General features: G+C 37.5%; 7 protein-coding genes across 17 annotated transcripts; 2 read left to right on the forward strand and 5 right to left on the reverse strand.

The window, feature by feature from the left end:
* Positions 1-984: 984 nt before the first annotated feature.
* LOC148970547 (uncharacterized) lies at positions 985-8,144 on the reverse strand. Of its 4 annotated transcripts, none has more exons than XR_016148196.1 (5): positions 7,130-8,113; positions 6,569-6,721; positions 1,725-1,799; positions 1,507-1,592; positions 985-1,420 (listed from the first exon to the last, which is right to left on the reverse strand). XR_016148196.1 is itself a non-coding variant. In XM_089124538.1 (5 exons), exons 2-3 carry the CDS (start codon positions 6,182-6,184, stop codon positions 1,725-1,727), a joined length of 951 nt encoding a protein of 316 aa, XP_088980664.1. In that variant the 5' UTR covers positions 6,185-6,721; positions 7,130-8,144; the 3' UTR covers positions 985-1,420; positions 1,507-1,592. The 4 variants fall into 4 exon arrangements, 1 of the variants encoding a protein (XP_088980664.1); XR_016148197.1 differs by having other exon boundaries at positions 6,598-6,721; positions 7,130-8,111; XR_016148195.1 differs by having other exon boundaries at positions 6,642-6,721; positions 7,130-8,090.
* Positions 8,145-9,412: 1,268 nt separating this feature from the next.
* naa10 (N-alpha-acetyltransferase 10, NatA catalytic subuni) lies at positions 9,413-17,045 on the reverse strand. Its single transcript, XM_089124406.1, has 8 exons — positions 16,863-17,045; positions 16,335-16,433; positions 16,088-16,146; positions 13,733-13,778; positions 13,511-13,626; positions 13,379-13,423; positions 10,404-10,488; positions 9,413-9,772 (listed from the first exon to the last, which is right to left on the reverse strand). The coding sequence occupies exons 1-8, from the start codon at positions 16,881-16,883 to the stop codon at positions 9,581-9,583; spliced, it is 663 nt and encodes a 220-aa protein (XP_088980532.1). The 5' UTR covers positions 16,884-17,045; the 3' UTR covers positions 9,413-9,580.
* Positions 17,046-17,712: 667 nt separating this feature from the next.
* g6pd (glucose-6-phosphate dehydrogenase) lies at positions 17,713-37,176 on the reverse strand. Of its 6 annotated transcripts, XM_039684688.2 has the most exons (15): positions 36,871-37,040; positions 36,480-36,512; positions 36,067-36,160; positions 35,052-35,185; positions 27,172-27,209; positions 26,526-26,634; positions 26,215-26,432; positions 24,064-24,222; positions 23,782-23,907; positions 23,375-23,468; positions 21,656-21,842; positions 20,733-20,968; positions 20,495-20,571; positions 18,920-19,012; positions 17,713-18,835 (listed from the first exon to the last, which is right to left on the reverse strand). In XM_039684688.2, exons 4-15 carry the CDS (start codon positions 35,166-35,168, stop codon positions 18,745-18,747), a joined length of 1,545 nt encoding a protein of 514 aa, XP_039540622.2. In that variant the 5' UTR covers positions 35,169-35,185; positions 36,067-36,160; positions 36,480-36,512; positions 36,871-37,040; the 3' UTR covers positions 17,713-18,744. The 6 variants fall into 6 exon arrangements, with proteins under 6 accessions (XP_039540622.2, XP_039540623.2, XP_039540619.2 ...); XM_039684689.2 differs by lacking the exons at positions 36,480-36,512; positions 36,871-37,040 and adding an exon at positions 37,075-37,161; XM_039684685.2 differs by lacking the exons at positions 36,067-36,160; positions 36,871-37,040 and adding an exon at positions 37,075-37,135.
* Positions 32,649-34,301, forward strand: LOC148970548 (uncharacterized). The gene is made up of 3 exons (XM_089124584.1): positions 32,649-32,737; positions 32,997-33,352; positions 33,506-34,301. The coding sequence occupies exons 1-3, from the start codon at positions 32,649-32,651 to the stop codon at positions 34,204-34,206; spliced, it is 1,146 nt and encodes a 381-aa protein (XP_088980710.1). The 3' UTR covers positions 34,207-34,301.
* An 808-nt stretch (positions 37,177-37,984) lies between the features above and the next one.
* On the reverse strand, positions 37,985-46,576 carry LOC120488011 (polypeptide N-acetylgalactosaminyltransferase 6-like). 2 transcript variants are annotated; one of them, XM_089124773.1, is made up of 11 exons: positions 46,480-46,576; positions 43,257-43,739; positions 42,988-43,160; positions 41,295-41,444; positions 40,920-41,154; positions 40,476-40,593; positions 39,249-39,449; positions 39,019-39,150; positions 38,836-38,937; positions 38,490-38,660; positions 37,985-38,337 (listed from the first exon to the last, which is right to left on the reverse strand). In XM_089124773.1, the coding sequence occupies exons 2-11, from the start codon at positions 43,736-43,738 to the stop codon at positions 38,224-38,226; spliced, it is 1,878 nt and encodes a 625-aa protein (XP_088980899.1). In that variant the 5' UTR covers position 43,739; positions 46,480-46,576; the 3' UTR covers positions 37,985-38,223. The 2 variants fall into 2 exon arrangements, with proteins under 2 accessions (XP_088980899.1, XP_039540388.2); XM_039684454.2 differs by lacking the exon at positions 46,480-46,576 and adding an exon at positions 44,517-44,852.
* On the forward strand, positions 44,852-48,750 carry spmip11 (sperm microtubule inner protein 11). 2 transcript variants are annotated; one of them, XM_039684455.2, is made up of 4 exons: positions 44,856-45,083; positions 45,187-45,249; positions 48,036-48,171; positions 48,275-48,745. In XM_039684455.2, the coding sequence occupies exons 1-4, from the start codon at positions 44,996-44,998 to the stop codon at positions 48,321-48,323; spliced, it is 336 nt and encodes a 111-aa protein (XP_039540389.2). In that variant the 5' UTR covers positions 44,856-44,995; the 3' UTR covers positions 48,324-48,745. The 2 variants fall into 2 exon arrangements, with proteins under 2 accessions (XP_039540390.2, XP_039540389.2); XM_039684456.2 differs by lacking the exon at positions 45,187-45,249 and having other exon boundaries at positions 44,852-45,083; positions 48,275-48,750.
* A 4,513-nt stretch (positions 48,751-53,263) lies between these two features.
* adcy6a (adenylate cyclase 6a) lies at positions 53,264-121,492 on the reverse strand. Its single transcript, XM_039684828.2, has 24 exons — positions 121,241-121,492; positions 115,225-115,438; positions 112,951-113,890; positions 73,728-73,877; positions 72,688-72,809; positions 71,673-71,784; positions 70,104-70,231; positions 68,646-68,804; positions 68,401-68,542; positions 66,918-67,046; positions 66,739-66,767; positions 66,487-66,634; positions 65,520-65,617; positions 63,823-63,910; positions 62,147-62,263; positions 61,690-61,851; positions 61,429-61,604; positions 60,572-60,595; positions 60,449-60,478; positions 60,171-60,303; positions 59,758-60,021; positions 58,291-58,495; positions 53,851-53,975; positions 53,264-53,766 (listed from the first exon to the last, which is right to left on the reverse strand). The coding sequence occupies exons 3-24, from the start codon at positions 113,887-113,889 to the stop codon at positions 53,638-53,640; spliced, it is 3,609 nt and encodes a 1,202-aa protein (XP_039540762.2). The 5' UTR covers position 113,890; positions 115,225-115,438; positions 121,241-121,492; the 3' UTR covers positions 53,264-53,637.
* Between the last annotated feature and the right edge of the window lie 404 nt (positions 121,493-121,896).

Below are 121,896 nucleotides of genomic sequence, written 5' to 3' on the forward strand. Positions count from 1 at the left end.
CATGTTGACGTTATCATGTGACCTACTACGCAATCACAAGCGCAACACCTTAAGATATATGAATGAAACGTTTAATTCATCTATCTACAAATATCCTGATATTGGTGAAACTTGCTCATTTTGTTGTGGTATTGTTGAAGAAATAGCTGCCCATTTATTTTGTGAATACATTTGGGTTGATTTAAGTTGTTATATTTTAAACCCTAGGCTTCTAATGTGACCAACAGTGTTATTCTTATAACAATATTTTTTTTATTAAGAAACCCCAAAATCGTAATCTCTTGAATATATGTTGTTAATATCTTTATTTTATACCCAAAAAGTTTCTTCTTTAAGTTTTCCTTTTCTTCATGAATTTACCTCGTTTCATCCCTCAGACATATAACAACAACTGTTTTATGTATTATGAAGGACTATAATGAAGATATTTAGCCTTTTTTATTGTTCTTTTTTCCTGTGTATAAATATAATTTTGTCATATTATTATGTACACAAACCAATGATCTTCATATTTTCTGTTTTGTCATTATGATTGTTACATAAACTATAGTATCTTTCCATGATCTTGCATGTAATTAGTTTAAATTATATGAGCAACAGGTGCACTAACACTTCATAACATCAGTAACTTGACAGCACAACCTAGAACAGTTTTCCTCTGTGTTTGTAATATCTGCACAAAGGAGACGGGCAGCTGCTCGAAGAAGTTGGAGAAAACTGTTGATTTTATACTCCAAAAATGTAAGTGTCACTCCTTAAAAATTAAAATTACCTCAGAATGAATTGCATTGTTAGCCCACCCCAAAACTTAAACAAAATAATAATATTAAACGCTGACCAATACTTAATTATATAAATTTTATACTCTAAAAATATAATTTAATATAACAAGCAAAATGTAATTTGTTTTGTCATATGAAAGTTATGCATTAATTCATTTATATTGCTAAATGCAGTGAAACATCTTAAGTGTCAGTCAACCGATGAATTGATGCATACATTTATTAAATAATTATATTTTATATACTGACAACAATAAGAAACATGACTAAATGAGTAACAGAACAAATAAAAGTAACCAATAACCATCACAATAAACAAATGCATATACAAGTCAACAACACATGAAACAAAGCTTTATTCAAACTACAAGCATATATTTACAGCCGCTGAACACCACATCCTACTGCCGACTCAACACAGCGGTTCCCATTCTGCGGCATTATTCTGATGAATTCACCAGAGGGGACTGTCCCTTGGTGCCGGAGGTTGTTGCTGCGCTTCACAATCTGAGGCAATAAGGGCAGGTGGAGTGATGAAGGACCTCATAAGGGCAGGTGGAGTGATGGCACCACTTCCAGGATGCAGCTCTGGGCTCCTCATCCTCAGTGCTCACACCAGTCTGCAGACATTTCAGATCCTACAAAAATGCTCACAAACATTACACAAAAGCAGTCATTTTAACAGCACAATGTCATTTGATTTATGTATTAAAAATAGCCTTACTTTATATTTGAGTAAAATCCCTGAAACCTTTTTTCCCCCAACAAATGATGCCATCATCTTTCCTTGGTCCTGGTCCACCACAAAAGCTATGCAGCAAATGCACAGAAATCAAGACTCAGAAATGTGTTGTAATTTCTCTGTTTGAAATTACAATCATTCAAATAAACTACAAATTAACATTTGATAGATTTTGTTATCCATTTCTTTACTATACTCACTCAGAGCCTTTGATGACAGCTTTCAGCATCATGAGCCTCTCTCCACCGGATAAACACACGCGTGTTCTCCTGTCCCTGTACATACAAACAAGATTCTCATTACGAGCTCAACACTACATTTACATGCTGTGATTTACATTTACATGATATTGAGATTTTTATAATGGCATAAATGCTAAGTGAGATCTTTGAAAAAACCCTTTCGGTTTTTTTTTTTTTTGTGCGAAAAAATAAGTTTCTCCAATCTTCGTGAAACTCTGGATTCTGATACAGGGCCATGGGACTTAGACCTGAGTGCAAAAATGGAGGCTCTAGACCCTTCCAGAGCTGAGATATTGAGATATTTATAATGCCATGGATGCTACGTGGGATCTCAATATCTCAGCCCTGGAAGGGTCTAGAGCCTCCATTTTTGCACTCAAGTCTAAGTCACATGGCCCTCTAACAGAATCCAGAGTTTCAAGAAGATTGGAGAAACTCAAAATTTCGACCCGAAAAAAAAAACGACAGTGGTACCCCTTTCGTTTTTTTTGTGCGAAAAAATAAGTTTCTCCAATCTAATTGAAACTCTGGATTATGATAGAGGGCCATGTGACTTAGACCTGAGTGCAAAAATGGAGGCTCTAGACCCTTCCAGAGCTAAGATATCGAAACTCAAAATTTCGACCCGAAAAAAAAACGACAGTGGTACCCCTTACGTTTTTTTTGGGGGGGAGCGAAAAATTAAGTTTCCCCAATCTTCTCAAAACTGTAGATTCTGACAGAGGGCAATGAGACTTAGTCCTGAGTGCAAAAATGGAGGCTCTAGACCCTTCCAGAGCTGAGATATCGAAACTCAAAATTTCGACCCGAAAAAAAAACGACAGTGGTACCCCTTACGTTTTTTTTTGGGGGGGGGGGCGAAAAATTAAGTTTCCTCAATCTTCTCAAAACTCTGGATTCTGATAGAGGGCCATGAGACTTAGTCCTGAGTCCAAAAATGGAGGCTCTAGACCCTTCCAGAGCTGAGATATCGAAACTCAAAATTTCGACCCGAAAAAAAAACGACAGTGGTACCCCTTACGTTTTTTTTGGGGGGGGGCGAAAAATTAAGTTTCCCCAATCTTCTCAAAACTCTGGATTCTGATAGAGGGCCATGAGACTTAGTCCTGAGTGCAACAATGGAGGCTCTAGACCCTTCCAGAGCTGAGATATCGAAACTCAAAATTTCGATCCGAAAAAAAAAAACGACAGTGGTACCCCTTACGTTTTTTTTTGGGGGGGGGGGCGAAAAATTAAGTTTCCCCAATCTTCTCAAAACTCTGGATTCTGATAGAGGGCCATGAGACTTAGTCCTGAGTGCAAAAATGGAGGCTCTAGACCCTTCCAGAGCTGAGATATCGAAACTCAAAATTTCGACCCGAAAAAAAAAACGACAGTGGTACCCCTTACGTTTTTTTTTTTGGTGGGGGGGGGGCGAAAAATTAAGTTTCCTCAATCTTCTCAAAACTCTGGATTCTGATAGAGGGCCATGAGACTTAGTCCTGAGTGCAAAAATGGAGGCTCTAGACCCTTCCAGAGCTGAGATATCGAAACTTAGAATTTCGACCCCAAAAAAAAACGACAGTGGTACCCCTTTCGTTTTTTTTTTTTTTTTTGGGCGAAAAATGAAGTTTTTCCAATCTTCTCAAAACTCTGGATTCTGATAGAGGGCCATGAGACTTAGTCCTGAGTGCAAAATGGAGGCTCTAGACCCTTCCAGAGCTGAGATATCGAAACTCAAAATTTCGACCCGAAAAAAAAAAACAGTGGTACCCCTTACGTTTTTTTTTTTGGGGGGGGGGGGGGCCGAAAAATTAAGTTTCCCCAATCTCCTCAAAACTCTAGATTCTGATAGAGGGCCATGAGACTTAGTCCTGAGTGCAAAATGGAGGCTCTAGACCCTTCCAGAGCTGAGATATCGAAACTCAAAATTTCGACCCGAAAAAAAACGACAGTGGTACCCCTTACGTTTTTTTTTGGGGGGGGGGGGGCGAAAAATTAAGTTTCCTCAATCTTCTCAAAACTCTGGATTTTGATAGAGGGCCATGATACTTAGTCCTGAGTGCAAAAATGGAGGCTCTAGACCCTTCCAGAGCTGAGATATCGAAACTCAAAATTTCGACCCGAAAAAAAAAACGACAGTGGTACCCCTTACGTTTTTTTTTTGGTGGGGCGAAAAATTAAGTTTCCTCAATCTTCTCAAAACTCTGGATTCTGATAGAGGGCCATGAGACTTAGTCCTGAGTGCAAAAATGGAGGCTCTAGACCCTTCCAGAGCTGAGATATCGAAACTCAAATTTCGACCCGAAAAAAAACCGACAGTGGTACCCCTTACGGGTTTTTTTTTGGGGGGGGGGGGGCGAAAAATTAAGTTTCCCCAATCTTCTCAAAACTCTGGATTCTGATAGAGGGCCATGAGACTTAGTCCTGAGTGCAAAAATGGAGGCTCTAGACCCTTCCAGAGCTGAGATATCGAAACTCAAAATTTCGACCCGAAAAAAAAAGACAGTGGTACCCCTTACGTTTTTTTTGGTGGGCCGAAAAATTAAGTTTCCCCAATCTTCTCAAAACTCTGGATTCTGATAGAGGGCCATGAGACTTAGTCCTGAGTGCAAAAATGGAGGCTCTAGACCCTTCCAGAGCTGAGATATCGAAACTCAAAATTTCGACCTGAAAAAAAAACGACAGTGGTACCCCTTACGTTTTTTTGGGGGGGGGGCGAAAAATTAAGTTTCCCCAATCTTCTCAAAACTCTGGATTCTGATAGAGGGCCATGAGACTTAGTCCTGAGTGCAAAAATGGAGGCTCTAGACCCTTCCAGAGCTGAGATATCGAAACTCAAAATTTCGACCCGAAAAAAAAACGACAGTGGTACCCCTTACGTTTTTTTTTTGGTGGGGCGAAAAATTAAGTTTCCCCAATCTTCTCAAAACTCTGGATTCTGATAGAGGGCCATGAGACTTAGTCCTGAGTGCAAAAATGGAGGCTCTAGACCCTTCCAGAGCTGAGATATCGAAACTCAAAATTTCGACCCGAAAAAAAAAACGACAGTGGTACCCCTTACGTTTTTTTTGGAGGGGGGGCGAAAAATTAAGTTTCCCCAATCTTCTCAAAACTCTGGATTCTGATAGAGGGCCATGAGACTTAGTCCTGAGTGCAAAAATGGAGGCTCTAGACCCTTCCAGAGCTGAGATATCGAAACTCAAAATTTCGACCCGAAAAAAACCCGACAGTGGTACCCCTTACGTTTTTTTTGGTGGGGCGAAAAATTAAGTTTCCTCAATCTTCTCAAAACTCTGGATTCTGATAGAGGGCCATGAGACTTAGTCCTGAGTGCAAAAATGGAGGCTCTAGACTGATAAGAATGTCAGTCGACCAAGACGGCATCGACCAATTAGTCGACTAAACGACTAAAGTTGACAGCCCTAGTAAGTATATCTCTTAAAACTGGATCTAAGGTCATGTGGCAGTTTACTCTGAAGACGAGATACATGTGATCCACATTCCAGCTCTACTTTACCTTTGTGACCCAACTGCTGCAACATACTGACAAGAGAGCGTACCTGGAGTCCAAACATCCTAAAGGCTCTAATATCTTCACTGCGTATGCTGGATCCATCCATCAGCTCAGAGATTCGTTGCAAGGCTAATTGATGAGGTTGACCATACATTTTAGTCAGAGCACTCATAGTGTTGGTGAAGGGAAACCTTGAATTGCTGTAAGAGTCTGCCACTAAGAGGGCCTCCTCTAGTTTCAGATGGTCTGTGAGGATTTGAAACTTAAAGTGTTCTGAGGCATCATCAGGCAGGATGTTCTCCAGAGCAATTCTCAGCCTTGAAAACTCCCTAGGGTCAGGAGACTTAAGGAAAGGTATGGTAGGTGCTGGGCCTCTGTAGGTTTTCTCGTTGGAAAATAAAGGTAATGGATGCTCCAAACTATATTCGGCATGGGCTGGTGTCTGAAAGTCCAGTGATGGAACCACATAATCAGGCTGCTCAGGTGGCGGGGAATACAGGTTAGAGTTATCATACCTGATATGGGGTGTGTAACTACACTGTGTTGTCAAAGGGATTCTCTCATTTGTAGAAGAAGAAATGTTCATGTTTCTTAAGTCCTCATTCAGCTCAGAGCTTTCTCCTAATGCAGCTGGATATGACTGTCTCTTAACAGCAAGTGGTGTCAATCTGGAGCGTGTGGCTGGTATTGGGCGGTACGACTGTGGAGTCAGCATGTTGACTACTGGAGAGTAAAAGCGTGGTAGTGGCATCGGTGTAGTGACTGACTTGGGTAAATCTCTATGCTCAGATTTCAGACTTTGAAGCTCATTACAGAGTACAGCATTCTGTTGACGCATCTCCTGTAGTGTTGTGATGATCTCAGGAAGCTGGCTGGCCTGTCGTTGCAAAGCTGCGTTCTCCCTCTTAATCTCTTCAAACATAGCTGTTAACTCTGGTAACTGTTGCACTTGCCTTTGCAATATAGCATTCTCTTCTCTCAGTTTTACAGAAGTGCTGTCCCAGCGGTCAGTCAATCTCCATTCTGCACAATCTGATGCCTGGCTGACTGGTGAAGTGGATCTGGAATGATCTGTAGGATTTAGTGGTTCATCCTCCTGTACAGCTTGGTAGTTAGACGACCATGGTTGCTGTCGACGAGACCCAGGTCCACTGAGCTCATAGTCTTCGAAGTAAGCTGGAGGGCAAACTCGTCTCCGTGGTCGTGCGACAGGGGTTTCTCTTTCTGGATGAGACAGCTGTAGCAGCTATAGTCTGCTGTAGTCCACTCACCTCCGGCTCGAAGGACCATGTAAAATACTGCTAACCACTCTTTATACTTTCTGGTTCGGATTACTTGAACGGCTACAGGAGGTCCGGTTAGAACAGGATGTCTCACACCAGAGTAGTTTGGGTTCTCGTAGGTGCTTTATTGTACAAAGGTCAGGCATGTAACCATGAATGCGACCATGTATGTGGTTCTGTAACAAACAATATACAGAATATGAATAAACTGAATTACAAATCACAGATCTACAACAGCTCTACAATTCTGGTATAAATATAATCAAGGATGTATTAAAGGGAATTAAAGAAATAAAGAAATATGATAATATACATATATTTATAACTGTCTCGATTATTTTCCCACTGTATGTCTAACTCACGTAGTGCTAACATGCCCGTACATGTTCCCCGAGACCCACCCAATTGAGGTCCACACAACATATATGTCCCTATACGTATAACAATACGGGAGGATAACTTGCTATTTAAGTGACAATACAAAGGCAAACATAACCAACAATGTGAACACTCAGATACAATGCTGCGACAGCCTATTCAAATCTCCCTCACGGATGTATCATGCGATATGCAAATGTACTTACTATTAGCTGCACGCACACACATAATCTCTAAATCCTTGAATGACAGCACTTCGATCGAACTTAACTGCTATTTACAACTTTATTCACTAGAAACATGTCAGCACATCCTCTTGTCAGGCGATCTTGCTTATTAACTCTCCGTGCAACTTTTACGAACAGTCCAACTCACGAACAGAGGCGGGGGAGATCGGAAGAGTCCATTTCAAAGGGGTGCCCTTTTCTACATCTACGTTTTCCAAAGTGGACCAAGAGTTTCTTCCCGTTGCTAAGCAACAGAACTAGGTCGAGTATTTAAAAGGTTATGGTTAACACGGTTAACGTGGTTTAACGTCGATGTACGTTTTAGCATACCTTTTCCTTAAACGAGGAGCTGGGGGATGCCTTACTCATTAGGCTGCTTCATTAAAAACGTGACATTTAGACGTTTTCTTCGGCGTGGATCAAGGCAAATGAATCCCTTTTACCTTGGAAATAATAAATGTTTTTTGCATTTTAAATAATATTTCTCAGTGATCGTAAATATAACAAAATTCCATTTTTCTCGGTTTAATGAATAGGTCAACATCCGGGTATCTCTCCACTGGAGCGTGTTAACGCAAACGTGTAAGTTTCACGTTTGAGGGGGTTAAACCGTGACATCTACACGTTTTCCAAAGTGGACCAATGTGATTATTTCACGTCTTCTGATTATTGTTGCCGTGACTGCTGAGGTCAGGCACACCTGAATTAATCAATTTGGCCAATAATGACAGACAGGAAACAAGGAGCTGCCTTAAGTTCAGGAAGTACAGCTGTGCATAAAGTCCATTAATCTAAGCCGTTCGTTTAGAAAAAAAGGACCCTGGTTATGTGATGCAAGTATGATATTAACAGTTTGTGCGACACATTTGATTGAGGATTGTTTTAATAAAATGTTGCAATGTAATGAGCTTTGCAAAGAGGCTATTGAAGAATGGAGCAGTGAAACTATTTTGTAGTTGACGGCAAACCAAAAGTTCGCGAACAAACTCTCTTCACGAGTAACGTCCCTGTGAAATCAAAATTGAACCTATTTACTTTGCTAGCGCATATTAGTCTTGTGGTGAACAATTAATCCGTGCAAGTGAATACCCAGATAGCAAACTGACATTGAATCAACGTGGAAACAACATCTCTCATGACATTGAAACAACGTTGATTTTGCTCATCGAATTAACGTTGAACCAACGTCAGACGCGGCATTCTTCAAAGCTAAATGAAAATCGAAAATTGGTTTGCTTTCATAATGTTGAAACAACGCGTTGATTTCAAGTTGATTTTCCGTTAGTTTTGAAAGAATGACGCGTCTGACGTTGGTTCAACGTTAATTCGATGAGCAAAACAATGTCAGATCAACGTTGTTTCGATGTCATATTTCCACGTTGATTCAATGTCAGTTTGCTATCTGGGTATATATTAAAAAAAAATTTTACCTTAGTAATCTTTAATCAAAATCTGAAAAGTTACTTCCGGTCTGGAACGGTTTCTTTTTCTGATGACGTAGGTTTCACAGTTTGGGTGGGGAAACGCTTAACCACTCCCCTCAAACCGTTAGTTTGCTATGAGCGAGAGATGGGGAGGAGGAGCGCTAGAGTAAAACCCTGCCCTCTGTTCAATATTCCGTTTCACTTGGAAATACGTCACAGCACTGGAGAAAAATCGTTTGCAACTTCCGGTTCACGGGGACTTTAAAGATTGTTTAGACAAGAATCTTAAAGGCACCATAACATTATTTTATTTTATTTATATTTTTTATTGCATACAGACGCCAAAGTTGTCATTATTAATGGCTGGCAGATCAGTGGTTGTCGAATCGACGTCACCAAAGAAACACTACTTACTTATTGACTGAACACGTCACATGCACCGTTTTCACAAATTTAGCATTTTGTAGTTTACACAGAGAACCGTTTAGTATTTTGAGCATTTCAAAAACTTACTTTGAATCCTGTTTTCAAAGTTAGCGTTTTCAGGCCTCCCAAAACTGTTATTGTGTAAATGAACGGGCAAAACGCATAAAAAGATTTTTATTTTGTTGTTGAAACCAGTGTCCTGTAAATTTATTTTGTTGTCCTATCATTTACAACCAACCAAACAAGCAACAACTCATGGTTCATGGCTGGGATAATATCCTGTTTTTACTTGCTCCTCAGATTACAGAGGTAAAAAGTGTATTTCTTGCTTTGAATGAACTAAGAAGCCATAACATAAAAAAAACATAAAAAAACAAACAAAACATTGCCAGGATAATGACACTACCACATATGATGTTTACTCTCCAATTTTATTGACAAATCTCAAGTAATTTCAACATTGTGAACCACTTTTACAAGGTCACTTTCCTGTATTGTGAAAATAAAACCATCAGAGCATATAAACACTGTAAACCGATTTGAAACCTATAAGATGGGTGTGAACAGACTGAGATGTGAGTTAAGAGTCTGATGAGGAGTCTTTGACGTCTGTGCTCTCCGTGGCCTCGCTGACCTCACTCATTTCTTTACTCTCTCCTCCGCTGTCTCCATCTCCATCCTGCACCGTCAGCTTCTCCACCAGGCCAGTCACAGATGTGTCCTGAGATGCCGGAGTTTCTGAGCCCCACAAGCGAACACCTGGTTTCTGCAACTGCACAACAGGAAGAGTTAGTGTTTGGCATAGTGGGGGCCAAGTCAACATGTCTCCACCAGGGTCAGCCACTGACTATAAGAAGGCATACTGGTAAATGTAATGTGTTAAATGTGTTTTTAAGAGAGTGAAACTACCATTAACTTTTTACTTTTTGAAGTTGAACCCAATTTAACCCTGTATAATTTTCAATTTAAAATCTGTGGAAGGTGCGACTCAATCGCAATGACCAAATGTAGGCGTGTAATTCCTTCAACTGCGTTTCAGTCAATTTCCCACCAACAATAATTGAGCAACTTACAGTAATTAGCTATCAGAGATGAAAAATTTGTTTTTGAATAGGCGTTCATAAACCACTTCAAATGACTGAGTAGAAAGGAACCCCCTTCGGAGTTCAGCAAAGATACAGCAGCCATGACTAACGTTACAGTCCTAATGGAGAAATCCAGGTGGAGAGAATGGAGTATGTGTGGGCCGTTTCCAGAAGATTTAAAGTGAAAATGTGCCTGTGTTATTCATCCACATCTGTTCAGTGGGTGTAGAGGATCAGGTTACAATTTGGGAAATTTAAATTGAGGGGAAAAGCTGTATTTGGCATCACATAATTATGTATAACTGCACCGCTCCATACCTCATCTGCCATCTGTGTGAGATTCCTCTTCATGGCATAAGCATCTTCTCCATCGGCATAATATTTGGGCTCTACTTCACTAATCCTGCAACATAGTATGAACAGTGATGAAAACATTTTGCATTACTATGATACAACGCAGTATCAGTACATATACTGAAAAATGCACTTAAAAGGTACAGTAAATGATTTCAGAGAAACACTGTTGCTATTTGAAATCAAACCAAAAAAAAAAAAAACACACACCCTCCCTTTTTTGCTCCACCCCCAAAATGCATGAACACTATGCAAGAGTGGATGTCTCTTTATCATAGCTGAACCATACAGTACACAAGAGTAACTCTATATAAGTAAGAGTTTGTTGTTAATCGCCGGCAGCTCCTGTTACTAGAGCTAACATTACAACAACAGCATATCTTGGTTCTGTTGAACAGACTCAAAACCAATGTTACTCGCATATGGAGCAGAAACCTCTGTTTTCAGGACTTCCTGCTTCGGTCTCTCTTGCACTGGACAGCTTCTGAAGCTCTTGCCTTATCGTAACGCTTCTTTTTCCAGTGGTATTCCTCTGAGATTTCACTTTTGTAATGTCTCTCAGCATCTCTCTTTCTACAGTCTTTCTCCAAATCACCCTCTTGCTCACTCTCTCTCTTCCCCCATCATGAGGGGACCGGACACGCCCCCTACTGCTGATTGGCTCACTCTCTGTCCTCCCAAATCATGAGTGGACACGCCCCCTACTGCTGATTGGCTCAGTCTCTCTCCTCCCCCCCATCATGACTGTACACGCCCCCTACTGCTGATTGGCTAAGTCTCTCTCCTCCCCCATCATGAGTGAACACACCCCCTACTGCTGATTGGCTACAGGTGTGTTATGCTGCTCGATCCGATCAACTTTCAACAAAAAAAAAAATCGCTTCTCAGAGAAATCGCTTACTGCATCTTTGATGTGCCTGCAATTTAGTTCAGTTTCTCATACAATAACTGGTGTTATGACTGAAATAGAGTTAGAATCTCAGGCTGCTTTGGAAATATGTTTATTCTCGTGCTCGCGTTATTCTCGTTCACTTTTAAAAAAGCTTTTGCTGATAATTTACTCACCCCCATGTCATCCAAGATGTCCATGTCTTTCTTTCTTCAGTCGAAAAGAAATTAAGGTTTTTGATGAAAACATTCCAGGATTTTTCTCCAGATAATGGAGTTCAATGGGAACCAAACGGTTCAAGGTCAAAATGAGAGTTTCAGAGCAGCTTTAAAGGGTTTTAAACGACACCAGACCAAGGTTATTATAGTTTTGCATTTTTCATTAGTTTTTATTTTTATTTCGTTTTGAATTTTTGTTTTCAAATTCAATTTAGTTTTAATTAGTTTTAAAAGTGGGTTTACTAGTTTAGTTTAGTTTCTATTTTTTGAAAATGCTTAGTTTTAGTTTAGTTTTTATTAGTTTTAGTGTTAGTTTTAGTTTTTTTTTTTGTAATTTGGGTTATTTGTCAGGGGCAAGGTTGAAAAAGGTCAGAAAAAGAATTGTGTAATAATAACTCAACACAAACATACATTTTTAGAAATATCTATTCAACATTAAAACCAAATGTATAGCCTACAATGTGAAATTCCTTTACTGTACAAACAATCTACATATTTTCTATATAAAAATCCCACAGCTTTACAATTTCGGTTACACTTTATTTCGATCACTTTAGACATTCTACTAATTATAAGTAACTTTTCAACTACATTTCAAGCAACTCTCATTAGAGTATTAGTATATTATAGTAGACTGTCAGTAGACTGTTAGATTATGGTTATTGTTAGGATTTGGGTTAGGAGAATAAGTTTACTTGTAGTAGACAAGTTACTTATAGTTAGTAGAATGTCTAAAGTGGACTATCGAAATAAAGTGTTACCGAGTAGAATAATGACATAACATTATTTAATATTTAAATCACAGCTTATAGAGTTTTGACATCGACAACCCAGCAGCATTTTACCTCAAAATTGCGACTAAGTCAGTTAACTTTTTCTAACGAAGGCTCAATCGCTTCTCGGGTCGACATTAACACACTGACAGAATTGTATTAAGAATTTATAATATTTGTACACCACCTTTTAATGTGTGATTGTGTAAAGATGTTCATGATGAGATACCAACCTTTCACGAACTTGCTTTCAACATTGATCGAACCCTCGTTGGCTCGTTTTCACGGAGACGCGGTGTGTACTGCATGGAGGGGGAGGGGCTGTGTGTGTAGTTGTGTGTGCGCGCGCGTGCATGTGAGAGAGACGGAGGGAGAGCGTTACAGGGAAATGAAATGCAGTTGAACAAATACATTGCGTGTTTTAAATAACGTTAAAATTAACGGCATTGACAAAGACGAAAACTAAGGACATTTGCTCTATAATTTTATTTTATTTTAGTTAGTTTTGCAAACAGACATTACAGTTTTAGTTAGTTATAGTTTTTTTGTAATGGCTCATTTTTATTTTTATTTCAGTTAACGACAATGTTTTTTCCCATCTAGTTTTCGTTTTTTCGTTAGTTTTCGTTAACGATTATAACCTTGCACCAGACGATGAATGAGGGTCTTATCAAGCGAAATGATCGCTCATTTAAAAAATAAATAAAGTTTTCTAAGCACAAATGCTCGCCTTGCTCTGTTCTGTGACGCGCGTTTGTGACTCTCCTGTTCGAACTCGTTCATCAAAATGAACAAATCTGTTTGAGTCATAACGACTGAAGAAAGAAAGACGTGGACATCTTGGATGACATGGGGGTGAGTAAATTATCAGCAAAAGTTTTTTTTTAAAGTGAACTACTCCTTTAACACACTAATTAATTATTAGATTTAATCAATCAGTTAATTAAGCTGGTCTTAAGACATGTTGTTGAAGTTGAATTCATTTAATATTATTAAACAGAGTCAGAATTTATTCAATATACAAATATAATAAAATTGGAAGGGTTAAGTGATACTCACTGAAACTTAAGCGTGTTTGAGTACAAGTGAAGTGCGGCCCGGTTACTGAAATACAAACAAATGCAACAAGGTTAGGAAAATCCATTCCGCGAATCCCAGATGACAGAGAGTGAAGGTGCTGGTAGATCCTACCTCTTCCTGACATGCAAAGACACATATTTGGCATTAAAGTTCTCAATCATGGCTCTGCTGGCTTGATCCATCAGTTTTTGAGCCAGTCCAAGACGCCTGTGAGAGCGTTTAACGGCCTGTATCAACACACACAGCAGTGAATTTGTCACACATGTGGACAGAATGAAAGACATTATCAGTACAGATGATACAAAATAACAGCCGTTGTCTTCAAACACTAACCAGTGATGTAATGTGTCCATGAGGCACATCATCAGGATCCTCCTCCCTTTGGAATTTAAGACACACAGTTAACATAAAATGATACTTATTTCATTAAAATGTTATATTAGATGTCATTAAAGCTGCAGTCCGGCGTTTTTCCTTTTTGTCGCCATCTCTGTTCGAAATCTGCAATTGCAGAAATTCGTGGAATTATTAACTTTACGCGAGTAATACTTCAACACCCTCAGGACTAAATGTAATGTACTTCTGATATGTATCATTGTTTTGAACACAGGCTGGTTATGTATGTATTTAAATTAGGGCTGTGCAAAAATTAATTGCGATTAATCGCATCCAAAATAAAAGTCTGTGTTTACATAATATATTTGTGTGTGCTGTATATAATTATTTTGTATATATAAATACCTATGCATGCATGTATATATTTAAGAATTATTTGCGCTTAAATTCTGTATATATATATATATATAGACCATTTCACAAGATGTAAACAAGACTGGTCCAGAAACACTTCCTGTTTCAGTTTGTAACTGTTTTCTTTATTGTGTTTGAAGTGCTTCTGGGCCAGTGTTGTTTACATCTTGTGAAATGGTCTATATATATATATATATATATATATATATATATATATATAAATACATAAATACATACTCTATATTATATAAATATTTCATATATGAATAACACATTTTCTTAAATATATACATGCATGTGTGTGTATTTATATATACAAAATAATTATATACAGCACACACAAATATATTATGTAAACACAGACTTTTATTTTGGTTGCGATTAATCGCAATTAATTTTTGCACAGCCCTAATTTAAATATTTAAATATGTATTTTAACCCCAAAAAAAGCTACAGACTGCAGCTTTAACTACTACTTACAAGGTACAATGTACTTATTGTGTTGATCTATTGCAAAACGCTTGTGCTGCTATTGAGGTGAGGTTAGGACAGGTTTGGTAGTAAGGGTTGGTTTAAGGGTGGGAAATTTAGATGTAATTACAGAAATTAATTACAAAATGTAATTACATGCAGGTGAAAATATAAGTACAACGTAAAAACTTGTACACAATAAGTGCATTGTATCAAATGATCAATTTAAATGTGTGACCATGGTAGTAAAGAAAAATCCCATAATTTAAAAATCCCATAATTTACTCACCCTAGGTGTAAAAGACTATGTTCTTTCAAACGAACATAATCCGAGTTATATTAAATAATAGCCAGCCTCTTCCAAGCTTGGTAATGGCAGTGAATGGTACCTTCAATTTTGAAACCCCACAAAAAGTGCATCCCTCCATCATAAAAATAATTCGTACAGCTCCAGACGGTTAATAAATGCCTTCCGAAGCGAAGTGATCCATATTTATAACTATAATCACCAGCTTCCAATAACGTCCGTACGTCTGGTTCTGCAGCAAGTCTGACCTATGACCCGACGCATGACGTTTTGATGCTCACAGTAAGTCTACATAATATTCATAGGGGACATGCATACATAGCAGTTACAGCAGGAAATAATATTAAACCCATTACATTTGACATAACTTTTAAACATAGCCTATAACATTTTTTGTCTCACAATTCTTGACTCTTTTTCTTGCCCGTCCGCACTTTATAACTCATTAACAATTCTGAGGGGAAAAAAGTCAGAATTGCGGGATATAAACTCGAAATTTACTTTTTATTCCGTGGCTTTCACAGATTGCTACTGCATTATATTGCCATTTTCTGCCACCAGGTAGGCTCCGCCCACAAAAAACGTCATTGCTGTTAGCAAACACTGAAATAGGTCAATTTGAACCGTGAGAGGAGTCTACGCTTAGCTACTCCTGCATCGGGTCAGAGGTCACTCTTCCAACCGAACTAGACTAACGTACGCCCGTAGCCAGTGATTATGGTTTATTAAGTTATAAATATGAATATTTGAATATTGCATAAATATGGATAATCCATATATTATTATAGATTACTTTTATGATGGAGGGATGCGCTTTTTTGGGCCTTGAAATTCTCAGTTACTATTCACTCCCATTATAAAGCTTGGAAGAGCCAGGGTATTTTTTTTAACATAACTCTGATTTTCTTAACATAACTCATAATTCTGTTCGACTGAAGAATCTCATATACACCTAGGATGACTTGAGGGCGAGTAAATTATGAGATCATTTTCATTTATGGCTAAATGAATCCTTTAAAGACACCAAATGTAAAGTGGGACAGAATGTTTTATTTCATTATAATTAATTATTTTTATTACATTATAATTAGTCATGGACATATGCAACGTCTCACACTTCCACCCTGTCAACATTTAACAACAAGAAAAACAACACTTACATTTTTGCCAAAACATATCCAACTATCTTCCCATTCTCATCCTCTGCTATGTATGACAGCTGGAAAACAAGCACAGCAGTTCACCATAAGATGATTCAACTCGCATTTATTTGTTTGGTGTGTTGAAACATATCGAAGAAGCTTGACAGAAAGGCATGTTTCAAAGATTACAAACAATCAAGAAGGCAGAGGTGAAAATCTCATTATAGAAATCAGAGTTTGTAACAGATCAGAGCCAGTCACAGACCTGTGGCCAGGACAGGCCGTGGTAGAAGTAGTACTTCATCTGATAGTTCTCTGGAAGACACAGCAGGTTGCAGTGCTGCATGTTCATCAAATCCTCTGGCTTGAAATATAAGAGAAAAATCAACCTGTCAAGCTATTCACTACTGTAACCTTCAAGAGTACTGAATCATTTACACAAAATACATTAGCAAAAAAAATAAAAATTTAATATTCAGAGAGAGGCTGTGGAGAAGTCATACATAACTAAACTATATGGCTGTTTTTGGTGCAGGAGCTCATGGAATAGAAATTAAACAAAAGTACAGAACGCGGCCCCTTTAAACGGAGCAAAGAGTGTGCATGCAATGTAACTTACATCACATTGAAGACGAATAAAACACAAAAGGTGGATCAAATAAAAAGACAAACAACTAACACTGAATATCTGCACTTGATGCCTCGTTGTGATGTGTCGTCCATAACAGGGTTTTGAGACACAGCCACTGTCTGATGACTGACCTCATGTTTGCTTCTCCTCTCATTTACTCACCCGTGCGTTGCGTATATTCATTTTGACCGCTGGGCTGCTTGATAAATATATTACTTGATTTAATTATAGCTGTCAAAGTGACAAACGCTCTTCAACAGAAGCGAATAAACAGGCAGATGGACACAGTTACACCTCTACAACCATGTTGCCCATAACCGGAAGACGGATGTTAGGAGAGTAAAGTCTTTCCGGTGATAACTACGATAAAAGTCCTTTATTGTGTTCCCTCGTAAAAGTTCAAACCCATTGGAAATTAAGTTACGCGAAACCAAGGTTTATAGAGAAAGAACGCATTTATGGAACGGAAGTAAACTTGGTAACACTTTATTTTACAGTGTCCTTGTTAGATAATTACATGTACTTACCATAGTAGTAAATTATGCAACAACAACAGAAAACACACACATACACACCTAAGTTAACCCTCAACCAAATCCTAACCTTTTAATAAGTATATGTAACTTAGCTGCTTAATATTACTCAATACTCAAATGTATAATTACACACTTACTGACACCTTAAAATAAAGTGTAACCAAATATTCAAATGCTGGTTTGTTTGTTTTTAAATAATTCTTTACATTATAATCCTATTAATGAATAAAAATCAGAGTACAGCACCATTTGAGCAAAAGTCTATGTACTTAATCCAGATGGATTTCAAAGCCCATACTAATTTTTTGATAAATGATTTTCCTCTACATTTCCAGTCATTCATGTTTACTGTGTTTTTTTGTTTTGTTTTGTTTTTTGCTGCTCACTCAATGTCTTTTTCAAAACTGTCCAAAACAAAGAGAATATGAACTTAAGAGACTAAATGGAAAAAGAGGAAGCAATGAGACACATGCAACTAGGCATCTTAGCTATGCTTTATTGTAAAAGTAGCAGTCTATTATAATAAAATAGAAAACATAGGGCAGAACTTTTACAGAAAAATTAAATAGCTCGCAGATGTTCAAGCATCTTAAAACAAAACGTTTTCTAAAGTTGTTTTAGGCACCCTAACATGATATTGAAATTCAGTGCTGCCAAAAATGTACCCTCAATACATACGCAGGCCAACAAAGTTGTTTTTTTGACACTGGCTCAATGTCTAAATAGTGCTGAAACCAAAAATTATATCAAGCAGAAAGAGAATATACCCATGTGTTTTTAGTTCATAGGTAAGAATGATCATCAAAGCTCATCTATTAAAGTATAAACAGAGGGATGTGGCATGTCATACCATTTTACCAATACATTTGCTTTAATAAGACTAAACATAATCATGGCTCTTTAAGCCAATCAGTGGGAGCCTTAAGACCTGGTGAAATGTCATAAACATTCATGTAGTAACAAAGACAACATTACTCATACATTCCTAATCCCTGTACGTCCCTGCAACTTTTCTTTTGCGTGGTCCAATTATACCATTTAAACATAAGATTGCAACCAAAGTCGTGACAAAACAAAACGCATGAAGACAACTATCAGTGGAGGAGTAGATGTACTTTTACACCATGCCTCTGCCTATAATCACTTTTAAAAATGTGAGCAGCATTTAATGGTAAGACTTGCTTGTGAAAAGAGGAATGCAATACATAAGCTTTTTTTTTTCTTAAGGAATAAAGCATCTGAACACAGACGGTGTGGAATCGGCGTGAATATCAGAATGCTGATTAACTGCATAAAATGTTAAGTCCACTGAGATATAGAAAGAAATAATATAAGGAATGTCCTATAAATCATTATACGACATCATGTGTTTGTAATCTTGTTTGTTGGTCCTTCTTTAAATGAGTGCTTGCAGTGCATCTTCAAATACTATTTAAGTGCCTTTTAATTCAGGCGCTCATCTCGGCTGATGATTTTAAACAGGCTTCAGCTCCACTCGTCCTCTTCTTTCACAGTTTGTGTGGGTTCACCCATCTGTATGTACCCTCATAGCGAAAGCCCACCTTCTGCACCAGCTCGTCAGCCTCTGCAGGACCACGGCTATATGAGAGAGAGAACATGAGACGCATTACACGTCATGTCACTGCATCCACAATCACTTTCAGAAAAATAAGCATGTTTTACCTCCCGTATTTGTATTTGATGGGTGGCGTCTTCTCTTTCTCGATCTGATGAAGAAGAGGAGTGAAGATTCTCCAGGCTTCCCTCAACTCGTCACTTTAAAAAAAATGAGTCAAATTCAGAGACAGTTCTTTATATTCTTTAATCAAATTTACATTAGTGTGTCACATATTTAATGAAATGTGCATTACATGCATTTCAAAAAAACAAAGGTCTTTTTTTAAAGACCTGACAAATAAAACGAATGCCACATTAGCAGGAAAGATCTATGGTAACATATGAACTGTAGTTGTTTAAATTATTTTATGGTTTGGATGATACAGGTTTGGACAAAAACAAAAAATAAATTTAAAATGACAAACCTCATATCTCAGCCTTTAACCCATTTTTAAGAAATAAAGTAGTCAAAATCGTCCTAATTCTTTATGTTTTTAGATCGCATATTAACTTATTTTTAATCCACTGGCTGGATGAAATAGTCACAACACATTCGCAAAATTACACACTAAGAGAAAGTGCAAAAACAAATGTCCACAGTCTGTTTTGCTCATATTTATCAAGGGTGCCAAATAGAGGTCGACCGATTTTACCGATATTTAGGTTTGACTGATAACCGATAATTCAGCCGATAATTTTTTTTAATGGATTCTGGATTAAAAACAAACATAATATGTGTGGAGCCCACTGTGATATGATGTACAAGAAAAGTCTTAATTACCAACTCTAGGTCTTAAATTTGGGGAAAGAAAAACAGGAAACACAATATGGCCTAATGTGATTATTAAACTTGAAAAGGTGATTATTAAATTGCGAGCGCTGCATGTTTCAAAGTAAAAACGTTCTCCAGGCTCGCGGTTTAAGCGGTTCATGGTAAATCAATGCCACGCATTTAAACCAAACGATTTCTTATTGATATTCTGTTGATGAATTATTATGACAATATTTGCTTCATAGTGTTTTTTAAAGGGGTCATGAACTGGCTTTATACATTTTTTTATATTGTTGTCTGAGGTCAACTTATGACGTTCGCTTGATTTTTACATTAAAAAACATCAAACTGAATAAGTAATAGGCTATTTTCACTCGTCAGTGCATATTTATTGCATGGTTTGTCATCACGAGGTAGGAATCGATGTTCTTTAGCTATGCGTGTAATGCGCGAATCGGTGGGCGGGGCTAAACCGGCCGTGTTTAAGTAGGCGTTGATCTTCTTCTGCGGGGGTGGTGTTTTATCCTCTCTGATGTCATAGTTCCCCACTTTGAAAAACGAGTCGTTTGCTGAGGCTGGTGTCAATAAAAGCTTTTGTTGGACTAACAAGGACATTTTCAGTTCTGAAACTTACAGGATATTCTTATAATACGATGACCTCTTAGATGTCAAAAGCTCAAGGAAAATTTGATTTCTCAGTTCATCACCCCTTTAATTCTTCAAACTCATTGGCCTTCTAGTAAACGCAGCTGTACACGGGTAAAATTCAGTATTGTTTACGTGAAGGCTTTTCAGTCCAACCGAGTCATCTAACTGCTAACCTTTTATTTGTGTGCATATGTAAACACAGTAGCTTGTAACAAACTCACCTGCGAACAAAATGCATCTGACTGCCACAAAAGACATCCAAAATCAGTCGCTCATAAGCATCAGGGAGCTTAACATCCTTTGTAAAGAGAATAAGAGAAAGGTACATTTATAAAGAGAAGTAACTTTACTAAAGATTGTTTGTTTTATAGAAATTAACCAATTTTCTACAATTGATAGCCAAAGTTGCCTAATAGGACAAAACAGAGTATGGATGTATTAAAGGTGTCCGTTTAATACCCTGTATCTGCTGTGGTAAGTCAGGTCCAGCTCCGTCTCTTCCGGACTGAAGTAGACTCCAGGTTTTTTGCTCATCATCTTGGCGTAGATGGCCTCGTTGGGCTGCACGCGGACCACCAACTCGTTCCGCCTGCACTGAGAGTCAAAGATGTCTCCAGGAACGTCGGTGAACTGCAGCCTCACCTCTGCCTTCCTCTCATTCAGAGCCTTTCCACACCGGAGGATGAAGGGAACCCCTGGAGAGAGAGTTAGAGAGCTTAATGAAGTATCAACACATTCAGGATAAAAAAAAATAAAATAAAATAGAAATCAATAAAAACACAAATCTAGTTCAAATAAATGCCGTTCTCTTGAACTTTGTATTCATCCAAAAAAACAAAACAAAAAAAATCCAGAGAAAATCATGAAGCAAATCATCATGGGACACTGAAGACTGGAGTAATGATGCTGAAAATTCAGCTTTGATCACAGGAATAAATTACATTTTACAATATATTCAACTATAAAAACAGTTGTTTTAAATTGTAATAATATTTCACAACATTAATGTTTTTATTGTAGTTTTGATTAAATAAATGCAGCCTTGATGAACATGACACTTTTGTTTTACCAACTCAAAACAGATATAGTATTTTTCAAATGTTTAAAGTTCATTTTGTATTTTAAGCCAAAAAAACAAAAAAACAAAACAAATTTAATTTCAAGACTAAGGTGTTAGTACAGCTTTAAATGTACTCATTTAATTCAGCACAAATGCTCTTACTTCCAGAAAGAGGCAAGGTTCAAAATGAACTGTCTCAGAAAGTTCAACATTTTAGGTCTTTGGCCAGATTGTAAATATTTGCTAGTTACACTGTTGAGTGCATACTCTGAGCTTAACACATGTAGTGATTAGATACACACACACAGTGTGGATCACTTACCATCCCAGCGTTCATTCTTTACATAAAGCACTGCAGTGGCAAATGTAGCTTGAGTGGAGCCTTTAGGGACAGTTGAGTCATCTAGATAACCAAGTTTAGCATCTCCTTCTCCATCTGGATCTCCCACGTACTGACCCAAGACCACGTCTGACAGAGAGACTGCTTCAATGCACTTCAACACCTTCACCTGAAGGGGGACACACTGAGCGTTAGAAAACAGGCAGGCAGAAATCTACAATACACTAGAAGAGCAAGAGACATCCGAGATCATTCCCATTTATCTAAGCAATAGCAGTTCAGTTGGATGCTTCATAAACACTAATTTCTTCTGAACACACAAACTATAAATCACAACTCTCTGCAGCAGACAGAGAAAAACAAAACCACACTGTTAAAAGTCCAGAAAAAAGAAAGAAAAAGCATTGCAAAGCAAAAAATAAACTAATAAATAAGTAAATAAATAATAAAATATTGAAAAACAAAACCCAAAACAAAATAAAACAAACAAAAATGAAACGAAACAAAACAGCCAAACAAAACTACAAAAAATAACAAAAAACATTGCAAAGCAAAACAAAAAATAAACCAATAAATAAGTAAATAAATAAAATATTGAAAAATAAATAAAACAAAAAAGAAACGAAACAAAAACAGCCAAACAAAACCACAAAAAAATAACAAAAAGCATTGCAAAGCAAAACAAAAAATGCTTTATAAATAGATAAATAAAACATTGAAAAACAAAACCCCAAAACAAAAATAAAACAAACAAAAATGAAACGAAACAAAACAGCCGAACAAAGCAAACAAAACCACAAAAAATAACAAAACAAAACATTACAAAGCAAAACAAAAAATAAACAAATAAATAAGTAAATAAATAAAATATTGAAAAAAAATCCAAAACAAAATAAAACAAATAGAAATGAAACATAACAGTCAAAGCAAACAAAACCACAAAAAACAAAAAGCATTGCAAAGAAAAAAAGCTTTATAAATAAATAAAATATTGAAAAACAAAACCCAAAAACAAAATAAAATGAAACAAAACAGCCAAACAAAGCAAACAAACCCACAAAAAAATAACAAAAAGCATTGCAAACCAAAACAGAAAATAAAACAATAAATAAGTAAATAAATAAAATATTGAAAAACAAAACCCAAAAACAAAATTAAACAAAAAAAGAAACGAAACAAAACAGCCAAACAAAGCAAACAAAACCACAAAAAATAACAATACAAAGCATTGCAAAGCAAAACAAAAAATGCTTTATAAATAAATAAATAAAATATTGAAAAACACCCCCCCCCAAAAAAAAACAAAAAAAAACAAAATAACAAACAAAAATGAAACAAAACAAAACAGCCAAACAAAGCAAACAAAAACACACAAAAAAATAACAAAACAAAGCATTGCAAAGCAAAAAAAAAAAAAAAACATTTGGCATTAGACATAATTAACAGAAAAGCAAAAATCTGTAAAAAATCTATTAAAATTATAAAACCAAATATAAACATTATCCAGAAACAATCTTAGAACCAAGACCTTAATTTATGCTAGCTTCAGTCCACCGATCTTTTATGCTAATGGTTAAGTACAAAACAGTGGTGATGGGTGGATGAATGTGATTTATTTGATCCTCAAGGCTAAATTCAGGATCATTCAGATAAGTGGCATAAGAGTGATGCGCACACACACACAGCTGATTGGCTCGTTACCTTCTCGTCCCTAACATCATCAGAGCTGGTGGATGCGGGCTTCTCCATGGCAACCAGAGAGAGCATCTGCAGCAGGTGGTTCTGCATGACATCGCTGGAGACAGAAAACAGAGGAATACATTAGAATATCAAAACCCACTCAGCCTTTGAAGGGAATCCTCATGCACAGAAAGCGCAATGGATTTCTAAACACTTCTATATAAATATGTCTTTGAAATAATTTGGATTTTATCTTTGTTTCTTTTTACGGCCTGCTTTTAGGGAGTACAATTATCTTTATGTGTTCCATGAAGAGAAACTAAATCAGGTGAAATGATGGTGGAATTCATCTTTGGTCGACTAATTTTTAACATCTATAAAATATCACAGGTGCAAAATCATCTCAAAAGCAAGGAAACTTAACTAACCGAATGATACCAAAATCGTCGAAATATCCTCCCCGGCCCTGGGTACCAAACGGCTCTTTGAAGGTCAGAACCACACATGCCACACTGTCCCGGTTCCATATGGGGCCAAATATCCGGTTTCCAAACCTTTAAGGAAACAGGAGAGCAACCTATGACTAACAAGAGACAGAGCTTCCCAATGGAGTTTAACCCTTAATTATTCACAAATGACAACTGTGTGTGACAGCCAGTGAAAAGCAGAAGGCAGGGAGGGATGAAGAAGAGAATGATAAGCAGACAGACCTGAGGACCATGAGGTTCTGGACCATCTCTTTGCCTAGGTAATGGTCTATCCGGTAAATCTGTTCCTCGGTGAAGAGAGAAAACAGATGACTGGATAACTCCTCTGAGCTCTGCAAGTCATGGCCAAACGGCTTCTCCACGATGATCCTGTTCCAGCCTCTACCAAACATACACACACAAGAAATATCCTGCATATAAAAAAAAGCCAAATCCACATACACTTAGAAAATTAAACAGAAACTACATCCAGCCAGTGATATTTTAGTACTATTATGGTATTTTGTAAATCACCCTTTTTTTTAGGTAACACTTCCTTTTACAGTCCAGTTCCCCATGTAAATACTATGTACTTATTTTAGTAACTACAATTACTGGGTAATAACTAGTACTAACCCTTAAACCTACCCCTGTTCCATGTACTTACCTTATATTTGCCAGTACTTTCTAGGCAAGTACACTGTAATTATTGTACTGTAAAAGGAAGCGTCACCCATTTTTATTGGTTTTTGTTTTAAATATCTATATTTAACTTAATTTCAGTATTAGTTTTAGTAATTTTGACACTTCAAACTTATTTTATTTCAGGTAGTTGCCAATGCTACACTTCTAGTTTCCAAGTTTTTAATTTTTTTTTATCTAATTTTAATTCATTTCAGTTGGGGCTAAAGCAATTTACAAGTTACACAACCAGATTACTTTTTCCAGTAACTAGTAAAGTAACATTATTTTTAAATTTACAACAAAATATCAGTGTTACTTTTTACAATAAGTAACAAGTTACTGTGTTTTATCCATGTATTGTATCCACTCCTGTCCTCATGTTGAGAGAAATCGGGACTTCATTATTTCAATGTAGATTCAGTATTCCTCAAAATGAATAAAAACGGTTAAATGCAAATTCAGAATATTACAAAAGCCTGCAATAATTAAATATGTTAAATAATACAAATGTACTTTATGCATTTAATCTCACTTTATTAAGTAATGTCTTTGCTGCTGACCTTCAACGACTCAATTGAACCAAACCAATAAGCTAAAATGACTTTAGAAAAACATCACATGCGTTTCATTTAGTTGTTTTTATTGCTGAAGTAAAAGTGTTGAAATTTCTTCCTCTGCATCCTCTATAGAAAGTAAAAGAAATGGACACAGCGACCCCATTGATTTCAATGAAGAAGACTGAAGCGCGATTATTGCACTTCCTGCCTGATGTCTGAGCGACTGCGGAGATGTTTGTTAGAGATGCGATCCTCTACTGTACAGGCGTGGATTTACATTTCATTCAGCCGGAGGCTTATTCATCTCACTTCAGCCAAATATTAGCTTAATAATAAAATTCTTTATTAAAAACAAATCAAGCAAGCCCATCCCAGCAGAGACAAAGTGACGCAAAACAAACAATCCATTACTTTTCATAAAAAGAAACCAAGTAATGTTTAGTTACTTCTTAGGGAGTCATATCATTGTAACGCATTACTTCTCAACGGTACTTCTTCCCTAGCATTGATTTCAGCTTTGTTACAATTAATAGTCATTATTAACACCGTCTAGCTAGATTTGATGCGAGTGGCACTTGCCCGTACAATTCGGATCATTATGAGGTTAGATATTAGAGAGAACAATTAATAATATTACAATAATATTAATATTACATAACTCGCTGCTTAACCACCATAGTACGATACAGTGTTGGAGAAACTAACTAAATAGTCACAACCTTTTCCTGAAAACTTTGTCGCACATATGTCATTCAAACCACAATATATTTGATGTCACAAAGGTGGTGGAGTATTAGCATCTACTAATTAATCTATTCAAGAATGGATGTCAGATTATTGCTCTAAATAACAACCATAGTATCAGAAGACTACATAATTATTTTGTTCCCTATTGTTTTGCTTCATTTCCAGATGTTTCATTCAATTGGAGGTTTCCTCTTACACTTACATTCCCCCGGCGCAATAAATAAGGAATGCACCTCCCTTCAATGAAAGTAAATGGGGCTTTTTTGACAGTCAGGTCAAAATGATAAGTTTGACTGCCTAGAAAAGTTATATTTAAGTCCGTCGCATATCCTCTAACCTACTTTTGGACATATCTTGCCTTGTATTAAGAACATAAAAACACAAAAATGAAACCAAAGCTCCTCACTTGGTGCTCATGCATTGATGTTTGATGTTCTTGGTGACATCATGGTAGACGCTGGGCGGCAGGGCCAGGTAGAAGAGCCGGTTGGCCCCGGCTCCTCCGGGCAGGGACAGCAGGTGAGTGTTCAGGTTATCGAAAGACGATTCATCCACGTACTTCCCGCTGATGTAAGAGTTTCGACTGAAGAACGCGGCGAGGCGCTCTGCCTCAGAGTCGACCACCTGAAGGGAGGAAAAAAACAGGCCGTATGAACACGAACACACAGATCCGGGAAGCAGAGCACAGTGCACATGGAGAAAACTCTGAGCGCTGACCTTCATGTAGGGCATGCAGGCCGCACGTATGGCATCCACGGTCAGATCGGAACGAGCAAAGCCCACGAAATATGTCTGTTCGGGGAGAAGACCGTCTCTGAACAACCACCTATATAGAGAGAACCAGAAATACACTATCGTTAAGAATAATTTTTTTGAAGACATTGTTACTTTTACTTAGCAAGGACACATTAAATTGTTTAGAAGTGACAGTAAAAACTTCTATAATGTTACAAAAAATATCTATTTCAAATAAATGCAGTTCTTTTTAACTTTCTATTTGACCGTTTTCAACATTGATAATAAGAAATGTTACTTGAGCATCAAATCATCATGAATCACCAAGAATGATTTCTGGGAGTTCATGTAACAATGAAGACTGGAGTAATGATGGAAATTCAGCTTTGATTACAGGAATAAATAATTTTATAATATTCAGAAAAGACAGATATTTATTTAATATTTATAAAAAAAAACAGAAAAGTTATTTTGAAATGTAATAATATTTCACTGTATTTTTGGTCTAATAAATGCAGAGATTTTACAAGATCACTTCAAAAACATATCACCCCTAAAATTATGAACTGTAGTATATAGTAAATATTTAAAAAAAAATGCATGAAGGCAAGTTAAGTTAAGGACTCACCACAAAGTTGGGTAGATTTTCTTTTTGGCCAGATCTCCCTACAAAAAACAACAAATTTGTTACATCACAGCACAATTTGTTAATGTTGGCTAAATTACGCAAACTGAAACCGCCACACAACTGACACACTTCAGGTTCAGAGTGCAATATTTCCAAAACTAGATCATCACACCAGTCTCAAAGAGAATAGCTGGTCTGAGATCAGTGTTGATTGATCTAAAAGGCTAAAATTATGATCCCATTCTACATTTTTAAACAAATTACTTAAAATAACGTCGTAGTTTTAATTTATTGTAGATCAAATTTAAAAAACTACACCTGGGGCCTCATGTATAAACGTTGCGTACGCACAAAATGGGCATAGAAATATGCGTACGCATTTTTCCACGTGCACATCGGGATTTATAAAAAATAAACTTGGCGTAAATAAGTGCGCACCGTAAGGATGCTCTTGACCGTGCGTACGCACTCTTTTAGAAGATTATGGGTTTTGGCGACACCGATGGTGAGCTGGAGTCAAATGTCTTTTTGCTCACTATTAGACAGAGAATCTAAAGAAAATTATACATCTACAGAAAGATAATACAAATATAATTTCACAAACCTATCACTTGAAGCAAACATCCATCCCTTCTTAAATGACCGCGCCAGCACGCGCGTTCCGTTTAGTGAAACTGACGCACATATAGCCTATAATCTAACGGCAGATGGAGTAAAACCGTAAATCTTCATTATGAGTCCAAATCATAAATACAGTCCATATTCACAATAATAGTTTAAATAAATAAAAGAATGGTACTATGTTTTACTTCTGATATAAACATTTAGATTAAATATGCCATTCTCATTAATGGAGTTAAACTCTTAAACTACATGAAATCATTAGCCTACTGAGAAGTTACAATATATATATATATATATATATATATATTCAATAAATAGAAATAGACCTATTTGTTGTGGATACATTGCTTTTGAACACTTTTCTTCTGGCATGCTGTGTTTTAATGTTTTAACTACAGATTGTCTGAGAAAACTGTTTCGTGCAAATAATGCACAACCATGTCTATCTCTTCCATTAAAATCTCTTCCATTATCCATTAAAATATAAATCAATTAAAAATACTATTTGGCCAGTGGAAAAGATTGAGAAAAACTTTCTCTGAAATGTATTTAACACTATTTGATTTATTCATTCAAAAACAAGGCAAGGATATAGGCTACAAAAAAAAAAATGTTTGTAATAATGTGACGGCACATCCGCATTTCATATTTTCCTAACGTCTTGTACCGTTAAACTTGGTATCACGTGGATGAATAATCATATGCAAATGATATGCAGATGAGGATATGCATAGTAAAACTAGGCGTTGTAATCTCCATATATGGTTATTTCGGGGAGGAGACGCACGTGCGCATAATCTCCCGCTGACTGGGATTTATAAAGTGAATTCTGCGCAGGTTCTGGCGTACGAACGGTTTTATAAATCTGAAAACTTTTGTGCGTACGCAAATTCTGCCTTATGTGCGTACGCACACTTTAAGGATGAAATCTACGCAAAGTTTTATGCATGAGGCCCCTGGTCTTACTTTCAAAATCTTTTGACAGTCAAAATGAAGGTTGTAATTAGCCATTTTTTCACATGTTGTATTTTTATTGAGGAAAGAAAACTTTATTAACCTTACAAGTGAACGTCAAGGAACGTTTAAATTAAAAAAAAAAATGACAAGACCCATTTTAAAGGAATCAAATCTTAAGGAACTAACTGCCTAAAAAGCCGTTTTGGCCATAACAGACTTGTCCGAACATGAAGCACCACATTGACATAGAGATTGGCAGATTTTGAAATGCAGCCATAATTTCTGTGGAACCACATGACATAAATACAGCTGAATACAAAGATGACTAATAGATACAAAACACAAGAACAGATAAAATAAGGTAAAAAATAAATAAAAAATAAAAAATAAAAAATCAAATACAACAGTCAACCCATCCCAGCTCAATGTGACTCAATCAATCATCTCAATACAAAGGTCATTGATCTGAGCAGATCTGCTCCACACCCACTCAGACACATGAGAAACACACTGTGCACAGTGAGACAGCACTATTCAGTTTGTCTTGGCTCAATTACAGCATAAACGGTTCGCTATTTAACCAATTAATCATTCCAGCTGATTTGCTGTGGTGAAAAGCACTCTGTAATGGTGACTTGACAAAAATCCATTCACATATATTTTGTAACTTTTGAACACACCAGCTTAATCATACTAAAACTGACATGCAAAAACTTAGCAACCAGATAAATCCATGCATTTGCTCTGATAGTGACTATTGTGTTTCCACACTGATGAGTGTGTAAACAGCAGAGCATGCCAGTAGAAAGTCAGAGGCTATGAGTCTGGGTCTTTCCTCAGAGATCTTGGTCTATATTGTCATGAAAGCGTCAAGCAGTTTTATTGCGGATTTGTCGGCTGGTCACTATGATGTTAAATCTCCCGTTCCCGCACACCCTGAAGCTGCTCTATTGAGATCCGGGGTCTCATTTATAAAACTGCGCGTAGGATCCTTACTAAAAGTGTAAGTGCGCCCGAAAGCCAAAAATGTTGTACGGTAAATTTTTTTTTGGATATATAAAACCGTTCGTACGCCAGAACCTGCGCAGAATTCACTTTATAAATCTCAGTCAGCCGAAGAACGAGCGCACATGAGTCTCCTCCCAGAAATAACCATATATGGAGCTTACAACGCCTAGTTTAAATATGCATATCCTAATCTGCATATGATTATTCATCCACATGATACCATGTTAAGGTACAAGACGTTAGGAAAATATGAAATACAGATGTGCTGTGTCACAAATTATATATTTTTTTAGTTGCCTATATCCTTGCCTTGTTTTTGAATGAATAAATCAAATAGTGTAAAATACATTTCCGAGAAAGATTTTCTTTTACACTGTCCAAATAGTATTTCTAATTAATTTATATTTTTAATGGAAACAGATAGACATGGTTGAGCATTTTTCAAGTATTTTCTCAGACAACCTGCTATTATCATGATTAGCAATTATCTCTAGTTAAAACATTAAAACACAGCAAGCCAGAGGAAAAGAAAAGTGTTCAAAAACATTGCATCCACAACCAATTTTTATTTCTATTTATTAAATACATTTTTTTTGTAAGTTCTCAATAATGATTTCATGTAGTTTAAGTGTTTAACTCCATTAATGAGAATCGCATATTTAATCTAAATATATCAGAAGTAAAACATAGTTTAAATCGTTCTTTCATTTATTTAAACTGTTGAGAACATGCACTGTATTTATTAGGACTCATGAAGATTTACGGTTTTACTTCATCTGCCGTTAGATTATAGGCTATGTGCGTCAGTTTCACTGAACGGCCCAACGCGCTCGCTGCTCAGACACTTAAGAAGGGATGGATATTGGCTTCAAGTGATACCCTAGAAATATAATTTCCCTCATCAAGCTTGTTATCTTTCTGTAGCCTATAGGCTATAATTTTCTGTAGATTTTTGGTCTAAAAGTGACCAAAAAGACATTTAACTCGAGCTCACAGTGTCGCCAATTCCCTTTGTCTCCAGAATGTGCGTACGCAAGGCTCAAAGTTTGCTTAAAGGTGCGCACATTCTCCCGTCAAGTTTGTTTTTTATAGATCACAACCTTTGCGTGGAAACTGGCGTACGTACGTTACCAGCCGCATTTTGTGCATATGCAGGCTTTATATATGAGACCCCTGGTGACTGTGGAGGCCATTTGAATTTAAGGTGATTTGAGCTTTGTTATCCTGCTAAAAGTATCTATCAGAAGATGGGATGGACACGGTCAGCAACAATTCTCAAGTCAGCTGTGGCGTTTAAATGACGCTGAATTGGTACTAAGAAGCCCAAAGAAAATATACCACACACACCACCAGCACCTGAACCGCTGAAGAATCCATGCTTTCATGCTTGCGTCAAATTCTGACTCTTAACATTCCAATGTTGCAAAAGAAATCGCGACGCTTTTCCAAACTTCTAGTTTTGGTGATTCTGAGTGAATTGTCTCCTCAGTTTGCTGTTCTCATCTGACAGGAGGTGTGTGTCTCATCTGGTGTGTGTTCTGCTGCTGTAGCTCTTCTGCTTCAGGGTTTGACATGTTCAGAAATACTCTTCTGCAGACCTCAGATGTACCGAGTGTTTATTTGAGTTACTGTTGTCTTTCTATCAGCTGAACCAGACGGGTCATTCTCCTCTGACATCAACAAGGCATTTCACCCACAGAAACGCTCACTATATATTCCTCTTTTCAGACTCTGTGAACCCTAGAGATGGTGGTGTGTGAAAATCCCAGTAGATCAACAGTTTCTGAAATACTCAGAACAGCCCGTCTGGCACCACCAACCAGGCCACAGGTCGTCTTGATCACGTCTACATGTCTAAATGCATTGAGTTTCTGCCATGTGATTGGCTGATTAGGTATTTGCGTTAACGAGCAGTTGAACAGATGTACCGAATAAAGTGGCCATTATCTCACTAATGTGTACAAATTAAAACATTTTAACACAACACAATATTTTGAGATGTTCATGCGTGTTCCATTTACAAATACGTTAAAAGGACATTTGCTTTAGCTTCATATTTTAACTCAGCAAATTATTAAAGGCATAGCTGTAACTGTCTTTAAAATGAAAGATAACGTTTGAGACAAACGTGATTATTTGACTGGCTGGGGTCCGACGTGCTGAATGCAAGTGGCTCAAGGTCAGGCAAATCAGGTGATGTTGCATCTGGATTTTGACACGCTGAATGGATTCAATGTTTATCATTATGCCACAAACCTTTGCAACCCCATGTCAAACAGACATCTTTCCAACACCACCCTCACCCCAAACACACAAGCCAGCTCTTTCACCTCTCTCTCTCAATACACTAACTGAAAGAAAAGTGCTGACAGGGAGTGATTTTGCGTAATCCAGCTCACTAGCACCTATTTAAAAACCCAAACAATAAGAACAGGAAAGGCCAACAGTAACAGATCTTTCAGAGTAGTTGTGTAAAATCAGCTAACTAAAAAGTTGAACAAAATGAGGAGGAACAAGGAAAAGCAAGCCGAAAAAAGGAGGAAGAAGGTTTAAATTTCATCACTAAAAGATGAAAAGGGGAAAACACTTTTGTGAGAAGTGCAAAAGTTTGACCAACTGCAATTCAAACTTCACTTTTTATTCATGAGGTTTTGTATTTATATGCATGCCAAACCAAATCAAGGCTGTCTAGAAAAGCCTTTCGTTAGTCCAGCCAATCACAGACCTTATCACCACACCTGACCAATCCCCTTTCAAGACCATAAGCTGTGAACTGAACTGCTGAATTACTCAACCGCCCTGTTCTGTCTGAATGAGAAATAGACAGCTTATGTTGGCAACGCCCCCTCATGCTAGCTTAATTTCAGTTGTACTTCCTTCTTCAAAACATGAAGGCCACTGTACCAATTCAGAGGAATCAGAGACGTTCTTCCTTTATCAGACTAGCAGTAAACAGGCAGTGCAATAAATCCATAAGGTGTGCAATACTAAAGAAAATACCATGTTTCTTCAGGAATAATTTGAAATGGGAACTACATCAATAAATATGTAGGGCAATTTGGCACATTTTGACAATAATTTCAATGATAATTTCTATCCACGTGCATATCAAATTCTGTTAAATCTCCATATTCGGGTTGCAGTCATATTCCCTATTCGATGTTCATATGCAGCAGAATATTCCAGTATATTTTTCACAATAATTTAATTAGGACTGACTAATTACTTCTGTAAAGTATTAAGGAGAACCATGAATTCACTAATCCTGAACGCCCGGGACTCCTGATCACCAACTGCCGGACCCACAGCCAGAAAGTGCATTTTCAATTCGACCCCCACAACGTCTACAGAGCACACTACCTCAGCGCAGTAGCCCAGTACAGCTGGGCAGGTGCCCGATGGACAGAGGACTCCGTCGCCCGCGCTAAGGCCGATGCCAAGCACATGCTCAACCAACTTGAGAAAATGACTGTCACACAAGTGGAGTTAGATGGACACAACCGCCGCTCCAAACGGTTCCTGGGAGCTGTGCTTGGAGCTGCCACAGCAGTTGGAACCCTGTTCAACATTGGCATGTCCAGTGTCAACGCAGTGAACCTAGCCACTGTGAGACGACATGTGGCTGAAATTCAAACTGAGATCCCACAGTTAAAAGAGCAACTCACAACACAGAGTGCCTCCCGGTAGACCATCGGCAAGACCTTGAGGGGAGCTGTGGTAATTCTCAACACTCACAGTGTTCTGCTGAACCAAACTGTGAATTCTATGAAACCGCTGTTCACTGTCTTTCAAAATGACTTTTCCCAAACTCAGCTGGTCACCGCCCTGATGACGGACATGCTGCGGGAGGCGAGCTCCTCCATTGAAAGCCTGGCCATGGGTAGAATTCCACCGTACCGGACACCCTTAAGCCTTGTCCAAACCGTGCTGGCTTCTACAATCACCATGCCAGCTGATCCTCTACAAGTACACCTGGCCTACTCTCTGGGTAGCGCCATCCCACTCTACATCGAACACGAGCAGAGGGAAGTGAGATTCCTCCTAAACCTACCCATCATAGAGTCAAGCCGAATCTACAGACTCAAGGACATTGTCAATGTCGGGTTTTGGAAAGTTAACACGCACATCAAGATCCTTACCCCAGACGTGGTAGCCTACCACGTCAGCGACCCACAGCTGTACCTGCACATGTGCACCTTGACTAAAGACATTCATTATCTCTGCCCTAGCAAACCCTTCCTCAGAGACAATACTGATGGAATCTGCGGGTTGCAACCCATGGCCAGTGACACCCTGTGTCCTGCCAAAGCCAAGCCTCGCATTCAAGTCGCAGAGACACGAGCAGAGACCGTAGGTGACAGGTGGCTCGTCAACACTCCAGTGCGCATGGCTACAGTCACCTTTGACCAGCACAACACCGCCACCCGTGTCACCATGCTCAACTAGAGCATGTGGATTCAAGTATCTAAAGGAGCCATCCTCCACCTAGATGATCTGGTATTGTACCATCTTCCAAGCAATGAGTACGAATCAAAACTGGAAATCCCATCCTTTTTTAAGAACCACAACTTCACCCTGGATCCAGAACTGGAACTGGGAATTGAGAAAGGGGGGTCCCAGCTAATTGACATTGCTCCTATCGACACCACCCTCCAAGCTTTGTGACAGGTACTCAGGTCAGGTGACTACCTCACCTGTTGTCCAAGCCTTGACCTGAAGCTGACACGGAGCTGTGCATTTCTATGGTAGTCAGCCACATCCTGACACTGGGTGTGGCCTTCATCTTGTACAGGAGATGCAAGACCCGGAAAGATGGGACCATGGCAGAGACCGCTGGAAACCTCATTGAGCTGAGCCCTCAGCCCAAATAACCACCTGCTAAAAGACCCTCATGATTCACCTGCCATCTGCCAGTGCGATGACTGTCGTCTGATGAGGTCTAAGGGAAAGCTGCTTTGAAACAATATATATTGTGAAAAGCGCTATATAAATTAATTTGAATTGAATATTCTAGGGAATGGGAATTTGTGGAATCAGAATATCATCTTAAACTGGGCGACTGGAGTGCACCGTTTTACATGATTACATCAATAAACACAATACTGAATCAGAACACTGTGGTGAATGCAAATGTATTCACTGTAAAATAAACTTTCAAAAAGCGTACCAAAAACATGAATTCACAAATTTTTGGTTTTTCATCAATATTTGCAACGTGTTCAAAATGAGTGAGAATTCGAGCCTGCATTAGAAGGGACAGAGATATTAAAATATTCCACACTGGGACTCACCGAAGCACCCATGATGATAAAGATATGCACATCGGACTGGTGAAACTCCACATCGTCGTGTAGCTCTTTCCTCAGTTGCCCAAACACTTCTGAGCGTGACAGGGGAAGGGTGCTCATCTTGTTTGCTAAGAGGTCTGGAAAAGATTAAAGTGCAGGAGATCAACCACATGTTGTCCTTATGTTCATACAGTCAGATAAAAAAAAAAGTGTTTATGAATTTACTGCTGTCTGTAGTTATATTGAAGATGTATAATTTCCAGCTATAATTGCAAATTTAAAAACAATTTCTCTTAAAAAAAAAGCAATTGTTGGACAGACGTGGGGGCCGGTTATGTTGCATCTACCAACCGATTTACAAGAGATCTTATTTAAGGGAGAATTTATATTTGAATAAGCATTTCTTTTCACTGAATATTTGGTTTATTTACCAGTATACTGTTTGAGGGGCAAGCAGTTAGGCTACATGAAGAGGAGCATGAAAATTATTTTTTACCTTTATCCTGGGCTTTAGAAGATGTGTGTTGTTTTCGCTTCTTACTGAAGTAATATTGGCTCAAGGTTTTTTAATTTAATATTATCAAGATTTTTGTGTGTGTGTGTGTGGGGGGGGGGGGGTTCTTTCTCATTAATGTCATTATTATTATTACTGGATTTTGTTTTTATCTTATTTTGGTTCAATTAGAATTTTTTTGTATTGTATTTTAAGGGTTTTTTTACATGACAAATAACAAAAAACATGTTTAGAAAAATAGAAGGTTTTACATATTATATAGCCTAAATATTTTGTGGTGAAATTTTGTCGGGGCAAGTATTTACTTAAATGAGAGATAGAGATCAAGATGGCAGATATAATGTTGACAAATACAGTACATAAAGCAATTTGATGACAACAAAAGAACACTTTTATACATTATTTTCTCAATGCCCAATTTTTTTTAGTTGTATAGAAAAGGTATTAGACAATTGAAGGATTGTTTGGACAAACAATGAAGTAACATGTCCATTAATCACCAACCTCGAAATTGTTAAATTAATAAATAAATTGGTGCAACACTACAGGCACACAGATTCCCACGCTAAAGGTGTTCTCCAAAGCACTTTGTCTAAAGCTGCCAAAACACAAAGCACAGTGTCAACAAACATTAAACACAATATCAACAAATGACACAGAGCAAGCTTTTTTTTTACTAATGGCCTGAATATGAAAACTGGACCTACAGTGAACACCCCCTGGAAGAATATACTCTAAGGAAATGGTTTGCATTTGCTATTGTATTTCAAACGCAACATTTTTTCCAATGTCGAGTGAATTCGAGGCTAGACGTACACACACTGACTATAGGTGTTCTAACAATAGACTAGTCTAATAATTGACAAGTCACATCACACATAGCTATTTGTATTGGGATGATAAACACATAGTCCTACCACTGTGTTCAGGGACTGTAGTGTGTGCTCTCTCTGTGGCATACAGGAAAGATAAAAGGTATAAACTGACACAAAAACACAAGCTCTCACAACCAACACACTCTCTCTCACACACACACACACACACACACATACAACTTACCATAATGTTATTAGCACAATCCCTTATTTAACAGGGCTCAGCCTGACACTGCTTGAAATCAGTAGCAAGCTGTTATTCCAGTCAAAGCATCACATTCACAACAAATGCTTTAAACATACAGTTATCTAGAATTAATTTAAAATTAACTGCTGTAAGGCAAAGTTGGTTAGTTGTGGTTAGAGCTGCTGACGTTAGTAAACAGCAGAACCTAACACACACTCACACACTGCATAACAACGTGGTACTTACATTTAGTGGTCTTTACAAAACAAAAATACCAGAATTCGAAAGCTAAACTTATAGAGTAGTAGCAGGTTCGTTGTGTATGAGCATAGAGATTACATTACATTACATTAGCGACTGCAGTGACATTTTTAAAAGACAGTTTCCTCCTTCCCTGTTAAAACGACACGGCGGGACTCAGTGATTTTATTGGTTTAGAGAAGAACTCACCAGCGCTCGCTCGACTGCCCATCATTGCACGAGCATGTAACGTCATCCGCGCAACAGCGCTGGAGAAAATGGAGGTGGGCGGGGCCATGTGGAGGACGAACCAATCACTGTGGTGATTGACAGCTGAACGCTGCAATGGCGAGCGCGCTTGGTCGTGCTGAAAAGAGCTAGAAAAAAAGTAATGTACAGTCTAAAAAGAATGTCAGCATGACATTGCAGATTCATAACAAACAAATAAAAAAATACATGCGTCGATTAGTCATATTTAGTATAACGTTAAGATGTATTATCATTTATTGCGTTAACAAACGGAGAGCAAACAGCATTTTGGGTCACTAGAAACTCTATAGCATTAGCGCCACCTTGTGTTGATGTACGTCATCTTCGATTGGATTAGTGCCCAGAAAAATGAAAATTATCATGTTCTCACCCTCAAGTTGTTCCAAACCTGTATATGACAGTCTTTCTTCTGCTGAACACAAAAGAAAAACATACCGTGGAAATTCGTGGAATTCAATGGCTGCAGTCAACTGTTTGATTACATTTAGGCTACATGTAGCGTCGAAGCTTAATTTTATCCAAAGCGACTTACAACCGAGGACTAAACCAAACGAGTCATCGTGAAGAGGCAAAAACAATGCAAGAAGTGCTCAAAATACAAAGTTCAGACACTGCCAGAGTAGCATAAGACAGATAAGCAAGGATTTAAAGGATAAGGATTTTTATTATTATTATACGTGCTCATGGAAGAGATGATCACTAACATCCTTTAAAATCATCATTTGTGTTCAGCAGAAGAAAAAAACTCATACAGGTTTGGAACAACTTGAGGGGGAGTAAATGTTTTCCTTTTGGGGTAAACTATCACTAAGTGCTCACAAATCCACTTCACAACACAAATCACTCTACGCCTTGTTTACAAAAAGTTTGTGTCTTTAATTCATGAGCTTTCATGTAATAATAAATACATTGGTTAGCAACTGAAGAGTTTAATGTGATAAACAAAATAAACGTGTGCACTGCATTATTATATTAACAACTTTAATTAATTCACAACATGATGCAACATTTGTGCAACTGTTCATTCAAGCAAGCACTTCTATTTGATGTAATATTCCTAAAGAGAGTCAGGTCATCTGAGGACACAGATCAGATGAAAGACCAATGCTGATAGTTGTTGGCAGGGTCACAGCTTTTCATGACGATCTTGCCATATTCCACCGTTAAACACTTATTAAACAGATCACTGTGGAGAAGATATATCTGCAAACAATTGAAAATGTATAAGGCAAGATAAACAAAAAACAAACTAAAATCTCTAAAACAATGAAGTGCACAAAAGTTTGAGCAATGATAGATTCATTTTTCTGCAAAGTCACACGGGAAAAGGGTTGGGATGTTGATGTGTACTATACCTGTTGGGAAACAAGACTGAAACTCCACTTCTGCTGTGGAGCTGAAACTGTTTCATTACCCTGAAAGTTGCACAGCTCCACTCGCACAGGTTCGGGCTCGATCGTTGCATGCAGACATAGCTGCCTATCAATATTATGCCTCAGCTCCTGATGCGACGTGTACTCAAAATACTACAAAGATAAAATAACACAGAAAAAGCAGTGTGGTTCTGTTTACGGTGGCCACGTTTTCATGTTTATGAGTGGTCAAATTCAGTGTAATTTTTTTTAATTTTATTTATGGAACCAATTAAGTAAATGGCCAATTATTATAATGTGAGGATGACAGCAGTGGTCATTGGAATACCTGATTCATTCCCATGTTGTGGCAAATGAATAAAACCACCGCCTTCCCTCCAGGATTCTTCTTACCAATATCAAGACAAGTTTTTGTGGCAACGTTCTTCAACTACAGACACAATAAGCACATGTTACTATAAATTATCAAATTATTACTGCAATAAACGATCAAACTATAACACTGAATTACCGATCCAAATAACACAGGGTTCAAATCAGGCACAAAGAACTCTGGGTAAATGTTGTCTAGATACCAGGAGAAATTTTTGCAATGTAACTGCTCTTTGAGCTTCAGGCGTTCCTTTATGTCCCCGTATGATTTCTGTGCTCCTCAAAGGTAAAAGAGAAAATTAAGCTTTACAAATAAGACTTAGTTTGCAATCAATTAAAAATATTACACACATTATCCACTTCTCTCACCTTTGCTTCAAAGGCAGCAGCTTTCTTATTTCTGTTGTAGAAAATCTTCTTGTAATCATCCATCCAGACCTCTGCGAGGCGAACCTGGTTGATTATGATCACATCCATGCCTTTTGGGAAGGTATGCGGACTTTTGGTGCGGAAGATGTGGCCGACCACAGAACAGGGAATGATCTCTAGACGACCTCCACACAGCCATACCTGGTAGAGCCAATGCATAATGTGTGTCGTTCATTTCAATTTCATTTTTGTTTTTGAAATTGTAATGCCAGGTGAATTAAAAAACAAGGTGACAGAATGAGCAGCACCAAACATTCATCCAGGTAGGACTAGACTCGACAAGTGATATAAGAAACACTGGTGTATAAATACTAGACAAACGAGACACACAATCACAGAACAAAAACAACAACAACAAAAAAACTACAAAGGACTACAAAACATGGAGTAGAACAGGAAGTAACATAAAAGTACAAGCACCAGGGGAACACAGGCTGGAATCATAATCGTTATGTGCTTGTGCCATTTAATTTTAAATTTAGCTTTCATTTATTTTTATTTTAGCTTTAGATTTAGTCATTTTAGTACTTTTTTTTATTTTAGTTAGTTGAGATATTTGTAATTCATTATTAATTATATATTGTATTATATTTTGTTTCCCCATGTTATTTTATTACACAGAATGTGCATATATACATGTATTGTAATTTTATTTCATTTATAAAATGAAAAAAATTAATTTAGACAAAATTGTATAATTTTTCGGGCTGTGCAAAAATTAATTGCGATTAATCGCATCCAAAATAAAAGTCTGTGTTTACATAATATATTTGTGTGTGCTGTATATAATTATTTTGTATATATAAATACCTATGCATGCATGTATATATTTAAGAATTATTTGCGCTTAAATTCTGTGTATATATATATATATATATAATCTAAATTATATAAATATTTTAAATATTAATAACACATTTTCTTAAATATATACATGCATGTGTGTGTATTTATATATACAGCACACACAAATATATTATGTAAACACAGACTTTTATTTTGGATGCGATTAATCGCAATTAATTTTTGCACAGCCCTACTAATTTCATGATACATGTTAACAAAAGTTCACTTGAATGATTTCTGAAGGATCATGCGACACTGAAGACTGGAGTAAATGACGCTGTTAAAGGATGCGAAAGATAAAAACATGCGGGAGAGTCTTACCCTAAATGACATTTCTATGTTCTCTCCTCCCCAAAACTCCATCTTGTCATCATAGGTACCAATGTGTTCAAAGAACTGCTTGTAAATGGCAAAAAGTCCTCCGGCAATAGCAGGTGTCCTGGACGAAAAATGGAACTGCATGAAAATTGGTGTCTCATGCAGCAGTGGTATAAATGCAATTTAAAATGATGTGCGTTAATGAGAAAAAAAGTGTTTTTCCTTTTTTTTTTTTTTTTTTTTGTCCCCATGAGGAAAACTGCTTATAAATTATACTGTGATGTTTTTCAAAAATGTAAAAATGCAGAAAGTTTTCTATGATGGGTAGTTTTGGGGTTGGGGTATACAGTTTGTACAGAATAAAAATAATTGTCTACGGAATGTCACCATATAAAATGGAAACTCGACGTCTCTCTGTGTGTTTGTGTGTGTGTGTGTATCATTTGCCTGACTGGATAGGTTTCATCTTTGCGTTTCACCATCTCTTTTTCAGGTATAGTCTCCCAGCCAAAATTCAGGATCCAGTTAAATTTCCCTCGGTTATGTGTGAGGCCTGACGGCACTGGCTTTATAAACTTCAGATTGTCCTTGTTGATGACAGCAATGCTTGGGCTCACAACTGCGGTAGGTTCCTGAATTAACCGTTCCAACAGGGGCTCCAACCAACCATAGAAACACTCACCTGGGAAAACACACTTTAAAAATCAGATTATAATTTGACTAATATGTCTACTTTAACAAATCCAGTCAATTCAGTTTCTGTGAAAGACAAAGGTTGTGATGCACTTCTCTCTATAAAGTCCCAGATAGTTATGTACTCACAGTGGGAGTCCAGGAAGGCAAGCACTTCTCCTCCAGCCTCACGTGCACCCAAGAGTCTGGCAGCAATTAAACCTTTCCTCTCACGCTGCCTCAGGACACGCACAATCTCAAGAGACTGCACATACTGTTCTAGCGGGGCTTTGAGATGATCTGAAATAAAAAACTGCCTTAATCTACAAGATTTCAAATCAAAGATATAAACGGTTTTTTACTAGATTTTCACATTTGAATAAGATAGCGTTTTAACACATAGTACTGTATTTTTATTGGTTGACAAGGTGTTGCTACGATTTTGCTAGGGTTTTCTGGGTGATTGCTTAGATGTTACTAGAGTGTCTGTTCTAAGTGTTGCTAGGTGATTGCTGGAATGTTCTGAAAGGTGTTGATAGGCCATTTCTAGTGTTTCTTGGGTGATTGCTAAGGTCTTTCCATGTTGTTCTGGGAGGTTAAGGTGTTGCTTCTGTGTTTTGGGTGGTTATCAATGTGTTACTGGTGTGCTTTGGGTGGTTGCTAAGGCATTGCCATGGTTTTCTAGGTGTTTGCTAAGGTCTTGCCATTTTCTTTTGGGAGGCTGTTAAGCTGTTGCGGTCAAGCTGCTTTGAGATAGTATGCATTGTGAAAAGTGCTATACAAATAAATGTGAATTGAATTGCTAAGATGCTGCCATTGTGTTCTGAGTGGTTACCAAGGTGTTACTAGGGTCTTGGGTTGTGACTAATGGCGCTTTTCCACTGCATAGTACGGTACGGTTCTGTTCAGTACGCTTCGACTCGGCGCGGAACAGTTCGGCTCGCTTTGCGTTTCCACTGCGTGGTACGACTCGACTCGGTGCGGATCGGTTCGGTTCGCTTAGCTCGGTTGCTTTTCCACTGCAGTAGTGCCCCTTCAAAGTGTGTGGGACTGATTGTTATTTGCGCGCGCCTCTACTGCCATGACATCATCTTAAAAGCGCCACATTTTCAAACCCACAACACAGGAACAATGGAGACTATCGAGGGGATGGTGTTCCTGATTCTCGGTATGTGGTTGTTTTTAACTGCTAGAGAGAAAAATGTGTTTAAAATGAGGCTGATGGCAGCAAAACAAAATACTGCTAAAAAAGTGTCTCGTGTCGCAAATCCAATGACACTAGTAGTGACGCTGGTAGTGACGATTCTATCTGACCAATCAGTGATCTGCCGTGTTTCACGTCACATTTTAGTACCGGTACAGTACGCTTGGAACCTCAACAGACCAGGTACCATTTAAAGCGACCCGAAGCAAACCGTACTTTACCGTACCATGCAGTGGAAAAGCACCACAAGTGAGCCGTACCGAACCAAACCGTACTATGCAGTGGAAAAGCGCCATAAGGTGTTGCGGGTAGCTGTCAAGGTGTTACTAGTGTGTCTTGGGTGGTTGCTATGGCACTGCCATTTTTTTTGGGTGGCTGTTAAGGTGTTGAATGGGTGTTTTAGGGGGTTGATAAGGTGTTACTGGTGTGTCCTGAATGGTTGCAAATATGTCCAAGGTGACTGCTAAGGCATTGCTACTAGGGTGTTTTGGGAAGTTTCTTACTGGCTCAAGTCAGAAGAGTCTCAAGATATGGCTTGGGCACTTCTTCAAAGTAAGTCCATGGAATTTTGTGCTTGTTTTATTGCCAATCTTGTTAACACACGACCTAAAAATGCAAGGTATCTTTGCCTTAACTCACCTTGAGTACTTGCATCATCCACCAGAATGATTTCTTTAAGTAAGACAGCAGGTGAAGTATGCAAGACACTGAAGATGGTGCGGAGGAGAGTTGACCAAGCCTCATTGTGGAACACAATTATCACACTGGTAATGGGTAACCGTGGACATCTGCTGAACTTTTTCTCAATGCATCTTAAAAGAGCAACAGAGAATTGGATTAGATATTTGGAATTAATCTAGAATGTTCAAAAGGTCAATTTTACACAGTCTGCCTCTTATGATACTCACTCAGAGGGCCGCGTGTCGACACCAAGACTACGGTGGATGGAGATGCGGTCACTGGCAAACTGGTTGAAGCCGTTTCTAGAAAGACCCTCCTGCTTCTCTGTCAACTCCACACGAGTCAGGATGCCTGTTATGAAGGGGTTTCCATCCGCTCCTGGTCCTTCAGGATCCTCCTGAGGTCTCGGTATGCGAGGCTTGAGCTCCTTCATGCTATAGAACCCAGAGGGACAGCTGGCATCTCCAGATAATGCTGAAGCCCATTTAAATTGTGCTGCAGAGGCATTGTTTCGAAAATGCCAAGTGCTACTGGAATTCAAACCCACACTGCCTCTGTATCTTGGCTTTAGGGAATGTCTTTGAAACCTGCTGACAGACCTCCACCCCACTAGATCCAGCTGTATTGCCCATAGAATGGTGATTAAAAGGATCAGTCCCAAGAAGCTCAGATTTATGTGTAGAGCACATTGAGGATTTCGTACACGCATCCTGTATGAAAACAAACCACACTGGATCACAAATTCTGGTTCAACAAGAAATTTGTTCATTTGTTGTGGTACCAGAACGTTTACAATTTTAGAAGATCATTGACAACAGTGTGCCTCAGTGTGACATGTTATACAACATTTAGCATTTTCCTAATTATAAATTAATTTGTATGAAGGAAATATGGAATATTTCAATTACTTTGTCACCTAACATGACTATTTAAGGATACATTTAACTTTTGGCCTACTAGCAGTTAATTTTATGTATTTATTTTTCGGCACTGCCATTGAAGCACTTGGATACTGGATATCTTGTTAAAGCAGATGGACACATACAAATTGTTCAATTGATCAATGATCAATTGTTCTCATTCGTCATCAAATTTTCAGCTTCACGCTGCATGCAACTTCCAATTTCCAAACCACAAAAGTACCACGGTCTCTGTCTGTGCTGATTCTGAACCACAGAACTCTCCCATTAATAACATTTTGGGATCACAAATAAACATGAGTAGATATAAAAATATATATATATTAAAAAGACGACCAAATGTGGAAGTCTAACAATAGCTGATATTTGTAAAAGAACCAGCCAAACAAGAGAAAGCCATATGAGAATTTTGAGAATTTATCAGCTTCCTATCAGGGGCTTTAAAAGAAGCCAATAATCACATCTATTAATGAGAACTCAAACATTTCTTTCATTTGTATGAAAAATATATTTCACCCAAAGAAGTGATGTTCAAACAACTATATCACAAGGCCTAACGTTACTTACCTGCAGTCCTGCACTAAAGTGGACTCGTTGAAACCACTTTCCAATTGTAACGTTAGCCTATACGGTAGACATTGTGAAAATGTCTCGTAAGCTATTGATATTTTTCTAGCAGTAAGATCTCTCATGCCAGGTGCATCTCATTGAACCATTTAACCGGTTTATTTTCTAAACAAAGTTGTTAACTAAAGAACCTTGAACTAAGTGGACGGAGGTGATATTTAGGAAGCTTGAAACGTGTATGTAGCTGTGAATTTGACTGTAATTAAATCTAACTCTGGTTTGAGCATTCGTTTTTAACCAAACGTGCTGATGAATGAACAGGAAATGAGAGGCAGTGTGCAAGTAACCATGACAACACATTAAACATTAACGCGTGAAGCTCGTGCTGAACTCTTTTCGGTGCTCGTTCAGTTCAGCTCGTTCTGCTCTTGTTGGGGTAACGTTAACGTTAAACTTAGTACTACTATACCGCTTTGATTATGGCTTTCTTCGGAATCACATATCTGGGCTATCAGAACCCTGTTGGGGACAGGATGTTATCTGCCCAAAACAAACTAGACACGCGAGGTATGGCTGCTTTGGTTCGACTTAAATGCAGGGGCTGCGCATCTTTAGCACATCTGTCTAACGTTACATATAGTAGTCCAGTATGTTTGGTTTTTCCCTTCAGACTCATCGGACCTGCGTCTTGGCAGCCAGAGCAGATATCAGGATATCAGAAGCGTTCGGGGGTGTAAGTTCATAGCTAACGTTACATCAAACACCCATACTGCATTTATTACTAACCAAAGAGAGATTTTGTATTGGCTAACAGCTAGTTCAATTAACTTATGCTTTCTCAAAACAGAGAAGTTAATGATATATACAATACCATATATCATGTTCAGATTTGTTCGTGTGCATTATGGAATTTTTAATGAATTAGTCTTAAAGTCTCTTAATAAAATCAATGAGGTTTTTTTTGGCTTTTTAGTGTGAAGTTGTGAACATGTTTGCCTTACTGTTATTTATAGGCTATGTATGTGCTCTAAAACAATCACAAAATTCACATGGAGAAGATATAATCATTAAAAACTTACAATCGCTTCCTTCAATATTGGCAAGCTATCAGCAATGATTTAAACTCAATTCGTTATTTTACATAATTTGGGCTTTAAATAGTGCTCAAGTAGTTACTTATTTGGGCTAATGGGGGGGGGGGGTCTTTTTGAAATCATGGATAAACAACAATGAACAAAGGTAAAAAAAAAAAAAAGAGTGATCACCGCAATCCTATACTCCGTTGCTCCGTACAATAAAAACTAAAATAAAATGGAATAAAAATAAAACATGATTTCCTGCTATAAGAGAATGTCAACAGGTTATCTAGGCCTTTATTTGTTGTTTGCATAAACCTTGCATGACACAAATTTACTTAATATAATTATTTTTTTATAGTGGCTTACACTAGTGAACATACATCAGTCAATTTGTTGGGTTAAATGGGTTAAATTATTAGATAAAGTATTATTTCCTGGTGACTATAAATTGTTTGATTCATCCAACCATTCTTTCTGTGTTCATTCATTATTTGCCTCTGTCCACTCACCTAAATGCATTATGGTCTCTACATTTTGCTGTGTTAAGTGCAAAAGCCTTATTGTCAGACTAGCTATTCCCCTTAACAAATCTAATCTGCCACATCTGAGAAAGTCAACAGGCATTAGACACTTACATTGCTTGGTTTTTGAAAAAACGAGGTGATGCCCTATGTGGCATTTATACAGTCAATTTTTTTTCAGTTCAGAAAATCACCGACTTAGCTCACTCAAAGATGGTATATGATGATCACTATGGTTACCGGTCTGCTACTACAGGGACAATTGAGGTCATGACCCCCCATCCCTAGTGCCATAGTACCTGCGCCCTTGACGCTTTTATCCAAAGCGACTTGCAATTGCTATATATGTCAGAGATTGCATACCAGAGCAACTAGGAGTTAAGTGTCCTGCTCAGGGACACATTGGTGTCTCACAATGGATTCGAACCCGGGTCTCTCACACCAAAGGCATGCGTCTTATCCACTGCGCCATCACCACACTGTAACATCACTCTGCACTCTCCAGTCGGCACTGTGCTTTCAGTGGGGACTCGGTGGTCACTGGTGCTTCCTTTGGCTTTTTCTGCCTCCACTTTCTCTGCTGCTGCTGCTGCTCCTGCTCAAGAGGCTCAGAGAAATTTTGATTTCGCCAGTCTTGAGACTTGGGCTTAGGTGGTCCCGGTGGAAATTCAGTGGGCACTGGTGGTTTCTGTGGGGACTCGGCGGCCACTGGTGCTTCCTTTGGCTTTTTCTGCCTCCACTTTCTCTGCTTCTGCCGCTCCTGCTCAAGAGGCTCAGAGAAATGTTGTTTTTGCCAGTCTTGAGACTTGGGCACAGGTGGTGTGGGGCACAAGAATGTGGGGCATGGAGTTTCTCTTGACTCAAGTGGTCCCCACCACAGTCCTGAGGTGAGTTCCCAATACTCTGGCTCCTCAGAGATTGGTCTGGAAACCTCCACGATTGTCCACCACTCCCCTGCTGCAAGGGCCATGGCAAGCTCATCTGAGAGTTCAGGACACAAGGACTGCTCTACACTCTCGATGTGAAAGGTTGACGTACTCATGTTGATATTGGATGATCTAAAGAACTGAACAATACTGCAAAACTTTCTGTAAAAAGAAAGACAGAGAAATGGAATAGATGAGTTGAGTAAACATATGCGAACCTGGAAGCTGATTGTCCAATTATCAAAATATCAAAAAAGAGGCAAGGAAGTCCAGTCCAAGAGCCTCCTTTAAATCTATTCAAAATGAACAATTAAGCTGAAAAAGTTACATTATATTTTTAGCAATTTCACTTTTTCATCAATTTATCATTTTATATATATATATATTCTAACATGACTGATTATATGCAAAATTACCTCCTTTTGCATATAATCAGTTACAGTCGGAGATACAGAGATATAGCCATAACGCTAAGGTGAATACGCTTTCATTGTCAGTTCAATGTGTCATCAGATCTCCTATTGTTTGGTCAAAGAATATAAAGGATCTCAAAGCAAGAGATTGAAAGACAAGTTCATATAAGAATTTATCATATTAAAGGAGTGGTGGAGTTCCTCGCAAAGACAAGATAGCGTCAATGGCTTTCCATTTATGAATACATTTTTTTAAATGGTCATAGTCTGTATTTGTTGATTCAATGTGTTGTGTTGAATGAGAGAATAATGTGGCATTAAATATCAAGAATATAGGAGGATATTCTTGATATTTAATGATATTTGACATTTCTTGATATTTCTCAAGGACGTTTTTCCTTGAGAAGAAAAATAACATGTACTGTACCTGAAATAATACAGTATATTGAAATGAATCAACATTTGAAATCAAGATGGGAATCAAATCAAAATCTAAAACTATACTATAATTCTCACTCAAACGCAGCCCTGCTTTAAATCTTTCTTGGTGGTCACTGATGAGATCTTGTTTCCCTTTCAGCTCCTAAAGAACTGTATCGTGTACCTGTGACGGACAACCAGCAGTATGGTTGGTGGGTTCCCACTGGAGGCGTGAAGAACCAGGAGCCTTGGACTCGAACCCGTCACTTCCCACGAAAAAACAGCGAAATGACAAAGTATGATGAATCTTAAGCTATGAGCCAAACTCTGTGTAGGCCAATGTGTGTCAGCAAATAAGTGTGTCATGCTTTAATACATGTATTTCATTGATTTTCTCAGGTTTGTGAATGAGATGTCAATGACCTACCCAGACTTCAGCTTGTTTTGATCCCGTTCCATGAAACTATAATGATCATTGATCACTATCCCATAATGCTTCAACACTACAGTGTGTCACGTTGCCTTGCTGAACAAGAGGTGCAGAGGATATGCAAATGTAACACACATTGCCATATTGTTTTGAGAATTTAGTATAATTTAGTCCCATACTGTATATGTGCTAAATGTTATTCTTTGCATATACCTGTATAATGGCAGCAAAATCCAGTATTAATTAAACAATGAAATAATTTTGACTAAACTTTAAATAATTTTTTTTGAAGACCCCTTAATGTTTTGTTTCTTATTTCATTTTATCAGAAATGGAATAAAATGCTGAAATAACTGATCTAGGATTAGATGTTAAGTTACCTTTAGCATTGGCATTTGAATTAGTAAATGGTTCAACTCACCCAATGTATAAAATATTTACTATTTCCAAGGCATCTCTATTTATTTACAGGTAAAGTTTCAAGATGAAATCAATCCGTTTGATTATTGAAGTTAATAATTGAAGTCATTGAAGCTACTAGTGATATTAGTTTGATTATTGAAGTCACTGTCATTAATTGAAAACAAATTACATATGTACACTCACCTAAAGGATTAGGAACACCTGTTCAATTTCTCATTAATGCATTTATCTAATCAACCAATCACATTTGCAGTTGCCTCAATGCATTTAGGGGTGTGGTCCTGGTCAAGACAATCTCCTGGGCCCGTATTCATAAAGAATCTTAATGCAAAGAGAAGTTCATAGTGACAAAATTCTAAGAAAATTCTTAGAAATGTGGGCGTTTACTCTTAAAATTAAAGAAAAAAATAATTCAGAGAGTATATTAACCCTTAAAAGAGGTCTTAACGTCACAATTGTTAGGAGTACAGATGAGGACTTTTAAAAGGCTTAAGAGTTTATTTAGCAGAGGAGAAAATGGCAGAACGATGAGAAATGTGTTGCAGAATTTTGGACATCGGGCCTCATTTCTAAGTGAGCCTTAGTGTTATTAATTAGTGGAGACAGTTTTAAAAAATTGTATCCAGTCGTCCGAGTTGCATAGTTCACCGGTGCTATAGGCTAGCACGAGTCAACGGTAACTTTTAGCATGCCATTAAAAACTGAATTTCTTGAACATGACAAAGAGTTCACTGTACTAAAATGGTCCCACAGTCACCAGATCTCAACCCAATAGAGCATCTTTGGGATGTGGTGGAACGGGAGCTTCGTGCCCTGGATGTGCATCCCACAAATCTCCATCAACTGCAAGATGCTATCCTACCAATATGGGCCAACATTTCTAAAGAACGCTTTCAGCACCTTGTTGAATCAATGCCACGTAGAATTAAGGCAGTTCTGAAGGGCGAAAAGAGATCAATCACAGTATTAATATGGTGTTCCTAATAATCCTTTAGGTGTAATATTTAAATATTTCCCATTTTTCACCCAATAATCGTGATAAAACTGGTAAAATGTACAATGTGCCTATAAATAATTTGAGGTGGCTAAAACCCTTCAAATGATGCATCATTTTGGTCACTCAAATATAATGATTAAAATATACCAAAACAAAGGGATTTAAAGGTTACCCAAAAAACTATTCCGTCAAAGAAAATTGTGTCATAATTTACTCGCTGTCATGCCGTTCCAAACCTGTAAGTCTTTTGTTCATCTTCGGAACTCAAATTAAGATATTTTTGAATGAAATCCAAGAGATTTCTGTTCCTCCATTGACAGCTACACAACTACTACTTTGACATAAAAAAGTTGATAAAGAGATCATAAAACTAATCCATATAAATTGAGCAGTTTAGTCCAAAGAGACACGATCACTTTATACACCAAACAGATATAATTTAGCCTTTTATTCACATATAAATGTTCATCAACTCACACATCAGCTCAAGCATTTTCACTTGACGTGCGAGAACCAATGAGGTTCATTCTGGTGTTACGCAGCACATTTGAGCTTCAACAAGAACCAATGAGGTTCATTCTGGTGTTACGCAGCACGTTTGAGCTTCAACAAGAACCAATGAGGTTCATTCTGGTGTTATGCAGCACGTTTGAGCTTCAGAAAGAGCCAATGAGGTTCATTCTGGTGTTACGCAGCACGTTTGAGCTTCAACAAGAACCAATGAGGTTCATTCTGGTGTTACGCAGCACGTTTGAGCTTCAACAAGAACCAATGAGGTTCATTCTGGTGTTACGCAGCACGTTTGATCTTCAACAAGAGCCAATGAGGTTCATTCTGGTGTTACGCAGCACGTTTGAGCTTCAGAAAGAGCCAATGGGGTTCATTCTGGTGTTACGCAGCACGTTTGAGCTTCAGAAAGAGCCAATGAGGTTCATTCTGGTGTTACGCAGCACGTTTGAGCTTCAGAAAGAGCCAATGAGGTTCATTCCAGTGTTACGCAGCACGTTTGAGCTTCAGCAAGAACCAATGAGGTTCATTCTGGTGTTACGCAGCACGTTTGAGCTTCAGAAAGAACCAATGAGGTTCATTCTGGTGTTACGCAGCACGTTTGAGCTTCAGAAAGAGCCAATGAGGTTCATTCTGGTGTTACGCAGCACGTTTGAGCTTCAGAAAGAGCCAATGAGGTTCATTCTGGTGTTACGCAGCACGTTTGAGCTTCAGAAAGAGCCAATGAGGTTCATTCCAGTGTTACGCAGCACGTTTGAGCTTCAGCAAGAACCAATGAGGTTCATTCTGGTGTTACGCAGCACGTTTGAGCTTCAGAAAGAGCCAATGAGGTTCATTCTGGTGTTACGCAGCACGTTTGAGCTTGTGTTTATGTTCACTGATCAATATTTATAGGTGAATAAAAACCTAAATTCAATCTGTTTATCATACAAAAGCGATCATGTCTTCAGAAAATCCAAACTAAACCAGTCAATTCATATGGATTCGTTTAACAATCTCTTTATGAACTTTTTGAAGCGTCGAAGCGGTAGTTGCATAGACTGTCAATGGAGAAACAGAAATATCTCAGATTTCATTACAGAGATCTTCATCTATGTTACGAAGATAAACCAAAGTCGAAACGGGTTTGAAACATCATGAAAGTAAAAAAAATGACAGAATATTAATTTTGGGTGAACTATCCCTTTAAACAAAAACCACAATACAAAGCAATCACAAAAAAAAAACAAATAAAACAGATATTTTTTTTATTTTGAGGGGAAAAGTTGTTCTATATTCAAGAGTCTTTTCTCAACTTTCCTTTGCAGAGTTGAAAAGCTTTTCCCTTTTCTAATCCTTCGACTAAAGTAAAAAATGAAACAAACAAACGAACGAACGAACAAAAAGGTAAATGAAAATAAAGAGACGACCAAGAGTCGTTCAGCCCTGATCTAGACAGAGGCCTCAGTGTGAGAGTCAGTAGTACTAAAATACACTCCTGCTCGCTCACAGTACATCAGTGTTTCCTTCCCTCACGCTGAATCTCCATTCGTGCACGCTTTTATTGCACATACTGGACGGAACAACGGGGCGTCCTGCCTTTGGTACGAACGTGACCAACTGACATGCAATGACCAAGCTACTATCACAGCAAGTTTTCGATAAGTGAAGAACACACAGCAGGAGAAAGACAGTGCTTTGGACATCATGCAAGTCAATTCGCTGAAAGAGGTGAACAAACGCTGCCGTAATGGGTTGCATCAAACAGGTGGATTGCGCGGTTTTTAAGCGCGTGATTTAAAGAGGCACTGTTATCATATACTGAAGTTTGTTCAATTAAGGCAAATGCACTGCAATTCGCACTGCAGGCATGCAGTGTACGGTACGTCTCTATTGGTTCTATGTTAGCAATTAGCTGGCTAGCAACTTAGTATAGTACATTATGTTTTTTGCCATGTGTTTTTTTCCTTAAAGAGATGGAGTGGAGGGAATATTGTTCATACGTCGTCACTGACTGCAGTTGATCAGTTAGTACCAACTTGCTAGGACGTCGACAATTCAGGTCTTTGTTCCCTCTCCTCAGCTGGAAGTGAATCATAATCAAACAGATAAGAACAACCAGAATAGGAATAAAAACGGATACAGAGGTGATACAAAATACCCAAACATTAAAACTTAAGGGAATCAAACAAACAAAAAATCGTAGAGAAGATACCACAATCAGACATGCTTTTGAGCTGTTTAGTTTGGCAAGAAAGCAGCTAGTCGTATCATAGAAACCTCACAGTGAAAAGAGTTATGCCCCTTCGAGATTACAAAGCACAGTATTCAGTCATAATTTATAGATATATTTCTTTCATTTTTTAAAAAAAGTCCTCCTAGAATGAATTGGATCTCGATAAACTGTCTTGTACCGTGGTATCCAATGCCGTGGCTTTTCCCCAGATGCCTCCGAAAAACTCTTTTTTTCCTTTTATTTCATTTTGTACCAAAAATACTTCTTTGAAAAAAGAAGAAATGGTTGACGGAACACACAAAACTAAACTGAAGTCTTCCTTGAGGACGTTATAGGCCCAGACCTGGTCGTACTCCCCCCCCCCCCCCCCCCCAAAAAAAAAAAAAATGTTCCACACACTTTTCCCATCTAGAATTTGTCGTTCTTAAGGAAAAGCAAGACTTTAAATGAAATCATTCAATCCTTCATAAGATCCAGAGCACAACGCTCTGTCAGTGACAGAGGTTGCTGGTCAATCCGTGTGATTTAACGTGATAAAACGGCATTTAAAACAGGGAAATCGAGGGATGAGGGCGTCAGAGCATTACATAAGATTCAAAACTTCCGCAAACTTCTTTTCTATGAAATACTTTGGTCTTTGGTCAATAGTTCTCTTTATAATTTATACAGATACTGTATTCGTGCACACACAAATATACGAGCGTACGCGTTTATGTACGGTATAAGTGTGTATGTGTTTTCCAACTTTTTTCCAAAAAAGGACTTTTTGCACACAACGTCAAGATCAAAATAAATAAGGAATTCCGAACGGAAACATGAGTACCTGTATTTATATTCTCCTGAAATACAAAAAACAGGGGAAAAACAAAAATAAAACTGGAGAAAATGCCTTATGTACAGCGTTTTTCTTCGGCAAATAAAGGCCTTTATTAAATAAACAGACTTTGCATCTTTCAAGCAGCCTGAGGGAGAGGCTTAAAAACAATCGTCCTTCAAGGTGCACAGGCATATCCACGACCGCCACGACTCTCCAGTGTGGAGTCTGGTTTGTTTTTTCAATCATCTTCCTTGTTTGTTTGTTTTCTTTCTTCTTCAAGTGATGGCGATGGCTACTTGTTTGTCTTCAGCTTGCCTGGAGAAATCCTCCTCTCTGGGGAGTTGTGGGAATCCAAAGAAATTCGAGTGAACTGCTAACTGTTGGGAGGTCCGTTGTTCAGGAAGTAAGTGGTCATCTCACCCTTGCCTTTCACCTTTACGACCCCTCGACACTCCAGCTGGTAACCTTTACTGGCCAACACCTGGTGCAGGTCTGTGGTCACCTGTAAAATACCACAAAATCACTTCTACGTGACGCCTTCAGGATGACCAAGACACTGTGAGCGTCGGCAGGCTTGAAGGTTTACCTGAATCTGGTCCGGGACCCCTGTACTGTCCATCCGACTGGCCACGTTTACTGTGTTTCCCCAGATGTCATACTGGGGCTTCCTGGCTCCAATGACTCCTGCGACCACTGGCCCAATGTTCAGCCCTGCACACACATGCATATGCCAACTTCTTAGAAATGTTCTCTAATGCCTGGTTCAGATTACACAATTTCTTTTGTCTGTTATGATAGTCACTGTGTCAGTTTATGGGATTTTGACTACTAAAATCTTGTTGTCTTCCTGACCAGTCATTGCGTGCCGTCATCGAGAAGGCGAAACTAGTAGCAAGTGACTTCCGGAAACGAACATAAACAAACAATGGATGAGGTGGTGAGAGTTGTATTGGCTGTTCTGTGTTCAGAAAAAAGTAAAAAAGAAAAAGCCACAATGGACACGTTCCTGGATTGCTCGAAGAGGACAGTATGGGCTGTCAATCCTCCAAAGAGAACTTGAGGTAATATATTGTTTTATTATATATTTTAGTTTTAACGTTAGCACCATCTTCTCTCTTTCGTTTCGCCATTTTTGAAAGATGTGTAAGGAAAAGCTTCTGTGCTCCTATTGGTCAACCTCATACATGTGACGGAACCGTCGTGGACGACCGTTAAAAAAATTAAACATGCCAGTCTTTTTGTCGTGATGTCATGAAGCATCGCAGACGCGACGTAATTTGTCGCCCACTATGACACACTATACGAGATGATACCATCGAATCTTGCGTCCCGACGCCCGTTGTCGTTTACGAATCCCCACGACACCCTACGTCAAACGGATCGTGCCAAAATCGGGCTAAAATCGTGCAATCTGAACCAGGCATAAGAGGGCTTTCACACTGGGGACGTTTGCCGAGGTCCGAGTCGGAGAGAGATTGTTCCCCTATTTTTCTGAAAACCGTTCCACGTTTCAAACTAAACTACCAGTGTGAAAGTGCTCTTAGTATTCATGCTGGTTTCAAATGATTTTGTAAAACTTTCATTTTAAATGAATGTCACATGACATCATATAGTGTAACCAGTTTCATTTTACTATTATTTATGTAACATAGTATTTATTAATATTTATAAGTAACTTCTACTTTTATTACCATTTTAATTTCAGTTTAAGGTTTAGTAACTTTGCTATGTGCTTTGTCATTTGTATTAGTTTTTTATTTTAAATATTTAATTTAATTTATTATTTCAGGTTAAGTTTTAGTCATTTTATTTGATTTCAGTTAATTGCCAAAGCAACATTTGTAATTTCTAACATTTTTAAGTTTATATTCTTCCATCAATTTTTTTTTTCTTTATTTAAAAACTTGCGCACACATCTTAAAGGAGTAGTTCACTTTTAAAAAAAACTTTTGCTGATAATTTACTCACTCCCATGTCATCCAAGATGTCCACGTAATTCTTTCTTCAGTCGAAAAGAAATTAAGATTTTTGATGAAAACATTCCAGGATTTTCTCCATATAATGGACTTCATTGGGCACCAAACGGTTCAAGGTCCAAATGAGAGTTTCAGTGCAGCTTCAAAGGGCTTTAAACGACACCAGACGATGAATAAGGGTCTTATCTAGTGAAACTATCGATCAATTAAAAAATAAATAACAAAGTTTAAGTTTTATAAGTACAAATGCTCGACGTGCTCTGATTTGTGATGAGTGTTCGTGACTCTCCTGTTCGAACTCGTTCATCAAAATGAATGAATCTTTTTTCAAGTCATTTCGTTAGCTGAATGAACCAAATGACTTGAAAAAAAGATTTGTTCATTCGTTCAATTTTGTTCACACAGGAGAGTCGAGAAAGGCGAGCATTTGTGCTTATGAAACTTAAACCTTTGTTTTTATTTTTGAAATAACCGATCGTTTCACTAGATAAGACCCTTATTCATCGTCTGGTGTCGTTTAAAGCCCTTTGAAGCTGCACTGAAACTCTCATTTGGACCTTGAACCGTTTGGTGCCCAATGAAGTCCATTATATGGAGAAAAATGGGTGAGTAAATTATCAACAAATTTTTTTTTAAAGTGTACTACTCCTTTAAGAGTTTTTTTTGTTTGTTTTCTTACAAAGCTCATGAATAATTCATTTTAAAAATACCATTTTATTTGTGGGGAGTCACATTACATTTTACATCAACAATATCAAATTATTTGACATTTTAAGAGACTTGGTTGCACCACATGACCTTGATTTGGCCAAATATTTTCAAATTTTTCTAATAAATAATCAGTGAACATTAGACTCCTTAAAGGTTCTCTAAGCGATGTGGGGCCAAAACATTTTTTGTCACATACAGTGCCCTCCACAATTATTGGCACCCCTGTTTAAGATGTGGTTGAGGACTTTTAAAAATTCTCCCTTTTTTTTAAACAACATAGAACCCAAATGCAAAAAAAGAGAAAAATCCAACCTTTTATTCAAGTACATTACTTTGGTGGTAAAAAAAAAAAGTAAAAATTTAGAAAAATAAAAACTTCAAATCCTGTGTCCCACAATTATTGGCACCCCTAACAATTCCGCTGAAAAATGTAATTGATTTTTAAAAAATATATATTTTCTGTAGTTGCTAATGTTGGTCAGGATATCTAGGAACTTTTAATTAGTAATTCATGACTTCCTATTTCCCTGGGGTATAAATATGACATGACACAGAGGCCTAATTCTCTTACCCATTTGTCAACATGGCAAAGACAAGAGAACACACCATTCAAGTAAGGCAGATGTGTGATGACCTTTATAAGTCAGGCAATGGCTACAAGAAAATAGCCACTCACCTTATATTGCCCATATCTAAAGTTAGAGGAATCATTAAGAAGTTTAAAACAACAGGAACAGTGACAAACAAGGCTGAAAGAGGTCCCAAGTTTATCTTGCCACAACGCACTGTGAGGAGGATGCTAAGAAAAGTAAAAAAAAAGTCCTAAGCTCACTGTCACAGAATTGCATCAAATAGTGGCATCTTGGGGTCACAAAATCTCCAAAACAACCATCAGACGCTCTCTACATGCCAACAAGATGTTTGGGAGGCATGCTAGGAAAAAGCCTTTTCTCACTAACACTGACAAACGTAAACGTCTGGAGTTTGCCAAGCGGCACTGGGACTTCATCTGGGATCGTGTGCTTTGGTCGGATGAGACTAAGATTGAGCTTTTTGGCAACAAACACTCTAAGTGGATCTGGTGTAAAACAAAAGATGAGTATGCCGAAAAGTACCTCATGCCCACCGTGAAGTATGGTGGAGGATCTGTGATGCTGTGGGCCTGTTTCTCTTCCAAAGGCCCTGGGAACCTTGTTAGGGTGCATGGCATTATGAACGCTTTGAACTACCAGGACATTTTAAATAAAAACCCGATGGCCTCTGCCAGAAAGCTGAAGATGGGTCGTCATTGGGTCTTTCAGCAGGATAATGATCCAAAACGTGTGGCAAAATCTACACAAAAATGGTTCAGTCACAAACTCAAGGTCCTCCCATGACCATCTCAGTCCCCAGACCTCAATCCAATCGAAAACCTGTGGGGTGAGCTAAAGAGGAGAGTGCACAAGAGAGGGCCCAGGATACTGGATGATCTAGAAAGATTTTTCAAAGAAGAATGGTCAAAGATCCCTCTCTCTGTGTTCTTCAATCTTGTGAAATGTTATAGGAGGAGATTAAGTGCTGTCTTGTTGGCAAAAGGGGGTTGTACAAAGTATTAACATCAGGGGTGCCAATAATTGTGGGACACATGATTTGAAGTTTTTATTTTTTTAAATTTTAAAAAAAAATTTTTACCACCAAAGTAATGTACTTAAATAAAAGGTTGGATTTTTCTCTTTTTTTGCATTTGGATTCTATGTTGTTTAAAAAAAAGGGAGAATTTTTAAAAGTCCTCGACCACATCTTAAACAGGGGTGCCAATAATTGTGGAGGGCACTGTACATCAAACGTCCCCTCACTATCGGCTAGCTGCCTGTCCCCTAAACACACTGTAAAAAACGCGGTCTCTGTAGACACCACAGGCTCCACGAAACCTAACAAACAGTGTTCCAGCCAATCACTGGCAAGAAGTATTTGAGGGTGGGTCTGGGGGGTTAGTGCGCGTGCACATGAAGGGGGTGTGTGTGTGAAGGCGAAGAACTCCGGCGGCAGAAGGGCTTCCAGTCCGACATTCAGGTTGCTCTGTTTTTGCTGGACAGATGGGTGACGTTAAATATTTTTTTTCTTCTAAATTGACGCTTATGTTCGCCAAACCCACACAAGGATATAATTAGCTAGAACTATGCAGTCAGCGAAATGCACCTTCACAATTATTTCAGGAAGCACGGAAGGGAGGAGGAGGAGATGAGATGCGGAGGAGGGAGGGTCTAGCTAGCCTCCGATTTGTTTGAAAATATTCCGAACGCCAACACCCAGGATCGCTCAGAGAACCTTTAAGTGAGCCTGTATGTTTTGGCACTTACCGATCTTCATCTGGAAGTTGTTGAAGGAATGCTCATTGATGTATTTCATCTGTTCGCGGAGGTGCATGGCGTAGTCGGCCAGAGCGGTTATATGCGAGCGGCCTTCCTTGTCATAGGTGGAGTCGTTGAGGCCAGATGCAGCCATGTAGGTGCTGCCAATGGTCTTTATTTTCTCCAGCTGTCTGTATTTCTCCTCACTGATGATCTGTAATAGTGAGAGAGGGTTTCATCAATGTACACTGCCTTCAAAAAATTTAAGGTCAGTGAGATTTCGTTTTGAAAGAAATTAACACTTTTATTCAGCAAGGATGAATTAAACTAATCAAAGCAGCACAACTGTTTTCAACATTGATAATAATCAGAAATGTTTCTTGAGCATCAAATCATCATATCAGACTGATTTCTGGAGGATCATGTGACACTGAAGACACTGCGATGATGATGAAAATTCAGCTTTGATCACAGGAAAAAAATTACATTTTAAAATACGCTCACCTAAAGAATTATTAGGAACACCATACAAGTACTGTGTTTGACCCCCTTTCACCTTCAGAACTGCCTTAATTCTACATGGCATTGATGTAGAATCCATGTTCTCATTCTGTTTCCGCCAAATTCTGACTCTACCATCTGAATGTCTCAACAGAAATCGACACTCATCAGAACAGGCAACATTTTTCCAGTCTTTAACTGTCCAATTTTGGTGAGCTCTTGCAAATTGTAACCTTTTTCTCCTATTTGTAGTGGAGATGAGTGGTACCCGGTGGGGTCTTCTGCTGTTGTAGCCCATCCGCCTCAAGGTTGTGCGTGTTGTGGCTTCACAAATGCTTTGCTGCATACCTCGGTTGTAACGAGTGGTTATTTCAGTCCAAGTTGCTCTTCTTTCAGCTTGAATCAGTCGGCCCATTAACCTCTGACCTCTAGCATCAACAAGGCATTTTCGCCCACAGGACTGCCGCATTCTGGATGTTTTTCCATTTTCACATCATTCTTTGTAAACCCTAGAAATGGTTGTGCGTGAAAATCCCAGTAACTGAGCAGATTGTGAAATACGACACCAACAACCATGTCACGCTCAAAATTGCTTAAATCACCTTTCTTTCCCATTCTGACATTCAGTTTGAGTTCAGGAGATTGTCTTGACCAGGACCACACCCCTAAACGCATTGAAGCAACTGCCATGTGATTGGTTGATTAGATAATTGCATTAATGAGAACTTAAACAGGCGTTCCTAATAATCCTTTAGGTGAGTGTATATTTGCAATAAAATACTAAGAGACTTCTAAAAGTCTCTTTCAGACCTCTTTCAAAAGCATTAAAAATATAAAAACCAACCTCAAACTAAATGGTAGTGTATTCCAGTCAAAAAATCCAAGCAAAGATGTTTTCATATTCGTCACACAGAATGGTTTAATAATTTAAGATTCCCTCATTCTCTTCAAAACATTAATCTCCAGCCTTCTAACCTCATCAAAATCAGCGATGATCTCATTGAGAAGCCTCAGACACTCCACTCCCTCGTTGTTGGCCTCCAGCTCCACGTAGAACTCGGAAAAGTTGCTGATGGAGGCGAACATGACAGCCACGCACTCACACGACTGGTAGTACAGCTCGTCGTTCCTCCTCTCCCTAGCTAGAAAGTGGGCGGCCACATCTTTGGGCAAGATGTTGTGGAGAAGCCGACGGTTGTAGGCTTGAAGTTCCTCCATCTCCTCCTTCTCCTCTGTGGCCTGTGGAGGAACAGGCCAATTACAGTCCATATATCAAATTCTGAAGATATTTTATGAACAAATTATTTTTGGTCACAGACGCTATTGTATATCTTAGTCAATCAAGCAAAAAAAGTGGTTCAGCTGATAACGTAGATTCAAATCCTGACCTGAAGTTTCCAAAGGAAGTCTAGGCGAGCTGTTGACTCCACTTGCTGGGCATGAAGGTACAGTGCTAGTACAAATACAGTGAGGATCACTGGGGTCATGACCTTTAGGGACACTTTAGTCACCCTGAAAGTACTGCAACAAGAGAGATCAGGTCAACCACATGATCAATTATTTACATCACAGCATCATGGATGTAACAGAATACAGCACAAACAACCACACGAAAGATCTAAGCTATTCGAATAATTCAAAACTCAAAAAGTCTATTAAGACATACCACTGTTCAGTAGTTGTGTTGAGATTGGACCTGTGGGAAAACCATAACGATTAATCATTTCTGAGCTTAAAAACAATAAATGATCATATATGAATAATAAGAAGCGATGAATATAGGTCTCACCATTGCAGAGTTTCATTGAAAACTCTACAAAAAAAAGAACAGCAAGAACACTTGTTTTAACGAGCAAACATACGCAGATCATATCACAGTATTTATTTTTAATACAAATACATAAACTGAATATTCAAATCTGAGATGGAGTCACATTTTCAGTATTGGGGGAACAAAAAGTATTTATTGTTAACTAAAACTTAAACTATTCAAATCATTTCATTAACTGAATTAAGATGAAATAAAATTAATTAAAGCTAAATATTAATCAAAACAATGAACAATACGTCTACAGAATTTCTTAATCTTAGTTAATATTAATTTCAACATTTACTAATAGCCTACATTATTAAAATCAAAGGTGGTATGATAGTTAGTTTATGCACTGTAAACAAACAATGAACAGCTTTATTACTAACTAATATTAGCAAATATTAACCAATACAGTAACAAATGTAGTGCTCATTGTTAGTTCATTTAAGTTAGCACATTAACTAATGTTAACTAACGAACTACACCACGGTTGCTCGACTGTATTCCTGTATTAGCATTTAGCAAGTTGTTAGCACACGCATTTTGCTAACAGTTAGCAAAATGCGTTTGCTAACAACTTGCTAAATGCTAATACAGGGAATACAGTCGCTAGTAACAACTGGTGTGTTTTATGTCGTAGAAACCATTTATATAACATTTATAAAACCATTTAACCACACACACACACACAAAAAAATTGACTTCTCGTTCTCAAATATACAACATCCCTGCAGCCTCTATTATCATCACAACATAAAGCCACTTCAAATCTACATCTCTCTGTTGAAGTAGAGCAGTACTGACTCCCTCTAGTGGCCGTCAGTGGTACTTACAGGGCATTGGCCGTAACGAAGAGGTCTGCGTTGTCAAACAGCGCCACCTCTGGCCACTCCACAAGCAGCAGGAAAGTGAGCTGGATGAGCAGCATTAAAGCCAGCTTCCCTATACTACTGATCTGCAGGAACACGGAGCAGGCCAGCAGGGTCAGCAGCACGCTGTAGCTGAAATACTGAAGGTAAACACGAAGATGAGTCAGCATGAAACCTGTAATGTGTCAGATTTCCGATCTTGGTGTGACTATCCACTCTTTTTACCTCAGGGAAGGGGCAGGAGGGAGTATCGCTGCGACAGATGTCCAGGCCGTCGGCTGCAGAGCGGGACAAGTTGTGAATGACACAGGGAGTCACCATCTCTGACGACGACCAGTTAAACCGCTCTGCTACACAGTCCACCAGCTTCCGTGTGTCACAGGAAAACTGCAGGAAAACACACAACACCCACAATATACAATCATTATATAGCTACAAGCAGTTAAAGGATGAGTTTCTAACACTTTGCCATTTTTGGAGCTTTTTTGGAGCCTCATCATTTGTTTTTATTGTCTTAGGCCAAAGAAAGTTCTACGTGTTTTGGAACAACATGAGGGTGAGTAAATGATGACAGAATTGTTCTTTTAAAGCAATATTTGTGATCATACGGTCTCTTTGGAAGAAATAAGATTGTGAGCTGAAGTGTTTGTTGTGTGCGAAGTGATTTGGCAGTTCTGCGTACCATGTTGACAAAGGCAGAGATGAAGACGAGGATGAGGGTGAAAACTCCCACCAGTGTGCTGTTGGTGCGAGACTGAACGATCTTCTTGGACACAGTCTGCATGGCGGCGGGGAAGAGCTGCGAGACAGAGAGATACAGGCCGCTTGTACACATATGTAAAACGCGAGAGAATGAAAAGCGGCTTAAAGGAGTAGTTCACTTTTGGAAAAACTTTTACTGATAATTTACTCACCCCCATGTCATCCAAGATGTTCATGTCTTTCTTTCTTCAGTTGAAAAGAAATGAAGGTTTTTGTTGAAAACATTCCAGGATTTTTCTCCATATAATGGACTTCAATGGGAACCAAACGGTTCAAGGTCCAAATGAGAGTTTCAGTGCAAACTGCGAACTGTTCAAAGGGCTTTAAACGATTCCAGACGATGAATAAGGGTCTTATCAAGCGAAATGATCGCTCATTAAAAAAAAAAAACAAAGTTTACGTTTTATAAGCTCAAATGGTCGCCTTGCTCTGTTCTGTGATGCGCTGTTCTGTGATGTGACTCTTCTATTTGAACTCGTTCATCAAAATGAAAGAATCTTTTCCCGAGTCAACTCGTTCATTTCGTTCGATGAAAGAACCAAATGACACGAAAAAAGATTTGTTCATTTTGATGAACGAGTTCGAACAGGAGAGTCATAAACGCGCATCACAGAACAGAGCAAGGCGAGCATTTGAGCTTATAAAACTTAAACTTTTTTTTAATGAGCGATCGTTTCGCTAGATAAGACCCTTATTCATCATCTGGAATCGTTTAAAGTCCCCGTGAACCGGAAGTTTCAAACGATTTTTCTCCAGTGCTGTGACGTATTTCCAAGTGAAACGGAATATTGAACAGAGGGCAGGGTTTTACTCTAGTGCTCCTCCTCTCCATCTCTCGCTCATAGTACACTAACGGTTTGAGGGGAGTGGTTAAGCGTTTCCCCACCCAAACTGTGAAACCTACGTCATCAGAAAAAGAAACCGTTCCAGACCGGAAGTAACTTTTCAGATTTTGATTAAAGATTACTAAGGTAAAATATTTTTTTAATATATATTCACTTGCACGGATTAATTGTTCACCACAAGACTAGTAATATGTGCTAACAAAGTAAATAAAGGACTTTAAAGCTCTTTGAACAGTTTGCACTGAAACTGTCTTTTGGACCTTGAACCGTTGAAGTCCGTTGGAATGTTTTCATCAAAAACCTTAATTTCTTCTGAAGAAAGAATGACATGGATATCTTGGATGACATGGGTGTGAGTAAATTATCAGCAAAAGTATTTTAAAAAGTGAACTACTCCTTTAAAGGGATACTCCACTTTTTTTGGAAATAGGCTCATTTTACCACTCCCCCAGAGTTAAACAGTTTAGTTTTACCGTTTTCGAATCCGTTCAGCCGATTTTCTGATATTTAGAAGAATATCAATAACCAGACAGTTTCTGGTCTCATTGACTTCCACAGTAGGAAAAAAATATACTATGGAAGTCAATGAGACCAGAAACTGTCTGGTTATTGATATTCTTCTAAATATCAGAAAATCGGCTGAACGGATTCGAAAACGGTAAAACTCATCTGTTTAACTCTGGGGGAGTGGTAAAATGAGCCTATTTCCAAAAAAAGTGGAGTATCCCTTTAAGTAAGTACAACTGCTTACCTTCACGCAGGAATAAATGGCACAGATGAAGAGGATGTTGGCAAGAATGATGAAGATACTGATGTAAATCCCCAGCATGACCAGAGTACTGCAGAACACAGAGGAAGTCTCAGACTCATGTTTCAGACTAGTTAACCAGAATTTGGGGACAAATATGTCGCCAGAAGTTGTCAGTTTGGGGACGTGCTCATTTGTAAAAACAGTATAAAGTAAATAAAGTTTTTTAATTGTAAAAATCTTCATTTCAGTGAATCGTGAAAGTAAGGAATACCATTTGTGGATCCAAACCTCCACTTGTTTCAAGTGAGACATCCATTTATGAGCACTATTTATTCATATTACTCATGGACTGGTGTATTTACTGCAGTCTCTGGGATCGCAGTGTCCCGGACAACAATGTTTTAAAGATTCATAAAAGATGAATCACTGTCTGGCCACCTGGGATTTTGATATAAAGGTTAGATTATGATTTTTCGGTAGTTTTAAAGGGGTCATATAATGGTACATGCATTTTTAAAAGTTGATTGTACTGAAATGTGTGTTGGCAGGACTCTGAGGACACAACGGTTGCACAGATGTGTCCTCAGAGACTCCCGCTGCCATTCTCTCTCAAAAATATCCCCTCAACTGTTGTCAAGACAACACTCCACGAGCATTGTGTCAGAGAACAGAGGGGCGGAGTCAACAAAGCTCATTATCATTTAAAGGCATATGCACTAAAACAGCGTGCTGAAAAGAGGGCTGTTTTTGACCAGGTAAAATGAGTGTTTTCTTACAATACTAATGAGAATTTTTAATTAAAGCATATTACAAACCTTTTATTTAGATTCTAAAGAATCAAATTAACTTAAAAACGCCATTATATGACCCCTTTAAAGCACATTGTGAGACTGTTTTTTGTTTGCTTTTGGCATGTGATTTGGATCCTGAAACAGTGACTTAATGAGCAGACTGTGTGTGGGTTATGGTTAGGTTATATTTATTAACTTGACATTAACGTTTTTGCTCACCATGCACAGAGGCATTTAAACTGGACCCAATTTTGACATTGATACCACGGGGAAAACTGCCGTTTAGATCTTTTTTTATATTTTCTTAATTTGGCAGCAGGTAAATTAGGCTGCTGTCACTTTAAGACATGACACACGAATCCATTACACATGCATTTTCTTTCTGTTAACATTCACTTCAAATATAACTGACTGTGTTTACATGAATACTCCCCAAGACCTGCATTATTTTGTGTATTTGACTGTTTAAGTACAATAAGCAGCATTTAGTACTCTCAATTTAGAGGCAGCTTTATGTGCCGCACTTTGAGTATGACCACAAGAGAAAGAGAGCAAAGCTGGTATCATCTATCTATTCTGTGGAAAATGAGTATTGAAAGCATTTCAGAGTCGATATGTATCATAAAAACAATATTTTTGACAACACTACATTGCACTTAGATTATTATTTCAGATGCCTTTTTAAAATACACTTGAAAAATGTCTATATTATGTATAAATTTCAACCTGTGGAAGTGATAAGTAGGAGTGACTGCGTTCTTGCCACTGCTGAAATACCCCTTGTTTATGTCAAGCCCTGGTTATAGTATTTATAACTACTAGCTATAAAATAAAAACAATAGAAGTGAATGAAATGTCCTCATTTAGATAGCTAAGTGAATGTGTGTGTGTGTGTTGATCACTCACTGAGGGAATATGACGATCTGGATAAAGGAAATGAAACAGAAGACCAGCAGCGTACAGGCCACATAACCCCCGAAACGATCATCTACCTTCTTGGAATACTACAAACAAGACAAGGAAATAAAACATCACCAACACATGCTGACTTACTAATCTGTGCCAAATATGACGGCTGTGTATGTACACTACGAACTACAACTGTACAGAATACCACAATGATAACTGTATTAGCATCCACACCAGCGTATGATATCGTTCTGTTTATTTAAAGCGTGCAACAGTTCTGTCGCCTGCCACTTTCAATGGTCGAGCTCTTTAAAGCAGAATGGATTCTGATTGGCTGTCAATGTTTTTTATCATTCATAAGCTGGAAAAGTGATTCCAACAATATCGTTCCTCTGAGTTATGATCATTATAGCAGGACTTTGCTATTCTCTTATATAATCAGAATGGTTTTTAGATCTTTATCTACTCTATAAGGAGTAGTTGACTTGGAAATCTATAATTTACTCTCCAAAGGTTGTTCCAAACCTGTATGAATTTCTTTCTTCTACTGAAGACAAAGGAAGATATTTTGAAGAATGTCAGTAAATGAACAGTTGTTGGACCCCATTGACTTCCATTGTATTTTGGGGTCCATCAACAGTCTTGGTTACTGACATGACATTCTTCAAAATATCTTCCCTATAATATCGTGTTCAAAAGAAAAAATAAACTCATACAGGTTTGAAACAACTTGAGACCGTTAACCACATGACAAGCTAAAAACAACTATGAAGCAATCCAAAGAATTTAGTCTCCTAGTTTTCCCCTTCTTAAATACCAAACAGGAAATTGGAGGACATTTGATCTCACATGATCTCATCCATCCTGTTAGTCTGCTAGACGATCGGCCCTGCTAAATTAAACTTGAATGGGTGGGGAGATCTGGACAGGAAGCTGGAGCTCAGCCAGTGTCTTTGGGTCTGACCTTTTTCTCCAGGCTGGAGGTTTGGAAGGTGAGCAGGAACTTCTTCACGTGGTCTTTGCGGAGCTGGTCAATACTGCGAGCATCAATGGCACGGCCCAAAAACTCATCCACCTCGTCCTCCGGGTTCAGCGCCTCCTGAGCACCACGGCTGTGTTCGTGAGCAGAAGAACAGTTAGAAAAACACATTTCCAATGCGCTCTTTTTTTCCCCTAACTGCATTTATTCTCAAAAATACAAGAAAAAAACACCTACTTGTCTTTGCTGGATGTTTCATCAATGCCCTGAGTGAAGAGAAGGAACAAATGTACGTCAAAGAAGATCAGAAAGATCTGTGAGTAATATAGGAGGACATAAAGGAGGTAGAGGGCGGCTGAGAGAGCGATCAGGCGAGTGCCATGACAGATTGAGCGACAGGTCATGTGGGGTCTCACCATCTGTCTGAAGACCTTGGAGTCTTTAGTCCTGGAGAAAGATCTGTCGGGCACCCATCGCGGTACCAGACCCTCGTTGGAGTTCGTCCGCGTGCGCTGCATCTTAGCCATCATGGCCTTCTCATCTTTCTGAAACAGTCAAGGGCAAAGGAAAAGTACTGTGGTCAATATTGTTGAATATAATGATGAATGAAAATTAGGGATGCACCAATATTAAAATGAGTTATTTTGACAGATAACCAATAAATCTTCTGTAATTTGTATAATTCTGTAATTTGTTTGTCCAGATTTTCGTTTTGGCTGTTTATTTACATGGCAATGGTGTTTTGGGGTCCTGAAAATGCAAATTTGGGCAAAGAAAATGTTTTTTTAAAGTGCAAGTTTTTTAAATATGATCCCATTTTCTCTGTGTGAACTACAAAAAACGTTGAATTTGTGAAAACTCTGACGTCATGCACGTGCGCCATTTACTGGCCTGCAGGATAATACTGCATTTTAGTCATTCTTGCGGATCCGTGTGAACGGGGATCGTTTTGCAAAATGCTAAAGAAATCCATCGTTGTCACATAAACATGATCTAAAATCCATCATTTATAATCGAAACATTATAATGTGCAGTATAAAAATAATTATCTTTTAATTATGCGATTAATCGCATCCAAAATAAAAGTCTGTGTTTACATAATATATTTGTGTGTGCTGTATATAATTATTTTGTATATATAAATACACACACATGTATATATATATTATATATATATATAAATATGTATATATTTAAGAAAATGTGTTATTCATATATAAAATATTTATATTTATATAATTTAGATTATGTATTTATAAATATACACAGAATTTAAGCGCAAATAATTCTTAAATATATACATGCATGCATAGTTATTTATATATACAAAATAATTATATACAGCACACACAAATATATTATGTAAACACAGACTTTTATTTTGGATGCGATTAATCGCAATTAACTTTTGCACAGCCTTAATATATATATGAAGAGTTCAGATGCAAAAGCCTCTAAATGCCATTTGAAATTTTCTTCTTGAATGATGATTTTTATAAAACTTGTATATTTAAGTTCAGTAATTTCACTTAAATAACAATTAATAGGTAATCTCCATTGCCATTTAAGTGAAATCACTGAACTTAAATATACAAGCTTGATAAAAATGATCATTCTAGAAGAAAATTTCAAATGGCACTTAGAGGCTTTTGCATCTGAACTCTTCATATATATATATACAGTATATTCATAGCAGAAATGTGGATAGATGGTGGCATTTGAAAGATGATAAAAGTTATAGAAAATATTTTATCTTAAAATATCAGATCCTCATTCAACAAAATATTCTGGAATGCAATTTTTGTTAAAATGATCAAAAATGCTGGCAGTGACTGCCAACTTATTTTTTAAAACTCTGACGGGGAAGGAGTTAAATTGTTATAATATGACGTGTCTAACCCGCTTCTGACTGCAGCCCAACACTAGGAAGGTCTCAATGCTGTTCTCTTTTAAATAGGCGTTTCTCTCCCCTCCAAAACCTGGTTCCACCTCATAGTCTCCATTCAGGTACTGCAGAGTAGCTTTCGTGATGTGGATCCTCCTGAGGAACATTCATTTTTCAGTTACTAAACAGTCAGTCCAGTGTTATGTATAGCTGTGTACATGTATGATGTGTGTATCTGTGTTCTGTCTTTAACTCTCACCCGGCTTTGCCTCCAGCCTCCATGTGGTTGGCCAGCGTGACGTCGTTGGACCACACGTCGAATTGCCACTTTCTCAATCCAAGAACTCCACAGTGCACGCGCCCACTGTGGATACCGACCCGCATGTTTACGTTGACCCCCGTGACCTCCCGCACCAATCTGTGACGCAAACATAAACATGTTTTCAATTAGTGTTGTTTTAGTATTATTTATATACTATTTTAGTATTTATTCATATTTTTGATATGAATGACCATTTATTTCAGTTTAAGTTTTAGTCTTTTTATTTTTATTTATTTTATTTTAAATATTTCTGTTTAGCGTTCATTTATGTTTATTTCAGTTTTAGTTCTAGTAAATATAGTACTTCAACTTATTTCAGTTGGTTGCTAAAACAAAGTTTTTCATCTAATATTAATATTTTATTTTATTTAAGCTTTGTATAAATGAGCAAAACTGATTTAAATACGTATAATTAACAACAATAACAGTGGCTGCAATGTATAATTCCATAAATCTACATCTAATCATATTTAATCATTAAACAATAAATATTATCAAATAATATACATTGAATAAAACACTGGCCATTTGCCCCAAGCATCAGGACGACATCTTACCCCGGGGGTCTCACTTTAAATTAAAGCTTTAAAGGGGTTATATGTATGAATTTTCATGTATTAACATTTTTGGGGAAAATCAAAAGGATATGACGGGCTCTCGAGAGCCTCACTTCTGTTAAATGACACGTGAAACTAATTCTTATACAATGTTCAGTAAAATACCAAAAGAGATATTCTGTACTGTAATGTCAATGTGTCATGCAAAGAAAAGGGATTCATTTAAACTATAGTCTCACAAAGCCAGATCTATACAGTCTACTCTCTCAAATAGACTTTATAATCAATCATAACAGTGTGATTTTAATGACCTCATCTGTCGACATGATGCAAACATATCCACATCGCTATGATCTTTCTAAACTGCTGTTTTCTCACTGCCGTCATTTTTGTTGTGTGTATTTTGCTATTGAGAGAAAAGCACGTAACACACGTATTCATCTAAACACCAGCATAGTTGCCGTTAGGATGTTCATTAACAGTAAATTGCAGCAAAGGTATTTCCAACTTCTTTATTATACTTCACAGTGAGTATATCAGGCCATTTAATGACATTCAGTCTCTTGTACGCTGCACGTGCACGAGCTGCAGTTCACTTAACGGCCACCGGTGTCGCTAGTAAAAAGGGTTACTGAATTCTACATATAGCCCCTTTAATTTATATTAATTTATAAAAATAATAATAATTGTGTTATTTTGTTCACAAATCCCTCTTAAAACATTTCATATTTAACATTAAATAAATAAATAAAAATATATAAAGATTATACCTCAGAACTAAAATAAATTTCAAAAAGGTCAGATGAAAGTTATTGATGAACATCTTAGTGAGACTTACGAAATGGCTTCGATCATGTCTACCCCCATTTCCACACAGCAGTGAGCGTGGTCCGCTCTGGGCTCAGGTAAGCCTGACACGCAGTAGTAACAATCCCCCAGGATCTTAATCCGTAAGCAATGGTTCTCCTGCACACACACACACACACACACACACACACACAAGACGTAACAGAAGTTAATTAGAAAGTTCAAGCTGGGAAGATGGCAGCTTCACGCTGAGGTGTAAAAAGTGGGTAGTCATTCTGCTTAGTGTGTGATACAGAGAGTGTGATATTTGTGTGTGCTTGTGACATAGTATCTGCGTCCCAATTCATACACTACATCCTTCAAAGGCTGCTTTTGAAGGCCAAATGCGACACGGTGGCGCGACGAAGGCTGTCCCAAAACTTTGACTATGAACGTGTTACAGCGAGAACCAGGTAATAAATAAGTGAAGTTCAAGCAGAGCAACACAGTAGTGTTTTTTTTTTTTTTTTTGCTCAGGAATGAATACGAGTTTTTGAACAAATCATTTGAGTGAACAATTCAATGACTCCCTCATAAAGAAAAGGCCAAGGGACTTAGGTTGGAGGAACACTACATTAGAAATGCTAACATTGTGTCCAGCACCCACCAGGGCTCCAACCTCAGCTCAATTGAAGGACACAGAGTCTGTTTTTATGCACCACGCTGGGCTTTCAGAGCCCCTCATGTGCTGTGGTGGAGCCCGTGCTGAGAGTGCCCACTGGGAAGCCTCATTCCCACAGCCTTCACCAGTGGTTCACCCACATGTGTTCACCCCTGGCAGATCCACACACAAAAAAAACACCACTGACTGGAACAAGTTTTTCATGCATAGACATTTTTCATCTTCTTACTGACCCTTATTTTTAAACAGTGTTTTAATTATTTTTGCTTTAGTCATACTTCGCAGTTTTTGTCTTTTTTTTTCTTTATAGTCAGATATATACACACTACAGTTTAAAAATTTGGGTTGGTAAGATTTTTTTGCAAGTCTCTTATGCTCACCAAGGCTCCATTCATTTGATCAAAAATGCAGTAAAAGCATGAATATAGTAATATTGTGAAATATTGTTAAAAATCATGTAATTTATTTCTGTGATGTGATCATTTTCAGCATCATTACGGCACTGTCACATTATCCTTCAGAAATCATTCTAATATGATGATTTGCTACTCAAGAAACATTTCTGATGATTATTATCAATGTTGAAAACAGTTTTGCTGATTAATATTTTTGAGGAAACTGTGACACATTATCATTTCAGGATTCTTTGATGAATAGAACAGAAATCTTTGAAACAGAAATGTTTTATTTAAACGTCTCAAAGAAATCTTACTGACCCCAAACTTTTGAACGGTAGTGTATTTTATCATTTTTGTATAATTTAAACAGATTAACATTCAAATGAAAACTGTAAATGTAATGTAGAACGAATATCTTGCAGTCTCAACATTTTATTAAATATACTGTAGACTTCATCTTGTCACCATAATAAACATATTAGCAACAATGGATGATCCAGTTAAAAACATCTTTAGATCATGTGTTAGTAGTCGTGCTCACCGAGGCCAGCTTGTCAAAGCGGGCAAACAGCTCGTTTAAAGTCATGACCAGCTCCTGAGCCGTGCACTGCGACGCCAGACTAGTGAAACCCTCAATGTCTGCAAACAGAATACTGTCAGAGAGAGAGAGAGAGAGAGAGAGAGAGAGAGAGAGAGAGAGAGAGAGAGAGAGAGAGAGATTTAAACTATGCATTGTTGCTTTTTTCATAACATAACATTCATAACAATGTTCCTGTATTGATTAAATGCTTTGGTAATATCGGCAAACAGTCATGCCAATCAAACAATGAATAAAGACAGATTAAAAAGATTTCATTTTAATGTTTGAATGTACATTATCAATAACAACATCAACAACTAGGTAGAAAAGTACATGTGTGTGTGTGGATCCCTTGAGCTGAGGGGAAATTCACTCAGTGTAGTGGCAGACGCTGTGGAGAACTTTAATTGAATTGCGGCTTCATTTCAGTATCTTCTGGGGTTAGCGCTAGCTTAGTGACTGATAATTAACTATTCTCTCTTTCACCGTAATTAGCTGACCACCTTTCAAAATAAAAGCCCCATTGCTCCCTATTACCAGCTCCCAGAGCTGAAGGAAAGGTGAAAAGAGTAAAAGAGATAGGAGAGATAAATGGAATTGAGTGACGATAAACACAGAAAGGGGTAAATGGCCACAGGAGATGATAAAAAGCAGATGAACTACCTCAGCTAAAGGCTAATGCTAATAGTCAAAGGATCTGCAGGTTTACAGAAAGCAAAACTGACCTTATTTATTTCTAAATAAAATAACTGTCTTTGTGCTCATTCACTTAAGAACTGAATGAATGTAAGCCTTTTCATAAATCCAAATGAAAATGTTTCTCCACCTCTGAAATAGCTTTTCTTTTGTGCTGATGTAATTAAGGTCATGAGGGCGGGGAAAAAATTGGTCATGTTATATACTAGTATGCTTTGCTTTTCACATTCAGATCAAATCCATTGATAGTTAATGTGGCACAGTTTGACACGATGCTCACCTGACATTGTCGTGTTTCTGGATGTAGATCTTGTGAAACATCATGTCTTCTTTTTTTGCATTGATGTCCGCCTTCATTTCCATGGCGACATGCCGTGGCAAAACAGACAGCAACAGGCGTTCCTGAAAATTGTAGAGAGAAGAGAAGAGAGGGAATTTGTGTGTGTGTGTGTAAAAGAGAATGAAACACCACTGTGTGGTGTTTCCACTATATATACACAAAAAATAACAATATAACAATAGAAAAAAGTTCCTTTAATAATAATACTATTACTGTTTTTATGGGCATCTTGGAAGTAAACACCCATTGCTGTGAGTGGATAACAGGTTTGCATAATATAATGAGGCATCTATGTTATTTAGCTTTGGGTGTAATGCGCAAATCGGTGGGCGGGGCTAAACCGGCCGTGTTGAAGTAGGCGTTGGTGTTTTATCCTCTTTGTCGTCATAGTTCCCCACTTTGAAAAACGAGTCGTTTGCTGAGCCTGGTGTCAATAAAAGCTTTTATTGGACTAACAAGGACGTTTTCAGTTCTGAAACTTACAGTATATTCTTATAATATGATGACCTCTTAGATGTCAAAAGCTCAAGGAAAATTTGATTTCTCAGTTCATCACTTTAATAAAAGTACTCATAATAAGCATATTTCCAATACAGGCTTGCATAGTATCGTCAACTCACACATCAGAGTCCTTGGTAAACCTCTGCAAACTTGAACCAGCTCATTCGGTTCTTTTTGAGTCAGACGTGCACGTGCTACTTCGGATGTGTAATCGACCCAGAACTAAGTTAGATTCAGTTCGATTAGTGAACTGGCTCAAAAGAACGATTCGTTCAAGAACTGAACATCCCTATTCCAGAAGCTATTTTTCACTCAGATATACGTCATCTTTTGTAAAAAAAAAATAAATAAAAAAAAAATATTGGAACTTTTAAATGGTAGTGAATGCTTTTGAACTGTGCCAGCCAATGGTCCTCAATGACCTCAACACTGAAACTGAATTGACCGTGAGGCACTAAGAGCCTGTTGTGAGAGCTGACCTGCTGCTGGTTTTCTCTCTGCAGGTGCAGCCGGGCCTGGATGTAGCCTCGCGTCTCCTGAAAGGCTTGTCTCTGAGAGACCTCGGCTGGGTAGTGGGTGCAGATCCCAATGATGTTGGTGCACAGGAAGATCAGCACGTTTGCACTCAACTGAGGGGAGAAAAAGAAGGGGAAAAAAAGACTCATTCAATGTCTCTCTAGTGATCAGTTGAACCTATCAACCAGACCAGCTTTAGCTCAACCCTCTGGAATCCTGGGACATCTGTCGTACTTTACTCAACTGTAGTATGGGAAAAAAGGCCAACCTCTGACCCAGAGAGGCTTCTTCCTGTAGAGAAGTTTACACTAAGGGAGCCAGAACGGAGCTAAAAATGGAGCCTGATGCAGAGCCAACACTGTTACTTCCTTTGGGTAAATGAAGGGAGGGGTAATGGGAGAATTATGGGGGTTACTCCAGGTCACATGGTTCACACCATCACACTCTGCTGAAAGCACAGCAGAATCATGATGAACCACTTGTCGGACTATCAATATATGCTAAATAATTACTTCCGTGTCACACCAGAGGACACATTGCGTGGCGGTGGGAAAGTGAGTCGAAAGTCATTAAAACAATTCATTGAGAAAATACTGTATAACCAAAATAGTGGAAAAGCAGATCCATTCATTCATTCATTCATTCATTTCATTTCATTTCATTCACATCCACAATGTGGAAATTTGCCTTCGGTCTCACAAACAACAACAAAAACAACAAGAACAACTAACACACAGACATCTTCCATACAGTTCGGATATTTTATTGTAGGTAATGCTGGCCAATATATATAGTATATATATACATACATATATATATATATATATATATATATATATATATATGTTATCTTGTTATTTCTGTGACAAATGATTTACTTTTAAAAAATCTGAATATATAAATACTTCTCTGAAACATTTTTTTTACTGTTTTTATGCAGATTTTTAACTGTTGATAACAAGATTATCAACAACAACAACAACAAACAAATATACATATATAATATCTACGCTAAATTAATGTTCAAGAAACAATGTAAAATTGCACAATGAATGCATCCTTGCTGAATATAACTATTAATTTCTATTTAAAAAAAAAATCTTACTGACCCCAAATTTTATTTGCACACACTAAAAAAACACAAAAAAGCAATATTTAGCACTATGTATATTTTTTAACTAAAAAACTAGGGCTGTCAAATGATTAATCGTGATTAATCGCATCCAAAATAAAAGTCTGTGTTTACATAATATATATGGGTACACTGAGTATAATTATTTTGTGTATAAATGTATATATATATATATATATATATATATATATATACACACACACGATTGTATATTTAAGAACAAATTATTATTTATATATAAAATATTGATATATAATATAAATTATTTATAAATCTATATACAGTATATACATGAAAATATTTTCTTAAAAATATACAAGCATGTGTGTGTATTTATATATATTAAAAAGAATTATACACAGTGTACCCACATATATTATTTAAACACAAAATGTTATTTTGGATGCGATTAATCGTTATAAAAACTTTTTTTAAATACAAGGGCCTCAATTGAAAATTGAGTGATGATACAATGCCAATTCACTGAGAAGGACATTTTATCATCGCAGTTTTCGGGTTATCGTCGCAATTTCATTAATTCATGCTTAACTAATGCACAGATAATACTGAATTTATGTGTAACTAATGATTATTTAAGCTATTCATTAATGATTACCACATTAGGAACTAATCAAGAGCCTGTAGGGTTAATGTATTAGTTCATACATGAATTGTTATTAATTAAATATGTAATTGTGCATTAATTTCATAATAACTAATTTTTTTAACTAATAGTGTTAATTAATATGATAATTACCAGAATGAGCCAAAGCCTTGTATTTCAACTTCCAGATAATAAGACAGGTACACTAATATGCATTAATACATGATTAATGTGATGCCGGTACCGTGGTGTGGCAGAAACATGGGAAGGAGGCTGGATCCAAACGCAGTGTATAGGCTTTATTTAGACAAACTACATATTTCAACAAAGACTCAGAAACAGGACTCAGACACAGGAGCGACTAACATCGACCTCACACGTTCAACAACTCACAAACTAAGACAGAAACACAGGGCTTAAATAATCAGACAAGCAAACTTAACAAGGTAACAAGGGGGCGTGGACAATAGCAAACACCTGGAAAACTCAATAGACAGGGAACCACTAATAATACAAAGACAAAGATACAAAAACACATCATGACAATTAATTACTTCATTGTTAGTGCAAATTCATGTGCAAATTACTACAATTACTAAATGACTAGTTAATAATGATGTGCCCCAACAAGTAAAGTCATAACATAATGATACCTTTGCAAATTATTAGCTAATGATTAATTAAAGCAGACAACTGGAAGTTGAAGTGCATAGCTTTGACTAATTGTGGTAATTAACACATTAATTTACACTATTAGTTAATAAAATATGTTATTAAGGAATTAATACACAATGACACATTGAATTAATAGCAATTCATGTATTACTTAATCTATTAATCATACAGACTCTTTATTAGTTGCTGATACAGTAATCATTAATTAATGGTTTAGTTCTTCATGAGTTATATATTAACTCATGATTATCTGTGCATTAGTTAAGTATGAATGAATGTATATTAGTGCACCCGTCCCGTATTGTAAAGTGTTACCCAGTTTTCTTTATAGTTATCGCTCTTGGTGTAAACGAGCCTTTTCTCTGTATTTTTGGAGCATGAACACAGAGGTCAATCGACACTAAATTAAGTGCAGTTAATGGTGGAACAGCAATCAGTCGATAACACTTCTTCCACTGTAATCCACCAATCAATACACTGACCAAGTGTGACCATTTGATACAAAGAGTAAGCCATAAACTGAAATCATTTCTCAATGCCACTTTACTGTGTCCAACAGGCAGGTTTATAGCAGCCATATTAATCTAATAACCTCTTATAACTGACTGGATAGTTTATGTCTGTGCTGTTTTGAAAACTCCAGAGGATTTATCTGAAGGGATAGCAGAGAACATGTTGTACTACAGTATATGCTGCTCTACATAGGATAAAACAATGGATTTGACAAACAATGGCTTGCTCCAGCACACAGCATACGAAATGAGAAAACCAAAAGGACAGGCAAGAGGCAATGCTGTAGAGCAGTGTGTGTGTGTGTGTGTGTGTGTGTGTGTGTGCGTGTGTGTGTGTGTGTGTGTGTGTTGGCCACATTGACATTAGGCAGATGGCTGTAAGATCTGTTTACATTAGAGTTTCTGTTCAAGCAAAACCAGCCCTGTTTTGTATGTGTGCATGTGTGAGTCAGTGTGCACGTGCAAATGGACGCTTTTAGAGCTTCGACAATAGATATCAACAATAGTATAAAGCTGTCAGTTTGATGTGTTAAATTAGTAGAATTCATGACGGAATAAATAGTTTTATTCATGCCCTCTGACCCGTATCAACCTTGAAATAACACCTAAATGTCAAGTATTACAAAAAATACATTCTTGTACTTAAATATATTGGGACACAAGAATAAAGGGTTGCGATTTTAGCATTTTAACTACTTTTAATTTGATAAGCGATCTTAAAATGAGTGCAATTTGCCAAGAACAGCCAGACCTGACACTGACACAACTCTTCATAATGTTCCTCAAGCCATTCCTGAATAATGTGTGCAGTGTGTCAGGACGCATTATCCTGCCGAAAGAGGCCACTTCCACCAGGGAACACCATTGTTATGAAGGAGTGTACCTGGTCTCCAACAATGTGTACGTATACGTGGCGTGTGTCAAACTGACATCCACATGAATGGCTGAACCAGCAGAACATTGTCCAGAGCATCACTCTCTCCTGGTCCCATAAAAGGCACACGCATACATGGCCGTCTCATAGATGTAAAAGAAAATGGGACTGATCGGACCAGGTGACCTTCTTTCACTGCTCCAAGGTCCAGTTATGACACTTACGTGCCCATTGTCGGGTTTTCGGCGGTGGACAGGGGTCATGATTGGCCCTCTGATAGGACAGCCTCATACGCAACAGAGTATGACACACTGAGTGTTGTGACACATTCCTCCCATAGCCATCAATCAATTTTTGTGTATGTGTACTTACATTTACGAGTAATTAAATCATGTTTAATTTGGACTTCTCTGTGCATGCTCTTTGAGGTGGTGACCATAGACCTCCATTATATGACTGACAGACTAGAACGGTTTGACCTAAAAATATCAAAATTGAAAATACTGCGGAAACAAAGACACCTACATCTTGGATGCCCTTGAGGTAAGCTAAAACATACCAAAAATTAATTTTAAAGTGAACTGTCCCTTTAATATGTGGCCATGTTAGGAGATGATCAATGATATTCCTGTGACTCTTCATTATGATTTGGCTCATCAGTGTATCTATTTCAAGACAAGACACGACACATTAACCTCAAAGTCTACCTCAGATAGACTTAATTGTGAATTGTAGACATGTATATTGATATAAAAAACTAATATACACACATACATATATTTAGATTCCTTTGCTTTCATCAAGCACTCTCTTACTGTTGATCTTTAAAAACAATAATAATTTAACTCTGCTAATTGTAACATTTAGCAAGTCAAAAATGAACATCTATTTCTCATATTGTACATCAAAATATTATAATAAATTCATGTTCATTACCAAAATTCAATTTCAGTTTTTAGTGTTCTATTTTTTTTTATTTATTCTGTAAAATAGTAAAGTATTTTAATATTGTCAATTCATATTTTATCAAATCAGAACAACAAAATAATTACTTGAATTATTTTTAAACATTATTATATTATTAAAGAATTAAATACCATAGCCAATATAATAAAAAAACAATACTTGTAAGCACAATTATTATCTGAACAATAATAAATGATAAGCAATATAACAATTTTAATTAGTAATGATTTATCTTTATCTAATTTAATTTGACTACATTTTAAAAGCGATTAGCAGCTCTAATCTAATCATATGTTTGCTTGACATGCAAAATGACATAACATGGAAAACATTCTCATTTTGCTAGTGTGTGTGTATCTGTGTGTGTTTATCACAGGCAGGTCCTAATTGCTTGCTCTTCACCAGAGGGCGAGGTCATTGGGTTTACACACACACACACACACACACACACTTAGCCGTTCTGTTTGCGCAACTTGACACCTCTCTACTTCATGCTAAGGATTTATACGCAATAACCATCACAAGCGCTGGAACACAGAGAGAGAGAGAGACACCTTCACCCCTTTACGCTCTGTCAATCTTCTCCTTTGTCTCTTTTTCTTAGCCTTTCATTCACAATCACAAATCATCAAATAAATACATTTTCCTGACTCCCTCGCAGCATGTCCTCACACACTGGCTTCAAAGTGACATATTCGCTGACACTGAGAACATCTCTTTCCTTAAAAGCCAATGTCTAGAGATCCTTCATGCGTCTGCCAAATTTTTCTAGTAGAAGTCAACAAACCTTCAAAAAATCCCACAATGATTACTTGCAGCTAAGTCCGAATGTCCACTGTAGTCTTTTTTATTACTCAAGACAAAAAACATTTAAGGAATCCGGGCGTAATACAAACAGCATCTGCGGCATCATGTCGGTTACCAAGGAATGTAATATAAGAGCTTAAAAAAAACTGTTTACAGTTGAGCTCTTACAATGGAAGTATATGGACCAAGCAAAAATGTGCAGCCTGTATTGTTTAGTTCAAGGTTTTGTTTTTGAGCTGTTTTAGATAATACGGAACATTTATAGTTATGAGTTACTAAAGTAATTCCTGTGAACAGTTATTATAACTGATTTATCAGTGCACATAATTTGTTAAAGGGATAGTTCACCCAAAAATGAAAATTCTGTCAGTATTTACTCACCCTCATGTTGTTCCAACCCCGTAAGACCTTCGTTCATCTTTGGAACACTAATTAAGATATTTTTCATGAAATCTGAGAGCTGAATAGTCAGTTAAACTAGTGTAATTGCGTAGGGCTCTCTCACTATTGGCCGACCCTGGTCATGTGTGTGACGCGTGTGACGTACAACAACAGATCATATGCAATTACACTAGTTTAACTGACTCGAGGCCCAAAGAGAAGGAAATTAATAGTTGAAATGAAGTCGTTATTTTTTGTGTTTGTTTTTGCGCTCAAAAAGTGTTCTTGTCCCTTGATAAAATTAAGATTGAGCCACTGTAGTCACTTGGACTATTTTAACGATGTCTTTAATAACTTTTCGAGGCCGGCAAGTTTCAATCCCTCAAGAAGCCTATGGACTAGTATGGAGGAGTGATCCAGCTCTCAGATTTCATCAAAAAATATCTTAATTCGTGTTCTGAAGATGAACGAAGGTCTTACGGGGTTGGAACAACATGAGGGTGAGTAAATACTGACAGAATTTTCATTTTTGGGTGAACTATCCCTTTAAATGCCCTCTTTCCTCAAAATAACTTCTCTTCTCTCATGACGAGTTTAGTGGTGTGAGGGCGGGGCAACCTGTCACTCACAGGAGATCCACCAATAGCAAACCACAACCATCCAATCAATTATTCCATGGACAAAACCAAGTCTCGCCCTACATTTTTTCTTGTTCGAGAAGAAGTTTCATGCGGATGCACGTTACAATAGGGAAGAAAAGATTATCATAACATCCATTTCATGCTGACTTAAGGGTTGTATTTTTTCTGTTAGGCATTTTCAAGACACAAACCGGGGCAGATCCGAGACAAATCAGGTGTATAAAAGTATGATTTTGCTTAGTATTTTTTTCCCCCCACTTCTGTTCATTTGTCAATTCACCACTTCCAGGTACAGTAGTTGTGATTTTTTCCGATCATTTATGTTTTTAGGCTCATTCATCCTCTTTTGTGTTGGTCTGTGTTTATCTACCTGTGGCTGCTCCACATACTGTATCAGTGCCGGCGCTATGGGGGGGCATTAGGGGGCAATGCCCCCCCAAATGTATTTTGTGCCCCCCCAAATTGAATTATGATATAATTTACAAAATAATAACAGTTTAATTTAATTCACATTTCAGTGAGAAATTGTACAAATATATGTCTACAAACTGCTCATTAGCTGAAAATACAATAAAGCCAACATAAAAACCAGTGTGACGCTGTGAGGAAACCTCCCTGCCGCCCCCCCAATCACGCATGTTAATACTTGAATGAAATGATTTTCAGTTGGCGCGACCGCGCGAGCTTCCTGCATTCAAAACAAAACAAAGCAAACAGATGAAAACTCTCCAAAAATGGAAATTAGAAAATGGTTCAATACCACAGTTTCTCCTTACACATCGATTACCCCATACAGCAAGACAACGACAGCCCGGCTTTGGTATTTGGTGCTTCTACCGTGCAGTGTTGTAGTCGAGACCGAGACCAAAGACAGTCGAGTCCGAGTCGTAAGTGTAGCTATTTATCTAACTGGCATGTACTGTAATGTTCACTATGTGTTGTCACGTGATGAAACTAATAGTTTAGTTGGCCTAGTTTTTGCGCTGCCCATTGTCCTGAAATGTCACTCACTCCCGCCGTGGAGAAACAGGTGTTTAAGCCTATATTTTCTTGTAAATGGAAATTGTAGAATAATATATCTGTGTATGTTGTGGGTGTTTTTTATTTGTTAAAGGTGTTAAAGGTTTTATTTGATAAAGGTAACTACATGATGCTTTTTTAAGGCTACGAATGTAAATGCTTATGTTAGAACATAACAGAATAAAGATGAGTAACTTAGCTTTTTTTTTTTCTCACTTCCGCCATTGAGATAGCATATAAACGGCTATTCTGTCAGTGAGAGACTGTGTACATATTCGTTAGCTTTGCTATTATAAAGCTGTGGTCAGAGTCGGTCTTGCAATTTTTGTTGTTGTATAGGCCTATTTAACCCTTGATCAAATTTCTTAAGAGCCGCTCGTCTTGCAACAATGTGTAATGTTTTATGTGTTTATTGTGTGGGTTGCATTACTTCATGTTAATAGCTAACAGAAAAGGCAGTAGCAATAATAAATATAGGATATCTAATATCGGAAAAAAAGTCCCCATACCTAGGCTACCTAGTGCCCACCCATTGAAAATAAATGCCCCCCTGCTAAAAGCGGTCTGAAGCCGGCTCTGTACTGTATTATATAAAGCCATTATGATCATTGGAGATTATGTCCACTGTCCAGTCTCTGTGATGCCACTAAAGGGGGTGGGGTGGGACAATGCGCCTCGCTTCTGTAATGAAACCTGTGGAAACATGAAACTACTGGACTTAGACAATGAGTATTTTCCCTCGTGCAGAAAACTCTAGCCTTGAATATCTGGATGGGACTTATAAGAATGAAGTGAGAAGGATGGAAATATATAGCAAGAGAATGGTGGGAAAGTGATGGAAACATGTTCCATGATGACAAATGGCATCTAAAAATGGAACAACTGTACCGTTCTTAAATGATGAATGACTTTGAACAAGCGTTAGATCGATTTACATAATCAAAAAAAGATAAATTAGTTGACATTTACATTTAGCTGATGCTTTTATCCAAAGAGACTTTTGTTATACATGTCAGAGGTCGCACGCCTCTGGAGCAACTAAGTGTCTTGCTCAGGGAGACATTGGTGTCTCAAAGCGGATTCGAACCCGGGTCTCTCACACCAAAGGCATGTGCCTTATCCACTGCACCATCACCACCCCACATATGTATGTATAGATATTCGTATACTTACAAATACTTGCTATAACGAGTAAAAAAATTAATCTACATTTTCCAGTTTGCGGGACCTTTGGTGTCACAACTACTATGCAAAGTGAATTACTTGACACTATATAAAACCCCTTGAATTCACCCAAATATTGTCAGTTATCTGAACAAAGACTTTCAAATTGAACAACAGTGCTGAAATGTAAATGGTATGAGAGTTCACCAATACAAATTGTTTCAAAGCCGTTTTGCAGAAAATCATGATATTCATGTTTATAATGTCTTAATATCTTCATGCCTTAAAATCACATGTAGACGATTAGAGGTGGGCGATAATACAGTTACATTTTGCAATGTTACAAGCAATCCAGCAGTTGAGATTTGCTGTATAGTTCACATTAATGTCCAACTTTAGATTAAAGGATTAGTTCACTTTTGAAAAAACGTAATTCAAAAGGTCGACGTGACCTCGTCGCCCGTGACCTTTTGAACGTAATTACGTATTACGTGACGTTACAAACGCGCCTCACAGAATAGAGCAAGGCTAGCATTTGTCCTTAGAAAAGTTATATTTTTGGAATAAGTTTTGAAATAATTGATCGTTTCGCATGATAAGACCCTTATTCATCGTCTGGTGTCGTTTAAAGACATTTGAAGCTGCATCTGAAACTGTTATTAACTGTCTTTTGGACCTTGGACCGTCTGGTTCCCATTGAAGTCCATTATATGGAGAAAAATCCTGGAATGTTTTTTAATCAAAAACCTTAATTTCTTTTCGACTGAGGAAAGAAAGACATGGACATCTTGGATGGCATGGGGGTGAGTAAATTATCAGCAAAAGTTTTTTCAAAAGTGAAACAGGTAGTAGAGATTTGCTATAAATAAATGTGAATGTACTGTATGTATGCAAATTAAGTTGGATATAATAAATATACTATTGAGCTGTGAAATAAAACAGTTACAATATAAACAATCAGATAGCTGAGGTTTGCTATTTAGTACATACTGCATTGCTTTTTTAAGATGATAGTGTTCAGTTTAAGAAAGTAACTTTTAAAAGCAATAATTTACAGTATTGTATTAATCCCTAAAAAGAAATAAATTGCTTTGCTTAGTGAATTTTTATTAATTAAATGTAATTGACAACAAAATATGTACAATATTCTAGAACTGTATCCCATACATTTTTGCTTTGAACAGTGATTGTGCCTTCATAAAGCATAGTTCCCTTCACATATTAGGTGTTCTATAAAAAATGATGGCCACCAAAATGTTAGATCAATTTATTGTGTTAGTAAATGAACATTTATTGAATAAGAAAAATCTGTAGTTGCCTTGATGAATTTATTTACTGAATGAAGCATTTAGTGAATGAACAAATTCAAACATACCAAACAAAATGTAGGTCGATTCATACGATAATAGTAGTGATGTTAATCTGAATACATCAGGTTTGGTCAAATTTTGTGAGGTTTTCTCAACAATGCCTCTTTAACAGTGTACTTTTAACCGAGCTATGTCCACATGAACTGTGATCTTCTACACACTCGAGAGGTTAGTGACTATGTGCTACCTCTGTGGCATAGCAGTCGAGCAGCGAGAATATTTAACACTGAGCTAATGCCTTCGAGACCTTCTGCTGCAGTAATTCAACCTTCAAAGCTGGCCGAGGGATACAGAGAAACCCAACATTTTCCTAAAAACTGCTAAACTGATCTTCTAATAAGGGCGTGAGGATGGCAAGCTGTCCGCGAGCCGTCACGACTTTGACTTTCTTTCAGCGACTCTAGCCCAAATTCCACAACGTCCTTCCAAAGACTCACATGACCTAGGTAGGAGCCCATTGTCAAGTGGGATATGAACTAGTAGCAGCCCACAGTCTATTCAGTGACCATCTGATGATTATTGAACAAAAATATCAAGCACTTGCCAAAATATCAAACTGCGATCTGATTGGCAGGTTTGTACCTGCACTTTTAAAGGGATATTTGTGTCTTGTGTCTGGTAATTGAGTGCATGCTGGCCAGATGGTCTCTTCCTGTGTAAGTGGGCAGTTCTTGGACAGAAAAAAGCTGTACAATGAAACGCATGTACATTGCTGAGAATATGTTTATGGAACAAGCATTGAATGGAAATGCAGTTTGCTAATTGGCAATGGCAAGTATCAGTGTCACAGATGACAATTTCTCAATTGAGAAATGTGTTCAAACAGTCTTAACCAAGTCTACTGTTATTCCTTCATGATACAAAATACATGCTTCATGAATTCATCTGAAATGTTATTTGCTGGAGGGCATGAGACCATGATCAACAAAAAATAACATATCGGAATAAAAATAAATGTATTTGCCAAATCTAAGTTAAGTGATGCATGCATGAAAACCATTAAAACAGTTAATTATATGATAGTGAATGCATGCTACAGCAACAATGGAGGCCTACATAGACGAGAGATTGTGCGAAGAGGTTAGAAAGTACTCTCATTTGCAAAAGACATATACGTATCAGCTTTACACTACATGAAATTATGACATTTATTGAAAATGGTGTGAAAGTTTTTCAAAAAACTAACATGAATAAAAATGATACATTTCTAAAAACTTCTTTCTTTTTATTGTAATGTTATTTTTCATTGACCCATAAACCAACAGACCGACACTAGGCTGACACTATGTTGGTGTCTGGGATGTGATCTTAAGCATTCAGCTATGCGGGATCTTCCGCAGGATTTCCAAAATTGTGACACTTTCTTTTTTTTTAAGTTTCGTGTCAAAACGCATATTTTAGACAGGCCTTCCGGTGACTGTGTCAATGACATTTTTTGCACTGAGGGTTTTAAGGCCAAACTGATGGCCTACTGTTATTTTTTGTGTATTCATTTGCTTGTAAGGTGTATATATGTACATATATACATATATATACCGTATATATATGAAGAGTTCAGATGCAAAAGCCTCTAAGTGCCTTTTGAAATTTTCTTCTAGAATGATCATTTTTATCAAGCTTGTATATTTAAGTTAAGTGATTTCACTTAAATGGCAATGATAATTACCTATTAATTGTTATTTAAGTGAAATTACTGAACTTAAATATACAAGTTTGATAAAAATCATCATTAAAGAAGAAAATTTCAAATGGCATTTAGAGGCTTTTGCATCTGAACTCTTCATATATACCGTATATATACCGTATATATAAATGTATCTAATTTTACTTTTTGATAAAGATCAATGCAGACTTGGTGAGCAAAAGATACTTCTTTCAAAACCATTAAACATTCATTTAAAAAAATCTCACTGACTTTGAACGGTAGTGCATATAAAAACATTCTCAAAGATAATTGTACCATTAAAAAAACCATGGGAAAAGTTACAAATGAATGTATAAGTACTTTCCTCTTAGGGCAATGACTGATAGGACACTGTGTCTGAGCTGCGTCCTGTTTCGGGCAATGACTCTGAAGCATCTGGAAGTTTAATGTATGAACATTTGTGTCTATTGTCAGGTCCTGGGCCGGAGCTGTGTTGCAGTAGGAGTGTAAGGCAAGTCCCTGTATTTCAACTTATCTCTCAGAGTCATACAGAACTAAACAGTGACACGCCACCACAACTAGTCTCTTATCATCTAAATGCTCAGCAAGATAACTGACACTCACATCCGAGTCAAGCCTTCATGAGGTAAAGTAAAGACTATCCAAAACTAGAAAGTACAATTGAGATTGGAGAGCTGAAGCAGACGGGAAGATTCTCAGTTAACAATAACATTTCTGACTACCAATGACTTAGGGCCCTATTTAACCATCTAAGCTCATGGTCTAAAGGGTTGTCTCTATTCTCATTCACATGGCAGTTGCTTCAATGCATTTAGGGGTGTGGTCCTGGTCAAGACAATCTCCTGAACTCCAAACTGAATGTCAGAATGGGAAAGAAAGGTGATTTAAGCAATTTTGAGCGTGACATGGTTGTTGGTGCCAGACGGGCCGGTCTGAGTATTTCACAATCTGCTCAGATACTGCTCAGATACAGCAAAGCATTTGTGAAGCCACAACACACACAACCTTGAGGCGGATGGGCTACATGGATGTGAACATGGATCCATCATGCCTTGTTACCACTGTGCAGGCTGGTGGTGGTGGTGTAATGGTGTGGGGAATGTTTTCTTGGCACACTTTAGGCCCATTAGTGTCATTTGGGCATTGTTTAAATGCCACATCCTACCTGAGCATTGTTTCTGACCATGTCCATCCCTTTATGGCCACCTTGTCCCCATCCTCTGATGGCTACTTCCAGCAGGATAATGCACCATGTCACAAAGCTCAAATCAGTTCAAATTGGTTTCTTGAACATAACAATGAGTTCACTGTACTAAAATGGCCCCCACAGTCACCAGATCTCAACCCAATAGAGCATCTTTGTGATGTGGTGGAACAGGAGCTTCGTGCCATGGATGCGCATCCCTCAAATCTCCATCAACTGCAAGATGCTATCCTATCAATATGGGCCAACATTTCTAAAGAATGCTTTCAGCACCTTGTTGAATCAATGCCACGTAGAATTAGGGCAGTTCTGAAGGCTAAATGGGGTCAAACACAGTATCAGTATGGTGATCCTTAAGATGCTAAGATCAATAGATCCATCAGTATGGTGTAAGTATGGTGTTATAATCCTTTAGGTGAGTGTATATGTCAGCTAAGTTTTTTTTTACATGTGTTATCAAAGTAAAAATTTTGTTGCTTGAAACACATGTACACGAATATGTGAATTTTATCTGTATTAAGTTTAGTGTTATAAACAGAATTTGATTCATACTGCTTACATTGTATGGAAACAAGCAATGTGAATGAGTTGACATTTTATTGATAGGGATTTCATTGCAACCAGAATATTGGTTTAAGTTCTCTAATATTTTTCCTTTGTCCACCTTTGGTATCTACTGTTACTTTGCCATCTTCTTCTAAGACGAACACATATAAATGAGAGTCAGATGGATTCAGGATGCCATCTTTAATCCCACATGGACAATGCAGTTTCAGTGAACCACACGCTTTGTCTTCATTCAAACAAAATTCCCCACTCTCTCTCCCAAACCTCCACCCCCTCAAAAACATGAGCAACAACAACAATGCGCACCATTCATATTCTTTATTCGTCTGCGAGAGCGCGTGAGAGAACGATTCCCACCGTCCCACCCTCATATTATATATTTCAGCCTAACGAGCTCGGCCGCAATGATTAAACCTTTGTTTCATCAGATACACAATTAAACAGCCAGCGTTACTGTTTGAGGCTTTCTTTCACAACGGATGAAACAAAGCATATAGTTTACATTTAAATTATAAATGATTTATCCATGCACATCATTATTTTTTTTAATTGATAACCTTAAATCAGAATAACTTCCCCCTCCCTCTTGCAGCGGCATCTCTTCACTTCTCTGATGATGTGAGGGCGGGGCAACCTGTCACTCACAGGAGATCCACCAATAGCAAACCACAACCATCCAATCAACATGGACAAAATAATTGTTTCTTGTTCGAGAAGACGATTCCCTTGGATATACGCCACAACAGGGAAGAAAAGACTATTGTAACTTAAAGTGCCCCTTTTATGGAGTTTTTTAAATTACCTTTCATGTAGTGTGTCAGTGAATTAAAACATCCATCAAAGTTATATAAAGTTATTGTCTTTCAAAAGTAAGAGTCGACTAAATTAGCGAGTAAATTAAATGAATCGTTTTTTAAACAAGTCATAAGCCGCTTTGTTGTGACGTCAAGACAAAACATTAGCGTATTGCCCGCCACCTTATTGTGTGCGCAGACACCAGGGAAACCTTGAACCTCAAACACTGCAGCTGATTCCTGTGGACACTGGACAGCATCATGTCGAGAAGACGCTGTGCTCTACAATCTCAAGGTAAAGCCACTTTTTTTTTCACTGCCCAAGGACGAGCATGTGAAGAATCAGTGGTTAAAGTTCATCTTTACCAGATACCACAGCAGTGTAATCCTAAACTTCTGCTGTGTTCCTTTCACATACTGACGACTGCTTCTCAAATCTCGGAGTTCAATGCAGGATTCGCAGAACACTTGCTCCTGAAAGTTCAAAATACTTAGTTTTGAGTTTTATATTGTGTAGGTCTCCTGCTAACTGGTCTACCTTAAATACTGATCAGCTGTGGGCCACTATTACCTAAAACTGTGTCTATTAATGCAGATTGTCTGTCGTTCTCACTACTTTGAGGAAAGATAAAGCATGTAAGATTTGTTTTACCAACGTGTTTGTTACATCAGTCATTCAGGCTAAAGCTCGGCTAATGTACGCACTGTTATTGATACAATTTCCACTTGTTCACCCAAATAAATGACAAAAATACTCGGTAAATTAATAAGTACAAGTAAAATAATCAGTTTGTGGATGGATATGCACTTGTTAATGCTGATGGTGAGGAATTACAGTTGCAACGTCTCATAATGTGCCTCAAACTAAGTAGTGTATCACCGAGAAACGTCCTGCTAGAGTCGTCCTTGCGACGGAGGTTCGGGTTGAATGAATAGTTCTTCCAATGTTTTATCGTTGGACTCGTATTGACAAATGTGGACTAACTTACTTCTAAATGTTTTTTAATTTCACCACAAGCTGATAATTATTTTCATGTTATGAGCAATAGATGACCAATACTGCCGAAAAACCAGACAAAATATAAAAAAAATCTATACTATTAAAAAAATAAAATTATTGAATTTCCATGCTATAGTCTATACTGATAAATGGCTGGCAAATAAAAATCTATACCATTTTGTAAAAATAATTAAATTGATTTTATTAAATTGATAAATGATTTTAATGTTATGGCCAATAACCAACCCCCCAAAAAATATTGGTCAAAAAAATGAAGGTCCTGATATTTAAAGCCAATAATTATTTTCATATTACGGCAAATATCTGTTAATTGGCTTATATTAAAATACATACAACTTAAGATAATAATTAAGATAAAACATGACAAATGTTCAAATATTATGATATTAGAAATAAACTAATGTATGTTATTTTAGGGTTAGGTGTTGTGTTTCTAAGTGCTGTGTTGTAGTTGAAAAGTCGTAAAAAAGGGGGTGGATTGGGCGGTACCGCCCAAAATGACATACTTCTACAAATGTGAACTTATCTTAAAAAACTATTCATGATAGACAGGTGCGGACTTTTTTTGCCGTCTTCCTTTAGATTCCGCTGAAAACAGTGATAATTTACCCGGCTTGTATACACACTTCCTTGTTGCGCAATACCACAACGTCAAAGGCCAATGAAATCGATGTTGTTTGGCAGATTCACAAGCAACAACCAATGGAAAAATTGGCAATGGAGAAATATTTTTCTTGCAAGGGGTGGTACTATAAGGGATATGACGCAAACAGCGTCGAGTGGAGACGACGACAGAAAGTGAACGGACGCGTGAAGTATAACAAGGCTTTGCGGAGCGAGAGCGCGCTGAGATTTCTATGAGAGAGAGACAGAAGAATTATATATATACATGCAATTATAGCATTATTTATTATTTTAGCTCTTTTATGATGGCAAGCAGTAAATGATTTACGGTGGAACAAGCTCCGGAACAATTACTGGAGTGACGAGGAGAAAGCATTGCTTAGAAAATTCTAAGCATTCCTAAGAAAAACGCCTGGAACTATTTGTAAATAAAGTTAGATTTTTCATTGTTCTTTACACATTTTATTTAACAATTACACATCTGTCAAGCAAAGGCTTTGACAATATTTTTTTTTCTCAAAAACTATTGATCACTTTTGTTGTTTGATGTGTTTCAGAAATAAATGACAAAAATCGAATTTCCGTTTTTGAAATTATCTAGTATATTGTACATTTTTCACTCATACTTCCTTTATAAACACATTACATGCATGCTTATGTTAGCTTAGGGTCTTCTGAATCCATAGATACCAAACACATAGTGTTCCATCTCCATTACATATACTGTAGTTTATAAGCCCAAATGTAAAAATAGAGAAAACGGACCAAAAAGGGCTTAGTCCCCAGAGGGTTAACTGTATTTAATGAACGAGCACACGGACAGCTAGAGCAAGCCTGTACAGCAGGATCTCTGGAATCTCTTATTCTGCATATGGCACAAAATAAAACAACTTCCATGATAGCAAAGTGCACAGTCAGAGAAACCCCGGCCTGCTGGTCAACAGATAAGCCTAATGTTGATCAAAACAACTTTAGTTTGAAACAACTTTAGAGTTTATTTCCTAATGTTCTGCCATAGGTAGATAGTAATGCTTTTAAAACACACATCAGACAATTCACAAGTTATTTCTTATCATTTAAGTTTGTTTGTTTACATCTGAAGTATTTCCTTACAGTCTCAGAATTAGGTTTGTCGAAATGTGTACAGTTGCCATGGCAACACACCCATCCCATAATCCCCCTCTATACAAATGGAAATAAGAGTGTCTAAAAACACAACAACTTTTGGATGAAACTAGATGTAAATCATCTAGAATCAACAGCTGAAACATTCCTCATATCCACAGTGGTGCTGGAGAGAGGAGTTATTCAATACAGAAACACTGAAGAGAGCAGCATGTTCCCCTTAGACTTAAAGCACACTAGTGCAGACTACACTTCCCAGCATGCTTTTCTAGCGCTGCATAGCTACTTACTATTTCTATGCTATATAGTATGGATGAAAATACTGTACGAATTATGAAGCCTAGATGACCAGCTACATTTGGTGCAGCAGTTCATCATTTTATTAGGTCACATGACCAGATGTTGTATACTTCTGTTTGAAATGGTTATCATTTATTAATGTGGTGTTTCTCATAATTGTTTTTAAATAGTAAACATTATACTCTGGAGTATTTAGAAATATTAAGAAGTAATTTATCATAGAATCAAATATTCTATAGCACATCAAAACAATAAATCAGGTGACCAAAGCAAAAAAAAAACAAAAAAAAACAGCATGTATTTTGCAGTGTTATTTGGTTTACTTGTATACATATAAATTATGTAAATAATGTTTTTTAGTGACATACTATCAGTATTGATAGTTTGAATTAGCTTTTTAAATATTTATTTTCAATTTATTTTAAGTTTCAATATTGTTTCGAGCTTGTCATAACTTTAGTTTTAGTTACTTCAACATAAACGTATTTCAGTTATTTCTAATTTAAAAACATTTATAATGTTAAGTTTATTTTATACATTTAATTTTATATTAAACATTTTTAGCTTTGTTTCAATTAAAAAATTGTTTCAAAAAATAGTTTTAGTTAATAATAACAACATTTAACATTTTTAAATATAAAACCAAACCAAACATGACACCATCTAACAAATATGAACTCAAAAGCTAATTGAAAACAGAAAGGCTGAGAAAGCAACAAACTAACAATTGTTCCCCAGAGAATACAAGAAGGCATTTTTGAGGCTGTGGTCAGTGCATCGTGGAAAACATTTCCACATAATTCATTTAAACTTCTAACATGATTGTAATTAATAAAAGTTCTGAACTGAGAAATGTAATTCAGTTTTGCCAGCTCGCTCACTCACTCACTCGCTCGCACACACACACACACACACACAGACACAAGCTCACACGCAACAGCTGATGTGTGTTGTGTTTCGAAGCGCAGAGCCCTCAGGGAGGGTGTTGGCCGGAGGAAACAGGAGATTCTATTGTGTACGTGTGGTGTGAACATGTTTGTTTGGGCCTTGTGTATTTTGTGTGCTAATTGCTTTCAGAGAGAAGACACCAGCTCATAGGTTCAGAAGATGGATGGAAAGAGTGAAAAATTGTGAAAGACAATTCTCTCAGAGCAAGAAAGAGAACTATGACTGTATTCCCACAGGAAGTAAAATAGTCTAACACTCTTAAATTTGGTCTTTCTTTCTTTTTTATATCCTCTTTTTAATTATCACAGTTTACTTGTTCTAACTTGTCTTTAAAATACACACACACACACACTCACATATATATATATATATATATATATATACAAATTAATAATAAATATTAAATAAAAGAATTAAAATTAAAACACCTTCGAGCATCCCAGCAACTGCCTAACTACATACTGCAATACAACAATTTCTGCACTACATATATGTACATACCCTGTCCAAATAAATATGATTTATGATACCCGGGGGTTATTCCTGAAAGCAGGTTGTGCAACATATTACCCAGGTAAGTTTATGGATAAGTAAACGGATAACCTCAGCGAGGCTGTGAGCCGGGATGGTCATGCATCTCTTCAGTGGGTTGTACTGTTATTTCATGTGTTCATGGATCGTTCTGCTGACAAAAAAGAGGAAAAACTCCAAACAACATGAGCTGTGAAAATGTAAGTTATCTAGGAGCTTTAGGCAGCTTTTTATAGTGGATGCCATTAAAAACACGGTAGGTTTATCCCTCACAGCCTCGCAAAAGGTCTGTATAACATAAACCAATTTTTCTTTTATTTTACCTTACAAACATTAAAGGGGTAGTTCACCCGAAAATGAAAATTCTGTCAGTATTTACTCACCCTCATGTTGTTCCAACCCCGTAAGACCTTCGTTCATCTTCAGAACATGAATTAAGATATTTGTGATGAAATCTGAGAGCTGGATCACTCCTGCATACTAGTCCATAGGCTTCTTGAGGGATTGAAACTTGCCGGCCTCGAAAAGTAATTAAAGACATCGTTAAAATCCAGGTGACTAGTGGCTCAATCTTAACTTTATCAAATGACGAGAATACTTTTTGTGCGCAAACAAATAAAAGAAATAACGACTTTATTTCAACTAATAATTTCCTTCTCTTTGGGCCTCGAGTCAGTTAAACTAGTGTAATTGCATATGATCTGTTGTTGTACGTCACACGCGTCACACACATGACCAGCGTCAGCCAATAGTGAGTCTAAGTGTGATGTAGCTCTACGCAATTACACTACGTTAACTGACTAGAGGCCCAGAGAGAAGGAAAAGAATAGTTAAACTAAAGTCGTTATTTACGTTTGTTTTTTCGCACCAAAAGTATTCTCGTCGCTTGATAAAGTTAAGATTGAGCCACTGTAGTCACCTGGACTATTTTAACGATGTCTTTAATAACTTTTCGAGGCCGGCAAGTTTCAATCCCTCAAGAAGCCTATGGACTAGGATGGAGGAGTGATCTTAATATCTTAAATATCTTAATTCCTGTTCCGAAGATGAACGAAGGTCTTACGGGGTTGGAACAACATGAGGGTGAGTAAATACTGACAGAATTCTCATTTTTGGGTGAACTATCCCTTTAAATCCAATCTAAGACAATATTGATATGCAATTAAACGGTTGTCTTTTTTGTTACTGGACATTTTCTGTATAATATAAATTATAAAATATAAATATAAAATGCATTCGATGGACCATTTACTATCCCAGGAGGGCACGGGAGAGGATTTTTGTTATACGTGACAGCAGTCGTCCTTGAGTCCTTTTGTCCTTTTGTATTTGTTTATTTTACGTTTATTAAAGTCTTTGAATGTTTCGCCGGTTCCCGCCCCTTTCTTCCTATAACATCTAACTTTACTACAAGGAGGTTGATTAAAGTACCTCTTAAGCAAGGTTTGGGTTAATCAACAGGGAGTTCAGGGTATATGTGACGGTAGATTCTAGATTTCTAGAATACACCCCAGATAACAAAACGAAAAAAGAAATAACTAAAATAAGCAAATACAGTAAGCACAATCTATAAAAAATGTTATTAATATATAATAAAATTCTAACAGGATCATGACCATGTTTTCAAACAGAATTGTCCACTGTGGCACTGCAGTAATGCCACTGTTCTTCCAATAACACATCTGACAAAAGTCAACCGCTCAACTTCAATCGCAAATAGAAGATTTGGCTTGCATCACATAAGCATGGGAAATTTTCACCCATTTTATTGCTGAAAATGTGCCCTATATATCATAATGACACACTGGTCAGATTTAGATTTAAGATCCATCTCACTAGTCTCCAGCCAGAGTGTATTCATGACATGGTCCTAAAGGAAACTCTGTCACAATGAAATACTAGACAGGAAGAGAAAGGAAGTTCCCCAAGTAAACCAACTCAAAACAAATGGGATTTCTCCTGGCTGGAACCAGGACAAATGGTAGAATTTGTATATTTCAACGTGATCTAGGCCTGCCACTTTTGTTGTACAATATTGTCCGAGAAATAATTGTGATGAACAATATTATTGTCATTTTAAGACCATTTTATGACACTGAACATACGTAACCGAGACGTTCTCTTTCGTCCTGGGAACTCCAACTTGTCGTCGGGGAGTTCCCTGACGAATTGGGATCACACTTGGATCGGCGTTCATAGATCCCAGAATTGGGAAGCGGCAGCCATCTTCCAGAGGAATAATACCATCTGGTCCTCTCCAAAGATATCCTTAAAGCTTAAGCTTCACCTCTTCTCCGCCATTGTGATTGAACTGCCATCTACGCCAGCGAGACATGGAAGTTATCAATAAGCATAAATAGAAGGTTTAACATCTTCCATCAACGCTGCCTCCACCGTATCTTGAATGTCCGTGTATTGAATTCAATAAGCATTGAATGTCTATGATCATACCACCAATGATGAAGTACTCCGAAGCAGTGACACATGTACCCTCCATTCCATCGTTGCTCGTAGAAGACCCAAACTGGCCAGCCACATCTTTCGGATGGAGAACCATCTGATCCCAAAGATTGCAATGAGGTGGACACTAGGACTCTAGGTGCTAAACGCCCATAAGGCACTTGGCGAAGAACTTTCATTCAAGATTTAAAGACATTAAACATTGCATGAACGTTGTCGAGACTCTCGCCCAGGACCGGAAAATCTTGGAAAGTCCTTGTTGCCCGATTTGCTACCTAGAAATGGAGGATCTAAGTCTAAGTAATAAGTATTTTAAGTGATCCAGCGATGTTTCAAATTCATGGATTTTGTACAAATATCACCATTATGTATCAATCTAAAAAGCTAATCTATGCTTGTAACAATATTAAAAACTGAGTGGATCAGAACAAAAATATGTTTTAATAACGTTTTTCTAACACTCCCATAAAGTAATGAAAACGGGTAAAAATAATTGTTCTTACCTAAAGAAAGTGTTTGTCCTACCTCAAATGCCATGTTGCAGGTTAACCACCAATGCTGATTAATGTGTACACACATTTTTAAAATGTCTCAAAAATGGTCTTAAAAACCAGTTTTACACGTTTCTGTTTTTAACGGGTTTTTTTTAGGCAATTCGGTGATGATGTCACGTTGGGGAGAAGCGGAGGAAAGGGCGCCTCAGCCTAGTATTAGAACTATGGCAACTGACTGGGATGAGGAAGAGTTGGCAAGAAGAGCCAACATGCATGATGGCCCGCAGCCGTATAATTTTGAACCTGCTAGACGTGAGAGGGCAAATGAAGAATTGCCAAGAACTGATGGCCATCAAAGCCATTTAAAGGCATGGTCCGATGAGAATGAGTTGAGAGTTGGTGAAGTGTCCTGGTGAGTTGCTATCATTTAGCAACGCAGCAATGAGCACTGGAGCTAGTCTACGAGCTACGGCAAGCCGTTTTAACTTACGAGCAGCAGTGCACAATAACGACACATGTTTTGTTACGGCCATTGAATAGCACTGAGTGAAAAATCAATGTTTTCTTCAAATCTAGTGGCAGTACATGATCATGACGTTAGTTCAGATAAGTACCTATTTATCTATAATCTGAATAGTCTCGTGTACTACTCGTCGCTCTCAACAAGGCGGGCTTTGGAAATTCTCTCCCCAAGGTGACGTAATGCAATGCATTGTGGGGTAAAGGAGAATCGTTGCAAACCGCTGTAAGATAGTACCCACTTTTTCGTATTATATTCCGTTTTGTGATACCCAACAACAAAAAATACAATAGATAACAGTTTAAATGTTTATTACCAACAAGCAAATTGCACAAATTGCATAAAGTTGAAACTTTTATTTCATTGGATGTTAGTTCCTAACATAGAGAGAACCTTCCCAGAACACTAGCCAAAGTTCCTTGTTAGTTGGGTAGATGATATCTCAGGACAAAACAGGCAAATAATAAAATCAGCACTGTACAACCAATAATTAGAAAGTCATGACACACCCATGAGGCTGACCTACTTGTTCAAGAGTTTCCTCATTTGGATAAAAAAGAAGAAAATATTTACTAAACTGAAAAAAAAAGACAAAGAAAAAAAAAGATCCCAAAATGGGAATTCTGTCACCGTTTACTCACTCTCGTGTCAGAACTGAAGAACTGGATCAGTTCAATTCCTCAGTGAATCAGCCAAATTGAAATGTGAACCAGATCAAACGATTAATTGAAAAGAACGATTTGTTCATGAATGATTTGACATTGCTACTTTTCTCATGAACTTTTACTTACAAATGCATAAATAATGACAGGATTTTTATTTTGGGGTAAACTATCCCTCCCTTTAAACAATATTGCACTCAAGCTCACACACACACTCCAAAGCATTGTGTTGCTGGCATCAACACGCATGCATGCAAATAAACATACGTACAGTATAGATAGACAAAACAAAAGAAAAAACAAGGCATGAAAATTATCCGCGCTAATATAAGACTCCGAGTCATCAGCCAAGCATCCAAACACCCCTTCCACATCAATGTACTACAATTAATCTGTAAGAGAGAGAACGAGTGCATGCACAGGAACAGCTTAAAAATAGATTTACGACTGTATGAATTGTTCTATAAATAGGACCTATCTATGGTGCGGTATTAACAGCACACAGTTGTAATTCTTGTGGTCAGTTTTAACCGCCGGGACGGCTGCAAACAGACGGTATGTCTCAGATCACAGATTATTGAAGGCAGAAACACACAAATGCTCCAGCAGCAGAACCAGCAGGGATGGTGTGCTGGTTTAATGAGTCACAGAGGAAAGGGGAAATGCCTGGATGCAGTGTCCACACTGCAGGATAAATTGGCCTGTATAACACTGCAGCTTTCTGAGAAACCTACACTCAGGTCCGCTTCAGCCTATTAGAGATAAGTGCACGTGTCATCGGAGCTTGCTCTTCCTAAAGAAATTGACTGACAACAAAGGTCACGTTGAAAAGATTTATGAAAAAACAAGGTGGTAGTTTCAGATGTACATGACAGATTTTTTATTGGGAAGTTTTCATCGTCTATTTTAACACTTCCTTGTAGCCATCCTGGTAAAAAAAAATATAATAATAATAAGGTAAACCCATTTACAGGTTTTTAAATGAAGTATTTTGCGATCTAAGTGGGTATTTTTCTTTCCTAATATAGCATTAGGATTTATCACACACAAGTCATTTTGAATGCTTTTTCACTCCATTGGAAATATTTTCTATTTTACAAATACAAATTTCATGTCAAACATTTTTTGTTGATATTTATTAACCCTATAAAGCCCACTGTTTAACATTTAATTTATGAGTTAAGGGCTTTAAATTATCAACAAAAAACTGTTGCACAGAATCTACTTTTCTGCTACTGATTAATAATTCATATTTTTTAGCAAGTATAGGGAATTTTAGTATAAATGTAAAAACATTGATGCGTGTGTCTTTTTGATGGTAAATACTGTAAAAAATATTGTTGGTTTAACTTAAAAAAGTACGTAACCTGGTTGCCTTAAAATTTTAAGTTGATTGAACTGGAAAAAGTGAGTTAATACAATGAAAGAGATTGATTTAATCATCAGAAACTCAAAATAATAAGTTACCGCAACTGAATAAATTATTAAGTTGGCTTGAGAAAGCCAACTTACTGAAATCCTATTTAAACTTATTATTATTATTATTCTTCTTACTCAAAATTTTCTGACTCTAACTCCTCCTAGAGCTTTGACTCTACAAACTCCAAACTCGGGTCAGACCTTCAGACTGTTCTGACTTAGTGTGCTATATCTTTTTAGACTGATTCGACTTTCAGATTTCTTAAAAATTAATATTAAAAATCATAAAAATCCCATTGACTTTCATTGCAGCATGGTCAAATTGAGCCAAGACTACGGTGGCCCAATAGCGTACAACAAAAACTCAAATCTAAATTCCCTGAAGCCCTAGACTCAATTAAACTACCATTCTATATGTACTAATGATCTATCTATCTATCTATCTATCTATCTATCTATCTATCTATCTATCTATCTATCTATCTATCTATCTATCCATCTTTCTTTCTAACAAATCTATCCATCTTTCTTTCTAACAAATCTATCCATCTTTCTTTCTAACAAATCTATCCATCTTTCTTTCTAACTAATCTATCCATCTTTCTTTCTACCTAATCTATCCATCTTTCTTTCTAACAAATCTATCCATCTTTCTTTCTACCTAATCTATCCATCTTTCTTTCTACCTAATCTATCCATCTTTCTTTCTACCTAATCTATCCATCTTTCTTTCTAACAAATCTATCCATCTTTCTTTCTACCTAATCTATCCATCTTTCTTTCTACCTAATCTATCCATCTTTCTTTCTACCTAATCTATCCATCTTTCTTTCTAACAAATCTATCCATCTTTCTTTCTACCTAATCTATCCATCTTTCTTTCTACCTAATCTATCCATCTTTCTTTCTAACAAATCTATCCATCTTTCTTTCTACCTAATCTCTCCATCTTTCTTTCTACCTAACTAATCTATCCATCTTTCTTTCTAACAAATCTATCCATCTTTCTTTCTACCTAATCTATCCATCTTTCTTTCTACCTAACTAATCTATCCATCTTTCTTTCTAACAAATCTATCCATCTTTCTTTCTAACAAATCTATCCATCTTTCTTTCTAACAAATCTATCCATCTTTCTTTCTAACTAATCTATCCATCTTTCTTTCTAACAAATCTATCCATCTTTCTTTCTACCTAATCTATCCATCTTTCTTTCTACCTAATCTATCCATCTTTCTTTCTACCTAATCTATCCATCTTTCTTTCTAACAAATCTATCCATCTTTCTTTCTACCTAATCTATCCATCTTTCTTTCTACCTAACTAATCTATCCATTTTTCTTTCTAACTAATCTATCCATCTTTCTTTCTAACAAATCTATCCATCTTTCTTTCTACCTAATCTATCCATCTTTCTTTCTACCTAACTAATCTATCCATTTTTCTTTCTAACTAATCTATCCATCTTTCTTTCTAACAAATCTATCCATCTTTCTTTCTACCTAATCTATCCATCTTTCTTTCTAACAAATCTATCCATCTTTCTTTCTACATAATCTATCCATCTTTCTTTCTACCTAACTAATCTATCCATTTTTCTTTCTAACTAATCTATCCATCTTTCTTTCTAACAAATCTATCCATCTTTCTTTCTACCTAATCTATCCATCTTTCTTTCTACCTAACTAATCTATCCATCTTTCTTTCTAACAAATCTATCCATCTTTCTTTCTAACAAATCTATCCATCTTTCTTTCTAGCAAATCTATCCATCTTTTTTTCTAACTAATCTATCCATCTTTCTTTCTAACTAATCTATCCATCTTTCTTTCTTACTAATCTATCCATCTTTCTTTCTAACTAATCTATCCATCTTTCTTTCTAAATAATCTATCGTTCTTTCTTTCTAACAAATCTATCGTTCTTTCTTTCTACCTAACTAATCTATCCATCTTTCTTTCTAACAATTCTATCCATCTTTCTTTCTAACAAATCTATACATCTTTCTTTCTAACTAATCTATCCATCTTTCTTTCTAACAAATCTATCGTTCTTTATTTCTACCCAAGTAATCTATCCATCTTTCTTTCTAACAATACTTTCTTTCTCTTTCTTTCTTTCTTTCTTTCTTTCTTTCTTTCTTTCTTTCTTTCTTTCTTTCTTTCTTTCTAACAAATCTATCCATGTTTCTTTCTAACTAATCTATCCAGCTTTCTTTCTAACAAATCTATCCATCTTTCTTTCTAACTAATCTATGCATCTTTCTTTCTAAAAATTCTTTCTTTCTCTTTCGTTCTTTCTTTCTTTCTTGATGCTAATAACATGCTAATCATGCTAGCTTTCTGCTAATCATGTTAGCTTCTTGTTAAAAACATGCTAGCATGATGCTAGCTACATGCTAATCATGCTAGCATGGTGCTAGCTACATGCTAATCATGCTAGCTTCTTGCTAAAAACATGCTAGCATGATGCTAGCTACATGCTAATCATGCTAGCATGATGCTAGCTACATGCTAATCATGCTAGCTTCTTGCTAAAAACATGCTAGCATGATGCTAGCAACATGCTAATCATGTTATTATGATGCTAGCTACATGCTAATCATGCTAGCATGATGCTAGCTACATGCTAATCCTGCTAGCTTCTTGCTAAAAACATGCTAGCATGATGCTAGCAACATGCTAATCATGTTATTATGATGCTAGCTACATGCTAATCATGCTAGCATGATGCTAGCTACATGTTAATCATGCTAGCTTCTTGCTAGCAACATGCTAATCATGCTAGCATGATGCTAGCTACATGCTAATCATGCTAGCTTCTTCCTAAAAACATGTTAGCATGATGCTAGCAACATGCTAATCATGCTATTATGATGTTAGCTACATGCTAGTCATGCTAGCTTCTTGCTAAAAACATGCTAATCATGCTAGCTTGATGCTAGCTACATGCTAATCATGTTAGCTTCTTGCTAAAAACATGCTAGCATAATGCTAGCAACATGCTAATCATGCTATTATGATGTTAGCTACATGCTAATCATGCTACCTTCTTGCTAAAAACATGCTAGCATGATGCTAGCAACATGCTAATCATGCTATTATGATGTTAGCTACATGCTAGTCATGCTAGCTTCTTGCTAAAAACATGCTTATCATGCTAGCTTGATGCTAGCTACATGCTAATGATGTTAGCTTCTTGCTAAAAACATGTTAGCATGATGCTAACAACATGCTAATAATGTTATTATGATGCTAGCTACATGCTAATCATGGTAGCATGATGCTAGCTACATGCTAATCATGCTAGCTTCTTGCTAAAAACATGCTAACATGATGCTAGCAACATGCTAATCATGCTAGCATGATGCTAGCTACATGCTAATCATTCTAGCTTCTTGCTAAAACATGCTAGCATGATGCTAGCAACATGCTAATCAGGTTAGCATGATGCTAGCTACATGCTAGTCATGCTAGCTTCTTGATAAAAAACACGTTAGCATGATGCTAGCAACATGCTAATCATGCTATTATGATGCTAGCTACATGCTAATCATGCTAACAACATGCTAATCATCTTAACTACATGCTAATCAAATTAGCATCAAGCTAGCTACATGCTAATCATGTTAGATTCTTGCCGAAAACATCTATCTATCTATCTATCTATCTATCTATCTATCTATCTATCTATCTATCTATCTATCTATCTATATTTCTTTCTAACTAATCTATCCATCTTTCTTTCTTTCTTTCTAATCTATCTTTAAAACTTCATTCAAACTTCAAAACTTCAAACGCTCTGGTCCGGCTTTCTCAAGCCAACTTAAAGTTTGTCATCAAACTTTTTTTTCTAGTTTAAGGTTGATTTGACTAAAGAAAAAATGTTGTGATAACAAATCTTGAAAATAGTGTGGTTTTTATGAAGTAAATGTAAGAATATCTTTTATATTTTTACTATTTCGAGATGAACACTTACCAAACTGAAGCATGAAATCATGAAAATCATGTTAAAATGGGAGTATTAAATCTGATTCATCAGGATTTGGAGGAATATTTATTGTTCATCTCTCAACCCCAATAAAAACTACAGAGCTTTGAAACATTTAAAAAGCATTTAAATATCATTTAACGAAGACATATTATTGGGAGATTTTGAGTAAAAACTGATTTTTGTATGGATATCATGAAAGATTTATAAAAGCTTACTTTTTGACCCTATAAAAACAACTGCACCAAATTGCAAATTGTTTGGGCCTCATTGAGTGTTTTCTCTAAATCATTCAATATGAGCCATAAAAGCCTGATGTATCAAATATAATACAAAACATAAAACACATTTCACACTTTTATTTTTTGTGTCTAAATGTTCCATAAACTCATTAAGTCGTTATCTGACTATTATTTTATAGGCCAGGTTTAACGTGGATATCATTATTCATCATAATATCCAAACATAAATATAAATCAGCTAAACATCCAACCCGAAGCAAGTATTTAACAAAGTTGCAATTTTGTATGAATTTGTATGATGGTGTGTGGGAAATAGATTTGCAATAATAATAAAACATCTAAGAATTGACATGCGCCACTAAGCATAATCCTCATAATAACAGCTTTAGCACAAAACTATTTTATAGCTTTGGAAGGCTTGGAAGATTATCTACAATATTACGGACCTATATTTGTCCTTTTTTTTAAAGCACAGCCATATTTTTGTAAAGCGAAAAAGAGCATCCTGGGCTCTACTGGGATCTACTTTTGTCTTCCACAGAACGTCACTTTGAAACAAACAATACCAAGGTGAATAAATGGTGACAGAATTTTCAGTGGACGAACTATGTCTTTGAAAATGATAAGAGAGAGATACTCCTCATCTAATCTCCCTCCCAAAGTTCATCTTGTATTTTTATGTGTTTGTCCTCAGTGAAAAACAAAACCGTTTTTGGTCCCAATGGAGTCTAAACATTGCATGGACAACTAATCACAATCTTGATAGCTTAGAAAAAAGAACATAACCAACAGCGACTTCGAGAAGGGCAATGCATATCAAAACCTTGAAGGAATATAGTAGGTCAAAACAAAGTTAAGATCTATCGACTAGCACAGAAAATAATTCCTCTCAGAAAAACAAACAAAAGAGCTTGTGTATAAAAATGACTCACTACCCCATAGACTTCTATTGTAATTTCTTGACTGTCAACATAGTTTGTTTGTTTTTAGAAATGCAGGGAAGAGTTTACATGTTTTTTTCTGAGTAAATCAATTGAGCTGAACCAAGAATATTATTTTAACACTCAATGATTCTCTCTTAAGAATGGTCCTCAGCTCAATGTCTCAAAACTAATATCCTAAGGCCAACTCGACCAGATATACATAGTTTTATCTCAGGAAAAGGAAGGAGAGTCATTTTAATGTGTTGACTTAATCAAATATTAAGGCTTACGATAAAAGGCACAGGCGTACTGCAAACATTGAGGACTAGCGCAAATAATCCAGCTAGATACAGTATAATATACAGTCTTCCACTATGCAAAGAAATCCTCACAGAGATCCAACAGTTTAATGAAAGTGCATATCTATACCACGGATGTCATTTCTCGTGCCATTTATATGGCAAAAATGGTTTTTGCGTGCATATGCTACGCACTGAAAACCCCTTGGGTAGGTTTGGGGGGAGGGGTGGGGAGTTTGTGTGCATTACACGGCATAAAGTGCGTATCATATCCACCTTATTCTGCGCCCGTTCTATTTCCCATGATTCATTGCGGTTTAACTGACTAAACGGTTTTCCACTTCCTGTTGAAGTATTGTTTCAATAGAATCCTAGCACTCTAGTCCAGACCCAGGGGCGGCTCGCCCATAGAGGGCGCTGGGGCGCCGCCCTCCCTCCGACCTGTTTGTCTGTTTTTTTAATATATATTATAATTTATCATTTTGAAAAATAATCTGTGTTAATTATATGCTAATAATGGTTTTACTTTTAAAAGTGTTTTGAACTCACCAGAATGATATTTGCATTCACTTTCGTTACTTTTATCATGTTGGTGTAGTAGTATAGCCAATAGGCTGTCTTCTCAGGGCGCCAGTTCGCTCAGCCCCACAGTGCTGGAATTTAAGCCAATGGTTCCCCGGTTGCTATGCAAAAAAGTTTATATTTCGCCAATCAGCGCCGTCAAATTTTATGGTTTGGGGGCGCTGAAAATATCGCCCACAGTATCAGATTAGGGGAGTGCACCGTGCACGCGCACCACGGGACATTTTTTTACCTCAGATGAGAGCAGAATGGCAGCGCCAGTGACGTCGAGTGAAAATAATGTAAAGTTAGTCGTGGGAATTGATCTGTCTGTCTCTGTCACTCACTCACTCACTCACTCACTCACACACACATAAACACTGTTTCACACACATTTGATATTAAAATAGTTATAGGAATATTAATACCTGTGTGTTTGCTTTGTTTTTGATGTTTTTAAGTTCTGAGCTAGATTACTGTGTTTCATACTAGTTAAAATCAACTTTCTTCTCATACTTGGGTGTTACAATCAAGAACGTTGTCCCACCCTCTTTTTCAGAGCCTTTTCTCTCTCTCTTTCTCTAGTATCAACACATTGTTATCCATTATCCAATTGTCAAAAATATATAGTCTACAGCTGGGGATTGATTAAACTAGATTGTTGTATTACTTATTATTTTTTGTATTACCAATATTATAATTTATCAATATTATGCGTTTGCACTTTTTCTATCAGCACACAGAGCATAATAAACATTCAACTTGTTAATTATCATTAACTGTTATTATTATTATTGTATTATTTGACCATTGGTATTGACTGGTTTAAGTTATTTTATTGGTATAGGTAAGGGCATGGCCTAAGGCCTAAAATGCACCAGAATGCAGGAAATCACATCTACTAAATTCAAAATTTTCTGGGGGGGAACCCCCAGACCCCCCTCTTATTCAGCCCCCCCCTACTATAATTTTCACCAGCCGCCACTGTCCAGACCACTCATCTATATACAATGATATATTATATAGATCAGTGGTCCAGACATTAGAAAAATATCAGTTTACACATGCGTTTTATATTCACGGACATGACCGTTATTAAAGCGACTTTAAAACTTAAAAGAGAAACCACAAAGAAACCTTTTTTTAAAAGTGAATTTCGTTTTTTATTAATTGAATCTTATTTTAAATCAATGTTTCATCAACCAATTGATTGGTTTTAATAAATAAGAGGTATATAAACAATAGATGATCATGACGGAGGTGACAGCGCGCAAACTGGACTTCGGTCTGAAACTCGGCGTAACGTTATGCCTAATCTCACAGCCCTGAGAAATAGCTATTATAGACTATGCATCTTTGAAAGCAGAGGATGTTTGCTGGATTAGGGAGATCGTGCAGTCATGCATCAGCTATCCTTTGGAAGTTAAAAAGAAAAACGTTCATTTTGTTTTTTATCTGTGATTTAATGAAAAATAACATGATCAGATCACATTTGAGGAATGTTTTTCCGATTTAGTTTAGCGATGTGAGGATGACACAATCTAAAACACATTGCAAAAAAGCATAGACCAGACTAGAACCGGAAGTTGACAACCGGAGTCGTTGTCATGATGGCGGCACCCATTGTTTAGAGCAGAATAAGGTGGATACACACGAAAACTGCGTATCATATAGACGAACCCGGCGAAACTACCGGAAGTAAGCGGGCGCCATAACTGAGCTGTTGCTCCATTGCCTCCTATTGTTTTAGTTGCAACTTGCGTCCGCTGGAATAAACAGCCCGCAATTTACGACGGTCACTAACGTTACAACTTTTATAATGTCGAGTGGGAAAACATGTTTCGTTATAAATTGTTTCAATGGCGGCAGTAAAATTTCAATTTGGAAGAGAAAACATTGTGAGCTACATACAATTTCGATTCCATTCTTGTTTGATTCAGATTTTGATTCAGTATTGACTAACCTAATGCTGTAAACATAGAGGGCCCTATCTGGTATTATTAAAGGTTTAAAATAACACATTAAATTAAATATAATGCAGTTTTTTTACATAAGTAAAAAATATAATAAATATGTAATATAGTACTCAGCAAAATCTCCTCGCTAGCTATTTTTCTATTCAATTAACATGTTATGGTCATTAAATGGCTTTCCTGAGCTAATGGTAACGGTATGTGACATAATTGTTCTCCTGCTGTCATTGACCTCTTTCCATGGTTTAAAAACGCTAATTGGTCGATATCGTGTATACTTTCTAGCTGTACCTTACCCTTACCTTTTACAATGTGAAAATGAGATATATAATGGACACAAATGAAAAACATGAATTTGTTTATTTGATGTCATTCATTTATTTATAGTTGCCAAATGAACAGATCTTTTTATAGTTTCCTCGTTAGCTAACATTAGCCTAGCTAGCTTGCCAAGCTATTTTCATAAATAATCTGTAAGATCGTTTGTACCTTCATCTGTGACTGCGGCCACTGTCTAACATCATCAACCCAACAAGTCCTTCTGCCTGGCTGTAGCGGTCATCGAGGGTGCATTATCACCCCCTAGGTTTGTTTACATACCGGTAAGCGGTAACAAGATGGCAGCCTACACAGAACGCTCATCGGATTCGTGTATATTAGACGCAAAAACTATTTTTTGGTGAATAAATCGCACGAGAAATAACAATCGTTCTATAGATATGAACTTTCATGAGACGGGTCTCCAGAGATCTGCTAAACAGTGCTTTAATTAAAGGATGGAAATGTGTTTCTAAGCAAGCGTTCCTTCCTGCATTAATGGGGCCAAGCATTCTGCTTTGTCTTCCTGATTGTTTATAATTAAATGACCTCCTCTTCCCATTCTCTCCCACTACTTTGTACAGTAGAAGTAAACAGTTTCACAGTGCACTATGGTCATACAGTGACCCTAAGGTCAAGACCTCACCCTCCCTCCTTTTATACACACCCATGACCTCCTCATGTCCCAAAAAACTCCCCACACACAGAAAAGTACAAAGCGTCCCTTGTGTAGGAGCACAGAGGCCTGGGTGATAGTGCTTAACATGATGCTGATATTTTCATGGGAGGAGGAGAGAAAATGATCTGCTTTGCCGGGGCGGCTCATTCAACCACACTCCCTGACCTTCATCCTACCCCCGAGGTCCTTGGCTTGACTCACAACAACACACTGCGGCCACATAGCACAGCCAAAGCCTGGCACAGCGCTTTCAAACATGCTAGCAATACACACAGATGATGCTAACATGCTAATATTTACAAATACATCACAGAAGCACCAAATGCTTAAGAGAAGTTTAGCTGTGAACCGGTTTGTAAATTCCACCATTTTGCTTATTTCAACAACACGCCCTCTCTCTAAAACCCCACCTCCAAAGACAACTCAGCCAACCAGATGCCAGCATTTCAAAAAATGTGATTCGTGCAACATTTCTGACAGGTTAATGTAGTTTGGAGACCATTAAAAGGGATTTCAAGGGGTAAAATGCTAACATTTCCACCATGCTGCTTTTCCATTGTGTAAACTATTGAAACCCATGAGCTTGGTGTTTGCAGTGCACAATTTCTGTAGGAACATGAATGTGGGAGTGAGAATGTGGAAAAAAGATTGTGAATACATTAATGGTTTAACCTAATGACAGGCTAATATAATGGCCAAGATGATCAATTTTGAGACCAACATCTGTTGATAAGCAGAAAGTACCTCATGAGTACATCATGAGTACAAATTGTAGGGAAATAGTGTTTAATTTCAGCAATTTTATGTACATCTCATGTGCTATCATCCAAGTTATATGGGTCATCATCAGCTATCCTGGGCTACGTTTCCCAAAAGCATCAAAAAAACAAAAAGATTGTAGAAACCATTGGCACCAATGATCTCTATGATGATCTACTACAATGCTTTTGGGAAATATCCTTGGACACATCAATCACAGATTGTCAGCTAAGTTAGGTCAATACCGTGAAAGCAGAAAACATTTACTAGGAAAGTGTGTTAACATGACGTTTGACAGAATCAATTCTCTAAAAGAATGGCTACCTCACCAACAAGTTACCTATTAATAGAATTATCGCAACACACTGACAAGAAATCATTATTAGCAGACAAAAACAATAGGGCATTCAAAACAGCACTGTCTGCAACTTTTATTTTCTGTTGTAGATTGCATTTAATATGCATGCATGAAAAGCCAAATATTACTGTATGACTAACAGATTCTGGGATTCAGTGCCACCAGCTCAGTGCCATATGATCAGGTGACTGATTACCACGGTGGATTTCAATTCTGAGTATAATTTGACACTGTACAATATAGCATGGCTTTAATGTTAAACACTTCCAGGGCAAGGGCAATAAATACAGATACAGTATGAGTAGTCAAACCTCACTAAACATAGATAAATGGAAGTACTGTGTATGTGTAAAGATATATTGTTTATAATGAAATATGTACTGTGTATTTATAACGTACTGTATATTTGCTCTGCATCAAAATCTCTCAAGTTAACAACACACTGCCGCAAAACTATTTTCCTTTAGGATTAGTACTGGTATCATTAGGGATGGGATCTATTTAATGTGTGTTGGTTGACAAAGGCTGCATCCGAAATCACATAGTTCCCTACTATATAATAGGCGAAAAACAGTATGTGACAAAAGGAGTACGTCTGAATTCACAGTACTCATAAAAGAGCAGGTAAAAAAATACATGGATGACCAATGATTGGCACTTTACTATCCCATAAGGCCACGGGAGAGGGTTTGTGAATGGAGGTGAAGCGACGCAACCTAGTCAGAAACATAGTGTCAACGCATCCCAGATGTGGGCCGGATCTGGGCCAACACTACCCCTTTTCCAACAAAACAAAACTGGTTCGGAACTGGTGCTGGTTCAAAGTTGGTTCAACTTGCGAACCCTCTCAGAACCTGTTTGTTTTTCCACTGACTAGAACATAACGACATTACATATCCCTGAACATAACATTCAGGGAACAAGGTCACTGTGTACGTCACCATACGTCTTAGCTAGAAACGCTTAAAACAATTGAAATATGTAAGTCTTTTAATCTTTTCTTTTGATATGTAATCTTTTCTGACATTAGGGTCAGTTATATACCCATGTCTTGTGTCTTTTTTTTTTCTTTCCATTTATTTGTTCTGTATTGTGAATATTTTCGTCCTTGCTTATGTTTTCAATTAAAAAAAAAACAGAGACGCTTGCGCCAACATAACAATTACGAAGGCGGAATCCATTGTGTTTCTGCAAATGTTTCTGCTGGCTTTGCGATCCTTTATTATGGCCAGAAAAGATGTTTTCTGTTTTCTGTTTTCCCCAGTCCCCGACATAAACATGACGGGGTAAAAGTACGGTTCTAGTCCAGCAAAGAGTTGGTGCCGCTTTGGAACCACCCAGACAGCAAACTGACATTGAATCAACGTGGAAACGACGTCTCTCATGACATTGAAACAACGTTGATTTTGCTCATCGAATTAACGTTGAACCAACGTCAGACGCGGCATTCTTCAAAGCTAAATGAAAATCGAAAATTGGTTTGCTTTCATAACGTTGAAACAACGCGTTGATTTCAAGTTGATTTTCCGTTAGTTTTGAAAGAATGACGCGTCTAACGTTAATTCGATGAGCAAAACAATGTCAGATCAACGTTGTTTCGATGTCATGTTTCTACGATGATTCAATGTCAGTTTGCTATCTGGGCAGTTTAACTGTCCGAGAACCGGTTCTTTGGCTGTCGAAACACAAAGAAATGGTTTGCGCGCAGGCACCGGCTCCGAACCGGCTCTCAAAATGCTTTGGTGGAAAAGGGGTATAAGTTGCTGTCTGGGAACTGACAGTTCACATGATAATGTCAACAATGAAAATGTAGTATGTCAATATTACATTTATACTACATTTTTAGTGGTCATGTAGTAATTACTTATTCAAAATAAGTACCAACTCAAGAGTGATTTCAGACGCAGACAAAATGTAATAGTTCTGATTCTGATTAAGAATATGCATATCCCTAAATATTGTATAACTACCTATTTTCAAAAGCTACTTGCTGCCTGAACTAATCAGTCTTAGTAAAAATTTCTATGATAAAGAAAAGAGAAAAAAATCTATATTAAAACACATGCCAAGTCCAAGTTCTTTGTTTTTTTCTTATGACCATGGTCAAGATTATTTTTTATATAACTATTATTATTATTTATTATATATATAAAATACATTTCCTTTAAATATTATTCTAATTCAAAATGTATTTTTTTTCACAACTATCAAGAATTAACCATTCATAAATATAACTAGGTTTTGGGGGATGTGCACAGCACTGCATTAGATTTCGAAACCTGAGCCTTGTCATATAAAGATCATCCTCTATTTATCTGATGTGAGACTTATTGAACTTGACACACATGGTGACGAGGGTCTACAGGGGTTCTCTCTATGATATCATTTCCTGTTTTGTTTTTCTGTCTGCAAGATTCTGCATGTTGCACATGACCTTGACTTAAAAAGTAGTAATAAAAGATTATGCTAAAGTACTTGAAAAGAAAACCTTTTCCTTTCATTCTTTTAACAAAGCTTCTTCCTGATATCAGATAATTCAGAAATTTCAGAAAGTCACTCCATCTATGAATTGCATTTGCATGCATTTTAAAACAAATCACTAAAAAATAGTATCTCATTGACCCCTTGACTGCAAGGCAAGCCCTAAACAATGAACATTTCTAATGGGGCTTTTTTACACTATGTTTTCTTGAAAGCAAAAATAATGGAACCGAATGCAGCAGGTCTCACATCTTTAACATATTCTTCACTTGAAAAGATTAATGGGGAGCTCAAAAAACAACGCAAGATGCAACATCCAAAGCATCTGCAATTTTATAGCTCAAGCATTGGTTTGAAATGGGATTCATTTAAAGCTTTTTTTCTAACTCTAGTCAAATACACTTAAAGGTACAATATGGAGGATTTTTGCAGTAAAATATCCAAAAACCACTCGGCCAATGTTATACATTTTGTTTAGTTGATTACTTACAATATCCCAAATGCTTCCAGCTATTTGTAAATCGTGAGAAAATTGTGATTTTTAACCAAAGAAACGGGGCGTGTGAGCAGGGGTGAGGAGTCGCCAGTCAATAACGTCATATCCGCGTTACCCCCCCTTTCCACCAGGTTTGACCTCGTACTGCAATAGTAACCATGGTGACAGACGTGGACAACTGTGTCGGTTATGCCCGTTATGCGAGCTCAACAGCGTGAGCGTCCCTAGCAGGGTTTTATTCAAACATTATGGACCATGGCAAGCAGACTTTGTGACAAAAAGAGGACTAAAACGAAGATCAACATCTTTCGAGATGCCGAGAGCTCCACGTCCGCGACTAACTTTGACTTGACAGAGCAAACAGGAGAGCAAATCAAATGTATATAAAACTAATCAATGTTATATAGTTCAACATAATGAAAAGTTATATGATCTGTATGTTATTCTCTAGCTTAATCTAGCTTAGTCTCATATAGCCAACAAACAACCTACACTGTAAAAAAATATTGACGGTTTAACTTAAAAAAGTAAGTAACCTGGTTGCCTTAAAATTTTAAGTTCATTGAACTGGAAAAAGTGAGTTTATACAATGAAGTAGATTAATTTAACCATCAGAAACTCAAAATAATAAGTTATCTCAACTAAATAAATTATTATAAAGTTGATTTGACAAAAGAAAATATGTTGTGATAACAAATCTTGAAAATATTTTTTACAGTGTAACGACATTCAACACACTCGTTACCTCAAGTAATGCTGCGTTACCTCAAGTTTAATTCCTCTAATAAATAGGGTTGGGTATCGAGAATCGAGTATCGATTGGAACCGGGACTAACTATTCGTTTTTCCCGGAATCGTTCAAAAGTAAAAATTTCGATTCCTAGTTTTGATATTCACAGTCCGCCGAGCGGAAGAAGAAACCGCTGAACAACACCAACGAAGAAGCGTCTACCGGAAGTGTTGGCATAACCACGCGAGTCGAACATGAGTACCTTACGTCGGCGGTCCAAAGTGTGGCTTCACTTTTCTAAAAATAACGAAATCTCGGCAAAATGCAAAATTTGTGACAAAAGGAGTATTTTTACAGAAGGAGTATTTCCTTCAGAAAGGCTGTTGGTTAGCAAGGTTAGCTAAACTTTTTTGACCCTGCCTCTTAAAAGAATCGGAATCGAGAATCATTAGGAAACGGAATCGAAACAAGGAATCGGAATCGGAATCAGAATCGCTCAAACTCAAACGATACCCAACCCTACTAATAAACTGACCGGTGTGAGTAATTCAGCGTGTAGTTCGGTAGAATGAAATATCCTTATTCCTTTATATCCGCGGGACTCGCGTTGCGTGTGGCGCTGGTATACGTATAGCAATCGCGCCCTGCTTCATACAACAGTCGTGTTAAAAACATCAATGTATTCACTCATCCATAAATGATCCATCAGCTTGACGACAAGATCCATAATTCCGCTTAATGCGGAACATACGTCATTAATATACGCCTTTGTTATTGTAAGAGGTTAGCGACCCCTGGTGGTGAAACCATCTTGCATATTGTACCTTTAAATATAATCAAAACCAAATCTGAAGCTTAGTTAGAATTGAAATGGATGACTCCAGAGCAGGACCCACCTGTTTCCAGAGGAACTCGTCCTCCTGATTGATCCTCCACGTGGTGAGGAGGTGTATGGAGGACAGCACTCCTCCGCTAAGCACTGCCGCCCTCATCCGCACGGGCAGCAGCGTGTAGATGATGTAGATGAAGAAGACGGACCACCAGATCCCCTCCGAGGCGCTGCGGGGGGCGACCATCAGCACCCCGAACACCTGCACCACAATTAACACTCCAATCACAAGGTAGCTGACCATCCACATGTAGTCCTGGTGGAACCCGTTTCGGTTGCACACCACCATCAGCGCCAAGAAGAGGGCCATCGCCACGGAGAGCACGGAGGCGTAGACCACGTCGGGCGGCCCGTGGATGCAGTGGAAGGTGAGCATGACCCCACAGACGATCACCAGGACGCCCATCAGCATCGTGAGGGAGCTCTGATTGAGCCTAAAAAAGTAGCGCTGGTAGAGCCGCTCCAGTTTGCGCGACTGGAACTTCTTGGATTGGAACACGCGCACCACCCGCTGCCAGCAGTCAGCCGCCGTCACTGACCCCGTCCCGCTGGCCGTGTCGTCGCTGGAGCCGTCGCAACCCGGGCCGCCACCTTTCCGCCCCTTGACCTCGCCGTCCTCGAAACCCAGGTCCACGGATTTCAGCCCCATCCCCTCCCCCCCACCCCCAACTTTCCCGTAGTGGTCTTCCTGCCATCCGCAGCGCATGCCGAAGTTGCCCCCGCCCGTCACCCCTCCTCCTCCTCCTCCTCCTCCAGAGCGGGTGGCCTGAGAGTGGAGCGGCTGGGGAGGAGGCTCCATGGCTTCCACGTCCCGCAGGCAGCTCATGTAGCGTGGGTTGCAGAGAGAGGAGCCAACCTTGCGCTTGGACTTCTTGCCATTGCGCTCGCCCCACACGGTCTTACGATCATCCACTCTGGCCACTAGGAAGCCGTTGATCCAGGACATTCTGTGGGGAAGCATGAGGAAAATCAATCAGAGACAGAGTATGATGGCATTGTACCATGCTTCTGTGGGTCAGACAACAACAACAAAACGTTTAAAAGTAGGGATGTCCCGATACCACTTTTTCACTTCCGATACCGATACCGATGCCGCAGCTTTGGCTTTTGCCGATAGTCCGATACTGATATTAATCCGAGATTTTTATTTTATTTTTAAACTAATAAAAAATATAGCAATTTTCTCAATTAGCCCCTTAAAATATACCTCCAGTATATAGTTCACAACCCACCCTTTATTCAAACACTATATATATATAAGACTGTGCCAGGTCTTTAGAAATGTAGGTTTAATGTGGTTTTGAAAAACGTTTTTACAATTTACGAGAAATGTCAAGTGGCGTAGCAGCCAATAAGTAAAAAGAAATAATATATACTTCCCATCCTTTACAATTAATCTTGATCGTTATTTTCAAAAACATTATACGACAGATTTTTTTTTTAATAAGCAGTGAAGCCATTTTTTTTAAATAAAAATTTTAATAGTAATAAGTTTTATAATATAGATTTTGAAGAATGTTGGTAACTAGACAGTTGTTGGACCCCATTGACTTCCATAGTAGGAAAAAAATATTATGGAAGTCAATGGGGTCCAACAACTGTTTGGATACCCACATTATTCAAAATATTTTTTGTGTTCAGCAGAAGAAAGAAACTCATTCAGGTTTGAAACTTGAGGGTGAGTAAATTATGACAAAATTTTCATTTTTAAGTTAATTATTCCTTTAACATAGGTTAATATATATATATATATATATATATATATATATATATATATATATATATATACCATTTTGCACGATGTAAGCAACACTGGTCCAGAAACACTTCCTGTTTCAGTTTGTAACTGTTTTCTTTATTTCACATGTAAAGACAACATCTTAAAGATGTTTGTTTAACTTTTTGATTCAGTTTTACATGTTCTGTTGATTTTATCCCAGCTTTTATGTAGTGTTAAAAAACTGAAACAGGAAGTGCTTCTGGACCAGTGTTGTTCACATCTTGCAAAATGGTCTATATATATATATATATATATATATATATATATATATATATTACTCATTGTTAGTTCATGTTAGTTCATGCATTAATTAAAGTTAACAAATGAGACCTTATTGTAAAGTGTTACCATTCAAATATTCTGTCAAACTACCAAATAACTACTGTCATTATGATATCAGGAAAAAATATCTAAATTAATTTTAATCACGTTATTACAAACACACTCATCAGAGAAGATTCAGAATTTGTGTTTTTGTTGAGGTTTTGTGTATCTCTTTACCTGTGTGGGTTCTGGTGCGCGACCCAGCCCTGATCTTGCTGTCCGGGACACTCATTTAGAGCAGTGGATGAGTGAAAGCAAAAATGTGGAGTTCAGACAAGTGAGTGATGGCTATCAGGGAATCCAGTTGCGTTTAGTTACTGTAGACTGGCCAGATGGCTCTGGAGATCTTTTACTGATACTCTGTTCAACTGTATCTTCATAACATCCAGATCTGTTGACGATAAACCATCGATAGAAACAATGTGAGATCAATAAAATACATTTACAGAATCTGGACATTTTCACTGTTGAATTAAAGGATTAGTTCATAATTAGCTGATAATTTACTCACCCCCATGTCATCCAAGATGTCCATGTCTTTCTTTCTTCAGTCGAAGAGAAATGTAGGTTTTTGATGAAAACATTCCAGGATTTTTCTCCATATAATGGACTTTACTGGGAACCAAACGGTTCAAGGTCCAAATGAGAGTTTCAGTGCTGCCTCAAAGGGCTTTAAACGACATCAGATGATGAATAAGGGTCTTATCAAGCGAAATCATTTAAAAAATAAATACAAAAGTTAAAGTTTTATAGGCACAAATGCTCACCTTGTTCTGTTCTGTGATGCGCGTTCGTGACTCTCCTGTTGAACGAATCTTTTTTCGAGTCATTTGGTTCATTCAACAAACGAAATGAATGAAATGGCTCGAAAAAAGATTTTTTTATTTTGATGAACGAGTTTAAACAGGAGAGCCACGAACACACATCACAGAACAGAGCAAGGTGAGCATTTGTGCTTAGAAAACTTAAACTTTTGTATTTATTTTTTAAATGAGCGATCGTTTCGCTTGATAAGACCTTTATTCATCGTCTGGAATCGTCTGAAGCTGCACTGAAACTCTCATTTGGACCTTGAACCGTTTGATACCCAGTGAAGACCATTATATGGAGAAAAATCCTGGAATTAATTTCTTTTCGACTGAAGAAAGAAAGACAAGGACATCTTGGATGATACAGGGGTGAGAAAATTATCAGCAAAAGTTTTTTTAAAAGTGAACTACTCCTTTAAGACATCCAAATGTCTTCCTACTAAAGGATGCAAATGTTTAATTAGTAGTAGATAGTTATTACAACACATACATTCACATTGTCTAAAATTCCCTTTCTCTGACAGGAACACTATTTAACAGGTTGAAATTGCACTGCACCTTAAAAGCAATAAAACAAATATGGAAAGCACCAGGGTCATTTCCCTAAACTGTCACTGTTATTCTAATGAATGACTGGCAGCTCTTAAATCTATACACTTCACTTCCTTATCACCAATGATTAATAGCAATATGCCTAAGTAAACCAGTTAAGAAGTCTCAGAAACATTTACATGTTTTGCATTTAAGATATTTTGGTAACACTTTACAATAAGGTTCATTAGTTAACTACATTAGTTAACATTAACAAAGAATGAACAATACTTCTACAGCATTTATTAATCTTTGTTAATGTTAATTTCAACATTTACTAATACTTTTAAAAAATCTTGTTAACATTAGTTAACGCCCTGTGAACTAACATGAACAACAATGAACAGCTAGATTTGTATTAACTAACGTTAACAAAGAATAACAAATACAGTAACAAATGGTTAGTTCATGTTAGTTAATTAACTAATGTTTAATAAATGAACCTTATTGTAAAGTGTTACCGATATTTTAAGCTTTAAATGTTATTCTAGCATGGCTGTGGGTCCATGAGGAGGTCATGAAGGATGAGGTATTATGCTAAAAGAACATCTTTTTTAAGGGATCCTGACTTGGATTTTAATATGTTTCTTTAGGTTTGCTTATAATATTAATAAAGTTTCTTTGCACACAAACAAACAAACAAATACAGTATATGCGGAAAAATTATTATTTTCAACCTTCATTCTGTGTAAAATGATCAGTTTTTAAGAAGCGGCTCTTTTAAGGCGTGTCAGAAAACGCCCACTGTTATGATTGGCTAACGTCATTGCATTGTAACCGGTATAAACGCCCACTTGTTATTGGATGCGATTAAGTTTTTGAAAACATTTATTTACGGTTTGTGATGTAACTGCTGTCAGATCCAATACCCCTGACTAGGGCTTTGAAACGATTAATCGCGATTAATCGCATCCAAAATAAAAGTTTGTGTTTACATAATATTTGTGTGAACTGTATATAATTATTTTGTATAAATAAATACACACACATACATGTTTATATTTAAGAAAAAAGTGTTATTTATATATAAAATATTTATATAAAATACAAATTATACATATATACATAGAGTATATATATATATATATAAGCAAATATTTCTTAAATATATACACGCGTGCGTGTGTGTGTCTGTATTTATATTTTCAAAATGATTATACACAGTAAACATACATATATTTTGTAAACACAAACTTTTATTTTGGATGCGATTAATCGCGATTAATCGTTTCACAGCCCTACCGCTGACTGCTTCAACATTCAACAAGTTTCTGCTAACTCTCCATTACACAGTGCCTCATTTACAAAACAATCAGCAGTCAAATGCTCCAAAAAAACATAAAATCCATCCACAACATCCATATGGCCATTAAAATAAACCATCCACTTGTTTCTGACACTGGGATCCTTCTGAAGTCTGTACAGAGACACAAACAAGCTGTTTAAACTAGACCAGTCAAAGCGAACATTCTTTCACACGTCCATTTGTCCTGTTGTCGACAGACTCAAGCACGTTAAGAATGCCAGAAATGAAAATGAATCTACTGTATCCAGTGTAGACAGCGTCAGTGATTATAATGGACATGACGTCCACATCCAGTGTAGGCAAACTTAACCGTTAAGCGACTAAACGCCAGTGGGCGGAGCCTATGGTGCGATAATGTAAAACTATTCATTGATGTCTTGCTCTAGAGGCGGTCATATGCAAATATATGTTGCCTCTATAACGTCACAGATCCTTTAATATCAAAACGAACTGTTTTTGGAGATTGATGAAATAAATGCTTTGTTTATGAGGAAGACACTTTGAGCTCTGAAACTTACAGGGTGTTTTAATGGCACAAATATCTCTCATGTGTCAAAAGATCAAGGCAAATTTGATTTATCATGTCATGAACCCTTTAATCTTAAATCACCATATACATAATGCGGCACTGTACATTTTCATAACACAGGTTCATTTAAGATTCTAGAGTCTATTCTTTGTATTTGTATGTGCTATGCATAATATTTTATACAGTTTGGCAATATTGTTTATGTTCAATCATGCAAATAAAGCTTTGGTGACTGCAACACTGCATATGAAAAGTATCACTGGATAAGAAGATATAATACACTGTTCTCTAGGATACTTGATTTGCATTGGCCAGTTGTGGCATCCAGTCAAATATATATCAGAATAATGACAGTTGCCCTGGGCAACGGTGTATAACTGACTGCTCGTCATTATTTTATTAATTCTCATTGCCTAACTATTCTATCTTACATTTCTATAGTATAGTGTATTTTATTTAGAAGACAATCGTATACTGTAGCAGCACATGGCACTTCCTACTGTATCAATGATAATTGTTTCTTTAATCTGAAAGCAACAGTCCTGTTGCCTAATCAGAAAATGACAGATAATCAGAGGTAAGACGTGATCAACTTAAACTGTCAATCACTCAGTCCTGGCAGGCTTAAACCAGCAGAATGAATGTATAAATTAACAATATTCTTATACAAATGAACACATAGCACATATTTGTCTCACATAACTGGATATGGACCAGCTGGTGATGTTTAAAGGTATTGACGGACAAACAGGAATTTGTTACTGTCTGTCTTTAGCATTTTACTGGCACATATTCACTCGCATAGGGCATTTAGTGATGGGAACTTGGGAAGTCGGACTCAGTGAATCGGTTCTTAAAAACGGTTCATTTCAAAAAAGGATTCAGTGGTTGTTTACGTAATGACGTAGTCCCTGACGTGCCAAATTATGTAGTCGAAAACGTTCCAGTAAAGACATATAGGCACATATTGTGGTTTTTATTTTACGTTTCATTAATAACTCATGTTTGCTAGTTCAGCACAGCATTTTTGTTGTTTTAATGTAATTAAAACTGGTATATGCCGACCCGCACATATGTTCCGCTCTGTGCTCTCGTGTCTCTGGACCGGAGCTGAGGTGGTTCATGTGACACTTAACATGAAACCAGACTACATTCACCCCAATGGAAAGCATATTTACACTGTCTGAATCGTTCCCTATCCCCTATATAGTGTGCTATGTGCCATTTACCATGTAGAAAATGGTAAATGTGTGACCAATATGTGAGAGCAGCTGCAGTTTGTAGGGGGCGGGACATTTCAGATTCTAGAGAGCATTTGATTGGACAGTAAATCTGATGAGAAGCGATGTGATTAAAATCATTGACCAATACTGAAGTGAGACACTAAGTTTTGAACACTTATATCTTCAAAATACGAATTTTGTCACTATTTTGGAGCACACTAGCTTAGAGATAACAGTAAAGCTAACATATTTATATTAAAGCCAACAAACTTCCATTTAGATTTTATGGGGACTTTAAAACTTTTTATAGGAGCATTTTTGTGTATTAAAGTATGGCTATTACCGACATGTAACTTACTTTTGGCCATATCAGTTGTGGATTAGATAAGAGAATATGTTATAAAGAGAGCGAGTAGCTAGTGCTAGTGTTCAGCACTCGAGAACCGTTTTGAAACGATTCACGAGTCAGTTATCGTTCTGTGAACAAGCTCCAAATCAAAAGGATTCGTTCACGAACCGAACATCGCTCATTAAAACGCACTAATGACACAGTACAGTAGCCTACCTATTAACACCCACAGCCAATCTATTCTGAGTCATTATTTTAGAAGAGGCCATACAAACGAGTAGCCCTCTGCACAAATGGGCTTGTGTCTGTAACGTGCACCCTCGTATCGTGCTGTATTCCTCCGGGACATTTGCACGACATTTCAACAGCCGCGCGCTGATATTACATAACGCATGTAGAGATCCCAATGTCGCATCAGTCACAAAACCAATTGCTATTAATCTAAATCTCCGTTTCTTCTTAAGGAAATGAGCTCAATATATATAAAATAAGATAAAAATAAAAATTTGGGGGAAAAAAAAAACATATTTACGCGAGCATCGACGTACGTGTACATGAACATCAACGACTGTTCGCCATCGCCATAACATATGCATGCTGCATAATTTCAGCGCTTCATCGATGGCTCATGTTGCCAGAAGAACTATGCAGCATTTCTCCCATAGGCCGTTTGGAGATGTTTCGTTACATAACACCGAGTGTGTGTTCAGTGCGTGTGTGTGTGTGCTGTACCATATTCGCAGCAGCGACCGAAGAGGCTGTTACAGTAACAGTGTGCGGATACTTGTGCAACACAGCATGTCACACCCGACCGCCAAGTGTGGTCTACTCTATACAGACCCGTCCTTCACCTAAACGAGCTGAATTATAGCGCGCTACAGGCCGTGAACGCGCGTCCGCTCGCTCCATATCTGCGGTGGATCATAGCGTGCGAAACATTCCAACGCATCAGTCATCATCGCCTTGTTTCATAGAGGCAAACACCCACAACTCAACCATCAATTGGACATCAAGCCCTATGGCTTAAGCCTCGCGCATGACATCTATTTAGACCGGCAGCTGCTGTTTTGCAGTTATTTCACTTTTTTTGCGGGACTGTTCGACCTTTAGGGCAACATCAGCAGTGCGAGCTAAGACAGGCATTACATCGGAACGTTTAATCCTGAATATATCGCTGGCGTGAATGAAGAGGGGTGTTGCATATTCGTCATGTCAAAACTCAGGGCTAATGCTGCATTAAAGCCTTCCACACGCGCGCATCTGACTCTTCCAAATGTCCTCTATAAAAGGCAAACGCTTGTATAACGCGTGTCCATCCGAAACCACGCTAGAAAGCAGCCCTACATAAAACATGACTGATCACCCTGGAAAAAAGCTCTGACTCACCGTGCACATCTCTCGGTCTCGGGCGCAGCGGCGGTGGCGTCTCGAGCGCGCGCGGGCGGTCGGTCGGTCGGTCGCTCAGTGTCCGTGTTGTCGGCAGGGCGATGTGTTTTTTGCAGGCATCGAGGACGAGAGGACAGAGGGCCACAGACTGTGGAGCTCTGCCTCGCTTGTGCTCCCGTCGTTTCCCAGCCTCTCCCCCTTCACACAGACGCGGTGCCAGTCTCAGTCTCCACGCGTCTCAACACTCCCCCTAAAGGCCTGCGAACAAGCAGCTCCTCGCTGCCAGCTGATTTCACCTGTCCTCCTCCTCCTCCTCTGCTCTCATATGAGGAAACCCCATCCATCCATCCATCCATCCATCCATACATCCCTCTATCTATCTATCTATCTATCTATCTATCTATCTATCTATCTATCTATCTATCTATCTATCTATCTATCTATCTATCTATCTATCTATCTATCTATCTATCTATCTATCTATCTATCTATCTATCTATCTATCCAGTTAACCCACTGCCCTTATATTGCATAACAAAATATCAAAACGTTGACATTTGAAAGCCACATGCCACAAGCTCTCATTTCGAGCAACATAGGCCTATTTAAAACCAAATATTACAGTAAATGAGACAGATATTTGAGAAGTGTTTTTG

The sequence above is a fragment of the Pimephales promelas genome, chromosome 20 (genome assembly GCF_988280905.1).
Source record: "Pimephales promelas chromosome 20, fPimPro1.hap1.1, whole genome shotgun sequence".
Taxonomy (NCBI): Eukaryota; Metazoa; Chordata; class Actinopteri; order Cypriniformes; family Leuciscidae; genus Pimephales; species Pimephales promelas.

What these genes read in the sequence shown, in the direction of transcription:
- LOC148970547 (XM_089124538.1), bottom strand. Translation starts at nt 6,184, where the DNA reads ATGTTTGAAGAGATTAAGAGGGAGAACGCAGCTTTGCAACGACAGGCC. An exon ending in TTAGGATGTTTGGACTCCAG is followed by an intron (nt 1,800 to 5,308) that starts GTACGCTCTCTT and finishes TTGTATGTACAG; the next exon opens with GGACAGGAGAACACGCGTGT.
- naa10 (XM_089124406.1), bottom strand. Translation starts at nt 16,883, where the DNA reads ATGAATATACGCAACGCACGG. An exon ending in ATGGACACATTACATCACTG is followed by an intron (nt 13,627 to 13,732) that starts GTTAGTGTTTGA and finishes GTGTTGATACAG; the next exon opens with GCCGTTAAACGCTCTCACAG. An exon ending in TCAAACACGCTTAAGTTTCA is followed by an intron (nt 10,489 to 13,378) that starts GTGAGTATCACT and finishes ACTATGTTGCAG; the next exon opens with GATTAGTGAAGTAGAGCCCA.
- LOC148970548 (XM_089124584.1), top strand. Translation starts at nt 32,649, where the DNA reads ATGAAGGCCACTGTACCAATTCAGAGGAATCAGAGACGTTCTTCCTTT. An exon ending in CAGTGCAATAAATCCATAAG is followed by an intron (nt 32,738 to 32,996) that starts GTGTGCAATACT and finishes ACTTCTGTAAAG; the next exon opens with TATTAAGGAGAACCATGAAT. An exon ending in CATGTCCAGTGTCAACGCAG is followed by an intron (nt 33,353 to 33,505) that starts TGAACCTAGCCA and finishes ACAGTGTTCTGC; the next exon opens with TGAACCAAACTGTGAATTCT.
- g6pd (XM_039684686.2), bottom strand. Translation starts at nt 37,162, where the DNA reads ATGGCCCCGCCCACCTCCATTTTCTCCAGCGCTGTTGCGCGGATGACG. An exon ending in GGGCAGTCGAGCGAGCGCTG is followed by an intron (nt 35,186 to 37,074) that starts GTGAGTTCTTCT and finishes AATCTTTTCCAG; the next exon opens with ACCTCTTAGCAAACAAGATG. An exon ending in ATGATGTTAGGGACGAGAAG is followed by an intron (nt 21,843 to 23,374) that starts GTAACGAGCCAA and finishes GTCCCCCTTCAG; the next exon opens with GTGAAGGTGTTGAAGTGCAT.
- LOC120488011 (XM_039684454.2), bottom strand. Translation starts at nt 44,641, where the DNA reads ATGAGAGATCTTACTGCTAGAAAAATATCAATAGCTTACGAGACATTT. An exon ending in GTCGACACGCGGCCCTCTGA is followed by an intron (nt 43,161 to 43,256) that starts GTGAGTATCATA and finishes TGCTCTTTTAAG; the next exon opens with ATGCATTGAGAAAAAGTTCA. An exon ending in ACAACATGGGAATGAATCAG is followed by an intron (nt 38,661 to 38,835) that starts GTATTCCAATGA and finishes TTATCTTTGTAG; the next exon opens with TATTTTGAGTACACGTCGCA.
- spmip11 (XM_039684455.2), top strand. Translation starts at nt 44,996, where the DNA reads ATGGCTTTCTTCGGAATCACATATCTGGGCTATCAGAACCCTGTTGGG. An exon ending in TATCAGAAGCGTTCGGGGGT is followed by an intron (nt 45,250 to 48,035) that starts GTAAGTTCATAG and finishes TTTCCCTTTCAG; the next exon opens with CTCCTAAAGAACTGTATCGT. An exon ending in AAAAACAGCGAAATGACAAA is followed by an intron (nt 48,172 to 48,274) that starts GTATGATGAATC and finishes TGATTTTCTCAG; the next exon opens with GTTTGTGAATGAGATGTCAA.
- adcy6a (XM_039684828.2), bottom strand. Translation starts at nt 113,889, where the DNA reads ATGTCCTGGATCAACGGCTTCCTAGTGGCCAGAGTGGATGATCGTAAG. An exon ending in AGAGAGAAAACCAGCAGCAG is followed by an intron (nt 72,810 to 73,727) that starts GTCAGCTCTCAC and finishes TACAATTTTCAG; the next exon opens with GAACGCCTGTTGCTGTCTGT. An exon ending in TTCGTTACGGCCAATGCCCT is followed by an intron (nt 60,596 to 61,428) that starts GTAAGTACCACT and finishes TTTTTTTTGTAG; the next exon opens with AGTTTTCAATGAAACTCTGC.